The 116,870-nt window shown below is 40.4% G+C and overlaps 1 long non-coding RNA gene across 3 annotated transcripts; it reads left to right on the top strand.

The window, feature by feature from the left end:
* The first annotated feature begins 1,203 nt into the window (after positions 1–1,203).
* On the top strand, positions 1,204–72,036 carry LOC127666822 (uncharacterized). 3 transcript variants are annotated; one of them, XR_007973722.1, is made up of 5 exons: positions 14,870–14,983; positions 15,084–15,253; positions 65,608–65,820; positions 68,244–68,402; positions 71,948–72,036. It is a non-coding gene; the product is annotated as an uncharacterized LOC127666822 (long non-coding RNA). The 3 variants fall into 3 exon arrangements; XR_007973723.1 differs by lacking the exon at positions 14,870–14,983 and having other exon boundaries at positions 15,039–15,253; XR_007973721.1 differs by lacking the exons at positions 14,870–14,983; positions 15,084–15,253; positions 65,608–65,820 and adding an exon at positions 1,204–1,357.
* The last annotated feature ends 44,834 nt before the right edge of the window (positions 72,037–116,870 follow it).

Below are 116,870 nucleotides of genomic sequence, written 5' to 3' on the forward strand. Positions count from 1 at the left end.
AATATAAATGAGTATTTGAGCTCAATGACTCAGTGTTTTGTCAGTTCTGATACAGAATATGCTTAGATTAAACTAATGAGAACAATGCTGTGAAATGATCAAAAATCCTGGGTACTGGGTTCTGCAATCAAGACTGAATTCTGATATAATTAGTGTAGAATGTGTGAAATTCTACTCATTTTTAATGTGGTTTCTTCAACCAAAGAAAGGCAATATAAAATTAGTGTGGTTAAATATACCGTTGGCCTCTTGATGCTAGTTATGATTGGTTTAGAGAAATTATAGAGTACAATTTTCTATTTGCCTTTCGAAAACTATACTAAAATATCAAAACATCTACAGTATTGGTATTAAATGTTTATTTTGACTCTCAGTATTTGAATTTATGAATCATTATTAATTGGCCAACTGCCCTTTGACCTGAAAGGAATATATTTTAGGACAGCATAACTGAGAATAAATATTCCTCATATTATATAGGGTCAAATATGAGAAGGAAAAAATAGGATTCAAAAGACCCTGACATGGGAGATCCATAAGTCTCCAGTTTCCTCCACATACGCATTATTTCAAATACCTCCCAGCATAATAAACCTGAGATTGCACTGTTCCCATAGCTTCTGCATTGAGCCATCAGAGACATGGGAATGTTTCTGCTCAGATGGGTTCGCCTGTCTCTAGCTTTTTAGTTAGCCCTTGGGAGCTGTGAGTAGGATGGAATCCCACGTAAATGTCCAAATTCAAAGGTCATCTTCCCTCCTGTTTCTATAAGGACCCTAACAAATATGTACAGCCATGAATGTGTCAAAGACATCCAAAGTTAATCAAATGACCAATGTGTATAACATACTGGTCATCACAAGGTGAAAACTGGAAAACATCCTCTTATATCAAATTGGACTATGATGATCTCACTTGAATATCTGATCTTACAATGTTTAAATTTCTTACAAGAATCCCACCCCTATGGTTTATTAAAGCTAATATTTTCTCACAATTTTGAACTACATACTTTTAGCCTCCAAGAGTTTTAAATAAAATGTGATTTGTAACCATGCAAAATGACAGAGACCCTCTGTATTTGCCCTGTTTTATCACAGATTTCCTGGTAACATTTATAATCGAAAACTCTCCAAAATTTTTCGGATTAGACATGGTTGCAGTGTGGTAAGAAACATCATTTTTCATCCACATGGAGCAAATACTTCATGTTCCCAGAATACTCCATCTAACATCAGCAACATAAAGGAACTAGAACATAGACTCAGCAGCTGCCACAGTAGGAGGACATGGACCCCTGGCCATTGTGCACTGGCGGAAAGTCCAGTGGCTCCTCTTCTCTAGGAGAGTATTATAGGTGTGTGTAGATATTCTACGCCATAACGTAAAACTTAGAGTCATTTAGCACTTAAACTATGAATTATAACAAACAGCAATGAAGAATTTAATAGACCATGTAAAGGGAAACTTCACCTGTGGGTTATAAACTCCTATTGTAAGAAATAGCCTCCAAATTTTGGTACCTCTTTCCAATGATCATGAAGTTATATAAGAGGTAAATCCCAGAAATGAGATTCTGTAATTACTTAAGGATGTGTCACTTGCTTTGATATGTAGAGTATTGATATAGATGTGTATAATACAAAGAACAACCACTCAACACCAAATTAGGTTTTCCCTACGTAAAAGATCTGACTGTTCTGAAATTTCCTGTGTAGACCAGGCTGACCTTAAACTTACAAAGATCCATCCTCTTGGCTCAGCTTCTGAGATCTGGGTATAAAAGCATGTTCCACCATGCTTTTCTCTTATGATAGTCTTAAAATATAGCCTAATGTACCCATATGAGAGACATAGACACCATGATCTCAGATTTGAGCTCTTGGTTCGGGGGGAGGAGGTAGTAGCGAGGAAGCCAAGTACTGTAATAGAAATATAGCCAGGCAAGTTGTGTTTTGAAGTGCAGATACTGCTGATAATTTGCAGTTGGCCATTGCTGTTCAGTCAGTAAGTCACACAGGTGAACTAACATGTTAGTACTATTTCATTGTTTGACTCTAATACCTATATGTATTGCTTTCAAGGCAAACACAGAAATTACTTTGTATACCAGAAGCATGGGCCATATACTACAAGTTATCCAATGTCTTATCAAGCAATGCCATTATTAGAAATTTTATAATACTGATCACTTATTTTCTGTGTATGTGTGGTGAAGCATAAGGCATGCAAGCTATAAAATGGGAGGGGCATGCAAGAACTAAGTGCGATCAATTACGGCAAATAATGATTTCCCTTTATTAGATGCAGAGAAACCAGAAGGCAATATGGATATAACACTACAAGCACCTTTTCAAACTACTCTTGCACCAATAAAAAACCAATAAATTCCCACCCATTGTTTGTTTGGACAGAATGCTGCCTTCTGTACTTCTGAGTTTCATTTTGGGTTTCTACAACTGACCTATTTCACATAGTTTCTGGGTACCTTTCTTCTAAGTAAATTATTTAATCAAACTGATGAATGTACAGATAACCTATTTATGAGGGTAAGATCCTTTTAAAACAGATATAAATCCCACTGAAGTTTGAGTCTTCTGATTTAAAGAAAAAGGAAAAAAAGAGAAATGATACAGTATTCCCATGATTTGAACTGATTTCAGAAAAGACCCAAACTCACCAGTTTTTAGAATGAAATGAATCTTTGGAAGTGCCCCATTGATTTTCCAACTGTCAATATCTTCAGCAGTGATTTGACTCCATAATACTCTAGATTGTACTTTAATATAATTGCCTCTGAGATTACTAAATCTTATAATTTAAAACATTTATAGACATTTATTTGATATTATCAATTAATTAGATATACACATTGTTCTTTGATATATATTGATCTTTTTATGCTACTGGGCTTAGTCTATTTTAAAATTGGCACATAATAAGGCTTAGTCTATTTTAAATAGGCTACTAGATTTCCATTGGAAATATTCTTTCACTGTCCAGGATCTATTTTAGCACTATGCCTGTGCCAGGAATTTATTGTGCATATTAACAAGTTATCATGTTAGACACATGAGAATTACTGCCCATTCCCTAGGTTTATTAGAGTAGAAGTTACTGTCATCAATGACTGTACTCATGTAGTCAATTATAATGAGAGAAAATGTGGAGTAAATCTGTGTTTGCTCATCACTTCTACAGAATGAAACCACTGGAGAACGATTGACATTTGCTTGTGTTCTTAAATGCGACAGCATCTTTCGATGTAGACACTGGAAAATAACAAGTCACAGATGAAGGAAATAAAACTCTCAGTACTATAGTGCATAAAGAAAGCTTTCTTAAAATCACAGATATTAGGATTCATAATAGAGGCCATAACAGACAGGAAGTAAAAGAGAAATTTGTTCTGTGAAAGAGAACTATCCCAATAGTAACTTGGAATGGCATGCTTGAGAAAGATAATCGTAGAAGAAAAGAAAAAGTAAGAGAACACTGACCACCAAAATGCTTTGGTGAACAGAAGTGTGATTCAGTCTTGAAGATTAATTAATTCCAAGAAACATTGATGTTTCAAAGTTGGAAAAATCGATGGGGAATAAAATATATTTGAAAGCTAAAATAGAAAAAAAGTGAAATGTCTTCTTCATTCCTTTCAGTTGTAGCTATGCGTCCATTATTGCCATAGCTCTGGTTTACTTTAAAAGACACATTTGTACTTCAGGTGTTTGGATCTGAAATAACCGAAGTTTGTCCTTATCCCACACAGGATATGTTATCCATAATTGCGAGAAGAGGCCAAAGTTCATATCAAATATTCAGATTCGTACCAGAAAAACCACACTGGTCCCTGAGGGATAAGATTTATACTGAACTACATATTAACTGTAGTGAAGAATCTGTGCTCACAGTAGCTTCCGTTTTAAAGGTAAGAACGATATTTGCATCACCAACATTCAGCATCACTCTAGAGATGTACTTTTTAACCTTGAGATTGTCTGATGATGATAGTTTTCTTTAACTATGGACACATGACCTCTGAATAAGAGGCATGTTAAGTAAAATTCTCATAAGCTCAAAGATTAATCACCAAGACACAGGTGAACACCATCTCTTGGAAGTTAACTTCCTTATATATTGGAAGGGCTTGTTTTGGCATTGCAAATGTTCCCAGAGATTTACACTCTGTGATCTGAAAGACCTCTATAACTGTACCATATCAATTAATAGCAAAACAAGAAAAATAGTGCTAAAAATGTGTTTTACAAAATCCATGCCTTAAATCATACTTAACAAAAAAACCTATTCCGCATAAATAAACATAGTACAAAATAGTTGGTCCATCACACACTTACAATAAGTTTTGAAAGAGTTGAGTGTTGCCCTCTGTCCAGTAGATAAACTTAATTCTTTTCCTCCTCTACCAAAAACAATAAAGCAGCACTTTTACATTAGTGAGATATTGCCATTTTAACCCCATGTCAAATAATGAAGAATTAGCCTACCTACTTCTAAACAGTCTACCAAGCTTAAGTTACCAGCGGGCAGCAGTAAGTCTGGAGCAAATATCACTGTTTTATTTTTATTTGGGCCATGATCTGAGTTTGCCTCTCAGTAGATTATAGAGCTATGGCCCCAAACATCAAAAGAAAAGATAATGCTCTGAGAATAGGCATGGTTAATAATATTAGGTAAAGTTACTGAATGATCCATCCTTGGCCCTGGAGCTTTCAGTGTGTGTCTGGCTCTAATTGCCAGAAACCTGGGACCACGTCATGGGGAGGAAAGTGAAGATCAGTAACTGGAGGTGGCCATGAGTTTTCACAGCAATTTAAAGGTACAGGAACACCTGGGAACCTTCCATTTGTCTTATTTGTAATCCTTGGTACAACATGAAAGTTAATTGTGGTATTTCATGAGCAAAGACACTTTTCTGTCCTCAAACTTGCTGCTGCTTGAGTATGTCACATGGTCTCAGACTTCTGATCCCATCCTCAGGTTTCAGGCTTCAATATTAGTTGGTACTGTAGTTCCAGCCTGTCTTTTTCTGTTGTTTCCTGTGCATTGAACTGAGTTGCTGTTATTTAGGCTAGGTCTCAAGCCTAGAGTTGCCCACTAAAGGACTTCTCACCTTCTCAAGTATAGGTCAGTCTCATCAAGACTCCATTTTGGGAGGAATTTGGGAAGGGGAAAACCTGATCAAAATATGTTGTATGAAAATTAAAAAAAAATAAATAAAAAGACAAGAATCCACTATTAATTTAGGAATTCTTGGATTGATCACATACACAGAGTGATAAAAGTCTCAGAAATGGGAATATTGTTTTCTCAGCAAGAGGAGTGAAGTGGTGGCTCCAGCTTACTGGAAACTGAGACAAAGGAACACAGGGACAGGCTCAGCTCCCCTGGGTCCCCTGCTGTGACATGAGACTGGATGATTGCTCTGAGGCAGAGATAGTAAAGCTAAAGCTGCCTGCTTCTTACAAACAGGCAATCAAAGGATAGGGTTCTAAAGTTTGGTTTAATTGTTCTTAAAGCTAGAAGGGAATATAGACTTTGCTGGAGCCATGAGGGGAATTCTTCAATTCTTCCTACAGTTTGGAAGGATTAGAAAGAGCTGCTCATGGGTGCTGGTATTCCTTGCTGTGCAAAGATAGGCTGTTTGGAGGAAGGCAGAGGCAGACAGTAAAAGGCTGCTGGCCTCCAAAAAGCAGACAGAGGATAGAGATGAGGAAATTGGATTTAATTGTTTTTAGGGACAGAAGGGATTATAATGGTAATTGTTTAAGTATACAGCGATATTAAGCTCCCACAGAAGAGAGATTGAGTGAAAACAATGCTTTAGAGGTGATATAAAAAGGTCTTGCCTAGCTATTTCTATTTTACTTTCTTTTTAAATTCTTTTTTTTTAATTCGATATATTCTTTACTTAGATATCAAATGATTTCTCCTTTCTTGGATCTCCCCTCCCCGAAAGTCCCATAAGTCCTCTTCCCTCCCCCTTTTCCCCAATCAACCCCTTCCCACTTCCCTATCCTGGTATTCCCCTACACTGCTGCCCTGAGCCTTTCCAGAACCAATGGCCTCTCCTTCCTTCTTCTTGGGCATCATTTGATATGTGAATTGTGTCTTGGATATTCCGAGCTTCTGGGCTAATATCCACTTATCAGTGAATGCATACCATGTGTGTTCTTTTGTGATTGGGTCACTTCACTCAGGATGACATTCTCCAGTTCCACCCACTTGCCTAAGAATTTCATGAATTCATTGTTTTTAATAGCTGAGTAGTATTCCATAGTGTAAATATACCACATTTTCTGTATCCATTCCTCCATTAAGGGACATCTGGGTTCTTTCCAGCTTCTGGCTATTATAAATAGGACTGCTATGAGCACAGTGGAGCATGCCTCCTTATGACATGCTGGGGAATCCTCTGAGTATATGTCTTAGTCAGGGTTTTATGCTTTCTCCAGATCCTCACCAGCACCTGCTGTCTCCTGAGTATTTGATCTTAGCCATTCTGACTGGTGTGAGGTGAAATCTCAGGGTTGTTTTGATTTGCATTTCCCTGGTCAGTAAGGATGTTGAACATTTCTTTAGGTGCTTCTCAGCCATTCAATATTCCTTAGGTGAAAATTTTTGTTTAGCTCTGTACCCCATTTTTAAGCGTTTTTTTTTTTTTTGTTTTTGTTTTTGTTTTTGTTTTTGTTTTTTTTTTGGCTCCCTGGAGTCTACCTTCTTGAGTTCTTTGTATATCTTGGAGGGCTGGATTTGTTGAAAGATACTGTGTAAATTTGTTTTTGTCATGAAAAATCTTGGTTTCTCCATTTATGGTAATTGAGGGATTTGCTGGATATAGCAGTTTGGGTTGGCATTTGTGTTCCCTTAGGGTCTGCATGACATCTGCCCAGGCTCTTCTGGCTTTCATAGTCTCTGGTGAGAAGTCTGGTGTAATTCTGATAGGTCTACCTTTATATGTTACTTGACCTTTTTCCCTTACTGCTTTTAATATTCTTTCTTTGTTTAGTACATTTGGTGTTTTAATTATTATATGACGGGATGAATTTCCTTTCTGGTTGAATATATTTAGAGTTCTATAGGCTTCTTGTATGTTCATGGGCATCTCTTTCTTTAGGTTAGGGAAGTTCTCTTCTATAATTTTGTTGAAGATATTTGCTGGTCTTTTCAGTTGGAGATCTTCACTCTCTTCTATGCTTATAATCCTTAGGTTTGGTCTTCCCATTTTGTCCTGGATTTCCTGAATATTTTGGGTCAGGAGCTTTTGACTATTGTATCATATCTTCTATATGTTATTATACATATATTTGTATGTTATATACATAGATATATATTTCTATGTATCTTCTGCATCTGAGATTCTCTCTTCCATCACTTGTATTCTGTTGTTGATGCTTGTATCCATGACTCCTGACTTCTTTCCTATGTTTTCTATGTCCCGAGTTGTCTCCCTTTGTGATTTCATTATTGTTTCTACCTCCTTCTTTAGATCCTGGATGGCTTTGTTTAATTCCTTCACCAGTTTTGTTGTGTTTTCCCTTAGTTCTTCAAGGGCTTCTCGCTGTTTGTGTTCTCTTGTATTTCTTTAAGGCAATTATTTATGTCCTTCATGAAGCTCTTCATGATGCCCTCCATCAGCCTCATGACCTGTGATTTTAAATCCAAATCTTGCTTTCCTGGTGTGTTGGGGTATCCAGGACTTGCTATTGTGGGAGAATTGGGTTCGGATGGTGCCATATTGCCTTCATTTCTGTTAGCAACGTTCCCACCTTTGCCTTTTGCCATCTGGTAATCTCTGGTCTTAGCTGGGCCTGCTGTCACTGGCAGGAGCTTGCCCCTCCTGTGTGTGTGCCTGTAGGCCTATCTCATCAACCTTGGGTGAGCTGCTTTCTCCTGGCACAAATTGCTGTGGTGCTGCAGAGTTCTTGGGTGCAGATGGAGTCCTGGTGTGGTATGTCCCAAGTGATCCTCTACTCTGGTGAAACCGGCCTACCAATCTGTTGCACAGTCACAGAAGCAAAGATGACAGCCGAGACGTACTTTCTTGTAGTTGTATTTGGGTATGTACCTCTGTGGCCCCGATCAGCTCTGGATGCAGGCTGTGCTGGCTGTCTCCTCTTCACTGGCTGCTTCGTTTTATAGTTGGCTTCCTGCACTGCTTAGAGATGGAGTGCTATGGCCGAGGCTGTTCCCAATCCAGAGGCAGAGACCGGAAGGCTCTTGCCAGAGGCCTCTGGACTGTATCCTTCGCTCTGCAAGGCCAGACTCAACCTGTGCAGGCTGCCTCTTCCTAGCTGGCTGCTGGGTGTATAGCTGGCATCATGCAGTGCTTGAAGATGGCGTGCTGTGGCACTGCCTAAGGAAGTTAATTCAAGTTATGATCAATCTCAGGTGTCTGCAGAAGCACTCATAACTGTGTGGCAGCTCTCAGCTTCCCAGAAGCTGTGGGTCTGAATTCTTTTTGTACTGTGCATGCCATCACTCTGTGCAGCACCAGCAAACACTGTTAGGAGTTCCTCTGCTCAGACTCAAGCTGTTGTTTCCACCGAACACGCATGGTTTCCTGACTCTAGAGCAATATAACAGAAAATTGAGAATTCATATTTTCCTCTCATCATTCCTCAGCACACATCAAATTAGTGAATCTTTTGGTTATGTTTAACATTTTAAATTTGTTTAAGTTACTGGTTTGCATTTCATGCAAAAAAGAAATCAGTCAATGAATCTTGGCTGGTGTCTTAGCCAGGGTTTCTATTCCTGCACAAACATCATGACCAATAAGCAAGTTGGGGAGGAAAGGGTTTACTGAACTTATACTTCCGCATTGCTGTTTATCATCCAAGGAAGTCAGGACTGGAACTCGAGCAGGTCAGGAAGCAGGAGCTGATGCGGGAGGCCATGAAGGGATGTTACTTACTGGATTGCTTCCCCTGGCTTGCTCAGCCTGCTCTCTTATAGATCCCAAGAATACCAGCCCAGGGATGGTACCACCCACAAGGAGCCCTACCCCTTGATCACTAATTGAGAAAATGTCCCATAGCTAGAACTCATGGGGGCACTTCCCCATCTGAAACTCCTTTCTCTGTGATAAGTCCAGCCTGTGTCAAGTTGACACAGAAAACCATCCAGTACAGCTGCAGAGTAAGACAGAATCCAGCAACTTCAGAGTTGGCCTTACATGAAGCTCCTCCATTTTGTACCATATTATTCTGGATTAAAAATAATGAAATTGGGCTGGAGAAATGGTTCAGTGGTTAAGAGCACTGATTTGTTCTTCCAGAGGTCCTGAGTTCAAATCCCAGTAACCACATGGTGGCTCATAACCATCTGTAATATGATCTGATGCCCTTTTCTGGTGTGTCTAAAGACAGATACAGTATACTTACATATAACAAATAAATAAATCTTTGGGCCTTAGTGAGCAGGGCTGGAGCAAGAAGGGAGGGGGGAACCTATGAAATCTGAATGTTAATTAGTTGTGAAAGTGGTGAAGGTGGCCCTTGTCCTTCCATATAAAAAATTGAGCCAAGAATTATGTCTTCCTGTCAAAAGAAATAAATGGTTTTAAGATAAATTTGCTTCCAACTTACAAAGGAATGTTTGAATTGCCTGTTTTGTATTCCTGTATGTCAGAGATTGTATAAAATTTTCTTGGTTACAAGGGGAAAGAGATTAAGCAGTCCTTGTATACATGATGACTAGGAAGTAAAGCAACAGACAGGAATCCCAAATGAAGAAACCAACTGACCTCAAAGAGATAACATGCAGCTGATCTGAGTTCTGCTCCTGGCCCAGACTCTATGATGCTCACAGCATCATGAGCTTATGCGACCAGCCACTTGTATTTGTGCCATGGACTGACCCAGCCAGGGAAGTCATGACCATGGGAAAACCAGGGCTTTGATAATCAGGAAGGCACAGGTGTGGCGAGGTAATGACAGACAGACACACAAGAGAGCGGTTTGAATCTGCTACAACTTTAATTTTCAGTCAGGCATATTTTTAGTATATTGAGGAACAGGTCGAGGTTGACACACCTCCACAAGCACTCAAACAGTTACTAAACAAGGTACACTTCCATTTTAATTAGAACAGTAAGTAGACATGGCATGGTGCCCACAGGAACTATTGCTCTGTGAACCATGGTCAAAAGCAGACTTAGGTCATGAACTTTAGACATGTGGTGTACGAGTCTAATTTTTGGTTACTTAAAGTTGTGTTAATAATCAATAGGAGAACCTGGGCTTTCAGGCCAATTTGTATACTATAAGCCTTCTTCTGCCACCAAAAGTCAAAATGCTTTAAGAATGAGTACATATTCATTACAAGAGCCCTCTGTACTGCCCTGGAAAGAAAACCCCAATGTGGTCTGGCTCAAGCTAATCTATCTCTAAAATTTAGAATACTATAGGACCTTCTGCCCTTCAATGCTATTACCCATCTGTTACCTTCTTTACCATAAGCACCTGTATAAGGCAATGGCTCATCAGTAGTCCTATATTTTCTCCTACTGTGTTCTTCCTGCTACAAACTATCCATAACATTCCCTAATATCTCATATTCTTTGGTCACTACATTTGCTAAGGCTAGTAATAAAGGGGGGCCCTGATGAGAAACAATCCAAGACCTTCTTTCACTAATGTTCAACATGAGTTCATTGAGTTCAAGACTGGGAGCAGTAGGCGTAACCGCCACATCCTCTTTTCCTTCTACTGGAACATCAAATCCTCCTTTATCATTTAACCAGCTTGTAGGCTGGGATCGTGCTATATAAAGAATTAAGAATAGGAAGAATAAAGAATTAGTGCAGAACCCATAACATAGAAAGCACAGTATCTGTGGAGAACATTGAGGCCCTTTTCAAGGCCAGAGGTGGGCACTCTGCCAGAGACCTCCAGGGAGCCTAGCCCCAAGGGGCATTTATCTCTCGTCTGCCTTAATGATGTACTGTCCTGTCGCACAGACGACACTGGAGTTGGTGTGGCATATTTGCACATTTTCCAGAAGACATCTTGAGCTACTCAGAGGAGTTGGTTTCCTATTTGGGAACAGTCTCAAGCCTCCTAGGCCTCAGCTTCTTTGGTCAACCCTGGGAACAACCCCTCTCGGCTAATGAGCACCTGTTTCTTTGTTTTTTTGCCCTGCCTCTTCAGCTACAGCTGCCTCTTCAGAGCACCCACGGCCTCCCTTTGTTTCTGGTGTGCCATGTTGATGTCTCCCAGGACTGGATATGTCTGAATGCTTGTGGCTGCATATGGATATGGAAACAGCACCTGACTGTGTTGCCCAATCTGGCCTCACATTCATAGTTGCAGGAGAATCTCCTGCCTCAGGCTCCCATGTGCTGTGATGATATGTGGGTGCCATCACCTTGGTTAGAAAATACGTTTGATCAAATACAGTAATGGGCCTGGCTACTTCCAACAATGGGGACATCAAAATTCGGAGCTTCCAGCCATCTTAGCCTATGTCTAACAGTGGGGGGTCTCCATTGTCACTCTGTGGATGTGGCTTTGTTAAGAAAAAACAAGCCAGACAGTGGTGGTACACACCTGTAATCCCAGCACTCTGGGAGGCAGAGGCAGGCGGATTTCTGAGTTCAAGGCCAGCCTGGTCTACAGAGTGAGTTCCAGGACAGCCAGGGCTACACTGAGAAACCCTGTCTCGAAGAAAACAAATCCAAAAAACCAAAAAAAAAAAAAAAAAAAAAAAAAAAAACAAGCCAGGCAGTGGTGGTGCACACCTGTAATCCCAGCACTTGGGAGGCAGAGGCAGGCAGATTTCTGAGTTCGAGGCCAGCCTGATCTACAGAGTAAGTTCCAGGACAGAAATCTGCCTGCCTCTGCCTCCCAGAATGCTGGGATTACAGGCAGGTGCCACCACCACCCGGCTATTTCATTATTAAAGATCGTGTGACTATAATTTTCATAATTGTTGTAATTGGATTCAATGCATATTTGAGAGAAAAGGAGGTTTGGTCTTTCTGTCTATTGTAATGCTAAGTGCGGGTTTCCAAGCCCTGGAATCTGCATGTAGACCTGCGACCCTACCCCCAAGTTATTTCTGAATGATAAATAAAGACAGAAACAGCCATAGTTAGGCAGAAGAGACATAGATGGGTGTTAGGTTTCTCCGGCTTGGGGTCCAAGGAGAACCATGAGAAGGAGAAGGAGGTGCATGAGGGAGAAGGAGAAGATGCCACAGGTTAGGTGAGCCATAATCACATGGCTCCGTGGGCTGGCAAATTAGAGCTACGAGCAGCCCAGAAGAAACAGAGAAAATAGTAAGTAATAATTTGGGGTTATCAATAGGAAAGTAGATTCTAATACCAAAGAGGATTCTAATCTTAGCTTTTGTGCCATTTAAGGCTTATTGCAAAAATAAAGGCCGTGTGTATCTTTTATCGGGGAGCTAAAGGTTGGAAGGTGGGTTAGAAACCTGGGTCGGGATTAAAAACTTCTACAACAATCTGCCTTCAGAGTGCTGACATTAAAGGTGTGCTCCACCATGATAGCTCATTAAAGAGGAATGGCAGCCAACAACCACAGAAGGAATATGTATTTGGAAAAGCATCCTTTGCAACTCAATAAAATAGTTGACTGAGACCAAGTTTATCCATAGAGGCTGAAACATTAGATGTCAAGTTGTTGGTGAGAACTTAAGGTTGATAAAAGCATTGTCAAGTTAATGGCCAGTATAGAGGAAAATGTATTTTTATATTTTAGTAAGGAAAAAAATCTGGCTGTTACCACTCAACCAGGCAGTTCTATTTTGTATTCTATTGGTAGTGAGGAACCTGTCCCTTTCACTATGATAGAATATTAAGTGTAGAGCAGTGTGCCTGACCGTTTCCTGCCAATGTAGAGTGGGAAAATAGTGATATTGTCCCATAGTCCCAAGTTAGAGAAGTGGCACATCCCCCAGTGGCTACAGATGTCCCATTAGTAAATAAAATTCGTAGTTTTGTTTTTGACTTAAATATATTACTTTTTTGCCTGATGAATTACCAACCTGTTAAGTTACAAATACTTAAGTTATGTGGCCTCATTTATTGTAATCACAGAGTTACATATTTATTTTGGCTTATGGATAATATTTAAAAAATTATTGAGCCATAATTGTTAGGAACAGAATGAGTTTGTGAACCCCAGTTTGTAGGGTAATCACTGTATTAGAACTTAGCACGTTAGATGATATTTATACTACTGACTTGATTCAAAATGATTTCTTGAGTCATTGTCTCCAATTCTGGAATTCACTTATTTAGCAATTTGACTGTTCAGCTCCTCTGGAAATTCACTTATTTAGCAATTTGACTGTTCAGCTCCTGTCTCTACTTTATGAGAGTTGGGAGTATAGGCAAGCACCCACCCCTACCCTGCATTTCTGTGGGTGCCACAGATCTGAACTCAGTTCCTCACAGTTGTGTAGCAAATTCTTGACCCACTAAGCCTTCCCCCAAGCCCTGATATCTGATGACTTTAATACGTATAGAGATGAACCATCTCTGTTCTGAACTTTCATATCTTTGAACATCTCCTTTAAAATGACTTTGTCCTCCATTTTATTTGTCCTCTCTCATGGCTGCAGCCAGGGTGAATTACTAAAGTTACTTTTACTGTTTAACTCTTTCATTGATTCCTCCTCTGGAGTATAGGCTCACCAGGTCTCCAAACCCGGCAGGACCTTCATTCTCAGTCGTCCATTTGCCTCCCTAGCTTCCTCTGTCTGGATACTCTGCAGCCTATGCCACTCTCTGCTTCATGCTTCACAGTTCCTAGAATGCACGCTGACCTCCATCCTCTGCCCATGCACATGCTGCTCTGGAGTTTCCCTCCCTAATAGAACTAATCATTCAGTTCATATTATGACTTTATTGACATTTTCTAACTGTGCCCCCCAAAGCTTTCCCTCAGATGTACCTCTGAACTTATCCTGCAGCTGTTGCCTCTCTCACCACACTAAATGTGTTTTAAACACTGGGAATCGACCTGTTTGTCCATTGGCACAAAAGATGTGGTAAAGTGAGTGGTGGACAGAATATATGCTGTGACTAACTATTGGTTAGAATGAATTTTTGTGAACTGTGGTGGAACATGCTTTTCTCAGCCTTAAAAATACAGTTTTTTCATTTTTCTTAGTGGAAATAACAGCTGTGTAGAGACAATTTTTAAAATATCATTCGCTCAAATCTTCATTTTCTTTTTTTTCTTCACTGTTACATTTCAGGACATGACCTGCTGGTAAGGCAGCTAGGAACTCTGTCTGTTACTCCTGAAATTAAGCTGTTTCTATCTTTTCAGTTGTGGGTCCAGAGAAACATGCTGCTTTTTAGGGATAGGGATGGAATATTGAAGTTGAATTTATGAAGGAGGGAGAATGAGAGCGATTTTATTTGAGTATCTCCTGTTTTTTCTGGGGGAAATACCTCAGGTTTGCAAAGTCAGTTTTGTAAACAGTACTGATTGTTTAAGTGATTGCAAACACTTTCAAGTCTCTAAGGTGGAGGAAAGAAAGTGTTGAACTTTGGGAAAGGAGTTGGTTGGGAGAGGAGTTTGAATATTTCAACAGTAAGGACTATTGTAATAACAATGGAGTCTCAGGTGTGATATCACAGAGGCCTCCTTTGCCAGCCAGCAATTTACCACCGAGGCTATGTCACCCCCAACTCAGGAGAAGGACCATGACTGGGTCTCTTTGCTCTCTGTGCTAACAGCTCCCCTGCACTATGTCTACTGAAAGTGTCAGCTCTCACCCAGCAGGGGGGGTCACAGGCAGGATGGGGGCGGGGCGCCCTAGAGGGATGTGGGGGAGGCGAGGGGCGGGGCGGAGCCATCGTGAAGCCGGAGGAGGCTGAGCTGACAAAGGAGCTAGGGGTGTGGCGCGGTGCCCCTCAGAGGCCTGCGGACCTGCTACCTTCTCCGGCCTTCCTCCTGTGAGTGGCTGCGGTGCTGCAGAGGCCCAGGTGTGGTGTTTTGCGGCGGCGACCCCCGGGCGGGGGGGGGGGGGGGGGCGGGGAATGGCGCTGACCCTGGAGACCTCGATCCCGTGCACTGCTCTTGCAGCTCAGGCTGCAGAATTGTGTAACCCGTGACCTCCGGTTCCCCCTCCGCCGCGACTGCACGGCCACCCGGCCCTGCCACCCGCGCTGCTGCATGGTTCCCTGACTTGTGCGCCCGCCCACGGATCTGCTTCTGAGTCCCGCCGCCGGCGATGCCTCCTTCCTCCAGCGCAGGTCAGTCCTGGCCATTCATTCCCTGTGCATTCTGTACGTGTTGTTTTCCCTTTATTGTTTATGAAAATGAAACCATATCTTTGTAATAATAAAAACTTTGAGGTGATCCATCAAATTATTCTAATAAACTCATGATTGTGCCTATGTCAATTATATTTCCATAGTACTAGATATTTTTACTTAGCATTTGTCTTTGGCAAAATGGCTTCTTGTAATTCCTTTTATATCTCAGTCTCAACTTTAAGTCAGGATTCTAAGCCTTGTGCCTGACAGTTAAAAATAAACATGAAACACTACTTGTCTTTTTAACATTTGTTCCAAAGTTTTTGATTTGGTTTTTTCGAGACAGGGTTTCTCTGTGTAGCTTTGGCTGTCCTGGAACTCACTCGGTAGACCAGCCTGACCTGGAACTCAGATATCCACCTGCCTCTGCCTTCCAGAGTGCTGGGATTACAGGTGTGCGCCACCACCACCTGGCCAAAATTTAATAATTAGTAAATTACTCTGTATGGACTATGTTCCAGGAGTCTTTGCTAAGTGGTTTCCCTTTTGATATTGAGAAGCAGCATATAAATTTGGCACACTCAGCAAGAAACAGATTTGTAGAGATAATAATGGTACTTGGTTGGGTTACATGGTAGGAAAGGAACCAGGATTTTCACTTACTTCCCTTTCATTCATAACCCAGGTCCTAACTCTTTTGTGGGCTGTATTTTAAAAGAACAGAGTTTTGCATTTTTGCCATACATTTGTAAGTGTTTTTTTCCTCCAAATCACTGGCAGTTTTTCATTATTTCTTCCTAAGACAATGTCTGTTTCCTAGAAGCTATACTCATGGGTGTGTACAGGATGCTGGAATTTGGACTCCAGGCCTCATGATTGCACAATAAGTTCTTTTAACCTGGGGACCATCGGTCTAGTCCCCAGAACAGTAGTTTATAAAGAGTTTAATATAGATTTAAACATGGAGATTAGGGAGGAGAAACACATGCAAGCATGATAGGCATGAGATAAGGAGAGGTAGATGTGGGGAAGCGAGCTATGTAAACCAAAGACAGAAGTGAGTCTGGGCCAACAAGAGATGATGTGAAAAACCTTTAATTAGTTAATTAATTAATAATTGCATTAATTTATTCTGTGTTCATATGTGTGTGCTAGTGTGCATTTATGGAGGCCAGAGGATAGTGACAGGGCTGGTTATCGTCCTACCACATGGGTTCTGGTGATCAAACGTGGATCCTCATGTTTACTAACAAGTGCTTCAACCCCCTTTGAAATTATATTTATTATTTGTGTATGTGGGGGTGGGCCGGAGTTTTATATGTGGATGTTGTAGAAATTATTTAATCCCAACTCAGGTTTTTACCCTGCCTTTGACCACTTAGTTCTCAGACAAACATTGCACACAACCTTTCTATGTACAATTGGCCTTAATCAGCACAATAGCTGGGCAGATTGTGCACCTCTCGCTGTTGTCTATTTCCCACTACTAATCCCACGATAGAAGGTGCCATGTTTCATTTGGACTGCTCTTATTTACAGGTAGCCAACCCACATGGTCTTTATTTTACGACTCACCTAACCCATGGTGTCTTCCCCCTTGTGGTTCTTCTCTGATGCTGGAAGTCCTGGAATGCTAAACCCTGCCTGCATGGGTTTCTTCTGCCCAGCTGTTGACTGTTGTCATCTCTATTCACCAATCAGAAATAATTTGGAGGCAAGGTCACATAGCCTCACTTGGATCTACCTGTGCACTTTCTTGTCTCTGGGGCAATACATACAACAGACCAAACCTCATCAATAGAGGTCCCAGGTATTGGACAGGTTATATCAGACTTGCCTGCAAGAACCTTTACCCATTGAGCTCTCTTACAGCAGCGGATGAAAATCCTTTTACAGGATAGTTTGGTCCTGTGGCCCTGCACATGTAAGCTTGCGTGTGGAGACCAGAGGACAACCTTGGATGTCATTCTTCAGGTGCCATCCACTGTTTTTTGTAAAACAGGATTTTTGATTGGCTTTGAATTAGACAGGTAGGCTCAGATGGCTGGCTGGGAAGGACATGGAGTCTCTGTCTCCCTGGCACAAGTGTGTGCCACCAAACCAGATTTTATTATTGTTGTTATTGTTATTATTGTAATTGGCTTCTTATGTTTGGACTGAGTATCTGACTCAAGGCTTTCCATGAGAGCAGGAGGACAAAAAATGTCTGTGATTGATGTGTGTGTTGTATATGATTGTACTTGAGCCTAGTATAAAAGGGAACCAGAATGTTGCTTTCTGACTTAGTCTTGCTTGATCACGCTCAAGATTTAACAGAAACTTCTTGAAGGTTTAGTTATACAACAAGGGTTGTATAATTCTCTAAACTCCATCATTCTTACATATGAGAATTCTAAGAATATACTTTGTTTCATTTTCCCCTTTTAGGCACAGTCTGAATTATGTAGCCGAAATGGAGAATAAATTACTAATACTAAAATTATTAAGTGTTCTTAAGTTTATTAGGGCTAGGTTTTTCAGCAACAGGCTAGGTTGCTGAAAAAGATTGTGGATGCAGTACAAACAATGTTGAGACTTTTGCCTGTTGTAGTCCAAACGTAGGCAGCTAATCCACAGAGGGCAACATTTCTCTGGCTATTCAGGACCACAGGCCAATCTCTAGGGATCACAGTAGAAAGTATTTTACTTTACTGTGGAGAAATGGCATGATAATGCTCCTACCTTGCTAGCTGCAAGGCACCCTAGGATGGTTCTGTCACTCTCAGCATACTGAGATACCGAGGAGGTGCACTTCCTCAAGCAGAGGATCCTGGTGTTCTGCCAAGCAAGCTGCAGATCTGAGGAAGTGGCTTCATGCTCATTTTTTTTTTTTCATGAGAAAGTAACGTTGTTTATAGCTTAATTAGACAACACATCTAACACATCTCAGAGTTGGACTGCTGACAGATTTCTCAGTCTGCAAGGAGGTTTGGGTCACTTTGAACCGAGATATGCTATTGCTAAGGAAACAGCAGCTGGTGAGAACTAGAAAATGTGGGAAAATCTTATTCTGCTTTGTCTTTAAAAAAAGTTGAAACTTTGACTAAACTGTGTATTGACTGACTGGGCTCTGTACCCCCTGTGTCCAGGTTAATGTGAAACTCTCTTGGGACCTCAATGCACTAGACTGAATTAATTAAACTGCTTTGGCTTCTGACATGTAGTGCAGTCACTGCACCTGCCCAAGAGTTCTCTTGATTGGTAAGTGAAAGACACACCAGACACACACACACACACACACATTTGATATGTCTTAACTAAGCTCAATAGCTGGACATTTGCAATCCTGCTGATGGGTAGCACACATTTCCCTCCAGTATCCCTGGTTTAATGCATTTTAAATCTATGTTGTATCTTTGCTGCCTGTCATCTTCTGCGCCCCCTCCCCACAGGGTTGCATTCACTTTCCACCTACAGTGTAGGATGCTTTCCCTCTTTCAGCTCTTAAATCTGATCCTTCTCTTCCTCCCCCCTCTCTCCTTCCCTTGCACTTGAAATTTAAGTCTGCTCCTGTCTTTCTGCCCAGCCCTTGGCTGTATGGCAACTTTTTATTACTCATTCGAATCAGGGGAGGGGGGCAGGGACCCTCAGATCTGGCAGTGCAGCTTTTCTGGAGCTGAAATAAGCATTAGAACTAATACACAACATCAGATGTTAACATTTTTTTTTTTTATTTGGTTTTTTGACACTGGGTTTCTCTGTGTAGCCCTGGCAATCCTGGAACTCACTCTGTAGACCAGGCTGGCGTCGAACTCATAAATCCGCCTGCCTCTGCCTCCCAGAGTGCTGGGAAAATCCTCTATTCTTAAAGGAAGTTTTGTTAATTCAATATCAAGAACACATTTGTAGAGCCGGGCAGTGTTGGCGCACTCCTGTAATCCCAGCACTCTGGGAGGCAGAGGCAGGCGGATGTCTGAGTTCGAGGCCAGCCTGGTCTACAGAGTGAGTTCCAGGACAGCCAGGTCTATACAGAAAAACTCTGTCTCGAAAATTCAAAAAAAAAAAAAAAAAAAAGATTAGAGGAATTTGATTCTCTGTACTAGGGAGGGTAAAACTAAAGAATATGGTAGGCATTTTGCCTATGGTATCTGTTCATATGTAGTCACAGGTGATTGTGAGCCCCTATAAAGGTACTAGATACGAATCCTTTTTTTTTTTTTAAAAAAACAATCATTCAGTACTCAAAATTGTGGAGCCAGTGGGACATTTCTCTAGCCCATGAAGGGATTTTTGTGTGTGTGTGTTTGTGGGTGTGTTTGTGGGTGTGTTTGTGTGTATCTGTGTGTGTTGTTTTCTTTAAGTGTATAGAATGATAGTAGACTGTAGAGTTGGTTAGGTTCAACTCTTGTTTCCTTTTTTTTTTTTTTTTTTTTTTTTTTTTTGGTTGTTTGAGACAGGGTTTCTATGTATAGTCCTGACTGTCCTGGAACTCACTCTGTAGACCAGGCTGGCCTCAAACTCAGAAATCTACCTGCCTCTGCCTCCCAGAGTGCTGGGATTACAGGTGTGTACCACCACTGCCCTGCTCCCTGATGACTTTGAACTTAGAGATTTCCCTGTCAAAATTTTCTGGGATTCATAGCCACTGTGTCTCAAGATCTCTAAGCCAAGATCCAGGTCAGAGTTCATTCCAGATATAGTCAAGTTGACCACCAGGGATAGCTATTACATGGAATATAGTTGGTCTTGCCAGTTGCTTCTTGCCAGTTACTTCAGTCCACTTCACAGATAAACTCAAGTGAGGTGGGGTTTAATTTCTGGAAAACTTGATTTGTTTACTTCTAGTTTGTTGTTATTTCTGAGATACTAACTCCTTATATAGAGATCAGAATATTTGGAAGATTTGTAGACTGCAGTCCTCATTCTTTTAGTATGGTGTTTGTTAAAAACATGGCTACTTTTCAGCCACTCCTCTGGAGTTGACAGATTGGTCTCAGAGTGGAAAGAACCCCATTTGGGGAGAAGTAGCAGATCTTTGTAAATTTTGTTCTCTTCTGATACTTGACTAATTTCCATTACTTGGGAGGTGTCTTTGGTTGGGACAATTTGTATAGAAAACAGTTTTAGCTTCTTGTGGGCTTTGCTTGGTGTTGTTTTTCCTTCAATATAGACACCAAGCTCACAGCCTCTTGAAAGACAGGCAAGTACTGCACTCCTGATCCATAGCTATAGTCTAAGCATCTATCTGAGTATCAGACCTGTCTACCCTCCTTATTACACCATTAATAAGGATTTTCTCACTGGCTTTTCACAGCAGAAACCTTGGTGAGCATAGGTGCTCTTAAATGAGCAATCAAATGAATTACTATTTTTAATTTTTTATGTATATATGTATGTATGTATGTATGTATGTATGTATGTATGTATGTATGTATTCATTCAGAACAGATATTGTTTCTGTAGCCTAGCCTGGTCCTGAGCTCATTATGCAAATGAAGCTGTCCTTGAACTCCTGATTCTCCTCATTCTACCTCCCAGACACTGAAATTATAGGTGTAATACCCCATACCTGGCTTTAAATTTGAAGATATATTTCATTATCTGTAGAGAAATGGCATGAGGAGATTGCTCCCAGCTTGCTGGTTTCCAGGCAACCTAGGGTCTTTGTCATTCTCAGCCGACCAAGACAGAGGAGACACTTCCTCACGCAGAGAACCTGATGTTCTCCCAAGCAAGCTGCAAACCTGAGGAAGCGACCTTCCTGCTCCCTTTCCCATGAGAAAGTAACTTTGCTTATAGTTTAATAGACATCATGATGGGCAGCAATGCAGCAAGCAGCAGGCATGGCAGCTGGAGTAGAATGCAGAGAGCTCACATCTGCAGGCACAAAGTGTGAAGCAGAGAAAGCAGACTGAATATGGCAACAGTCTTTAACCTCTCAAAACTGACCTCTGGGGACTCACTTCCTCCAGCAAGGCCGCATCTGTTAATCCCTTCCAAGGAGTACCACCAGCTAAGTGTCCAAATATCTGAGTCTGTGGGGACATTCTTCTTCAGTTACATTAATGACTGTGACATACACATTAGCAGAATTCTCAAGTCATTTGCTTTTAAAAGTAGGTGTATAGATTCAGAGTTTCTTGGAAACAGTAATTTTCTAATAGGAATTTCTCTGACTCTTAAGTGATAAAGTCTTCAGGACTGGCAAATAAGCTACTTAAGGAGAATTTAAGAGAAACATATGGCAGTTCTGGGCTTGTAATGAATACACCATTGAACACCCTCACGCCTGCCTGGAGCAAATTTGAAAGCAAAACTCTTCTGTTCGCAGAATTAGTAATTCATTCTCAGGGCCTTTTCCATATGCCCCTAAAACATTTAAATTTTCTTTTTTACTCCTATGACTTAGCTGACAACTTCTGTGTGTCTTTAGCCATATTTCATGTATATAATATGTCATTAATACAAATTTCAGAAAGAGAAACCAAATCAAAGGTCATTTCAAAAACTAAAGAGTCATGTGTGTGGATAAAATATGTTTTAAGTGTTAAAGATTCTTATAAATCTTACAAAAGCTAATTTGACTTTGATAGGGTATTTAATGCTTCATATAATAATCTTTGATATAAACATGCATAATTACCGAAAGCACTGTAAATATTGTATTAATTTATGAAATATAATGCAGTGATAGCCTAAGTTGTGGCTAGAAAAATTTGTCTTTGTGCCTCTTTTGATCTAATAATGAGCTTACTAGTTAGTCCCTAAGCCTGAAGCTAGAGACGTGTCAGCGTTTGGTAATCCTGGTGTTGTATGGTACAGTTTAGTTCTGCCAGTGTTTTCTGTCCTCTGGCCCCCTCTTCCCTTATCTGCCCTCATGGCTCTGCTCTTGTCTGCCTCTACCCAGTCTGCAGGTCCTCACCCCTCTGCCGTCTCCCAGTAAACCTCCTCACACCTGATCTCTTGCATGTAGTAATTTCTCAAGAGTACATCTTGGCATGGGTGTGCAGTAATACCCCATTGCTGTATTATATTTCAGCCTCATGTATTACATTTGTTTTCATGATAATCAGTCCCTTGTGGTGTGTTCTTTTAATGAACTTCTTACGGGGTGCAGTTTGTATGGCAGATGTGTTATACTGTGTGTGTTTTCTTGAGTGGCTAGTATGACCTAGTTTAAGAGCCATTTTCTGTCCATGAGTGAACTAACTTTCTTCCTTTTTTTTTTCTTGAGACAAGATTTCTCTGTGTAGCCCTGCCTATCCTGGAACTCACTCTGTAGACCAGGCTGGCCTTGAACTCAGAAATCTGCCTGCCTCTGCCTCCCAAGAACTAGGATTAATGGTGTGCGCCACCACTGCCGGGCTATAAGTGAGCTTTCTTAGTGTTAAGTACTAAAACAATTTTTAAGCAATAGTTACATAGTGAATCGTTTCAATAATAGGAAATTTAGGTATTTATAAATAACAATTTAATTTTTTTAAATGTAAATAAAATATTATAGAACAAAGTATACTTTCTGCATTAGTCTTTATAATGGATGACCTCACTTCTATTTCATTCTTTTTGGTTTTTGAGACAGGGTCTTTCTATGTAGGTTTGGCTAGCTTGATGCTTGTTGTATAGAGGTACTCAAACTTACAGAGAAACACTTGCCTGTACCTTCAGAGTGCTGGATTTAAATTAAAGGCATATGCCACCATACTTATATAACCTGTTCTAAATCTTAAATACTGGTTGATATGTTTAAGTGTAGAACTAAACTGTGGCTTTTAGATAATTATTAGCACATTAATATATTTACTATAAAGCAATACTAATAGTTCTATATGTAGCTTACTTAAATAATACATATTATGTTTTGTAATATTTCCACATGTTTGTGAATTAAGGATCCCTTAATTATTACTAGAATGAAAGCATAATCCATAGAAGAAAACATTGATACATTAGACATTATCAAAACTAAAACCTTTGGGTGTATGAAAACTTTTAGGGAGATGAGAAGATAGACTACAAGGTTGAGAAAGATGGCTCTCAGTAAGAATGCTTGATGTTTAGGTATGAGTTCAAGCTCCTAGCACCCATGCAAGAGCCTATAGCTGCAAATGTCTGTTAATACAAGCATAGATGTGGATGGAGACAAGCTTATATCTGGATTCCTGGAGTTCCTTGGCTAGCCCTTCTAGCCAGGTGAAAACAGGAAGCTTTAGTTGAGGTTCAGTGAGAGACCCAGTCTCAAGAGAAAGGCTCTTGGCATCCTTTTGTGCCCTAAGCATGTGAAGGTATGAGTCCACAAACCCTCATGCATTTCATTCACATAACCACCACCTACAGATAATACTACATATACACAAACACTAGTTATGAATTGGAATGACTTTTTTATTGTATATGATATGTGTTTGTGGGTTCATGCATGCCAAGTCATGTATATGAGAGTTAAAGGACAACTTTTTAGAGTCTTTGTTTTCCTTTCCATCTTTGTGTTGGATTCAGATATCACACTTAGGTCATCAGGCTTATATGACAAATGTTTCTATCCAGTGATCCTCTGTAGTCCTAGAGTATCAGTTCTCAACTTTTGGGGGTTGGGTGGCTCAAGCTACCCTTTCACAGGGTCACTGAAGACCACCAGAAAGCATAGTATAACAGTAGCAAAATTACAGTTATGAAGTGGCAATGAAAATAATTTTATGGTTGGAGGTTACAATAGGAGGAACTGTATTAAAGGGTCACAGTATTAAGAAGGTTGAGAACCACTGTCTTTGTAAGATATGTTTGGCAAAAGCCAATGTGTAAGAAACTGAACTATACAGTAAAAACCAGTCACTTAGGAAACAAACAAAGACAGACCTTTCACTAAAGAAGGATGGATACACAGATGACACATAAGCAAATGAAAAGATGTTTGGTATCAGTAGTCATTAGTCAGGAGACATTAGGGAAAATACAAATTGAAAGCACAATAATATATTACTATGTTAACTATTAGAATAGCTAAAAATAAGATGTGAGTAGACATAGTCACCAGTTGTTGGCAAAGATACTAAGAAAATCTTTTATATATTATTGGTGGGAATATGGAGTGGTGCAATCATAGAAAATCTTTTGTAGTTCTTTTCTTTCTCTCCTTCCCAGTCTATATGTAGCCAAGGATGACCTTGAACCTCTGATCCTCCTGTTTCTGCTTCCCATGTGCTAGGGTTATAGGCTTGTGCTACTACACAGAAGATATTTTTGTTTCTTTGATTGTCAAAACATATTTATTCTTGTAGCCATTTAAATTTATGTTTATGAGTATACTGTCCCTGGCTTCAGACACTAGAAGAGGGCTTGGGATCCCATATACAAATGGTTGTGAGCCACCATGTGGTTGCTGGGAATTGAACTCAGGAGCTCTGGAAGAGTAGTCAGTGCTCTTAACCTCTGAGCCATCTCCCCAGCCCCTTATTGTAGCCATTTTAAACCTTTAATTTTAAATTAATTTTTTGTTTGTGTGTGTTTGGGCACATATGTCATGGTATGCTTGTGGGGGTCAGAGGGGCAATTTGCTGGATGGAGTCTCTTTTCTCCTACTATGCAGGTCTTTAGTATCAAACTGATGTCCATTTAGCCATCTAGCTGGCTCCTAGTCTACTTTTTGTTTCCTGTTTTTGTTTTTGGCCTTTTCCAAACAGGCTTTCTCTGTGTAGCCTTGACTGTTTTGGAACTTGCTTTGTAATCCGGCTGGCCTTGAACTTACAGATTCACCTGCCTCTGTCTCCTGAGTGCTGGGATTAAAGACATGTGCTATTATGCCCTGGGTTCTTTCCACTTCTTTTCTTGTGATTAGTGCAGCTGTTAATATATATGCAAAAATTTTAAGACTCTTCTTTCATTTCTTTTTTGTCTGTACCCACATATATGGTTGCTTTATTATTTTTTGGGACAGGTTCTCACTATATAGCCTTAGCTGGCCTACAGCTCACCATGTATATCAGGAAAGAAATCTACCTGTCTCTCTGCTTCTTGATTGCTGGGATTAAAGATGTGCACCACATCAGCAAGTCCTGTCTTAATTTTTATTAGCTTTATTTATTCATTCATTTATTTATATTTTTGGTTTTTTGAGACAGGGTTTCTCTGTATAGCCCTGGCTGTCCTGGAACTCACTCTGTAGACCAGGCTGGCCTCGACTTCAGAAATCCGCCTGCTTCTGCCTCCCAAGTGCTGGGATTACAGGCGTGCGCCACCCCTGCCTGGCAGCTTTATTTATTTTTGAAGAGTATAAGTTTTCAGTAAAGCTGAACAGCAGATACTATTTGCAATATGCTTCCTTTCTTAGGAATAAATAGGTTCTTCCATGATCTATATCATCTACTAGAATGTAGTTAACATTTGTTATTAAGAATAGCTTACAGGAAGTTCAAGATAACAGTACAGATGCAGCCAGTGTTTCTGAGCAGCCACCAAGATGGCTGAAATGGAGAAGTGGATCTTCTGCAAATTCGCCTGCCGTGGTGTGGATCTGGACCAATTACTGGGCATGTTCTATGAGTAGCAGATGCAGTTGTACAGTGCTTTCTAGAGGCAGTGGAAGCAGTACTTACATTATTCAAGCATTTGAGAAAGACCAAATATTAATAAAAATAATATTTGTCCCAAAAAATAATAAAGCATAGGTAGGAGGTGCTACCCATGGAGAAGCCTGAGGTGGTGAAGATCTACCTGAGGAACATGATTATCCTACCAGATGGTATGCAGCATGGTGGGCTTATACCTTCAACCAGATGGAAATTAAACAGAGCTGACATGCCACTACTTGTGTGAGTTCTCCAATACCTATATGCCTTTTAAGCACAGCTGGCCTGGTATTAGTGCCACCTACTCCTGCTTCATCCTCAAGTGGCTGAGGCAAATACTCATGTTTAGTCCCTGGAGGGGAAAAAAAAGAAAGATTGGCTTGCAGGTGGTGATTCATTCAAATAGTTCAACAGTGGCTGATTCCTAAGGGAAAGGCCAGAAATCCTAGTAGTTATTCAGTTTACGAGACTAGATGTCACAGCAGTTCCAACCTGGTACTGGAGTATAGGATTCCAAGAGAGTGGCTGGTCTTTAGTCTTTGTCGGAATCCTGAAGAATGTATTTTAATTCCAATGAAGGAATGGGTCTAAAACAGGTTAAATGAAGTTCAATGAAGTCAAGCAGACAAAAAGCAGAAAACAAACACTCCTTATGTGTCCTTTTATGTGGGGAATAAGATTTAAGGTGGATCTTCCCACTTAAAATGATCACGAAAAATTCCTCACAGGCATGTCCAGCTATTTGTGTTTTTATTTCAGATGTAATCAGTTGATAACCAAGATGAATCATCACAGGTTTACACTTTAATTTTTAGACCCATGAATCCTAACTTTAAGAAAAACTATGCATAGAGTCAAAGCATCTATCACCTTCAGGAGAACTCTGGTCATATAGGCATGTCTTTAAGAGGCCATCCCATTTTCTTAACAGTCCAGCTGTTCAGGATAGTGACAAACATGGTAAGAAGCAGTGAATTATATGAGATGGCCTGCACCTCTCTGGCTGTGAAGTGAGCTTCTTGGTCAGAAGTAATGCTATGTGGAATATCATAGTGTTGGATAAAATATTCTATAATTCAGTGGGTTTAGTTTTGGCAGAAGTTTTATATGCAGGAAGGCAAATTGAAAACCAGAATATGTTGTATTTCAGCAAGGACAAAACATTGCCCTTTCCACAATGTAAATGGTGCAGTGTAGTCAACCTGCCACTTAGTTGCTGGCTGGTCACCCAGGGGAATAGTGTCACATTGGACTTAGTGTTTGTTTCTGCTGCTGGCAGATCTGGTACTCAGTCGTAGTGGGAGCTAGATACATCCTCAGAATACCTAGGATTGTAGAGATAGATCATGGAGAGAAATTGAGGTTTCACACTATGTGGCAGGGTTTGAGTCCCTGAAGAAAAAAAACTATGAGGGTATTGGTGACAGTGCAGCACAGTTGTGGTGGACATGCCAACATTTTGGAGATGCCTGTACTGTGAGATGAGCAGGATAGCAGCAGCTATGGAGTGGAGCCAGTCTGAGCCTACAAGAAAAGCTGCATGTCCTGAGGAAGACAGAGCTGGATAAATGCTGCTGCCAAGGACCCTTAAATCGTAGTGGATCCTCAGTGGGTCCCAGATATTAAGCAGTGACTCTTTATACGTTTGAACTTTGACTTGATTTGTAACTGCCCTGATTCTGACCTCTTAAAGTATGTAACTTATTTTTTTATTTTTATGTGAGCCTACAGTTGAGGCATTTTGAAGTTTTAGAGGGAGTTTGGATATTTTAAAGAGACTGAATTTAAAGTTTTGATGTTTTGTTTTGTTTTTGTGACAGGGTTTCTCTGTGTAACCCTGGCTGTTTTGGAATTGCCCTGTAGATCAGACCGACTTCGAGATCAGGCTACCTCTGCCTCCTAAGTACTGGTATTAAAGGTGTGTGTGCCACCACCATCATGTTCCCTTCTTTGATTTTTGAAATGGGTCTGTCTATATAGGCAATCCTGATCTGGGACTTGTTTATATTCCATGTTGCCTTCAAAACTTGTGCTATTTCTGCCCCAGCCATCCAACTGCTGAGACTATAGCTCTGTGTCACCTTGTCCCACTCAGTTTTCTCTGTGCTCACATACTGGAAACAGTATGAAGCTCCACTTGGGAAGAGGGATATCTGCTAACTCCTAGAATTTTATAAGGGAAGACTTCTATCTTTTCTTCCACCTAGTTGGAACTAAGTGGAATATACATACTTATATTCTGAGTTTGTATATTTCTGTCTGTCTGTCTGTCTGTCTGTCTATCTTTCTGTCTGTCTATCTATCTATCTATCTATCTATCTATCTATCTATCTATCTATCTATCTATCTATCTGTCTGTCTGTCTGTCTATCTCAAGACAGAGTTTTTGTAACAGCCTTGCTGTAGGCCAAGCTGTTCTCAAACTCACAGAGATCTGCCTGTCTCTGCCTCCTGAGTGCTGGGATTAAAGGCAGGTGCGACTACTTCACAGCCTGATATTTTATTTTATACTTTGGGATAAACTGTGTGTTGACAGTTTTCCAGGGGTTGAAGAGTTGGGTCACATGATTGTGAAGGCCTGACAAAATTTAAATGTTGCTCTTTTTACCCATATAGACTTCCTTCTGAAGGCTTAGATTTTTCAAAATCTACTTTATCTAGGGTTCTTAAATGTTTCAACCTTTCTTCTAACCCATCAACCAGGGGTAGGGGAAAAAGAAGGATAATAGGAAAGGGTGTTGTGGACTGTTCAGAAGTAATTCCTTGGGACGATTCCATTCTTCGATGTTAGGATATCAGCAGTCCATTTCAATAGCAAGTACCAAACATGAATCAGTAGTGGCAGCATGATCCAGCAGAAACAGCAAGACTCTGCCGAATGGCACAAGTCAGGAAAGTGGCCAGAATGAGCTGGAATACCACGAGAAGTTCTTTTGTGTGTTTCTAAGACCAGGAAAGCATTGCGGGCGTGTAGCAGTGCAAGAGTGTCCTCATTGTGGGGTTCTATTTATGTCCTTTCTAAACATCATGCACCCTCTGAAGTGTCTGTTTTCAGCAAAACAGCACATGCATGTTCTCTCACACGACAGCTTGCAGAAAAAAAACACGACACAACTGAGTTGTTAAAGAAACCAGATATTTCCACTTCATCCTCCCCTTTATTTTCCAGATTAGTAGCTTGGTTTTAATCTATTCCTGTTTTATTATTTAGACTGACCATTTAATTTTTCATTTTGGCAATCGTTTTAAATTTACTTTCTTCCCTTTTTCTTTCTTCCCTTCCCCTCTCCCCTCTCTCCCCCCCCCCCCCCGTCCCTACCACTCATTTGTATGCCTGTACTTGCATATGTAATATGTGCATGGAGGTACAGGCCCGTGCAGCATAGGAGACTCATCAGGCATTTTCTTTATCGCTGTCTGGTTTATGTATCAGCCCTTGAGACAAGGTCTCTTACTAAACCTGAAGATTAAGGTCTCAGCTAGGCTAGTGAGCTCCATTAATATGTGCTTGTTTCTATCTTTTCTCTATGTGTGGGTTACAAGCACACATGGCCATGCCCTGCTTTTTTTTTTTTTTTTTTTTTATTGCACTTAGGTCCTTGTGTTGGCAGAAAAAAGCACTTTTACATACTCTGCAATCACCCCAGTCCTCATTTCTAATTTCTTATTAAAAGTTTTGTTTATTGTGTATATGGTGTGGGTATGAATGTGTGTGTAAGGGCACATACACATACGCTTACATATAAGCTTACATGTGTTCATTTCTTCTACTATGGGTCTAGAGATCAAACTCTGCCAGGCAAGTATGGCATGTTAGGACAGCTAGGAAACTCTGTATAAAAATGAAAACAGGGGAAACAACAACAATCAAAAGCCAAAATACCTGAAACATATGCCCTACCCATCTCTGTCTTGATTGGTATACTCCCTTTTCTTCTCAGCCTTCCTCTAACTAGAATACTTTTCACTTACTGTGTGTATCATTCCAGGGGGCCCTTGGAGACTATTGTCTTTTTTAAATTACAGTATAGACCCTATGGGTCAAGTAATAAATAACATTGGAGCAAAAAGGGAGGTATTGTGACTGGTTTCCTTTAAAATGGTTCTTTCATAATTTCATTTTTAAAATGAGCTAGATAAAAAGTTTTTTTTTTCTGTAGGAAGGGTAAGACAATACTCTGAAGATAATGTGGTTATTTTATAGTGGTTTGAGTAGATAACATTGATCCTCTAATTTAATTAAATGGTTTCTTCAGTCCCTGGGTGCATATTTTTATAAATAGTTTAAATTGGAGAATTAACAATGCCCAAAGTGAAATATTCTATGAATCCTTTATTACTTCAAAATGTTATAGATAAAATTTTCAAAGAAGATTTATTTTTATTATAATGTTTTTGATTTGTTTGTTTAATGTGTGTTTATTTTTTATTTTATGTGTGTTGATGTTTTGCCTGCATGTATGTTTGTGTGAGGGTGTTGGATCCTTGGAACTGGAGTTATAGACAGTTTCAAACTGCCTTGTGGGTGCTGGGAATTGAAGTCAGGTCCTGTGGAAGAGCAGACAGTGCTCTTAAATCTTAGCCATCTCCCCAGCCCAATGTGTGTGAGTGTTAATGGGTGGTTTTGCCTCCATGTATGGGTTTTTTGTTTTTGTTTTTTGTTTTGTTTTTTGTTTTTTCTGAGGCAGGGTTTCTCTGTGTAGCCCTGGCTGTCCTGGAACTCACTCTGTAGACCAGGCTGGCCCAAAAATCCGTCTGCCTCTGCCTCCCAAGTGCTGGGATTAAAGACGTGCGCCACTACTGCCCGGCTCCACATATGTTTTATGTGCTACATTCATACCTGGTGCTAGCAGAGGTCAGAAGGCATTGGATTCCTTATAACTGAAGTTGCAGATGTCCTAAAGCCACCATGTTAGTCCTGGGACCCAGTCTGGGTTCCTTTGTAAAAACAGCAAGTGCTGCCAACAGCTAAAGCATCTCCAGCTTTTTCATATTTTTATCTATTTTGGTTTTCAAGACAGGGTTTCTGTGTAGCCTGGCTGTCCTGGAACTTTCTTTTGTAGACTATGCTGGCCTCAAAGTCAGAGATCCCACTTCTTCCCAATTGTCAGGATTAAAGGTGTATGCCACCACTTCTAGCTATTACTGTTTTTGTTTTTGTTTTTTTCAAGACAGGGTTTGTTTGTGTAAACTTGGCTGTCCAGGAGCTAGCTCTGTACAACAGACTGGCCTTAAGTCACAAAAATGCATCTGACTCTGCTTCCCTATCACTGGGATTAAAGGAGTGTGTCACCCCCACATCCTCCCTCCAGTGTTTTGTGTGTATGTGTATAAAATGTATTTATGTGTACTCATATATATGTGTTTGCCAGGTATACATACCTGCAGAAGCCAGAAGAGGGTGTCTGATCCTCTTTAGCTGAAATTGGTGGAATTACCACCTTACAAAGGTGCTGGGAACTAAACACAGGTTCTCGAAGAGCAGCATGTACTCTTAACCACTGAGCCTTTTTTCCAGCCTACTTTTAGGTAAAATTTAACTCCATTGAGAGTTTTCTAAATTAGCTATCTTTATATTATATTGAACATCTGTCTACTTGCCTATCTGTCCTTTATTACTAGAATGACAATTAGAAAATTGTCCTAAGAATTAGTTCTTTTTCAAAGTAGTTTTCTTATTTGAATTGTCTTTAAATATTGGGTTTATTAGACACTAGTAAAAATGCTTTTGTTTAGTAAAGAAGGCAGTCAATCTTTGTAATTGCTATAAAATAGTATAGTAGAGAGAGTTGGGTAAAATATTGCTGTGGCATCTAGGGGTGAGACAAAACAGTAAAGTTGAAATGACCCACAGCACTTGAGCGTTGCAGGATATTTGATCATACTGTGAATCCCCAAAGACTTTGATATTTACAGAAAAGACTTTGTGGTGGTGTATCTCAGCACTATCACACACCTTTACTCCAGGAACCAAAGTCAGTGCGAGGTCAAGAGGCAGTGAGCAAGTAATCAGCCCACAGGCAATGAACATAAGTAAGCAGGAAGGAGGGTCTTTGCGTTGAAGGGTATTTAAGACAGTGTGGAGGAGAAAGTTTTTCCTTTTGGGACACTAGTTGAAAAGGAACATCAGCTGGATGTTTTGTTTTTCTCTGCTACACACACACACACACACACACACACACACACACACACACACACTCACACACACAAACAAGTGTGAGTTGGGCAGGGGTTTGTTTTTATTTTTTCCAGGAGAATAAAAGCAAAATCCTGTCCCAACCCTTGCTTGGGGATACTTAAAAGTGGTCTAGCACACTTAGGTTGTGGAGATGGATCACCAGCCAATGCAGAACACTAAGCTCTTGAAAATATCCTTTGTTACTAAGTGATACCTAAGTATCCTAAGACTTCATTTCAAGAAGATGTTTACCCTAAGTTTACTTTAAGTAGGTCAGTTAGATAATATATAACTGCTTTATAGATCCTTGGTAGTAAATGCAGTTTGAGATTTCTTTCTTTTCTTTTTTGTTTTTGTTTTTTGTTTTTTGTTTTGTTTTGTTTTTTTTAGTTTTGGTTTTTTTGAGACAGGGTTTCTTCTCTGTGTAGCCCTGGCTGTCCTGTAACTCACTCTGTAGACCAGACTGGCCTCGAAATCAGAAATCCGCCTGCCTCTGCCTCCCAGAGTGCTAGGATTACAGGTGTGCACCATCACTACCCCAGTTTGAGATTTGCTGCCATATTCAGCTTTGCCAAGATGAGATTAGCTTTTCTTTTCTTTTTATCCCTCCATCCCTCCCTCTTTTCCTCCCCCACTCCCCCCCAAAGAATTGGCCAAAGGCTTAAACTAATCCATATTCTTGTAAACCAATTATTTTTTGTAGTCTAGAGATATGTGGATGTGTTTGGATAAAAACTGCAGTCTGAAAACCATTTACTTTTATCAATATTGTCCACATGTTTAAGAAAATATTACTTAAAAAGGATGGGAGAAATGACTCAATAGTTAAAGGTACTTACATAGAGGACTCCACATTTCCAGTACCCATGGTAGGGGAGGGAGGCTTACAACTGTCTGTAACTCCTGTTCAAGGAGACCTGATGCCCTCTTCTGGGCTCTACTGGCACCAATATGATCTGTGACATACTGTTTTAAAAGTATTAATTTAAAAATTAGCTTCTAAAGTAATAGGTTTCCTTACAGCATTTTTAATATATACTTAGTTTTGGCTGATTCTTACCCATATCTCTATCAACCTGTCTGTTCCCATCAGTCCATCTGCTTTCATATCTGTGTCCTATTGCCTCTCATCTTGCTTTCATTTAAATTCACATATTTAACAACTAGAAACTAAGATTTACATATGAACGTGTACTATTTATCTTTCTGTGTCTGGGTTAACTCAATATACTTTAATTTTCTCTATTTTCCTGTGAAATCCATAATTTCATTTTTCATTATAGCTGAATGCAAATCCGTAAAAATATGGAAAGCTTCATGAATTTCTATTAGTTTAACATAAATATCTGTTCGAAACAATCACAGTCCACATGCTTTTGGTGGAGAGATAAAAAGATAGTTTTTGAAAACCACTTGCTTATTGCTTTCCTGTTATTTCTCTCTTGTGGCAACAATTTAAGGATCATGTTTTGGAGTCTCTTAAACTCCCCACTTCCCCAGAAGACAGAAAGCTGTATACCTAACCTGCCATAAGGACCCGAATAAATTGGGTGGTTGTGGCACATGTCTTAATTCTAGCACTCAGAAGGCAGAGGCAGGAAAATCTGAGTTTGAAGTCAGCTTGATCTACAGAGTGAGTTTTAGGAATGCCAGGGCTACACAGAGACATCCTGTCTTGAAACAAAGCAAAAGGTGTCGAAACAAAATTATGCTCTGGTGTGTGGGTGCCTGCATGTACGTGTACCATAGGCATGTCTGGTGCTGCTGAGGCCTGAAGAAGGCTCAGATCGTCTGGGATTGGAGATGGTTCTGAACTGTCAAGTGGGTGCTGGCAATCAAACCTGGGTCCTCAGGAGGAGTAGCCTGGACTCTTAATTGATGAACTACTTTTCCAGCCCCCAGAACCCTTTAAAAATTTACTTGATGTTTACAAGTGTTTGGTTTGCTTGCATTAAATGATTGTGTGCAGCCCATGTGGGTGGTAGGAACAGAACCTGGGTCCTCTGCAAGAGCAGCTAGTACTCTTTAACAACTGAACAAAATTTCCCACCTATAAAAGTGACCTTTAGAAACACTATGTAGAGCCCGGTGGTGGTGGTGGTGGTGGCAGCGGTGCACGCCCGCAATTCCAGCTCTCTGGGAGGCAGAGGCAGGCGGATTTCTGAGATCAAGGCCAGCCTGGTCTACAGAGTAAGCTCCAGGACAGCCAGGGCTATACAGAGAAACCCTGTTTGTTGTTTCAAAAACAAACAAACAAACAAAAAGCCAAAAACAAACAAACAAACAAAAAACACCATGTAGCCTAGATTGTTCTTGAAGTCTTTCCTATCTTCCTGTCTGCCTTACCCTCTCCAGTTCTAGGATTTCAGACATGAGCCACCACTCCCAAAAGATTGTATTTGTAGCTTTGTATCTATGTTCCTTAACTTGGGTTTATTTACTTTCAAAGTACTTGGAATTACTTTAAGACATTGCTTTAAAAAAATATGACATTGCTATATATAATAAGGTTGTACCAAGAACAGGAAGGGAATAATCAATCACTAAGTTAGCTGAACAGAATTTAGAAACTTTTCTGTGAGTTTGAATGATCATTTTCTTTTTTTCTTTCTTTTTGTTTTTTTTTTTCGAGATAGGGTTTCTCTGTGTAGCCCTGGCTGTCCTGGAACTAACTCTGTAGACCAGGCTGGCCTCGAACTGAGAAATCTGCCTGCCTCTGCCTCCCAAGTGCTGGGATTCAAGGCCTGTGCCACCACCGCCCAGCTGAATGACCATTTTCTAAAAATTAAATAGAATGATGTATTAGGGTGTCTTAACCAATCTGAAGTCAGATACCTAGTCATAGGTAACCTTGTAACTTACACATAGCCTTGTGTTCAGCCTTCTTAAAATTAATTAGTTAATTAACTGACACTAGGTGTATCTGTGGCTGTCATGGAACTCGCTCTTGTAGACCAGACTGTCCTCAAACTAAAGAGATTCACCTGCTTCTGCCTTGCATTGTACTTTTACTGCATATATGTCTCTGTGGGGGTGTTGGGTACCCTGGAACTGAAGTTACAGACAATTGTGAGCTGCCTCAGAAGTTCTGGGAATTGAACCTGGATCCTTCGGAAGAGCAGCCTGCATTTTTAACTGCAGAGTCATCTCTTCAGCACCTTGTATTGATTGTCTGTCTGTCTGTCTGTATGTCTGTATGTATGTATATTTGTATGTATGTACCAGTGTTACTTACAGGAGCATAGATATCTTACCAGTGGTTACACCACTGAAGAAAATGTCTCACCATTCTCCAGCAACCACTAACTGCCTATGAATCCTCAGAGAGGGGGTGGAACTTCATGAAGCCCTCCTCCAGCAATTGGTAACTACTTATAAATGCTCAGGAAATGGTGTGGGACTTACAAACCTTAAAAAAACAAAAAGGTAAGCTGGGTGGTAGTGGTGGTGGTGGTGGTGGTGGTGGTGGTGGTGGTGGTGGTGGTGGTGGTGGTGCACACCTTTAATCCCAGCACTTGGGAGGCAGAGGCAGGCAGATTTCTGAGTTCGTGGCCAGGCTGGTCTACAGAGTTTCAGGACAGCTAGGGCTACACGGAAAAACCCTATCTCAAAAAAAAACAAAAAATAAAAACAAAAAAACAAAAACAAACAAACAAAAAAAAACCAAAAAGTTTTGAGAAACCTCAAATAACCTTAAGATCTGAATGGCTTCAAACACAGGGGATTCTTTATTTGTTAAAGTTGGCAAGCATCTCTAATCCATGATATTACTGAGTAACAGAGTAACCATCATCTGAAATGTTGGTAGAGCTTTCTGGAAGCTCCTGCATAGTAATTTAAATACTCTTGACTACAAATGCTTTTGATGCATTGTGAGTTTTACGGTGTTAATTGCATCTAGTCACAGTGTTGTTAGCCACACACCTAGTCACAATTATGTTGAGGCCCAGTAAGATAACCTTAGCTGTTAACAGCAGCATTAATAACTACTACATTTTATTACAATGTATTTGTAGAACTTGGCATATTGTAGATACTAAGTAAATATATGCTAAATGAATTGTAGTGATAAGAATCTGTTTAATTTTGCCTGACAATGGTGGTGCATGCCTTTAATCCCAGCACTTGGGAGGCAGAGGCAGGTGGATTTCCAGTTTCAGGTACAGAGAAACCCTGTCTTGAAAAACAAAACAAAACAAAACAGAACAAAATGTCATTTAAAAGAATCCGTTTAATTTTAATCTCTTTTGGGGATGTTAGGAAAGGAATACTTGTTTTGGGCTACTGGCACATTATATTGTAAATAAGATTTTTATTCACTCTTGCAGTCCAAAAGTGGTCATCAGATTCTCTGGTACTGGAATTACATAGCTAGTTATGGGTGCTGGGAATTGAATTGTGGTTATTTGAAAAGTCAGTTAGTGCTATTAACACTGAACCATCTCTCCAGCACCTAAGCAATCTTTTGGATAATAGAATTTCTAGTCAAATTAGCATTCTCAGTGTTTTTTTTTTTTCCTCAAACATTCTTTTTTAAATCTTCTTTTTAAAAGATTTATTTATTTTATGTATGTGAGTACACTGTCACTCTCTTCAGACACACCAGAAAAGGGCATCAGATTTCATTACAGATGGTTGTGAACCACCGTGTGGTTGCTGGGAATTGAACTCAGGACCTCTGGAAGAGTAGTCGGTGCTCTTAACTGCTGAGCCATCTCTCCAGCCCTCCCTCAGACATTTTTGTTTCTCCTTCTCCTTCACCTCTGCTACCTTATCTTCCTCATTGTATTCACTTTGATTCTTGTCAAAACTGCAAGCTTTACATATGAAAACTTACTGCAGCAATTCATTTATGATGAACAGTGGGACCTGAGCATGATTGGCTTTCTAATTCATGTATTTAGTATATATACTTATTGTGAACTAGCATTATTAATATTTAGTGTTTATTGAATTAGTATAAAAATATTCATGTAAAGCCTTTGAGAAAGTAGAAAGCATCCATGAGAGTTAAAATTAGTCTTCAGATTAATGGTATAAAATCAATTTATAAAGACTAAATTGTGTTGAACTAATGAGATGACTTAGCAGGTAAAGGCATTTGTAACTATATCTGATGATTTGAGTTTGATCCCCTGAACCTACTTGATGATAGGAGGAGAGACTATTCCTGCAAGTTGTCCTCTGACTGTGGTATGCTGCACATGTACAGGCACACATAAAAATAATGTAATTAAAAGTAAAATTAAAAGTTGTATTGACAAGCAATTCTGAACTCTATATTGTTGAAATATCAGTAATAGGTGTTACTTTTAGTAAAACTTATTTAAAAGGTACAATTGAGTTATTCAGCACTTTAAATGCAAATTATGTGAAGAGTCATCTCCATTTTGTGGTTTTGTTATATTCTTCCTCTGCCTTTTTCATTTTGAGTCCCTGAAATCTGTTCTATTTTTACTTGTGTGTCAACATACTGAAGCCATCTCTGCTGTCATGCTTTGAAGATCAGCAAGAGATACTCCCCTGTAAGATGAGAGTTGTATAATAGGTGACTATTAGAGGCATAAACAAGTCTTGGTAAATCTGGAGATGTTTGTTTGTTTGTTTTTCCAAGCACTAGCAATGTAATACCAAATGCTTGTTGGTGCTATGACTGAAGAAACTTTTATTTACTATGTATTTATTGTGCATTGTTACAGAAGACTTTGTGCTTCCTAGGCAAGTACTCTGTCCTAGACCTGCCTACTTAATTCTTTAAATCTCCTTTTAAGTGTCCAAGAGAGGGCTGGAGAAATGGCTCAGCGGTTAAGAGCACTGACTGCTCTTCCAGAGGTCCTGAGTTCAATTCCCAACAACCACATTGTGGCTCACAACCATCTGTAATAGGGATCTTGATGCCCTCTTCTGGTATGTCTGAAGACAGCAACTGTGTGTGTGTGTGTGTATGTGTGTGTATGTGTGTGTGTGTGTGTGTGTGTGTGTCTGTGTGTGTGTGTAAAATAATTAACTCTTTAAAAAAGAGGGCCAGGGATGGTGTCACATGCCTTTCTTTAATTCCAGCACTTGACAGGCAGAGGCAGAAGGATTTCTGAGTTTGAGGCCAGCCTGATTCACATAGGGAGTTTCATGACAGCCATGGCTATATAAAGAGACCCTGTCTCAAAAACCAAAACAAATAAAAAAAAAACCTACTATATCTCTTATTATAAAATGACAGTTGAATAGAATTAAAATCCAAGTTAAGCAACCCTTAAACTTTTAGGCCACTAGACTTTGGTCAAGACTTAGATTGAAAACGTTCATTCTTTATATTTATTTTAAATGGCATCTTTACTGAATATTATGGCATGTATATATAATGATATGCCCAACTATTTTTTAATTTTATGATTTTATTATAGTACATGATTTGTATGATAAAATATTGCAAATAAAATTTAAAAATTATATAATAAGATTAACCAGACACAGTGTTTATATACTTCAGCGAACTATACAGTTAAAGAAAAGTAAGGAAAATAATAAAGGAATGGATACTAAATACTCTTGGGGGCCAGGATTTAATTTTTTTCCTTTTTTTTTTTTAAATTTAAAACAGGGTCTAACTATCCTTAGGTGGCTGGTCTGGAACACATAGACATCATCAGCCTTTGTCTGCCTCTGTCCTGTGTCTCAAGGGCTGGAATTAAAGGCATATACCATTAAATCTGGCACTTTATTGTATTTGTGTCTGGCTGTTTAGTATTGTCACTTTACCTGTCCCCTCTGGATACCTGGATTGTGTCAGATTGCATAAGACATTTTTTGGGAAAGATTTATTTTTGGTTATGTCTATGTACACCACATGGGTGCAGATGTCTTACATGCCAAAAAAAGATGGTGTCAGATTCTCTGGAACTGGAGTTACAGACTGTTGTGAACAACCTTGAAATGGGTGCTGGGAACAGAACCCAGGTTCTTTGGGAGAACACCAAATGTCTCATGCCACTTTAATAATGAAATAATTTGTTTGTAAACTGATTCAATTTTTTAATGCGCATGTTTGCAAGTTGAAGCTTGATCTTTAGTATCCATATTAAGTGCACCTATCAATGCTTATCTGAGTTTTGAATTGTGGTAATTTTTGGATCTTCCTTAGTCTGGATGGCATGATGGCTTCAGAAAGAAAAGAAGCTTTACTTTGTCTTTCCAAGTAAAGTATTTTCTTCTGAGTTTTGCCTTTTATTTTTCTACCTCCTTAATCTGGGATAGTCTTTATTTGAATGGGGTAGATTAGTTTTGTGCAAAGCTGTCTTATTAGTTAGCTGGGTGTTTTATATTGACTGGAATAAAGAGAAGAAATAAATTTGCTGGAGAAATGGTTTAGTGGTTAAGAGCACTTGTTACTCTTGCAGAGAACCTGGTTTTGGTTCCCAGCACCTACATAGGATATAACAATTGTGTGACTCCAATTGCAGAGGATCTGATGTCCTCTTCTGCCCTCTATGGGCAATGCAGGCTTTTGGTGAACAGACACAAAAGCAGGCAAAACACCCAATACACATACCCTTCCTCCCCCTTCTTCCCTACCCTCCCCCCAAAAAGAAAAAAACAATTTCAAGAGAATAGGTTACAAAGTACAACAATATATTGATTTTTTTCCCCACTGAAAAAAACAGTACTACCTAGAGCAATGACTATAAGTCCAGGACTGGAAATATTTAGAACACCTTGTCATAGTAAAAGCAAGCAAATAATTAACCATCACTGTACTGGTAGCTTGAAAGACTTCATATTGGGCAGATTATACTGAGACAATATGGGCAGATAAAAGAATAATTCCTGGGATTTGAAGCACAATGACTTATTATTAACATAACAATAAAGTTATTAACAGCACAACACCCTTAAACATCTTAATATGTTTTAGAATCAAGTTATCTGAGGGCATAGTAAAGAACCAAGTGTTTCGGTGTACGTGTTTATGTGCATGTATGTATAGGCAGATTTCAGTGTCAGGTTAAATATCTTCATCTGTCACTTAATACTTTATTTAGCACACCCCCAATCCCACTTAAAAAAGAAAAGAAAAGAAGACAATGTCTCACTTAGTAGCCCTAACTGTCCTGAACTCAGTATGTTCAAGCACCATTTGGCTTTGAACTCAGAGATAGATCCACTTTTCTAGGCCTCCTGAGGGTTAGCATTAAAGGTGCAATCCACTATGCTTAGTTCATTTTACTTTTTAACTGTTTACTTTTATTCTGTATGTGTGAGTGTTTTGCCTGCTTCTGTGCCTCTATGAACTATTCCTCTGCCTCCTGCCTAAGAGCCAGAAAAAAGGTATCCTCTGGATTAAATTATAGTTGTAAGCAGCCATGTGTTGGGATTCAACCTAGGTTCCCTGATAGAGTAGCCAGTACTCCTAATTCTAATTTTCTCTCCCACTTTCTTCTTTTGTTGATTCTTTTCCTCCTCCTCCTTTTTTTGGAGGAGGCAGGAATTCTCTGTAGCCCCTACTGACCTGGACCTTCATTTCTTTGTTGTAAACCAGCCTAGTCTTGAACTCAAGAGTCCCAGCTGCCTCAGTGAACCAAGTGCTGGGATTAAAGGCATGTACCACTATATCCAGCTTTTAAAATTTTTTTCTACTATTTTTTTTTATTTTTAAGATGGTATTTTCCACTGAACCTGGAACTTGCTGATTATGATTAGCTAGAAAAGCTGCCCAGCAACTACAGGGATTCTACTGTTTCTATTTGTACAGAGATTGCAGGAGTATACTGCCACACCCGGGTGTTACATTGAGTGCTGGGATTCTGAACTAAGATCGGAATCATTTAATAGTCTGAAGCATCGCATTGCCATCAGATGTTGCATTTACCTGAAATAAACCTCAATATGTGAAAGTTAATGGACAATTCCAGAGTAGACTATTTTTGAGTTTTAAATTGTACACCTTTCTGAATATTAGGATGAACCCCCAAATTGTCCTGTTCTACTCACCCATAATATAAACCATCCTTTTATTTGGTGTATTCATACTGTAGCCTGGAGTCACTTAAGTTGTAATGCTTCCTTATCCTGTGTTCAAATAACCCTTTACTAAGAGCTGCGATGCTGGCAACTCATAAAGAAGACCTGCCAAGTACTTCATTTGAGCAAAAAGTTTGTATGTTTGTTTTTTATATAAGTACGCTGTAGCTGTCTTCAGACACACCAGAAAGGGGCATTGGATCCCATAACAGATGGTTGTGAGCCACAGTGGTTGCTGGGAATTGAACTCAGGACCTCTGCAAGAGCAGTCAGTGCTCTTAACCTCTGAGCCTTTTTGTTTTTTTGTTTTTTGTTTTGCTCTCTCTCTCTCTTTCTTTCTTTTACATTAATAAAAAGCTGTTACTGGGTGGTGGTAAGGCAGAAGCAGACAGATTTCTGAGTTCAAGGACAGCCTGCTTTACAGGGCAAGTTCTAGGACAGACTGGGATACACAGAGAAACCCTATCTTGAAAAACAAAAAATTAGGAAAGGAAAATCATATGCTTAGGTTATTTAGATGTATGGTTAGGAATGAACTCAATTTGTGAAATTGTGAAAAAGGAAAAGGACTCATGTAGTATGCACTTTATACTGCAAAAAAATTCCTTTTCTAGTGGCATTTACTCACATACACACACACACACACACACACACACACAGACACTAATTGATTTAAGAAATTAAGAAAATATGGTGGTGATGGCGCACACCTTTAATCCCAGCACTTGGAAGGCAGAGGCAGGTGGATTTCTGAGTTCGAGGCCAACCTGGTCTACAGAGTGAGTGCCAGGACAGCCAGGGCTATACAGAGAAACTCTGTCTTGAAAAAAACCGACCCCCCCCCCAAAAAGAAAATATTTCTTGATTGGGTTTCTTTTCTTGTTATATTTGTTATTTCTTATTAATTCCTCACATTAACAAATCTACTTTTGAATAGTGACTTGGCCCCGTCTTAAAGCATTAGTGTTATTTTAGAAACCCAGTGGAGTTTTAACATTTGTTTTCCCTAGGTTTTTTTTTTAAATCCTAATAATCATTTTTTCCCCCAGAGGTAGCTACTCTAGCAACAAAAGGCTATCTGTTGCAGTTGAAGAGAAATTTACTAGTGGGATCCTCCTCCCCCCCTGCAAAAATAAAAGTTTGAAAAACAGTAGTAAAATTATCTCTTTTTCCTATGTAGGCCAAGAGGGCTTGCCCTTGTTATAGTCTCAATATTTTAAGTCATAGGATCATGTAAAATTTTGACTTGCTAGCATTAAACTTCTGATATATAAAATGAAAGCTTTAGATTTAATTCCAAATTTACCAAATAATTTGAGTGCATACTTCTAAGAATAGCAACATAAAGTAAGTCAAAGAATGAACAGCATAAAATTCTTGCTAGCATAAGAGAGATAATGAGCTAGACAATTAAGTTAGAAATTCTTTTTTTTTAAAGATTTAATTATTATTATATGTAAGTACACTAGCTGTTTTCAAACACTCCATAAGAGGGCGTCAGATCTCGTTACAGGTGGTTTTGAGTCATCATGTGGTTGCTGGGATTTGAACTCAGGACCTTTGGAAGAGCAGTCAGTGCTCTTAACCACTGAGCCATCTCTCCAGCCCTAAGTTAGGAATTCTAACCTATTAGTGATGAGTGAGAAGATTGGTGATGTGGATGGGTTGGGGGTAGCATGTTGATTGTCTGAGGGACTAGCTTTCTAGGTGGAGAGAAGAACCAGCACAGAAGCTCTGAAGTGGGCAGAGGGACTTACATTGCCTGGGGCACATGGGGTCTTGGTATTAGTGGGGTGAATGTTGGCTTTTACTCTCTCTCTCTCTCTCTCTCTCTCTCTCTCTCTCTCTCTCTGTCTCTCTCCCCCCCCCCTCTTGAGGCTAAATGGTTCAATAAGGAAATAAGTAGTAGATACAAAGAACTTAAATCTTTGTGCACTGGTTTTTTAAGAGTCACAGGAACTGATGGAGGATAGGAAAAGAGTGAGGAAAACAAAACAAAATCAAATTTGGTTGGTCTGTAAGACAAGCAAAGGAAGTTTCACATAGAGGTCAGGTAAGGTAGGGATGAGGTTGCCACTGGAGATGAATGTTACTTTGAGGGTGGCAGTTTCAGTGAAGTGGGCCAAAGCTTGGTCTGAGCTTGGGAGAATGAAAGGAAAGTGAGTATAGGAAATGAAAACAACTGTTTAAATTGTACCTCAAAGGGCAAAAGGAAGCACCTGAAGTTAGGGTGTTTCATTTTTGTTTTGGTAAAATTGCAGAATTGTTAGCATATTTAATATTGAGATTGAATTCAGTGGAGAAGGAATGGTTGACACAGGAGGGAACTGGAAGTTTTTTTGTTTTGTTTTGTTTTTTTGTTTGTTTGTTTGTTTTGTTTTGTTTTGTTGTTTTTTTGAGAAAATTTAAGATGGGATTCTAATCACTGCCTGTGTTGGAAGCTTTATTTAGCTATGATCAGTTTAAGTATGATCAGTTCATCTGAAACAAGAAAGATGGTGGTGTAGTTAGTATATGAGACTCAGGAAGATTAAATGTGTAGAATGTGGAATCCGTTTAGGACAAGAATAGAGACTTTTCATGAGAATTAGTCAATATTTGCTTTTCCCCCAAGATTTATTTTTATGGGGCTAGGGAGATGACTAAATAATTAAGAGGGCTTGCTTCTTTTGCACTCCAGCACCAGGGCCAGGCAGTTCAGAACTGTCTGTAACTCAGTCCTAAGAGATCTGGCACCTTCCTCTCTCCTCCTTGGATACCTGCATATACATGTCTTGGTCATGTACATAAATAAGAACAATACAAATACATTTTAAAATATTTATATTTTTGTGTGTTTGCCCATCCACAGGGGTCAGAATAAGGCACTTGCTGCTCTTTACTGCTGAGCCATTCTTCCTCTTTGTTAATATTTGTAAAGTCATTATTGAACACAGAATTAATTACTTAGTGATTTCTTCAGTTACTACAGCTATCACTTGGAGAGATAAGTGTAAGAATTGGTTTTTAAATTGTGCAAGTTTTTATGTATTGCTTGTGAAGTTACATTGTGATTCCTATAGCTAGTTTCTTTTACTCACCCTTGTAATACTCCAGAAATACTGGGTATTCATTCAAGTTAGGTAAATGAGTTCAAAACTTGTAGGTAAGTCATCTTTTCTTTCCCAAGGTGTTAGCCTCCACAGGTTCCACCTACCTAGACTATTAAAGCATATCCCAGAAAGACAAAGAGTTTTATAGTTTTAATCTGAAACAGATGATTTTTAAGGCCTTAAAGGATGTTTAGTGTTCAATATCTAGATAAAGGTTCTTATAGTGAAATTGTAACTGTGTAATAGAAAGTTGAATTTCTTATCAGTATTGAATAGAAAGAAGTAGTAGAGAAATTACATATAAGTTGAGTTAATTATAAGCCGGGCGGTGTGGTGCACGCCTGTAATCCCAGCACTCTGGGAGGCAGAGGCAGGTGGATTTCTGAGTTCGAGGCCAGCCTGGTCTACAGAGTGAGTTCCAGGACAGTCAGGGCTATACAGAGAATCCCTGTCTCAAAAAAACCAAGTCTAAAAACAAAAACAATACCACCACCAACAAAAAAAGTTGTAATTATAGTTGTAGGATTGATTGTAAAGCTGGAGCAGGTCACATACGTTTTGTAGAGTTGGAAACAGGAAATACTTGGGAAGTCTATCTAGAGTCTCCCTGACTTTGAATATGAGCACTCATTCCTATTTTAAACTAGGATACGGAAAATTGGGGACTGGATACTTGGCTCAGCAGTTATGAGTGCTTACTATTTCAGAGGACTGGAATTCAGTTTGCCAACACCCACATGAGATGGCTTATAATTGCCTGTAAGTCTAGATTGAGGGGATTTGATGGTTTCTTCTAGACTCTCTGGGGACTTGCACTTATACCTCTCACTCCATTCCCATAATTAAACATCATAAAAATAAGTTTTTTTAAGAGACTGGAGAGATGGCTCAGTAGTTCAGAGCACTGGCTGTTCTTCCAGATGACTTACCCTCATTCTCAGTACCACCTACATACAGGATAGCTCACAATTGTCTGTAAGTCTGGTCCCAAGGGATCTGACACCCTTTTCTGGGCTCCTCTGGTACCAGATAAGCATGTGTTATTCCGACATACATGCAGGCAAAACACTCTTACACATAAAAATTTTAAATGTCTTTTTTAAAACATGTAGAAAGTTAAACTCAGTATCAGTTTAGTGTATAACCTCAGGACATATTTTAGAGAGATAGTGGTTAAAGGAGAATCAGATAGATCTTAGTGAGGCTTCTGTTGGGTTATTGGGAAAGAAGTGATAGGTCTAAGGTAGATTTGTAAAGAAGATCTAGGGTCAAAACCTCTTTAAAGAACACAGAGAATAGCCGGGCAGTGGTGGCGCATGCTTATAATCCCAGCACTCTGGGAGGCAGAGGCAGGCGGATTTCTGAGTTCAAGGCCAGCCTGGTCTACAAAGTGAGTTCCAGGACAGCCAGGGCTATACAGAGAAACCCTGTCTCAAAAAAACAAATCCAAAAAACAAAACAAAACAAAAAAACAAAAAACAAAACAAACAAACAAACAAAAAAAACACAGAGAGGTTGGAAACTTAAAGAGGACAATTAGAGAAGAATTGGATTTGAATCAAAGGCCAATAACTTAAAAGTAGTGAAAGATATGTGAAATGCTATTTGAGGGACCAATGGATCAGTAGATAAAGGCACTTACTTGTCACCAAGCCTTATAGAGTTTAAAGCATAGCTTGTTCGAACCTTCATGGTAGAAGGAGGGAACTAACTTCCACAAGTTGTCCTCTGACCTCCACACACTCAAAGTTGCATGTTCACAGGTGGACACAAGTAAACATAATAATTTAAGCAAACAATCTTTAGTAAAATATAGTATTTTAAGTATACCCACAGAATTAAATTATTTTAATGAATTAATGCTTTCCAAAATACTTCATTTGTTAATAAAAATAGTCAACATTTGAAAAACAGTATTTGTTGTAAATGAGTTAAATGGATCCTGTAGTCTACAAAAACATTAATATAAGGGAAGGGCTGTAAGGAAGACAAAAAAATTACAATGCCAATATTAATGAGGAGACTACATTTGTAGGCAATATTTCAGTTAACAGTGTGCTCTTTTAGATAGGAAAGTGTAGTATCTGTCTGTACAGAATATAAATAGTTCAAGTTAAAATTAAATACAAATAAAGGAAAAATTTCAAAGCAGTGTATATATCTCAATCCCCCAATGAGTTCTTACAAGTTTGTAAGTTAACCAGCACTTGAAAGTCAGAAGGAAATGGTCTACATTTCAAGGTTCAAGCTAGCCAGGAGTGTTCAGTAACATTGTCTCAAAAAAATTTTATGGTTTATGTAAAGGAAAAGGGGAAAGTGAAGCACAAACATATATAAAATGTACTTTAATAAAATTATGGAAGAGAACATGCTTGAAAAGCTCAGGAACATAGACTGTAAAAAGTTTAAGTATAGAAGGAAATACTGTGAATAAAAATTTTATTAAAGAATTGTAGGAACTATAGCATTAATGTTTCTCTGTTCTATTTCTTGACTGTGGTAGACACTGTATGTATGACCAGTTGCCTTAGATTCTTGCCACTGTGTCTTCCTCACTTTAGATTTTTGCCACTGACTTTTTTTTTTTAATCTTAATGGATGTTATGCCTTCAAACTGTGTGAATCAAAGCAAATATTTTCCTCAAAAAATTGCAGTATCAAACCAAACTTTAAGACAGTCCTTAAAGAAAGAAAGTTTTAAAATAATTTTTTTAAAAACTTAATCAGCACAAGGACCAAATAGCAAAGTGAAAATGTACCACAGGCATGAAGAGGTTTTTTTCTTTCTTTTTCTTTTTCTTTCTCTTTCTTTTTCTTTTGTTCTCTTCCCTCCCTCCCTCCCTCCCTCCTTCCCCCCCTCTCTTTCTTATGATGGGAGAGGACAGGTTCTCACCATGTAGCCCTCACTTAGCTGAAACTTTCTGTGCAGACCAGGTTGGTCTAGATTTTTACAAATAGCTAGCTGCCTGTCTTTGCTGTGCTACAATTAAAGATGTGTGCTACCCAGCCCAACAAACCTCTTCTTCTGCCTAGGCAGGATTTCTCTGAGTTGTTCTGGCTGTCCTGGAATTTACTCAAGACCAGGCTGGCTTCTAACTCAGAGATCTACCTGTCTCTTCCTCTTGAGTGCTGGGATCAAGGGTGTGTACCACCTCACCTAGATTTTTCCCCCTGCATGTATGCCTGTGTGAGAGTGTCAGATTCTCTGGAAACTGGAACTACAGACAACCTTGTGGGTGCTGGGAATGGAACCTGGGTCCTATGGAAGAAAAACCAGTGCTCTCAAATATTGAGCCATCTCAAATATTGAGCCATCAAATATAGCTCCTTTATTGTTTTGAAACACTGAGTCTTAAGTATTGGCCTGGTCTTGGTATTTCCTTTGTTAGACTGAGATGGCCCCAAAGAGATCAGCCTACTTATGCCTCCAGAGCACTCGGATTCAAGGTGTGTGCTGTCACATGTTGCTTTTAATTACACGTTTATTTTGTGTAGGTTTGTGTGTATGTGAGCTTATGTGTACCATGGGCAGATGTGTAGTGGAAATCAGTTCTCGGTTTTGAACTCAAGTCCCAAAGTTTAGCAACAAAACACCCTTACCTGCCTAGACTTCTCATTGGCTTCAGCTCCAGTGAGAGTTAAAATTATGGAGGCATCTGTTCTCTAAGTAATTTAAGACATCTTGAAATTCCTTTATTCTGTTTTTTAGCCTTTTTATTTTCTAACATTTAATTGAATGCTCAGTACTTAATTTTAATTTATGATCAGTTGAAAGGACTTAGATTGTGGGTCTTAAAAAATGTTGGAAGTTTTACCATGTTGTATCCCTGGCTGGCCTTGAACTCTGAATCTATTTGCTTCTACCTTCTAGAAGTCTGGGATAAGAGGTGTTGGTCACGATGTCTGGCTGGAGTTTGATCACTAGAAAAAGTGACTCTGTCTTTTGGCTCTCAATGTTTCATTGTTTTTTTCTTTAATGAGTTTCAAAAATGTTTATATCTGCCTGATACATTTTTTTGTCTAACTTTTACTTTTAACTTCTCAGAGTCACCCTTTTAGGTTTGTCTCATGTAGACCCTGTAGATGGATCCATGTAGATGGATCAGGATTAGTTTTGTTTTGGTTTTTTTGGGGGGGGTTTTGGGGGGGGCACCCAATTTAAAATGCTTTTACTTGTTCACATAATGTGGGTTTACTTCTGTAATATTAGTCATTTTTTGTTGTTGTTGCTTGTGTTTCTGCCTGGTTTTTTATCATCTTTTAAAATTACTTTTTAATTTGCTCTCATTGTTCTTCTCATCTTACAAAAATACTTTATTTCATTTTGTTTAGGATACCATCAATTTTTTAATGTTTTATTTTCCTTTAATAAAGTCAACATGTAATAAACTGCTAACATGGATAAATGTTGTCAAACCACGACATCATCAGTTGTAATATGGATGCTGATTTCAAATAAGCTAAAACGTGAAATTGAGTGCATTTTAGAATGATGGTCCTTTGCTGTTTGTACTTGACCTGTACAGTAACCTGTTGTTACTGAAAAGCCGAAGCCTTAATACACTTCAGTCAATTATATTTATCAAGTATCTTTTCTGAGAGCGGTTGCATGAAGGCAATATTCTCAGCATTCTTAGCTTTGAAGTACTATTCATGGCTTTCAAGTGAAAGGATGTTTTGTCTGACAATATTTTAATATTTAAATTAAAAGTCAGAATTGGAGCTACACTTCTTTTTCCTTAAAACCCAACAGACTGTTCCCTTATCTATTGGCCTATAGGGTTACTATAGGGAAGTCTGGGACCAGCCTGACTTTTTTTTTTTCCCTTTGTAGGTGACCTACTTCTGCCTGGGTATTGGCAGATTTCTTTCTTTATCCTTGAAGTTCAGTAACTTTATTAGACTGTATCTCGCTCTTGGTGTGATTCTCTATTACATTTTTCCTGTTAGTGGTAAGCCATCTCGATTGGTGGGTTCAGGAAAATTTCTTAGATGTTATATGCTTTAAATTTTGGAATTCTTTCTTAAGCATTAGTTATATAATTGCCCATCTTCATTTCCGGCTCCATTTCATTATTTACTAAATGCTTCCTTTGTTCTGTTCTGATATGTTATTTTCTTGATAATCTTTACTAAGTTTGTTCTCTTCAGTATTAGGTCTACTACTTACAATGTGGATTTGCTTTGTTTGTTAGTTTCATTTTGATAGTGGCTTCACCACTTCATTCAGTTTTGTTATGTATGTCTGTGAGCAGGCTTTTCAATTTACCTTCTATTTACAAATGTTTTTAGTACTTGTAATGTCAAAAGGTGAAGCTATGTTGTTTTTGAGAAGATGGGTTCAAAACAGTTGTAGAGTAGCCATGTCAAAATCTATTCTCTGTGAACACAAAAACAAATGATTTTGATTAAGTTTTTGTGTCAGATTTTGTGTTTTGTTAATGACTTGAGATTTGGTAAAAGCTCAATCATAATTCTTTCTGAAGATGTATAAACTGCTTGCACATAGTAGAATTCTGTTTGTTGTGTATGTTTCTGTGTATCAATAAAGGATGATTAATTACTTTTTACTTATGATTAATTACTTTTTACTTATAGCCATTAAAAGTCTATAAAGGTTATTTTTTATTGAGTAAGTTACCATGCAGAATAGATGAAATTCTTTGACGTTATGACTGATGTATTCTCTATCATTCATGTGTACCACAACAAAAAGTTCTTTTGTAAGAATTTCTCCAGAGTACCAATTTGTTCTTTGTGTTTGTTCTGGGTGGGAAACTGAAGATGGTGAACAATGTGCTCCTGATCTTTATTCAGACTTGAAGGCTGTAGTGGACAATGGGACTGTGACTAGTTGTTGTTAATGTGTGAGATTATTACTCTGACTTTGAATAAAAAAGGCCATTTCACTTGTTAATGGAGCAGGTCCTCTCATGAACAAGTTTGTGTTAATTTTCTCTGTCTGTCTTCTTCCCTCTGAGGTGCAAATATACGTCTCAGAATTTCTTAAGGATTCTAAACTATTTTACTTAATTATCAATATTGTGACTGCTTCCTGTGATGTTTCTGGGTTTTTGTTTTTGTTTCTTTGTTTGTTTGTTTTGTTTTTAACCAACCATTAGCTTGTCAAACACTTATTGCCATAGATAATAGATCCTGGGGCTTTAATAAACAAAAATTCATGTTCCTTCAAACTAGCATTCTAGGTGAAGTAAAGGAGTTAAACACAATTAATAAAATGTAGTAGAATACTAAGTGGAAAGGAAAAGTTTACATTTCCTAAGAACATGGGAGTCATAATTAAAGTTAGGGTGACATTTAAGAATGCTTGGTGAGGGAGTGAATGTGAATGTGTGAAGGGTACCACAAGTGCAGCATCTGCAACGGGGATATAGATGAGAATGTTGCAGGAAAATGATAGAGTAGCTGAACCCAGAGACAGAAGGTGGGAGTGAGATACTGGTAAATTCTGAAGGACTTTTTAAGGCCCTCACCAAGTGAGATTAGGCTTCCATATGAACAGCAACACGATTTAGGTTTATAGGGGTTTCTCTGGCTGCTAAATTGATCATAGAAACAGTAAGGTAGGCTAGGTGGAAGTGGAAGTCTTCCCAGCACTCGGGAAAGCAGAGATAGGCAGATCTCTGGGTTTGAGGTCAGCTTGGTCTGTAGAACAAGTTCTAGAACAGCCAGAGATACACACAGACACCCTGTCTCATAAAATAAACAAAACAAAATAACAGGAAGGTATTTTGGCTAGCATTTTAGTATACACATATATACACATATACACATATAAGCAAATGTTTTATAACTGAAACGATACATTTACTAACAATACTATTTTTTGTTTCTCTTAGGAGAAAGGAATTCTGGTCAAATTACGGTAGATTTGTTTGATTCCACATCTTGTCGGTGACTAACACTGTCAAATAAGTTATAGCCCTGACTTAATAAGTAAAATTATGGTTGTATATTCAGACAAAATGAATAAAATGTAAATTACAAATAATAAAAGCTAAAAATTAAATACTTAAAATTCTACTAATAAACTGCTACTAAAGAGTTGTTGCTGCTCCCTAGGGACAACTGCTTTCATAAAATATTTTTGGTTCAGATTTCCTGGGGATTTAACTCCATGCTTCTAAATGATATGTTTATAGTGTCTGTGTTTTTGGTTTATCAACTTTAGACATTCTCTCTTGACTTCTTGCTATGACAGATGTTTTCAGTCCCACTTCTCAGTACTGACCTTCCTCGTTCATCGGTCACTGACTTGGCGCCTCTCTGGGGTTCTGCCCAGAAGATTTAGCCTTCCTCCTTCGCCTCAGCCCCTCTGTGAGGATTTTGCTCCCTACACTTTGCTGACCAGTTCATGTTCTTCCATCTGTCTCCATCCTTCAGAACCATGGGCAAACTATGTAGTTTTTAAAAAAAAATTAAGAATTTTTATTGGCTTAGGTTCATATTGGCACTTTGGAACTCTTGAATAATAGACTATAATATTAGGCCAAAAGGGTTTTTTTTATATGTATACACTTGAAGAATTTAGTTTTTGTTTTGCTATTAAAATGTTTTGAAGATTTGTTATTTTACATACATGAATGTTTTGCCTGAATGTATGTCTGTACACCTGTGTGCCTGGAGTTCAAGTAAGTCAGAAGAGGCTGTCAGATGACCTGGAGTTGAAGTTACAGATGCTTGTTAGCCACTATGCCAATGCTGGGAACTGAACCCAGGTTCTCTGCAAGAGCAACAAGTGATCTTGACAACTGAGCCATCTCTGCAACCCCACTTTCTGTTTTTTAAAGAGATAGATGATATATTTGCCATATTTCATTCTTCAAACAACTAAATTTTCTCATGTCAGCATCTACTCTTTCAAAGTATACTAAATAGGTATGTAATTTTTTTTTCATATCCTGGTACTATAATATTTCTTTCATTTTGAGTTTTTAAAGTTGTAATTAAAATTACTTGAATTATTATTGAATTTTTCCAGCAAAAATATTTTTATGTTCCAGTTATTTCTCTTCTAGGAATAGCCATTTCTAAGTCAAGAAGATAGGCTTTAAAGGTTTTGATTGCTTTAGAAAGGTTTTACAGGTCGGCTTCCTTTGCTTCTGTTTTTTTTTCACCTACACCTCTTATGGTCAGGGAACAGGACAATGAATTTAGAACAGGATCTGAGACATTGTTGTATCTTTTGTTAGTTAATATTTGTTAGGTCACTGCACACTTACCATTATCATGCTTACTGAATCATTCAATTCAGGGAAGGCTTTTAAACAATACCCACAAGGTATTAAAGTACTTTTAATAGATACCCAAATATGTTGAAAGAGTATCCTATAATTTACTTGTTTACTTAAAAATATGTATTTATTTACTTTTATTTAAAAATTAATTTATAAAATGTGTTTCTAAGTTTGCTCAGCATTGTAATACTCTAGCTTTGTTTCTTAGCAGGACAGCCAGAGTAACCACCATTATTCTAATGGAGGCTTTGATTTCCTCACTCTGTAAAGAATGGCTTGCAGGTTAGGGGAATTTAATGTTTGTATCCATGTGAAGTTATATCTGTTTTCAATGTCTTTATCAATGAGATTAAAATGAACCTTTCTGGGACTGGTGAGATGGCTCAGTGGTTAAGAGCACTGACTGCTGTTCCAGAGGCCCTGAGTTCAAATACCAGCACCCACATGGTGGTTCACAACCATCTGTAATGGGATTCAATGCCCTCTTCTGGAGTGTCTTCTGAAGACAGCTACAGTGTACTTACATATAATAAATAAATAAATCTTAAAAAAAAGAACATTTTACATAGGGAGAAGTGCCATAGAAACTACAGGAGGAACTCACATAGATATATTCACATAAATATAAAGAAAGTCTTTGCTTAGGCTGGCCCAAAACTTAATTTGTAGCTCTCAGCTTTGGCTTGGAGATCTTTCTGTCTTAGCCTCCTGAGTGCTGAGATTACAGGCATGAACCACCACCCTAGCTTTTAAAAAATTTTTTTATGGGGGGCTCAAAAATGACCACAAAGCAAACAAACCTACCAGAATATTTAAATTAAAAGTCAGTGATAAAGCAGAAATGACTCAGAAGACACTATATCAGTAAAGCCACCCAGACGGGTGACAGCTCATGAAAATTGTAAACCTGGGCTTCATTGTATAACCTGATAGCAGTTCAGCAATTTGGGGGTGTCCTTTCTAGTCGTCGTCCCCCTCCCCCTGGGGGCATTCATTTTAGCTGGTGTCTGCCTCTTCTAGGTAACTCAGAATGTGTGAGAGTAACTCTCAGCAGTCTTTACATTATGCATATGCTTGGGAAAAGAGGAGCCTAGTGAATCTAATGAGTTTCAACGACTTCTTGAAGGTGTTTTGAGTAGTTTACTCCCACAATTTAAGGAGTGTCCTTGCTGCATACAATGTTTAACTTCTCTATAAATGTCCTGTCTTAAATCCTATGGTTTCACTTTCTTTTGTCTCATTCCATGTCTTGGAGAGTTGAATTTGGAAGGGTTTAATGATGGAAGAAACTGTGAGGCAACGTGAGAATGTCAGGAGTCCAGATCAGTAGAGGACGAATAGGATTGAGATACAGTAAAATCTTAGAGGACGGGTTTGGTTTGTCAAAGAAATTTGGTTACACCCCATAAGAGAATAGAGGCACAGAAAGTCCTTTACTTTTTAAAAAAGTTGTGCAAGTTTTTTCCTTTCTTACTCTAACTTGGTTTATGGTGGCCTATTCAAATTCTTAGACTATGTTTATTTCCACATGTGTTTCCACTAGAAGACTTTGTAAATTTTTTGTTGGGATTGTAAATTCATTTAAATTTTTTTGTTATATTTATCCATGTATTAGTTTTCTTTCGCTGTGATAAAATACCTTGGCCAAATGCAACTTAGAGAAGAATTTATTTTGACTGTGGTTCCAGAAGAATATAATGTCAAGGGTGTGGGGCTGTGGAACATAGCAGCACATGGCCAAAATAGGAATTATCTCTTAGTGATAGACTTCTTTTAGCAAAGTCAAATCTCATAAAGTTTTCATAACATCTTCAAAATGGCAACAACAGCTGGTGACCAAGTATTCAAATACATGAGCCTGTTGGGGACATTTTAGTTTAAACCACCCCAATGTGTTTATTGTGTGTTTAATGTGCTCATGTGGAGGTTAGAGGACAACTTGTGGAAATTGGTACTCTTCCTTCTACCATGTAATGGTTTCAGGGCTTGAATTCAGATCATCAGACTTGGTGGCAGTCTACTGAGCCATCTCACTACTTCAAATTCACCTTTTTTTAAAAAGATAGACTTATTAATTAATTAGCTAATTAATTAATATATGAGCACATTGTAGCTGTCTTCAGACACACCAGAAGGGGGTATCAGATCCAATTACACATGGTTGTAAGCCACCCTGTGGTTGCTGGGAATTGAACTCAGGACCTCTGGAAGAGCACTCAGTGCTCTTAACTGCTGAACCATCTCTCCAGATTCCCCAAATTTATTTTTTAAATATTTTCATGTTTAATAATTGTTTTCTATAGTTAGCTGGGAAGTCTATTACAGTTGTGCTAACTGTATAAACTACTTTATCACTGACTTTTAAATATTCTTGTAGATTTGTTTGCTTTGTGGTACCAGGGGTTGAACCTATGTCCTTAAACATGCTAGGCAAGTTTGCAAGAGCTAGAGGGGCATTCTGTCTTTCCCCTTTCTTTGTTTGTTTGTTTGTTTGTTTGTTTGTTTCTTTCTTTCTTTCTTTCTTTCTTTCTCTCTCTCTCTCTCTTTCTTTTCTTTTCCTTCCTTCCTTCCTTCCTTCCTTCCTTCCTTCCTTCCTTCCTTCCTTCCTTCCTTCCTTCCTTCCTTCCTTCCTTCCTCCTCTTTTCTAACGCCAAAACTGGTTTTGAATTCACTCTGTAGCCCAGATTGGATTTGAACCCTAGGTATTCTCCATCAGGCTTGCTAGTTGCTGGAATTATAGGTCTTTCTGTGCTACAGTGTTTACCTGTAGGTTTCTAAAAGTTAATTATATATTAAGAATTATTTGTTAACAATGAGGGTTTGCCTGCATGTATGTGTGTATATATGTATACATACATACCATGTGTAGGCCTAGTGTCTTAAGAAAGCCAGAAAAGAGCATTGGGTTCCCTTGAATTGGAGTTACAAGTGATTGTGAGCTTCCATGTGTGTGCTGTATACTATGCAAGAGCAGCAAGGACCAATGTGCCATCTGTCCAGTCCCCCTTATGGATTATTTTAAAAATATCTTAAGGCTGGGGATGATGGTATATCCTTTTAATCCCAACATTTCAGAGGCAGAGGGTGGTGGATCTCTTGAGTTCAAGGCCAGCCAGAGACCCTGTCTCAAAAATATTTTTTTTTATTTTAAAAAAAGTGTATATGTGTATGTACACATAACATGCCAGTGCATATGTGTGCATGTGAAGGCCAGAGAACAACCTTATATGTTGTCTTCAGGACACTTTCTATTTCCTTTGAGATAGGTGATCAGAGAGCCACAGGGATTCTCTAGTTTTGGCCTCTTCAAGACTAGGATTACAACTAACTATGTGCCGTTTGTAACCCTGGTAATTCTTTGTGGGTTCTGGGATCAAACTTAGGTTCTGGTGCTTATAAGTCAAGTGTGGAACCATCCTCTTAGCCTCCAGGTATAGTTTTTAATCTTCTCAAATAATTCATGGCTTGCTTTGCAACTTATCTTTTGTCTTTTAGAACTATGAAGATACTGAACAACTGTTCTTCATGCAGTGCTCAGCAGTGTCCATATTGATTGTGTCTATAAATCTGTGGGGCAAATTACCACTTGTTTTCAGAAAACGTGTAAATCATCTTCACCTTCACTTTTCTGTTGCATAGAAACAATCTCCTTTCCCCTACCCCCAAGACAGTGTTCGTTTCTCTGTGTAGCCCTGGTTGTCCTGGTACTCCCTCTGTAGACCAGGCTGGCCTGGAACTCAAGATATAGGCCTGTTTTTGCCTCCCAAGTACTGCAAATAGAGGTTTGCATCCCTACCTCCCAGCTGAGGGCTTTTTTTTTTTTGGCTTAAATTTATGTGTATGTGTGTTTTGCCTTTATGTATGTTAGCATGAGCCCACTGAGCTAACATAAAAGCAATCTTTTTTTTTAAAAAAAGATTTATTTATTATATCTAAGTACACTATAGCTGTCTTCATACACACTAGAAGAGAGGGCATCAGATTTCATTACAGATGGTTGGGAACCACCTTGTGGTTGCTGGAATTTGAACTCCGGACCTTTGGAAGAGTAGTCAATGCTCTTAACTGCTGAGCCATCTCTCCAGTCCCATGAAAACAATCTTAATGTGTGCTTTTTTTATGGCTTTGTTCATTGTTAAGTTGTTTTGGTTTTCGCACTTGCACTATGACCACTTCTATTGTTCTCTTTCCTCTCCCCTACTGCTTGTTTCCTTCCACTTCTCAAATAGTATTCCTTCTATATTCATGATATACAAACACATGCAAATATACTTATGTGCACATATACATGCATAATAAAGTCTTGAGAGATTTATAAGACAAAACATTAAATATTTATCTTAGTTTAGCTTCTTTCACTCAACATATGATGGGTTCTATTTCCATTTATTATCTTGCAAGTTACATATTTCACTCCTTTTTTAAAATGTTAAATTATTACTTTTTTGAAACTGTTATATTTTATGGGTAAGTATTTGCACAGTTGTACTACAGAGTGCCTGTAGAAGTCAGAGAACAAGTTTGTCAAGTTGTTTTTCTTCTTTCACTTTCATGTTGATTCTGCTTATCAAATTTGCTGTTGGTCTTGTATGACAAGTACTTTGCCCTTTAAGCCATTGTATCCTTTATAGCTGAATAAAATTCCATTTTGTAGACATAATTACATTTTATTTGTCTTCATCTATTGATGGACATTTAAGCTGACTTGTATCTTTAATAGTGAATAGAATTGCAGTAAGTATTGTGTGCGCAGGTACCTTTTGTGGTAATGCTGTTTTTGGATTCTTTTGGGTATATACATAGGATTGATGTAGCTGGATAGGACAGTCCTAGTTTTTGAGGTTATAAAGAACCTCCATACTTCGTCCATAATGGCCACATATATTTTCATCCCCTCATTCCCTTTTGCTCTTTTATTTTGTTTCATGTGCTTTCCTAGGCCTCCTGCCTATACTCATTGTTTTTATATAATGTCTTATTTTCTTCAAAGCTTCTTAATGGTGAGAAGGCCCAGAATACCTTTCAGTAAAGATTATATTGCTTGCATGTATACCATTTCTGAATGGTCAGAACTCTCCCTTTTATTACTAGAAAGTGAATAAGGGATAAAGTCAGTCATGATTCGGATCACAGAAGTATATTATTTCCATCACCTTAGATGGAAAAGATTTGAAAATGAATTTAAAGCATGATCGAGGGATATACCAGAAAGTGAATCAATATGCATCTGTATATTCATTACTTTCTTTGTGGCTATGATCAATACAGAATCAGCTTAAGGAAAAGTTCGTTTTGTTTGGATCATGGTTCTATTTCTCCTCCCCCCACCAAGATTCTACCGCCTACCACCCACCCCATTGCTTATGGTTTTAAAAAGTATAGTTTTTCATGGTCAGGAATAGTGTTGCAGCAGGAAGATAGATCACTTTCCTGGAGCTCTTTATAGCCTAAGGATCAGGATTCAGAGCATTTGTGCTAGAACCAGAAATTACTATCACCTTTAACGCCTTGTCTCACCAGTCCACTTCCGCTAGTTAGGCCACAATCCTCAAATTTTCACAACTTCCTAAAACAGCAACACCAGCTGGTGGCCAAATGCTCCATGCGTGAACATACATGATGTTTCATATATTTTTAAACCATAATAGAGTGTATCATAGCTGGTTCAATACTGTCTTACTTGATATGCCTTGTATTGAACCTGGTATGGCCTGATGCTTAGCTTAGATTATTTTCTCCCATACACCTAGGTCTAAGAAGTAGTGGAAGATTTGCAGGGGTAGGGGCTGTTGAAATCTCTAGCTTTGGCTGTCCAGGAACTTGCTCTGTAGAACAGTCTAGCTTTGAACTCAGAGATCTGCCTGCCTCTGCTTTAAAGGCTTGTACCTTCATAGAAGGAATTGGGTAGTGTTCCTTCTGTTTCTATTTTGTGGAATAGTTTGAAGAGTATTGGTGTTAACTCTTCTTTGAAGGTCTGATAGAATTCTGCACTGAAACCATCTGGTCCTGTGCTTTTTTTGGTTGGAAGACTTTCTATGACTCCTTCTATTTCTTTAGGCATTATGGGACTGTTTAGATGGTCTAGTTGGTCCTGATTTAATTTTGGTATTTGGTATCTGTCAAGGAAATTGTCCATTTCCTACAGATTCTCCAGTTGTGTTGAGTACAGTCTCTTGTAGTAGGATCTGATGATTTTTTGGATTTCCTCAGTTTCCGTTGTTATATCTCCCTTTTCATTTCTAAGTTTGCGAATTTGGATACTTTCTCTGTGCCCTTTGGTCAGTCTGGCTAAGGGTTTATCTATCTTGTTGATTTTCTCAAAGAACCAGCTCCTGGTTTTGTTGATTTTTTTGTATGGTTCTCTTTGTTTCTACTTGATTGATTTTGGCCCTGAGTTTGATGATTTCCTGCCTTCTACTCCTCCTGGGTGAAATAGCTTCTTTTTGTTCCAGGGCTTTCAGGTGTGTCATTAAGCTGGTAATGTATGCTCTCTCCATTTTCTTTTTGGAGGCACTCAGCGCTATGAGTTTTCCTCTTAGCACTGCTTTCATTGTGTCCCATAGATTTGGGTATGTTGTGTTTTCATTTTCATTGTGTTCTAAAAAGTCTTTAATTTCTTTCTTTATTTCTTCCTTGACCAAGGTATCATTGAGTAGAGTATTGTTCAGTTTCCACGTGTATGTGGGTTTTCTGTTGTTTCTGTTGCTATTGAAGACCACTTTTATTCCATAGTGATCAGATAGGAGGCATGGGATTAGTTCGATCTTCTTAAATTTGTTGAGGTCTGTCTTGTGACCAATTATATGGCCGATTTTGGAGAAGGTACCTTGAGGTGCTGAGAAAAAGGTATATTCTTTTGTTTTGTTTTAGGATAGAATGTTCTATATATATCTGTTAAATCTAATTGGTCCAAAGCTTCAATTAGTTTCATTGTGTCCCTGTTTAGTTTCTGTTTTCCTGATCTGTCCATTGAGGAAAGTGCAGTGTTGAAGTCACCCACAGTTATTGTGTTAGGTGAAATGTGTGCTTTGAGTTTTAATAAAGTTTCTTTTACGAAAGAGGGTGCCCTTGCATTTGGAGCATAGATGTTCAGGATTGAGAGTTCTTCTTGTTGTATTTTTCCTTTGACCAGCAAGAAGTATCCCTCAGAGTCTCTTTTGATGACTTTGGGTTGAAAGTCAATTTTATCTGATATTAAAATGGCTACTCCAGCTTGTTTCCTGAGACCATTTGCTTGTAAAATTGTCTTCCAGCCTTTTACTTTAAGGTAGTGTTTGTCTTTGACCCTGAGGTGTGTTTCCTGTAAGCAGCAAAATGTAGGGTCCTGTTTACATATCCAGTCAGTTAGTCTGTGTCTTTTTATTGGGGCATTAAGTCCATTGATGTTAAGAGATATTAAGGAATAGTGATTGTTACTTCCTATCATTTTTGACGTTATTTTTTAAATTTGATTGCTTAACTTCTTTTGGGTTTGATGAAAGGTTACTATCTTGTTTTTTCCAGGGTGAAGTTTCCCTCCTTGTATTGGTGTTGTCCTCCTATTATCCTTTGTAGGGCTGGGTTTGTGGATAGATATTGGGTAAACTTGGTTTTGTCATGAAATATCTTAGTTTCTCCATCTATGGTGATTGAGAGTTTTGCTGGATATAGTAGTTTTGGTTGGCATTTGTGTTCTCTTAGAGTCTGCATGAGATCTGCCCAGGACCTTCTAGCCTTCATAGTCTCAGGTGAAAAGTCTGCTGTGATTCTGATAGGTCTTCCTTTATATGTTACTTGGCCTTTTTCTCTTACTGCCTTTAATATTCTTTCTTTGTTTAGAACATTTGGTGTTTTGATTATTATGTGATGGGAAGTATTTCTGTTCTGGTCCAGTCTGTTTGGAGTTCTGTAGGCTTCTTGTATATTCATGGGCATCTCTCTCTTTAGGTTAGGGAAGTTTTCTTCCATAATTTTATTGAAGATATTTGCTGGCCCTTTAAGTTGTAAATCTTCACTCTCATCTATGCCTATAATCCTTAGGTTTGGTCTTCTCATTGTGTCCTGGATTTCCTGGATATTTTGGGTTACAAGCTTTTTGCATTTTGCATTTACTTTAACTGTTGAGTCCATGGTTTCTATGGTATCTTCAGCATCTGAGATTCTTTCTTCTATCTCTTATATTCTGTTGTTGATATTTGTTTGCATCTATGTCCCCTGATTTCTTCCCAAGGCTTTCTATCTCCAAAGTTGTCTCCCTTCGAGTTTTCTTAGTTGTTTCCACTTCTGATTTTAGATCCTGGATGGTTTTGCTTAGCTCCTTCACTTGCTTGTTTGTGCTTTCCTGTAATTCTTTAAGAGATTTTTGTGTTTCCTCTTTCATGACCTCAGCCTGTTGACCAAAGTTCTCCTGTATTTCTTTAAGTGTTTTTTGTGTTTCCTCCTTATTGGCTTTTGTATTCTCCTGAATTTCTTTCAATGATTTTTGTGTTTCCCTTGTTTGTAAGGGCTTCTCACTTTTGATCCATTTTCTCCTGAATTTCTTTAAGTATGTCCTTCATGCGTTCCTCTACCAGCATCATGACCAGTGATTTTAAATCCCAATCTTGTTTTTCTGGTGTTATGGGGTATCCAAGACATGCTGTTAAAGGAGAACTGGGTTCAGATGCTGCCATATTGCCTTGATTTTTGTTAGTGACGTTCCTGCGTTTGCCTTTTGCCATCTAGTTTTCACTGGTGTTAGCTGGTCTTGTCAATACTGGACTCACCAGTGCAAGCTGCCTCTTCCCTGGTGGCCTCTGGTGCACAGCTGACCTCCTGCACTGCCTGGAGACAGGGTGCTGTGGCCCAGGCTGTTCAGATCCTGAAGCAGACACCTGAAGGCTCCCACCAGGGCCTGCTGGACTCACCAGAGCACACTGACTCCTCCCAGCCGGTCTCCCTGGTGCCTCTCTGGCCTCTTGCAGGACCTGGAGATGTGGTGTTGCAGCCCAGGCTGTTCTGGATCCCGAAGCGGAGATCTGAAGGCTCCTGCCAGAGGCCTCAGGACTGGAACCTAATCTCTGTGCTGCCAGAGCAATCTGTGTGCTCCCAGTCTGCCTCCGGGTGCACACCAGGCCTCTTGCACTTCCTCATGAATGAATTTTTTAAGAAGTGTCTATTGTTCTAATACTTATATTATTGTTCCATTTTCACTATTGGATTTAGTGTAGATCATAAATTTAACTCTTATGTAGCATGCAGAGCATTGAAGACCATTGCTCCTGTAAAACAGAATAGAGTATAGCTCAGGGATTCACCTTCTCTCTGACTTTTTATAATGCGAATGGGTACAAAATGTATCTAGAGTCGATATTCTAACATGTCACTGTTGAAATTGCACTACAAAAACCAAGGTGTGTATAATGATCACGATGCAATTTGATTTTAATACTTTCTAGGTTATACAAAATGGTGGTTAAAGAGAAAATGTAGTATAAAAGTAATTTCTAACCAGTGACATTAAATAGAATACTCAGTAACTTAGCTAAACCAGATGTGTCCTCCAGACAGAGAAGACCAGAAGAACAGATAGTCCTGCCGGGAAATGCACTGTTGCCTCCACTGTTTGATTTCAGCTATGAAAAATGCTCAGTATTATAGAAGAGCAATCTGCCTGATGTCTTTCAACACCTTTGTGACTTAGATCCAATTCCTTTGCAGTAAACCTTTTTACTGATTTTTACCCATGATTCCCATAAGCCCCCTTCCCTCTCCCTGTTCTCCCACCCACCCCTTCTCTCTTCCCTGGTCTGGTTTTGCCCTGTACTGCTACACTGAGACTTTCCAGAACAAGGGGCCACTCCTCTGTTCTTCTTGTACCTCATTTGATGTGTGGATTAGGTTTAGGGTATTGCAGTTTTCTAGGTTAATATCCACTTCCAGTGAGTGCATACTATGATTGATCTTTTAAGACTGGGTTACCTCACTTAGTATAAAGTTCTCCAGCTCCATCCATTTGCCTAAGAATTTCATGAATTCATTGTTTCTAATGGCTGAATAGTACTCCATTGTGTATATATACCACATTTTTTGCATCCATTCTTCTGTTGACGGATACCTGGGTTCTTTCAAGCTTCTGGCTATTATAAATAGGGCTGCTATGAAGATAGTGGAAGATGTATCCTTATTACATGCTAGAGAATCCTCTGGGTATGTAACCAGGAGTGGTATAGCAGGATCTTCCAGAAGTGAGATGCCCAGTTTTCTGAGGAACCCACAGACTGATTTCCAGAGTGGTTGTACCAATTTGCAACCCAACCAGCAATGGAGGAGTGTTCCTCTTTCTCCAAATCCTCGCCAACACCTGATGTCTCCTGAGATTTTAATCTTAGTCATTCTGACTGGTGTGAGATGAAATCTCAGGGTTGTTTTGATTTGCATTTCCCTAATGACTAATGAAGTTGAGCATTTTTTAAGATGCTTCTCCACTATCCAAAGTTCTTCAGGTGAAAATTCTTTGTTTAACTCTGTACCCCATTTTTAATAGGGTTATTTGCTTCTCTGGGGTCTAAGTTCCTGAGTTCTTTGTATATATGGGATATTAGCCCTCTATCTGATATAGGGTTGGTGAAGATCCTTTCCCAATTTGTTGGTTGCCGATTTGTCCTTTGATGGTGTTCTTTGCCTTACAGAAACTTTGTAATTTTATGAGGTCCCATTTGTCAATTCTTGATCTTAGAGCATATGCTATTGGTGATCTGTTCAGAAACTTTCCCCCTGTACCACCAATGTCCTCAAGGGTCTTCCCCAGTTTCTTTTCTATTAGCTTCAGGGTGTCTGGCTTTATGTGTAGGTCCTTGATCCACTTGGAGTTGAGCTTAGTACAAGGAGACAAGGATGGATCAATTTGCATTCTTCTGCATGCTGACCTCCAGTTGAACCAGCAGCATTTGTTGAAAAGGCTATCTTTTTTCCATTAGATGTTTTCCGTCCCTTTGTTGAGGATCAAGTGGCCATAGGTGTGTGGGTTCATTTCTGGATCTTCAATCCTGTTCCATTGATCCACCTGCCTGTCACTGTACCAATACCATGCAGTTTTTAACACTATTGCTCTGTAGTATTGCTTGAGGTCAGGGATACTTATTCCCCCAGAATTTCTTTTGTTATTGAGAATAGTTGTAGCTGTGCTGGGTTTTTTGTTGTTCCAGATGAATTTGAGAATTGCTCCTTCTAACTCTATGAAGAATTGAGTTGGGATTTTGATGGGTATTGCATTGTTTGAACGATTAAAGGAAGTCTACTGACTTCTAAATTATATAACCAGTGACTTGCTATAACCCAAAAGATCAATGACAAAGAGAAATTAGCAGCAGTGCAGAGGTAATGTGTGGTCAAATATGTGAACAATATCAACAAAATAGAAGTTATATTTGCTTGCACACATTAGAGTTATATATCCCAGAAATATTCACTAAAAATATTGACTGACAACAAAAGTTTCAATTGTTCACAAACATGGAAGTCATTCTGAAACAGAAGTATGACTTGGTGAGTCACAGTGGATCATCCTTATGAATATCATCTTTTTATTCCATGTACATTTTTCATTTCCCCCTGAATCTAGGGAAACATTTCAAGCAATATTTCGAGTGTTTATTCTTACTTTGATTTTATTCATGGAGGTCCATACATAAGATACAATTTCTCTGTCTGCTTTCTTCATATTTACAAATCTAGTAAACTTGTTTTAAAATAACTGCCTCTTTGTTCAGTCTTTTAGATAAACTCCCAGAACCAAATGCTGCTCTTCTGGGACAACATTTTAGGATTTTATATAAAATTGCATGAAATTCTTCTATTAAGCTAATGCCACCTTACCATCTATATGCTGATATAGCACCATATATCTCATGGCTTCCTAGCTATCACAATAAAGTCCTGGAAATTTTTATTGCCTAAAAGGTAATTAGGCATAAAATTTAAACCTGGCTTTGAGAAGCCTTTACAATGAGATAGGAATGTGGGATATTCTGAGAGTCTGGGCTAATTTGTTGTTGATGATGGTTTTGATTTTGCTTTTGTTTCATTTTGTAAAATAAGTAAAACTGTAAAGGGTGTTCGTCTGGAGAGGAAAAATCATTGGTGGATTTTAAGTAAGTAAAATATAAATGAGTATTTGAGCTCAATGACTCAGTGTTTTGTCAGTTCTGATATAGAATATGCTTAGATTAAACCAATGATAAAAATGCTGTGAAATGATCAAAAATCCTGGGTACTGGGTTCAGCAATCAAGACTGAATTCTGATATAATTAGTGTAGAATGTGTGAAATTCTACTCATTTTCAATGTGGTTTCTTCAACCAAAGAAAGGCAATATAGAATTAGTGTGGTTAAATATACTATTGGCCTCTTGATGCTGGTTATGATTGGTTTAGAGAAATTATAGAGTACAATTTTCTATTTACCTTTCAAAAACTATACTAAAATATCAAAACTTCTACAGTATTGGTATTAAATGTTTATTTTGACTCTCAGTATTTGAATTTCTGAATCATTATTAATTGGCCAACTGCCCTTTGACCTGAAAGGAATATATTTTAGGACAGCATAACTGAGAATAAATATTCCTCATATTATATAGGGTCAAATATGAGAAGGAAAAAATAGGATTCAAAAGACCTTGGCATGGGAGATCCATAAGTCTCCAGTTTCCTCCACATACGCATTATTTCAAATACCTCCCCACATAATAAACCTGAGATTGTGCTGTTCCCATAGCTTCTGCATTGAGCCATCAGAGACATGGCAATGTTTCTGCTCAGATGGGTTTGCCTGTCTCTAGCTTTTTAGTTAGCCCTTGGGAGCTGTGAGTAGGATGGAATCCCACATAAATGACCAAATTCAAAGGTCATCTTCCCTCCTGTTTCTATAAGGACCCTAACAAATATGCACAGCCATGAATGTGTCAAAGACATCCAAAGTTAATCAAATGACCAATGTGTATAACATACTGGTCATCACAAGGTGAAAACTGGAAAACATCCTCTTATATCAAATTGGACTATGATGATCTCACTTGAATATCTGATCTTACAATGTTTAAATTTCTTACAAGAAGCCCACCCCTATGGTTTATTAAAGCTAATATTTTCTCACAATTTTGAACTACATACTTTTAGCCTCCAAGAGTTTTAAATAAAATGTGATTTGTAACCATGCAAAATGACAGAGACCCTCTGTATTTGCCCTGTTTTATCACAGATTTCCTGGTAACATTTATAATCGAAAACTCTCCAAAATTTTTCAGATTAGACATGGTTGCAGTGTGGTAAGAAACAACATTTTTTTCATCCACATGGAGCAAATACTTCATGTTCCCAGAATACTCCATCTAACATCAGCAACATAAAGGAACTAGAACATGGACTCAGCAGCTGCCACAGTGGGAGGACATGGAACCCTGGCCATTGTGCACTGGTGGAAAGTCCAGTGGCTCCTCTTCTCTAGGAGAGTATTATAGGTGTGTGTAGATATTCTACTGCCATAATGTAAAACTTAGAGTCATTTAGCACTTAAACTATGAATTATAACAAACAGCAATGAAGAATTTAATAGACCATGTAAAGGGAAACTTCACCTGTGGGTTATAAACTCCTATTGTAAGAAATAGCCTCCAAATTTTGGTACCTCTTTCCAATGATCATGGATTTATATAAGAGGTAAATTCCAGAAATGAGATTCTGTAATTACTTAAGAATGTGTCAGTTACTTTGATATATAGACTATTGATATAGATGTGTATAATACAAAGAACAACCATTCAACACCAAATTAGGTTTTTCCTACATAAAAGATCTGGCTGTTCTGAAATTTCCTGTGTAGACCAGGCTGACCTTAAACTTACAAAGATCCATCCTCTTGGCTCTGCTTCTGAGATCTGGGTATAAAGGCATGTTCCACCATGCTTTTCTCTTATGATAGTCTTAAAATATAGCCTAATGTACCCATATGAGAGACATAGACACCATGATCTCAGATTTGAGCTCTTGGTTCAGGGCGGGGGGAGGGGGAGGAGGTAGTAGCGAGGAATCCAAGGACTGTAGTAGAAATATAGCCAGGCAAGTTGTGTTTTGAAGTGCAGATACTGTTGATAATTTGCAGTTGGCCATTGCTGTTCAGTCAGAAAGTAACACAGGTGAACTAAAATGTTGGTACTATTTCATTGTTTGACTCTAATACCTATATGTATAGCTTTCAAGGCAAACACAGAAATTACTTTGTATACCAGAAGCATGGGCCATATACTACAAGTTATCCAATGTCTTATCAAGCAATGCCATTATTAGAAATTTTATAATACTGATCACTTATTTTCTGTGTATGTGTGGTGAAGCATAAGGCATGCAAGCTATGAAATGGGAGGGGCATGCAAGAACTAAGTGCAATCAATTTCGGCAAATAATGATTTCCCTTTATTAGATTCAGAGAAACCAGAAGGCAATATGGATATAACATTACAAACACCTTGTCAAACTACTCTTGCACCAATAAAAAACCAAGTATTTTATAAATTCCCACCCATTGTTTGTTTGGACAGAATGCTGCCTTCTCCTGTACTTATGAGTTTCATTTTGGGTTTCTACAACTGACCTATTTCACATAGTTTCTGGGTACCTTTCTTCTAAGTAAATTATTTTATCAAACTGATGAATGTACAGATAACCTATTCATGAGGGTAAGATCCTTTTAAAACAGATATAAATCCCACTGAAATTTGAGTCTTCTGACTTAAAGAAAAAGGAAAAAAAGAGAAATGATACAGTATTCCCATGATTTGAACTGATTTCAGAAAAGACCCAAACTCACCAGTTTTTAGAATGAAATGAATCTTTGGAAGTGCCCTATTGATTTTCCAACTGTCAATATCTTCAGCAGTGTTTTGACTCCATAATACTCTAGATTGTACTTTAATATAATTGCCTCTGAGATTACTAAATCTTATAATTTAAAACATTTATAGACATTTATTTGATATTATCAATTAATTAGATATACACATTGCTCTTTGCTATGTATTGATCTTTTTATGCTACTGGGCTATATAAAATTGGCATGTAATAAGGCTTAGTCTATTTTAAATATGCTACTAGATTTCCATTGGAAATATTCTTTTACTGTCCAGGATCTATTTTAGCACTATGCCTGTGCCAGGAATTTATTGTGCATGTTAACAAGTTATCATGCTAGACACATGAGAATTACTGCCCATTCCCTAGGTTTATTAGAGTAGAAGTTACTGTCATCAATGACTGTACTCATGTAGTCAATTATAATGAGAGAAAATGTGGAGTAGATCTGTCTTTGCTCATCACTTCTACAGAATGAAACCACTGGAGAACGATTGACATTTGCTTGGGTTCTTAAATGCGACAGGATCTTTCGATGTAGACACTGGAAAATAACAAGTCACAGATGAAGGAAATAAAACTCTCAGTACTATAGTGCATAAAGAAAGCTTTCTTAAAATCACAAATATTAGAATTCATAATAGAGGCATAACAGACAGGAAGTAAAAGAGAAATTTGTTCTGTGAAAGAGAACTATCCCAATAGTATCTTGGAATGGCATACTTGGGAAAGATATTCATAGAAAAGAAAAAGTAAGAGAACACTGACCACCAAAATGCTTTGGCGAACAGAAGTGTGATTCAGTCTTGAAGATTAATTAATTCCAAGAAACATTGATGTTTCAAAGTTGGAAAAATCGATGGGGAATAAAACATATTTGGAAGCTAAAATAGAAAAAAGTGAAATGTCTTCTTCATTCCTTTCCATTGTAGCTATGCGTCCATTATTGCCATAGCTCTGGTTTACTTTAAAAGACCTATTTGTACTTCAGATGTTTGGATCTGAAATAACCGAAGTTTGTCCTTATCCCACACAGGATATGTTATCCATAATTGCGGGAAGAGGCCAAAGTTCATATCAAATATTCAGATTCATACCAGAAAAACCACACTGGTCCCTGAGAGATAAGATTTATACTGAACTACATATTAACTGTAGTGAAGAATCTGTGCTCACAGTAGCTTCCGTTTTAAAGGTAAGAACAATTTTTGCATCACCAACATTCAGCATCACTCTAGAGATGTACTTTTTAACCTTGATGATGATAGTTTTCTTGAACTATGGACACATGACCTCTGAATAAGAGGCATGTTAAGTAAAATTCTCATAAGCTCAAAGATTAATCACCAAGACACAGGTGAACACCATCTCTTGGAAGTTAACTTCCTTATATATTGGAAGGGCTTGTTTTGGCATTGCAAATGTTCCCAGAGATTTACACTCTGTGATCTGAAAGACCTCTATAACTGTACCATATCAATTAATAGCAAAACAAGAAAAATAGTGCTAAAAATGTGTTTTACAAAATCCATGCCTTAAATCATACTTAACAAAAAAACCTATTCCTCATAAATAAACATAGTACAAAATAGTTGGTCCATCACACACTTACAATAAGTTTTGAAAGAGTTGAGTGTTGCCCTCTGTCCAGTAGATAAACCTAATTCTTTTCCTTTTTTACCAAAAAAATAAAGCAGCACTTTTACATTAGTGAGATATTGCCATTTTAATCCCATGTCAAATAATGAAGAATTAGCCTCCCTACTTCTAAATAGTCTACCAAGCTTAAGTTACCAGCGGGCAGCAGTAAGTCTGGAGCAAATATCACTGTTTTATTTTTATTTGGGCCATGATCTGAGTTTGCCTCTCAGTAGATTATAGAGCTATGGTCCCAAACATCAAAAGAAAAGATAATGCTCTGAGAATAGGCATGGTTAATAATATTAGGTAAAGTTACCGAATGATCCATCCTTGGCCCTGGAGCTTTCAGTGTGTGTCTGGCTCTAATTGCCAGAAACCTGGGACCACGTCATGGGGAGGAAAGTGAAGATCAGTAACTGGAGGTGGCCATGAGTTTTCACAGCAATTTAAAGGTACAGGAACACCTGGGAACCTTCCATTTGTCTGATTTGTAATCCTTGGTACAACATGAAAGTTAATTGTGGTATTTCATGAGCAAAGACACTTTCCTGTCCTCAAACTTGCTGCTGCTTACAATTAATTAAATAGCTGATTATTTCCACATTTTAAGGAATGGAAGTGAAATTGTAAGACCTTCTCACATGTAAAGCAGGGTGTTGAATAAGAAATTTCACCACATTCCAAGTATGCCTGTATACAGAGGTATACTTGTATATTACAACTTTACACTCTGTGATCAGAAAGACAAATTGACCCAGTTATACAACAGGAAGGAGGTATTTTCTGTCCCTGCCATTGTTTAATTGTTGCTTATTTACAGAAAGAACACTTACAATTTTTGTATGTTTGTTTTGTTCTTTTTATATAGTTACTGTTTCTTTTTTCCTTTATTTAGCTGGTATTAGTATTATTACACATTTATTTATGTATGTATTTATCTATTTTGAATCTTGAATGCTGACCTCTACCTCCTCACCTGTTACAGAGTCTTTTCCCTTCTCCCCTGAGTGGGTTAGGGATCCAATGTGTTATCCTTGCACCCCGACACATCAACTCTCTTCAGGGTTAGCACATTTGCTCCTACTGAGGCCAGTTGGTGAAGGGCTTCCACAGACAGCCAAAAGCTTTAGGAATAACCCCTGTATTTGACTTTGTTGGTCTTCCTGTAGACTCCCAATCTTCCCCAGTGCCCTGAATCCCTTCCCTAACTGTCCCATAATAGTCAAAGTGCTCTCTTCAATGTATGCCTGTGGGTCTCTTTATCAAGTTTAGTCAGCTGCTGGGTGATGCCTCTCAGAGAGCAGTTATAAAGGCTCCTTTTAGGATGTCCCACAGAGAAGCTGGCCTCCTTTGAAACAGACAGACCTTGAGGCTCTGAATTGGAGTGCAGTTCTCTGATTGCAGGTAGTAGTGTGGACTGGAAACCAGGAAAAGCACTTAGAACAGACAGTAGGGTTATTTCACTGATAATGTAGCCAGAACTCTGCATCTTTGATTCTAGTTTTAGGTAAGAACACATGGGCTTTTGCCTATAGTTTCCACCTTAGAGGCAAGTTTCCAGTTGGTGATAGGCTGATAATATCTTAAGGAAGTAGGGTCTCAACCAGTTGTTCTTAACCTTCCTAATCCTCGGAAATCATGCTGTGATCATCCATAACCATGACATCATTTTGATGTCATTTCATAACTGAAATTTTACTACTTTTATGGAGTATTATGCATACTCTATGGAATATAGATATACAGGATATGTGACCCCCAAAAGTATTGTGGCACACAAGTTGAGAATCACTGGACTAAACTGCTATTTTTAAACAGAAATGTTTCTCAAATACTTTCAAAAATATACATTGATCATTAATTTTCTTGTGATTTTCCTCATTAAAAAGGATTTCATTAGAAATAGTTAAGAAAGCTTGCTTTCTTCTGATTTATATGAAAATTGGCTTAGTGTCCTTAATGACCAATCTCTGCTTGGAAAATTTTCTGCTATACAAAGGAATTGATACAGTAACCACTTGGGGAACTGCACATAGTTAGAATCAATGTATTTTCAAGGTACATTGGTTTGTATTTACAGGATTATAAACTGGACCAATGTCCCATGCTAAGAGGTATCCTTTGCTCAGACATGTATATTCACTTTATAAACCGGTGCATTTCTCAAGCAAGAGTGTTGTACCATGTCTGTAATCCTACCACTTGAGGGTCTTCTACATTATAACTGTCATGGTTTGGAAGACAGAGCATGCTACACAGTTGTGTGCAGGTCAGACTAAAGTATTGGTTTGAATTCCTGTGTGAGACAAATTAAAAGAAGTGTGTATGTATAATACCTGTGGGTTATTGACATCCTAGTATTATCAGCATGGTATTAAGAATATTGCACAAATTAAATATATGTCATTGATTAGAACATGAAGCTATTTCTGAGTTCCCCTTTCTCAACTATAACTACCTAGAGAAGTCTGGGTCAGGCATAGCTTTGACTTCTGTAAATCATTTTCCTGTACAATATTCCATACAATGATTTCTTTGGTAACAGGAGGTTTGTGCTCCCATTTCTACCAGGACTCCAGCATCTCTGCCTTCCCTATAGCAGGAGCTGTTACACCTGCATTGTGTTGGGTCACTAGTGTGCTTTCTGCTTCTTGTGTTGCAGAGTGTTGCAAGAGTATTACATGGATTCATACTACAATAGATATTAAATATGTCCCCATGGTGGCTGGAAAGGTGGTTCCCTTTTTAACAATACTGTTTCCATACACAGAACACACATGACCTGCAACAATCTTCATTCATTCTATTTCCAGGGAACCTGACACCTTCCTCTGGGTTCTGAAGGTAGCAGTTATACATGTAGTACTGAGAAATTCATACATGATTTTCAAAGTTTCCTACAATTCTATAAGGAGAATTGATTTGAAGAAAATATTTAGGGCAATACTTAAGCTGTATATTCTTATTTCTTTTGAATTCTGAATATACTATGAGCTGGTCTACAAAACATTTATGCTGATCTTTCTTTGTATTCAGAGTTTTGTAAGCAACATTAATTGTAAGACAATCAACAGTAACATTTTCCTTTTTTATGTATAGTATTCTACTGAAGATGCCATGTACAAATTACATCCTGCTAAAACAGCTCATCTCTGTGCTATTAAAATGAAAACCTCTACCAGGAATCACTTAGACACCTACACCTTATCTGTCCGCATAGCCCTTCATGTGCTGTGGGATCCAACTTGCTGAACTCATGATTTGGGAGTGACCTCCCAAAATAGGTAAGGGGATATGATTATTCCCTTTGGGAACAAAGTCTTCATTGTGATCCAGGAATTGGGAATGTCTCAGAAAGGTCACTGAATTAAAGGACAAACTAGGATTGCATTCTTCTGGAGTTGGAGTGTCTGTTATATAATATAATTTGCGTTCTTTTAGCACTCGCTCTTACTTCTGCAAAATAGAATCATGTATGTTTGAATTATTTCAGGTACAGTATAATGTACCTCAGTCTTTTTTTTCTGTAGCTCTTAATTTTACTATGAAGCTGTATGCATTGATATTTTTATTACTTTCATTATTTACTTTATATCCTGATTGCAGTACCCTCCTCTAAGTCCCATCCTCAAAACCCCTTCTTCTATCAGTTTAATTTTAATTTAAAACTTTACTTAATTTATATTTAATTTTTAATTTTGGGTGGAAGTTTCCAGGGGAAAGAGTAGATGTGGTCAGACTAGAAAAGGAGTGTTACTGGGTGGCATGATGAGAAATTCACAGAGAATCAATAAATACCATATGTTTTGAAAAGGAAAAAAGTTAGACAACCCGAAAAAGACAATAACAAAAGAAGAAAAGAAAGCTAGGATTCTCTTTAACAACTAGCTTCCAGAAACAAGGTCCACAGGAAGAAAGTCTTACTAGTATTACTCAAAAAAGAGTAAGATAGGCCAAGAAATAGGTTCCTCAATTTAGAAAGTGTCTTAATTTATTACTGTTGCTATGATAAAACACTGATGAAAAGCAACTTACAGAGGACAGGTTAACACTTCACAATGTACTCCTTGTTACAGTTAACTACTGAGGAATGTCAGGGCCCAAACTGAAGCAATGCAGGAATCTAGAGGAAAGAACTGAAGCAGAGGCTGTGTAGGAGTGCTGCCTCATGACCTGCACCTCATACCTTTCTTTATCTCAATATAGCTCAAGGGTGGCACCATCCTGCAGATCTTGTCCTTACAAACTCCATTGTTAATCAGGACAATATCCCATAGACTTCCCTAGACAATCGGCCATTCTGGTGTTGCAGTTTCTCAACTAAAATTCCTCTTCTCACCAACTTGTCTTAGTCATTTTTCTATTGCTTTAATAAAGCACCGAGATTAAAGCAGCTCATAGAATGAAATACTTATTTGGGAATTAGATATCCAGAGAGATTAATGTCCTTCAAAGTCATGACAGAGGAGCATAGCTGCAGGAAGGTAGGCCAACCAACAGGAAGCAGAGAGCTGGTGGCTCTCATCTTAGGCAGCAAACACAAAGCACAGAGAGTACACTGCAAATGGCACCTGCCTTCTGTGACCTTAAATTCTAATCAATGACAAACCTCCTATGAGGAAGCCAAGCCACTTCAACCACCCAAAAGTTGTCACAAAGATGGTGTCATATATTGTGATGCCTGCAGTTACACGGCCATCCCATTCAAAGCATCAAAATAAAACTTTGCCTCTGTCCCCAAACCCCTGCAAAAAATCACCAATTCAAGAAACCTTGGAAGTCATTGCTGTGATTCACCAGTCATTATGGCAGCATATCAGTTCTGAAATGTTACATTGCTTTAGTAGTTTCCCCATTCTTTGCAATATATATGAAATTTTAACTAGGTTAAGTTAGTTGCAAAGAACTTAGAGTCTCCATTTCAGACATAGACTTCATTTCACAGTTTCATATCTGCTTGTAGTTACTGCTACTTTCCTTATCATTTTGGATATCAATTTTTTATTGATTTCAATTTTTTAAAGTATGTGAAATGACAAGACAATCTTTTTTTGGCCTTGTGATGTTACAGATATCTATCGTACGTATCATGATTGACAACTGTGTAGATATATTGGGATAGAATAACAATATCGTTGTGGCCATAACCAAAAGAGGTTAGATGACATAAAGACATCAGTAAATACTGCTGGTAAGTCACCTGTTATGATAAAAAACATAAATGGCCACAGTGAGAAACCACAGATGCTCATACTACAGAAGTAAAGAGTTCATCTGATGCTCCTCAGGTGGAAGGTCCTACAAGTTAAGAGAACTTTTAATTAGTTATCAGAGGGAACGAACAATAATATCATTCCTTGATTTCATAAATGTATAAATATCAGAACAGCATTTTAGCATATCATGGTATTAAAGCATTGGAAAATATTTTAAACAACCCTTAAATTATGTAACTATATGTATATATACATAGGTAAGCATACAGACACACATATATACATACATACATACATGTATGTATGACAAGGGAATTCTTTTTTAAACCCTGGAAGAATTCCAGAATATTACTTGCTATATTTCTATCCTTTTCTTCCCATGGTCCATAAGTCATGTAGAATAACTTAGATATGAAATTATTTTTAAAAAAGTTCACCTAGAAACAATTATTTGATTTAAAAATGCACTAAACTTACTACAAGATTAAACCATGTGCCAGCAAGCTGTGCTATCCTAGTACAAAAACAATGATGTTTGAGAGATGATCTTGCCAAATGCCTAGCATTTGGTATAAATATTAATTTGCATGGGATCCACTACAACACATATGTGAGAATCTTAACCTGCAATATTATTCAAATTCAGATATAGTGTTAACTCAAGTAATTCTTTGTGTAGATTCTTTGTTCATAAAATATACTGAAAAACTAGTCTTATCTGAAATGGGGTGAATCTATCATCTGAGAATGTTTGTACAATGAAGTTTTTATGTTTTCTTTAGCAGGGGAAAAATGAAACAACTTCAACATATATCTTTTCACAATGAGAAATTTCCTCATGACTGAAGAAGTTGCTGGTCATTTTATTTCAGTGTTCCCTTCTACCTCCCTCTTAACCATAGCAGAAGAGATTATTACGAGAAACAACTTCAGTTTTATATTTAACCATATTGTTACATAGTTTCAGTCACTATATTTATTTTATGTTATGTATTACACATTTTTATCTATTAATATTAATAAATGGTATTAAATTATGTTATTGCTTAGACTCCAATTTGTCTGATTCATGATTCTCCATAGTCTTTGGAAAATGGCATTTTCAGTATTCTCCTTCACCTCTGTTACTCAGGCACCTGTATTCCTGTGACAGATCCATGTTAGTATTTGTTTCTTCCAAAGTTCCAAAAATGGGCATTCTATGTACTGCTCAATAAATGAAAGGTAGGGATTTATCTGCGCCATTTCTTCCATATTGTCACTATAAAATACTCCCCATGGCTAAGTGTCAACTATTTAGTTGTACAATAAAATCAGACTCACTCCTTTTTTTTTAAAGTGCATTGGAGCAACACTTTAAAAAAATAATAATCCTATTTCTGTAAAATGGTACTCTAGAAAATTGTTTACATGCGAAAGATCTGTATGGCAAGAACTTCAAGACTCTGAAGAAGGAAATGGAAGAAGACCTCAAAAAATGGGAAAACCTCCCATGCTCATGGATCGGTAGAATCAATATAGTTAAAATGGGCCATTTTGCCTAAAGCACTATACAGATTCAATGCAATACCCATCAAAATCCCAACTCAATTCTTCACAGAGTTAGAAAGAGCAATTATCAAATTCATCTGGAACAACAAAAAACCCAGGATAGCTAAAACTATTCTCGAGCAACAAAAGAAAATCTGGGGGAATCAGTATCCCTGACCTCAAGCAATACTACAGAGCAATAGTGTTAAAAACTGCATGGTATTGGTACAGTGACAGGCAGGAGGATCAATGGAACAGGATTGAAGATCCAGAAATGAACCCACACACCTATGGCCCACTTGATCCTCGACAAAGAGGCTGAAAACATCCAATGGAAAAAAGATAGCCTTTTCAACAAATGGTGCTGGTTCAACTGGAGGTCAGCATGCAGAAGAATGCGAATTGATCCATCCTTGTCTCCTTGTACTAAGCTCAAATCCAAATGGATCAAGGACCCTCCACATAAAGCCAGACACTCTGAAGCTAATAGAAAAAGAAACTGGGGAAGACCCTTGAGGACATCGGTACAGGGAGAAAGTTTCTGAACAGAACACCAATAGCGTATGCTCTAAGAGCAAGAATTGACAAATGGGACCTCATAAGGTTACAGAGTTTCTGTAAGGCAAAGGACACCATCAAGAGGACAGATCGGCAACCAACAAATTGGGAAAAGATCTTCACCAATCCTACATCAGATAGAGGGCTAATATCCAATATATATAAAGAACTCAAGAAGTTAGACTCCAGAAAACCGAACAACCCTATTAAAAAAATGGGGTACAGAGTTAAACAAAGAATTCTCACCTGAAGAACTTCGGATGGCGCATCTTAAAAAATGCTCCACTTCATTAGTCATTAGGGAAATGCAAATCAAAACAACCCTAAGATTTCATCTTACACCAGTCAGAATGGCTAAGATTAAAAATTCAGGAGACAGCAGGTGTTGGAGAGGGTGCGGAGAAAGAGGAACACTCCTCCACTGCTGGTGGGGTTGCAAATTGGTACAACCACTCTGGAAAGCAGTCTGGCGGTTCCTCCGAAAACTGGGCACCTCACTTCCAGAAGATCCTGCTATACCACTCCTGGGCATATACCCACAGGATTCCCCACCATGTAATAAGGATACATGCTCTACTATGTTCATAGCAGCCCTATTTATAATTGCCAGATGCTGGAAAGAACCCAGGTATCCCTCAACAGAAGAGTGGATACAAAAAATGTGGTATATCTACACAATGGAGTACTATTCAGCCATCAGAAACAATGAATTCATGAAATTCTTAGGCAAATGGATGGAGCTAGAGAACATCATACTAAGTGAGGTAACCCAGACTCAAAAGGTGAATCATGGTATGCACTCACTAATAAGTGGTTATTAACCTAGAAAATTGGAATACCGAAAACATAATCCACACATCAAATGAGATACAAGAAGAAAGCAGGAGTGGTCCCTGGTTCTGGAAAGACTCAGTGAAACAGTATTTGGCAAAACCAGAACGGGGAACTGGGAAGGGGTGGGAGGGAGGACAGGGGAAGAGAAGGGGGCTTACGGGACTTTCGGGGAGTGGGGGGGCTAGAAAAGGGGAAATCATTTGAAATGTAAATAAATTATATCAAATAAAAAAAAAAAAAGGAAAAATAGCTCATTATTTGAGGGCTCAAGATATCATCAAACAGCACTTGTGATGTCAGGAGGTTGTAACTAGTGAAATCCTTCACCTAGTTGAGAAGCAGAGGATGATGAATATTCATATTCAGTAAGCTTCTTCCTTTTATATATTCGAAGAACCATGAAAGGAATTGTAGAGCCCAGTTACATTGTTAGTTTGCCCATATCAGTTCCTTAAGCAGAGACATTAATACATTATATATATCCTGAGTTTTGCAAGCAAATGGATGAAATTAGAAAATATCATCTTGAGTGAGGTAACTCAGACACAAAATGACACACATGGTATGTAATCAGTAATAAGTGGATATTAACAAAAAAGACAAAGAAATACAGAATACCAAAGATACAGTCCACAGAACTCAAGAAGTTAAACAAGCTGAAGGTGAGGATGGCTCAGTACCACCAAAGTAAGAAGAAAGCAATCACAAGGGGGTAGGGAAAGAACTGGGAGGGAAAGTGGACAGATGGGAGCTTGGGTTGGGGGAAGGGGATCCTGGTCTGTTATTGGGTGACAGAAAAGGACTGAAGCCCTGAGGGCCAGCAGAAAAAAATTGTAACAGGCAACCTCAGGAAGTAGGATGTTGTGGGGGGAGCTTGCAGAATGTACCAGAGATGGGAGGTGAGAGGCTTTCAGGACTCAAAGGGCAGGACCTCAGATGAAATCCCTACAGTAGAGAGAGGAAACTTATAGAGCTTGCCTCCAGCAAGAAGACAGGGCATCAAATGAGGGATAGGGTTGCCATCCCACAGACAAACTCTGACCCACAATTGTTCCTGTCTGAAAGAACTGCAGGGATGGACATGAAGAGGAGACTGAGGAAAAGAAGGACCAGGGACAGGCCCAAAATGGGATCCAGCTCAAGTGGAGGCCCCAAGACCTGACACTATCCTGAGGCTATGGAGATTTAAGAATAAGGCTGCCATCATGACTGGCCTCCGAAAGACCCAATAAGCAGCTGAAAGAGTCAGATGCAGATATCTGCACCCAACCAGTGGAGAGAAGCTGCTGACTCCCATGGCTGAATTAGAGGAAAGTTAGAAGAATGAGAACAGGAGGGCGACCCAGTAGGAGAAAAAGCACTCTCAATTAACTTGGACCCTGAGGTCTCTCAAAACACTAAACCACCAACCAACCAGGCAACATACACCAGCTGATACGAGGCTCCCCACACATATACACCAGAGGACAGCTGGGTCTGGTTTCAGTCAGAGAAGGTGTGCCTAACCCTCAAGAGACTGGCTGCCCCAGGGAATTTAGAGATCTGGTGGGATGGAGCAGGGGGGTGTGGTGATGGTGTTAGGCACATCCTTGTGGAGACTGGGGTTGGTGGGGAGGAGGTATGTGAAGTGGAACAGTCAGAGTGCAGATGATGAGAATAAAATCTGGAGTGCAAAAATAGATAGATATTCTATCTATTTTCTTAGGAACCACCAGACTGATTTCCAGAGTGGTTGTAGCAGCTTGCAACCCCACCAGCAGTGGAGGAGTGTTCCTCTTTCTCCACATCCTTGCCAATACCTGTTGTCTCCTGAGTTTTTAACCTTAGCCATTCTGACTGGTGTGAGGTGAAATCTCAGGGTTGTTTTGATTTACATTTCCCTAATGACTAATGCTGTTGAACATTTCTTAAGGTGCTTCTCAGCCATTCAAAGTTCTTCAGGTAAAAATTCTTTGTTAAGCTCTGTATCCCATTTTTAATAGGGTTATTCGGCTCTCTGGAGTCTAGCTTCTTGAGTTTTTGGTATATATTGGATATTAGCCCTCTGGGCTCAAAGCCAGGGCTTGAGCAGAGAAACAGGAACAAAGAAATGCATTACATTGCCACCAGAGAATCTTTAGAGTGAGGACCCATCTGTAGTTTTCCTCCTCCCAAGTGCAAAATGTGTAAAGTGTAAACAGAAAATAAACCTGCAGTTTTAATTGAATCATCCTCCTGCCCCCCAGTGTCCAGGGATAGACAAGTGTAGAGACAATCCTGGCTTTTCTATTGCCTACCTGCTTGTTCAACATAAGGAATGGGGTGTATCAAGAAGGGACCAGCTTCCTTTCCTTATAGCTCTAGGGTAGTACTTGGAGTCATTCATTCCCACAGCTGCCAGTGTCCCCAAAACTAATTCACTAATTGGTCAGAGGCGTTGATCACTCCTCAGCCAGACTTAAGACTAAGAAACACCATCTATCTGTTGATTATGTGGCACATATATACTATTTATATAAATATTTCTCTATGTAAAAAAAAAGTCAGGCATTGTTCTAATCAGCCTTTATATGTGACATTGTTGTTTTTCTTCATAGCTTTTACTATTTTGATTCCTCTGCACATGTAATATTTGAGTATTATGTTTCTACCTGATGTTCTGTATGCTTTTAATACTTTCACAGGTATCTCTTATTTTGGGGAATCTGTTTTCTGACAAATCATATACAAACAGTTAATTCATTGTATTAAATAGAGTCAGTAAACACTAAGACTAATCTAAGGTCCCTAGGTTTTAGTCTTGAGAGTCCCTCCTCTCAGGACTCTGATACATTCTAGAGCTTCCTCTCAACTTCCAACTTCCCAAGGTTGCCTGTTTGCATTCTTTTTGCTGGCAATCAGCATCTCATTTCCTCTTTCCTGGTTCCCCTCACTGAAAGTCACGCAAGCCCTCTTCCTTCCCCTGTTCCCCAATCAAACCCCTCCTGCTTCCCTGTCCTGGTATTTCCCTACACTGCTGCATTGAGCTTTTCCAGGACCAGGGGCCACTCATTCTTTCTTCTTGGACATCATTTGTTATGTGAATTGTGTCTTGGGTATTCCAAGCTTCTGGGCTATATCCATTTATCTGTGAGTGCATACCACGAGGGTTCTTTGGTACTGGGTTACCTCACTTAGGATGATATTTTCAGTTCCACTCATTTGCCTAAGAATTTCATGAATTTGTTGTTTTTAATAGCTGAGTAGTATTCCATAGTGTAAATATACCACATTTTCTGTATCCATTCTTCCATTGAGGGACATCTGTGTTCTTTCCAGATTCTGGCTAATATAAATGAGGCTGCTATGAAAATAATGGAACATGTGTCCTGATTACATGATGGTGAATCCTCAGGGTATATGCCAAGTAGTGGTAGCCTTCTCAACAAACGGTGGTGGTTCAACTGGAGGTCAGCATGCAGAAGAATGCAAATTGATCCATTCTTATCCCCTTGTACTAAGCTTAAGTCAAGTGAATCAAGAGCCCCCACATAAAACCAGACAGACGGAAACTAATAGAAAAGAAACTGGGGAAGAGCCTTGAGCACATCGGCACAGGGGAACATTTCCTGAACAGAACACCAATAGCTTATGCTGTAAGATGTAGAAATGATAAATGGGACTTCATCAAAGTACAATGTTTCTGTAAGGCAAAGGACACTGTCAATAGAACAAAAAGGCAACCAACAAATTGGGAAAACATCTTTACCAACCTTACATCCAACAAATGGCTAATATCTAATATATACAAAGAAATCAAGAAGTTAGACTCCAGAGAGCCAAATAAACCTATTAAAAAATGGGGTACAGAGCTAAACAAAGAATTCTTACCTAAAGAATATTGAAAGACTGAGAAGGACCTAAAGAAATGTTCAACATCCTTAGTCATCAGGGAAATTCAAATCAAAACGTTCCTGGGTTCCTTCATTTTCCCTCCTCTCTCGACCCTTATACGAGACAGCATTAGGCCCCACCCATGAACCTCTTCTCAAATCTGTTGCCAAGGCCTTTCAGAGGCTCCAACAGGCTCTTCTTAAGGCCCCAGCCTTACATCTCCCTGACCTGACTCGCCCTTTTTCCCTCTATGTAACTGAAAAGGAGGGATTTTCCCTTGGAATCTTAGGTCATCAACTGGGACCTTCCTTTGCACCTATAGCATACTTGTCAAAAAGACTGGATTTAACCATCCAGGGATGGGCACCTTGTATTCGTGCCTTAGCAGCTACTCAACTCCTTATTTGAGAATCAAAGAAATTAACCTTGGGGTCTCCTATAACTGTACTCTCTTCTCATAACCTGTCACAGATCCTAACCTACAAAGGCTTGCAGACTCTACCTCCCTCCAGAGTTTTTTCTCTCCAGGTAGCGCTAATAGAGGATTCCACGCTCACCTTCCAATCATGTCCTCCTCATAATATTTCTATTCTTCTCCCCCGACCTAATACTAACCACTCCCTGTCTCATTCCTGCACTGAGACTTTAGAGCAACTATTACCTCATGCTTCACACATACAGGAGGGCACAGTGACTCAAGCCATTTATACTTGGTACACAGATGGAGGCTCCTTTCTATATGAAGGGACTAGAAAAGCTGGCTATGCCATAGTGTCAGACACCGAGGTGGTAGAGGCACAGGCCCTTCCTGTACACACCACTAACCAACAGGCTGAGCTGATAGCTCTCACCCGTGCCTTTCAACTGGCACAGGGACAATCTCTCAATGTCTATACAGATTCCAAATATGCTTTCCATATCCTCTTCTCCCACGCTGCTATCTGGAAAGAGCATGGGTTATTTACCACAACAGGAGGATCAGTAACTAATGCAAACCATATTTTAGCCTTGCTAAAGGCCTCTCATCTCCCCAAAGCTATTGGGATTGTCCATTGCAGATCCCACCAGACGGATGACTCTATTGTATCTAAGGGAAACAACCGAGCTGATGAGGCAGCTACAGCTGTGGCCCTTAGGGGGCTAAACTCATCTCACCCTCCCCAAGACATCCTTACACTACAACCCACATCTCTACCTCCACCCCCTGACACTCACCAAACTCTATCCTATCTTCACCAGCTCTTTCATCCTAACAGCAGAGCATTATCTTCTCTTGTTAAGACCCACTTACAGCCTACTCCTGAAGACTTATGTTTCTTAAAATCTATCACTGCTTCTTGTAAAATCTGTCAGATGTCAGATTCCAACTCAAGGTATCATAATACCCCTTTCCCTACCCATCAGGCTGGAGGTTCCCTTCCTGGAACTGACTGGCAACTTGACTTTACCCATATGCCTACAGTCAAGCGTTCCAAGTACCTCCTGGTCTTGGTGGACACCTTCTCGGGGTTGGTAGAAGCCTTTCCTACCACTAACAAAAGGGCTCAGACAGTCTATGATCTCCTCCTCCGAGAGATCATTCCCCGATTTGGTGTTCCAACCTCCCTTCAGTCAGACGATGGTCATGAATTTACTTCCCAGATCTCTCAGAGTCTATCTAAGGCTTTAAACATCCCTTGGCATTTTCACATTCCTTACCATCCTCAGTGTTTAGGTAAGGTAGAAAGAACCAATCGCTCTTTACAAACCACTCTTGCTAAGCTATCACAGGAACTTCACCTTGACTGGGTAAAACTCCTACCTCTGGCTCTTTTCAGGCTACGAGCTCTCCCCAAGCGACCTCTTCTTATCTCACCCTTTGAACTCATGTATGGACGTCCATTTTTAACTCCTGGTCTCTCACCTAAAGGCTCTCCCCTCCCAGACCACCTACTCACCCCATTGCTTTGCCACCTTCGCACTCTCCTATGGAACTTTGCTGACCACCATCTACCGCGGCCACAGACTGTCTCCTGTCCACTGCCTGTCAACATTGGAGACCAAGTCCTCTTATCCCCTCCAGATCATCGGCCCTCACCCCTCTCTCCCAAATGGCAGGGCCCTTTTAAGGTGATTCTCGTGACCCCTACAGCTGCTAAACTTGAAGGATTTCCTCATTGGGTCCATCTGTCTCACCTTAAACCTTTCATCCCTCCACCTAAAGATAACTCTTCTTCATACATGTCAACCCTGACAGGACCGTGCTCTATTAAACTCAGGAGGACATCGAGACCACCCACCTTGTCCCCAATTCCAGAACATGAGACTCCACTCCGGCAGCCGAGCTCGACCTTATTGGATTAGACATGGGTTTCTTGTCCTACCCCTGCTGTTCTTCATTTCCATCCAGGGCAGTCCTTACATCTGGAGATTTGAGGTTCAAGAAACCCCCACAGATAACAAACAGTCTTTCCAAATAGGGTCAGGAAACTGCTCCATAGCCGGATGTCAGGTACCGATCCAAATCACGATCATCCCTGTATCTGTTATCCCATCTAAGTATTATGGTCTCTATACTTGCTTTCTCTTTGACCAGACAGAAGATTACTGTAAAAATGGCCAGACGACTATGGGGGCTGCCCATATTGGTCTTGTCAGATACATATGCTAGGATCACGGGTCAATCATTTCTTCTATCAACACTGCAAGACACTTTTCTTCTACATACAAGACCCGTGGGATTCCAGGTGGGAAACAGGAGTTGTTGGTAAGCTCTATCGTAAAAACCAGCCCAGTTCCCCAGTAAGTACCATACATATTCAGAGAAAGTATATCTCAATCGCCCAACCCCTAGATATTGGAAAAGTGGGGGAGATAATTAAACACTCCTCTGAAGTCCTTGATTCTTTGACAGCACCCCTCATAAATGGCACTAACTTGTCATTTCGCCTCTTGCTTCAAACCTTGACCTCAGCATACCAGCTCCTTAATGTCACCAGGCCTGGTCACTTTAAAGATTGTTGGTTATGTGTACCCAGGAATTGACTCAAAACTGTCACTTACAGCTTCTCCAGTGATACTGCCAAATAACCTTACCTCACCTTTTGTTAGCTGTCCTGACTCCGATGTCACCATGACTCCGTTCCTTACCTCTGTCCCTCTCTTTGGCATGGAAAACTGTTTTAAGACCTCTGAGAGACATTCTGTAGGAACACTAAGCTCCCTAGACTGTAATAAAACCATAAGCCTTGATATATCATCTCTGCCACAATGCCTTGCAATCCAGAACACGTCAATTCTTTGTGGCACTCAGGTATATCATCGCCTACCTGCCAGCTGGTCAGGAGTTTGCACGTTGGTACTCCTTTTCCCTGAGCTGGGAGTGATACAGGGAAATGAGCCCCTGCCAATCCCAGTTGTAGATATGATAGCTGCTCGACACGAGAGAGCAGTTCAGATCGTGCCACTCTTGGTCGCTACAGGAATAGCCATAGCTGTTGGTACTTGTGTGGCAGGAATAACGACTTCTCTGGCCCAATACAATACATTCACTTCCCAGTTTAAGAGCGATCTCCAGGGAATGACTGAAATTGTGCTTACTATCCAGTTTAGGGTGGTTGAAGAATCAGGATTCTAATTCCAAGCATTAGACTTGGACCTTTGGGCAATTTCTGTTGCCCAGTGCTCTTCCAAGCCAGGCTTCTCTCTAGCTGTGGACAAATCCTTTTGCTCTCATGGGCCTCAAGTTTCTTATCTGTAAGACAAGAGAACTAATATAGGAGAGTCTGTTAAAACTCAGTGTCCTGCGGCATAGCCTGGCAAAGAGAAAACCGTCCACATGTGAGCACTTCTACTAAAAGCCAACTCTTACTGAGTTCTCAGTAACTGATCACAGTATCAAGTATTAGATAATTGATTATAGGAAGGACTATAATCCCTGTCTGAGGTTGCTATAAACAAACTTTATAGCCTCTGGCTTATTGCTTGCCCAGATTGTCTGTGTGTAGACTCTTGGCGGCCACAAGAGGGCAGCATGGTGCACCAGTCGATTCTTGGTGGTTTTACCCAGGGAGAGCTGGAGCTGGGATAGTGGCAAGTGGATTGCCAGCCTGGGCTTTTGGAGCCTGCCAGGAGTCAGGGCTAAGCTTCTGGCAGGGAGGGCTTCTCTGTAGAGCCGTCCCTACTCTGGTTCTATCTGTGTGGCCTGGGATGCGAGGCTTCCAACTTGGGTATTTTGGCTTCTCCCTGGGAAAAGCTATAGGGAGCCTATGGTACAGGGAACATCCTCTTCCCCCTACTCCCAGTCTCAGAAGCAGCAGGAGTGAGCACAGTTTTGGCTTAGACAGTGGAAATGAACTAAAGGGACAGATGTTCCTGCCCAGGAAATTCCCAGGCTTGATGGGACACAGAAAGTTGGTAGTGACTCTGGAATTGGGGTCTTGGAAGAAGTGAGCTTTACACATCCTGTTTGCTCAGGATGTCGGATCTGCTGGTCAGAGCATGAGAAGAGCTTTCATCCTCTCCCGTCCTCCAAGTCTAGTTTGGCAGCTCCTAGGTGCCCAGGATGCTCTGTGAACATGGCCTCTGCCTCTTTCTAGAGGTGGGAGCTCGGTGGTTTATGTTAACCCAGCCAGACCTTGGATAAGTGGGCCTCAGCGGGTATGAAAATGTCTTGCTATCTAGTCATCTTGTTAGCGGTGGCCTACTGTGAGTGCGACTCACTGGTCCTTCTCTGTCCCCAGGCAGTTCTGTGTTTGAGCAGGATGTTTGATTCCATGTGCTCCTGGGTCCATCAGTGGACTTGTCACCAGTTCTGGAAGCGACATCATCTGCTCTGTGCTGAGCTGGAGGGCCCGTAGCAGCTCACAGCTGCCTGGTCCAGGAATGCAGATGAGACTCTCTTTCTTGTGATCCCGTCTTTGCCCACCAACTTCTTTTTGAGCCATTTTTCAAGGCCAAGTCACTGAAATGCGGGAGCAGGTTGGACATTTCCAGCAGTCTCAGCAGGCCAAGCCCTTTGCATGGACGACCTGATTGTGATCTTGCTACTTCTCCGTGGTAACCTGGACTGGCTATTTATTTATATTTTTTGGTCCTTTGTTTCCTCATATGAAAATGGTGATGATAAAGAAGAGCCCAGGGTTGCTCGTAAGATTGCAGCGTGGATGTATACAGGACTCTGGAAGCTATTTTCCTCCTCTTCCAGTCAGAGCACCCCAGACTGGCATCTTCAAGAGCAAGGGTATTTCCATGCCCTTCATCTATTATTCCCACTTCCGGTATTTCCCACATCCTGTTCATTCCCACTTCCTGTATTTCCCACATCCTGTTCATTCCCACTTCTGGTATTTCCCACATCCTGTTCATTCTCACTTCCGGTATTTCCCACATCCCGTTCATTTCACACACCCCTACAGACTCATCTTCTCTTAGGGGGTTCGGTTACAAGAGTTCCCATGAGTTTCTCCCAAATCCCCCATGAAAGTCCCCAGCATTTCTGTTGTTCTTTTCCCTGAGAGGCAGCTCTGTGTGGCTTCAGGAGATTCGTGGTTTTGCTCAGTGGACTTTGCTGCCCCTGTTGCCTTTGGACCCAGGCAAGCCCCTCAACAGCTCTGAGACAGAAACTGGGCTGTGAGGTGCCTTTGCTGGAATGGGTACCCAGAGCCAGACTGGCGTGTGGAGCTTGCAGGAGGAGGGAAGCAGTAACATTCTGGGGGCTCTGGGAGGTGTGGATTAAAGGATGCTGTGAGAGTAGCCAGCACCTAGAACTAGATGCGGGAGGCAGGAGGACAGCCACCATGGTGTGCATTTTAGGAAGGGACTAAGTAGCTGAAGCATGCATGTGTCTGTCTGTCTGTCTCCAGGACAGGAAGAATATGGTTCCTACTGACGCGACACCCGCCTGATTGCCTTCCCCATCTGCAGCACCAGGATTTGGACGACAGAAACCTTTGACCAGGTTAAGATCGGAGCACCTAGCCCCCGGCCAATATTGTCCGACACGGCTTCATCGCCATCCTTCTGCATATCGTTTGGCATTCACTAGTGGGTTCCCTTTTGGTGACTGCAATCGAATCAGCTCGCCAGCCACAGAGGTGACTCCAGGACTTGCCCTGGTAGGAAGATCCCAGGTATTCATCATGGTAGAGAGCAATGCTAAATCCCTCCAGGCTAACCATACCAAATCAAGTATAGTCGCTTCAGTTCCATGTTCAGCCACAAGAGGGCACTAGATCATGCCTTCTGCAGTGTAGGTGCTATGTAGCCTTTTGTGATTGCTCCTTTGAGAAATGTCTACTGCACCTGGTCTCTTCCCAGATGCCAGCAACTCTGAGGTCGTGGGCAACCACGGTTTGCCACACGGACTGAGGTTTCAAGGGGCGTCTATTTGTGCAGTACAAAAAGGTCATTACATTTGGTGTCAAAACAAGGATTCCAGTCTGTGCCCTTCTTGCATGCTTAAATGGTGAGTAAAGTTACTTTGTTTCTCTGTGTACCTTTTTTTTCAACCTGAAAGGTGAGGTGTTATCAGGAGGTGTGGTTGTGAGAAGCTGCCACAGGGATTAATTTGCATGACATGTGGAAAGTCTGGAACAAAGTGGAGTCTCAGCGACTAGCCTGTCTTTTTTTCAGGAAGAAGGACAAAGTTAGGTCACAGCCCAGAAATCCTGTGAGCTTGATGGGGTCATTTTATCTGCCTCTTTAACAAATAGGCTGTGGTTCCAAGTCACTGGGGGGAGCAGCACCACCCAGTGGCTGGGATGGAGAACAGCAAGTATTGGGTATTCCTTGGCTATGGTTGGAGTCAGATGGGACAGGCTTTCAGCCAGGGGCCTCCAGATTCAGAGGATCCATCAATGGGATTTGCACTATTTAAATTTCTGACTCCTGTGGATGATTTGCTGAGGATGTTAGCACAATGATAGCTGTTAGTCGTGTTTCTTGTCTGGACCTGTCGGAGGAAATCACAAATGGACTAACTTTATTGTCACCAATCAATCGTGGCATCTAATTTCAGATCTTTCTTCGCATTTCCTAGGGTATCGCTCCCTCCCTCCCTCTCCCTTCCTCCCTTTTTTGGAGTACCAGTAAGTCTTAATTTTTCCCAGGGAAGAGAAGGAAAGGTAAAGTCAGCATGTGTTATAAAATGATTATACGATAGGAGATAGGGATACAAGGACGCAGGTACAGCAAAAATCAGCCATGAAATAAAACACCCCAGGGGTGGGGCTGCCCAAGCTGGGGGCGGGGCTTAGTCTCTTGCAGCTCAGGAAAGAGATCAGGGAAAGGACAGACAAGTACACCCTTTCCCACCTTCCCCATAAATTCAAGATTTCTCACAGAGCTTTGGTTTCTAGCAGTAAACATGGAGATACATTTGTCCATCTCCTAGTAACAATCTCGTGGCCTCTTTGACGTAAGTTTCTTGCACCGGCATTGAGTTCCTGAGAGCCTCACCTGGACATTCATTCATAGTCCCTTTTCTGCTCTCCAGATTCCACTTTCTACATGGAAGGCCCCACAATTACTTCTCGCTGCCTAGGGTGACAGATGACATTGGTTTGATCTGTCCAAGGACGAATCACACCATGAGATGGTCTTGCCAAGGAGAAGTGGCTCACCTGCCATCCCTGCACAGAGGAATCTCAGGCAGGAGGATAGCCAGGAGCTGAGACTATCTCCGGCTACTGAGTGAGACCCTGTCTCAAAATCGCCAACCAGAAACTCTTCACTGAGTTAGGAAACAATGGGAGAATGAGGTTGGTGGCTTCTTCAGAACTTCCACGTGGGTTATTCAAGAGTGGTAGAGATGCCCAATGAAGTAACTGAGCGTATGTTTTCTTATGAGGGAGAAGTGGGCTGTCTAAGGACATTGTGGTCCAGAATGGGAGACAGGGGAGGAGCACGGAAGGGAAAGCCATGATCCCAGAGGCTCACTTTGGGAAGAGGACCCCACACTTAGGTTTCAGATGGCATTGTCTGGCACAGAACTTTCTGTCAAAGATGCTTTGGCTATTTTTCTCTCAATAGGACAAAAGTTTTGTAAACAATAAAACCCCTTAAAAGAACATGAAGACCAACACATTTATATCACACAAATAGACCACCTAGCAATCACCCACTCAGAAGCTGTAAAGTCCTACAGAGGCCAGAGGAATACAATTAATTAGGGGCAGAGGCAGCATTTGGGGCAAACAAGAAACCAGGATCAGACACACACAGCACACATGTGTTCTATTTCATTTGTCCCATTTCAACACAGTGAGGAAGGTTTGTAGTGATCTCAAAGCATGTAAATGAAACTCCCTACCCTCTCCTTCATTTACCCATCAACCATCATGATACAGCAGGGCAGGACACTTGCCATGGACACCCACACTTGTGAGTCTCTCTGGAAGCCAAGATTGTGAAAGGCTGAGGATTCCATGTCTAGACAGCATAGTGTGGGATTAAGGGTATTGGTCTTCAATTGCATTCTTACCAGGATAACACAGTGGCAGGGTGCCTCCTAGAACAAATGAAGTTCAAGATCCCCAGTATCAAAAAAACAAACAAAAATCACCTCGTTCTCATAAATTTGCATTAAAAAATCAACATACACACACACAAACACACTCTGCTGTGCATGGCAGGCTGAGACTAATCTGGCAAAATGATGGATTTGGTATGAAAAGTTACTCTTGCGCCTTCACGTGGCCCAGCCTTTAATGTCTCTGGCACCACCCTTTCCTGTTTGGAATGATTTCCTGTATTTTTCCAAAACCAGATCAAATCTTGGGGCAGCTCAATTAAAACCTGTGAGACATTTTTCAAGGACGCTATGGCAGAAAAGCCAGCTGTAATTGGCAAAGATGAGGTAGTTCAAGAGGCTGAGCTCTCCAAACGGTTGGTCTCCATGGTGATCAAAATAACAACAACAACAAAAGAATTCCTGCTGTGCAGACCTGGAGTTGCTCATGTACCTGAGAACACAGTGCAGGAATGAGGGCCTTAAGATTAAAATATACAAAAATACAAACCCAATATTTATATTAAGAAAAACAAAGCAAAACAAAACACACAGGACTAAAGCTCAGTGAGGGCAAGCCTGTAGCTAGAGGGTGAGCCTCAGATGTAGAGTAAGCATTGGAAAATTCTCACCCCTGAGACAAAGGCTAGGCAGTGGCAAGCCACACATAACCTAGGGATGGTCAGTTCAAGAAGTAACTCATCAGACTAGGTGGTCTGGTACTGTCTGGTCCCGTAGGAAGAGGCTATGGCTGTGTCCTTTGGTAGACCCACCTGCTTCACCGGTTTTAGTAGACAACTCAAGAAAATGAAGTCAGTTTTAAAGGCCAATTTTATGCCAATAAGATTTTGTTTTCTGAGCCAAGGACTAGACAGCACAAACATGGATGATGATGTAGTCCAGTGTCTGTCATCCAAAGTTCTGAGGTCAGACAGAAATGTGAAGCCAGGAAAGTAAATTGCAACCGTATTGATTTTGAGGTTCCTTTGACTATGTGGTATTTGGGGGTCCCTTTGACTAGGCGGTGCTTTGAATGGTTTCCTTCTCAGTTAGTGATGCTATTTGGAGAGGTTTAGAAGGTGCAGTGCTACGCCCACAGCCGCTGTAACACCTGTGTAGCTGTAGCAAGATGCTGCTCTACTGGGGCCCGGCAGCTGAAGGGTTGAGGTCAGAGCTTCACGGAGCGGAGCCTCAGGCAGTTCCTTAGCAAGATGACCCGATCTCATGACCACAAAAAATGATCTCGAGACGCCTGCGATGCTGAGCCTGTGTGTGTGTGTCTGTTCTTTGTACATTTCTCTGTATTTCAATATCTGATTAATGGACAATGGTGGACAGCCCCCAGTGGTCCCAAAGTAGTAGAAAGTACCTTAAGCTTCTCCCATATACAAGAAAGATTAGCTAGAAACAGAAAGCCTTGGTGTCTTTATAATAGGAAAGAGAAATAAAAGATATTAGATAATATAAAGCCTACTTTAATATATTAACATAAATTAAAGTGTGAACATGATAGATATCTTCATTAGAGACCTCCAGCTTTAGAAGAATATATTAAGAAATTTCTTGAGGGAGAATATAGTTTAGCTCCTTGATAAAAAGAGGAAGTTGGTGCCCATCTCTGCTATGTGAGAGACAAAATTCTAAGAAAAGAAAGTTCATGACCAACCGCAGGAACCACAGTCTCTGTCTTGATATGAGATCATTGTATATCCAGATAGAAATAGTTATTTTGCAGATTTGTTGCTGATTCTTAGAGATTGTAAAATTAGCCTTTGTGTATTGTCTGATGCCGAGTTCCTTGTTTGTAATACTATATAAAGAAAGAATCATGCTAAGTAAAATTGCAACAGTTCACTAAACAATTTGGTGTCTGTCTGTCATTCCTGCGCCGTATCCTGACTTCTCCTGATACCTTCGCCCCTGGGCTCCCGCAGTCTGACGGTCTCCCCCTGAGTGGTCTGCGGCAGCTGGCGCCCGAACAGGGACTTGAAGGACAGGTAATTCTTTCTCTTCTTCGTTTCTAGTGGTCAGGAACGGATCTCACCAGGGAGCTGCAGTCCCGCCGGTAAAGGCTGACCGGTTAAGCGTGAGTAATAAAAGGACCAGGAATAAAAACCACGGGGCACGCACTGACTAAAAATGAGAACATGTTGGTGTTTATGTTGCATAAAATGTTGTCTAATTCTAGGTTTCATATATCAAGAAAAGACCTAGAGCACTTTGCATTGTTTGTTCAAAAGACTAGCCCTTGGTTCCTAGAAGGAGGTTCTCTGTCACTGGAGGATTGGAAGAGGGTAGGCAAAGAAATGCGTAGGTATGTACAAGAAAATGGGGAAAAGACCTTGCCAGTACAAGCATTTCCCTTGTGGATACATATCCGAGAGATTCTTACAAAGTCAACTCCCTTTCAAGGGTTGTGCAGGGAGACAGCTTCTGAAACTAATGACACCCCTATTTATGATAAGGTAGCCATAGAAGAGGGCACCTCTAAAGAACTCAAACCGCTCCAGAAAAAACATAAACACAAGAAACCTCCTCCCAAGAATGATACTGATCAAGACTATTTAGATGATCAAATGAAGGAGGAGGACTGAGAGGATGATTATAGAGATCATACTGATCATCTTCCCTATGCCACTATGGCAGTAGCTACAAAACCCGTGCCGAAGCCTAGAAAGAACCCGCCACTACCCCCGGTGGGCTTTCAGGGTGCTATGGCTGAGGCTAGAAAGAACGGAGATACTACCTTTGGTATCTTCCCAGTTACAGAGGTTTGGGATGAAGAGCCTGTGTGGGAACCCCTTTCGTTAAAAATATTAAAGGAATTACAACAAGCAGTACAGACCTCTGGGCCTTCTGCTCCATTTACATTACAGATTGTAGACATGGTGGCAAGCTCCTGGCTTACCCCCTATGATTGGATGCAGACTGCCAAAGCAACCCTGTCACCTAGAGATTATATTCTCTGGAGGACGAAATATGAGGACAGATGTAAAGAAGCTGTAGTACAATCTTTTAAAAAGAGGGGACCTAAACCAACTATGTCTATGCTTATGAGAGCAGAGGACTATGCTTCCCCCCAGTCTCAGACAAAGATCCCTCGGGATATTCTGCAATTGATAACTACTAACGCCGTCCAGTCATGGCGTAAAATACCTCCTCCAGAGACCAAAGGCGGGGCATTGGCTAGTATTAGGCAAGGAACAGAGGAGACTTATCACAGCTTCATTGCACGTTTAGAGGAAGCTGTGGGCAGAATGATGCCTCCCTCAGAAGGAACAGATATACTGATAAAGCAACTAGCATGGGAAAATGCCAATGCCCTGTGTCAAGATCTGATTAGGCCTATAAGAAAGACAAGAACGTTACAAGATTACATAAAAGCATGTCAAGATGCCTCACCAGCAGTAGTACAAGAAATGGCTTATGCTGCAACAATGAAAGGACAAAAGTTTAGTGCCTACGTCAAGCAGACGTATGGAGGAGGGAAAAGGACTCCCTCTCAGCCCACATGTTTTTCTTGTGGGATAGAAGGGCACATGCAGAAGGCATGTCCCCAGAATAATAGAAACAAGAGTAATCAAAAAAGAACTCCAGGTCTTTGCCCTAGATGTAAAAAGAGAAAGCACTAGAAGAACGAATACAAGTCCAAGTTCCACAAGGATGGGACTCCTTTGTCAAATGATGACAAAGAAGAGACAAAAAACTAGGAAAGGGGCCGTCTCCTAGCCCCACATCCAAGGGAGAGGAGGAGCTTGTAGAAAGCTCTCTTAACCCTGAAGCACCAGAATTTACAATTCATGACTTGCCTAGAGCTACCCCAGGCAGTGCTGGGCTGGACCTTACCTGCTTAGAGGATTTGGTACTGTCTAGGTGAGATGGGGTGGCAATAGTCCTCACCAACATAAAAGGAACTTTGCTACCACAAACAGTGGGGCTCATTATTAAAAGAAGTTCTAATATTAAAAAGAATTTTGAAGTAATACCTAGAGTATTAGATTCAGACACAGAGAACACTATTAAGGTGATGGTAAGGCCATTGTCTGAAACCATACAGCTACATAAAAGACAAAGAATAGCTCAACTCCTGCTCTTACCATACATACATTTACCTAATAAGATCATGACAAGAGAAAGGGGTCAAGGTCAGTTTGGCTCCTCCGAAGGGGCTTATCTGGTACAAGACCTTGATAAAAGACCCTTTAAAGAAATAATCTTAAATGGAAAAAGCTTCAAGGGGCTGTTAGATACTGGGGCAGATAGAACATGTATTAGTGCTACAGAATGGCCTAGAACGTGGCCTGTTCACAGGACAGGTTCCTCTTTATTGGGTCTAGGATCAGCCTCTAGAGTCATACAAAGTACAGGGTTACTTAAATGGAAAGTTGATGGTAAGGAGAGATTAATACAACCATATGTGTTGCCTACCTTACCATTCACATTATGGGGAAGAGACTTATTGGATTCTATGAATCTTAAATTGGTGTCCGCTGATGAGCTAGACTCGCAGCATTTTTCATAGGGGCCACTACAGAACACCTTTATGCAGATAAAATACAATGGCTGACTCAAGACCCCCTGTGGGTGAGTCAGTGGCCCCTGACAGAAGACAAAATACAGGCTCTTGAGCAGCTAGTACAGGAACAATTAGAAAAGGGACATCTAAAAGAGTCCAACAGTCCCTAAAATACTCCAGTTTTTGTAATAAAAAAGAAGTCAAGAAAATAGAGGTTGTTACAAGATCTCAGAGCTGTAAATGCTGTTATGAAAGATATGGGAGCCTTACAGCCTGGCCTGCCATCTCCAGTGGCGGTGCCTCAGAATTAGAAAGCCTATGTGATAGACTTACAAGATTGTTTCTTTACAATAAAACTTCACCCAAAGGACAGTGAGTATTTTGCCTTTAGCGTACCCTCTGTCAATTTCAAGAAGCCTTTTAAAAGGTATCAGTGGGTGACCCTGCCTCAGGGTATGAAGAACTCTCCAACTTTGTGTCAAAAATTTGTTACAAATGCTATAGAGCAAATAAGAGTTCAATATAAAGATGCTTATATTGTTCATTATATAGATGACATCCTTGTAGCCCATCAACATAAAGTAGTATTAGAAAAATTATTAACAGATATGATAAGGGCTCTCACAGCCAATAGACTAGTGATAGCTCCTGAAAAGATTCAGAAAAACAAACCTTTAAACTATCTAGGTCAAGTAATTTATGAAGACTTCATCACCTCTCAGAAGATAACAATAAGGAGAGATAAGTTAAAAACATTAAATAATTTCCAAAAATTATTAAGAGATATTAATTGGCTAAGACCCTATTTAAAAATTACAACAGGAGCCCTAAGCCCTTTATATACTATCCTACATGGAGATTCTGACCCTAAATCATTAAGAGAGTTAACTCCAGAAGCGGTCAAAGCTTTACAGCTTGTTGAGACTGCTCTCACTTCAGCTAGAGTCAAACAAATCAAATATGATTTCCCTTAGATATTGTTAATTTTCTCTACTTCATATACCCCTACAGCCTGCCTTTGGCAAGAAAGAGTATTAGAATAGTTACATTTACCCCATACTCAGACAAAAATGGTTGCTGAATATCCCTATCTGTGCTCCTTATTAATAATCAAAGGTAGAAATAGATCTAAAGAATTATTTGAGAAAGAACCAGCTGAAATTGTGACTCCTTATAACAAAGGTCAAGTAGAACAATTACTACAAAATAATGAAGATTGGGTATTAACATTATTAAATTATACAGGTCAAATTAAATATCATTACCCACGACATCCTTTAATAGAATTTACAAGGTGTGTAGAACTTATCTTCCCTGTATGCTTTTCTCATGAGCCTTTAAAACAGGCTCTCACAGTTTTTACTGATGGTTTGTCTACAAGAAGAGCTGCGGTCTATACTGCCGACCGCGGCTACTGGGTAGAGGATGGACCGCAGACGTCTGCTCAGCAGGCGGAAATAAGAGCGGTTATTCTTGCCCTACAGAAGTTTCCCCAAAGCCTTAATCTTTATACAGATTCAAGATATGTAGTAGACTTATTTCCAGCCATAGAAACAGCTGTTTTATCAGAGAAGTCTCCTATTCTACATCTTCTAAAAGAATTACAAGCTTTGATTCATCACAGAACAAAAAAGTTTTATGTAGGCCATATCAGGGGCCACAGTAAATTACCAGGCCCTTTATCCTATAGAAATAATATAGCAGATTTATTGACACAACCGTCAGCTTATATTCATCCTGTGACAGAAGCTCAAGAGAGTCACCTTGTTCATCACCAGAATACTAATACATTAAAAAGAATGTTTTCCATCACTAGAGAACAAACAAGACAAATAGTCAAAAATTGTGAACAGTGCCCAGTGACAATTTCTGCTCCTAAGATAGAGATGAACCCTCGGGGACTCAAGCCTAATGTAATTTGACAGATAGATGTTACACATATTTCATCCTTTAGAAAATTAGCCTATTTACATGTCACAGTAGATACATTTTCTCATTTTATACATGCTTCAGCTAAGACTAGAGAAACAGTTAAAGATGTAATTCAACATTTACTACAATGTTTTCAAATAATGGGTATCCCCTCTCAAGTCAAAACAGACAATGGGCCTGCTTATGTTTCCAAGGCCTTTGAATCCTTCTGTCAACAATAGAAAATTATTCATGTTACAAGAATTCCCTATAACCCACAAGGACAGGCTATAATAGAAAGAACACATCAGATTTTAAAATCACAAGTAGAGAAATTACAGAAGTCAAGTAATGTATATTTTTCTCCACATCATATGTTATCTCATTCATTATTTGTCATTAATCATCTAAATGTATCTGATCAAGGACATACGTCTGTCCTACTTCATTGGGACAAAGAGATTTACAAATCTCCTTTACCTAAAGTAATGTAGAAGGATCTGCTTTCTGGAACTTAGAAAGGTCCAGATGTTTTAATAACCGCGGGACGAGGGTATGCTTGTGTGTTTCCTCAAGATGCCGACTCCCCTATCTAGATCCCAGATCGGCTCATTCGACCCGCTAAAGAACAAAAAAAAACAAAAGCGGCGTTAGAAGAAACAACAGAAGCGGCTCGTCACTCAGATGAAAAAAATAAAAGTAGACCTCGAAAAGAAGCCGACGTAAACACAGATTCGTCATTTGACTCATAAAGCTAAAGAACTTTTACTAAGTGCGGGGAAACCCCTAACCCCTACATGTTATTTTTTGGCCTTTCTGTCCATTCTTTCCGCTGCCCCAAAAACCGTACAAGGAATTTCCTATTAGACATATGTTCCTAATCCACCTATTATTCAGCCTATGGGCTGGCTTGACAGAGAACCCATCAAGATGTTAACAAATGATTCACTTATAGTAGACGGTGCACAAGGCTCTGACACACGGCCTATGACCTCCTCTTATATAACCTTTGAAGGTAGGGCTGATTCTTTACCGATCTGCCTGACGCTACAAGAGAAAGCTCCTCGTGGCTGCTTTACCACTAGGTATAAGACTTTCTTGACTGATTCGCCAGACAGAGAAAAGGAAGGTAAAAGATAGATGTAAGAACTTCAATTACAAACCTTAAGTGATCCTTTATACAAAGAAAAATTCCTTGATCGTAGTCTTAGTCCTATAGAACAATACATTCAAAAATATAGAGACAAAGATCAATATTGAGATTCTTCCTTGACCAAAACTCCTACTTGGTTACAATGTGCTTTTCCACATACCGCTACATGGTATGTTCCTAATAATATGTCAAATATAAGATTAAAAATTTAAGACTATTCTAATTCTAATAAGGGGTCAGTCTATGAGAATTATCTTAAACAGAATAAAGAAAAATTTCACAATTATACATTTAATGATAAAAGAGAACCCCTTAAGAGATGGTTCTCACCAAGATATATAGAGCCAATTTGGTTTATAGAACAAGAGAATAAAACCAAGAGACAGCCAGACCTGTTCAGATTAGTGGCAACAGCTAGCATAGTGCTTGAAAAGAAGCCAACAGATGCCAAATCTAATGCCTTGAGAATTAAGGCTTGTGTTTCCTATCCATATGCTATGCTTTTAGCTCAACAAACTTTTGTTAATATTTCACAAGAAAGTAAAAATTCATTCAAAATCTATTGTCATTCATGTAAGCTTACCAATTGTATTTTTTCTTCTGAATCTAAAGAGCTCGACACAATTATTATAGTTAGGCGTCCATCTTATGTTATGTTGCCTGTAGAGTTAAGAAGTGAACCTTGGTATGATAATGCTACATTACAAGTATTAGAAGATTTAAAAGCTTTAATTAGGCCAAAAAGGTTTGTTGCTACACTTATTTTGAGAATTACTACATTAATAACAATTTTGACCACTTTTGCTGTGGCTACGGTTGCCTTAGTAGAAGAGATTAATACAGCTCATTTTGTTAATGATTTAAATAAGAATGTTTCTTTAGCTCTTTTAGAACAAGAAACTATAGATAAAAAATTAGAGACAAAGATAAATACTCTAGAGAAAGTAGTTCTTACACTTGGTCAAGATATGGCTAATTTAAAAAACACTCTCACAGTTCGTTACCATAGAAATTTTAAGTCTATTTGTATAACTCCATTGGTCTATAACACTTCAGAACCTTAAGAAAAAGTGAAGGCTCATTTACAGAGAGTATGACAAAATAACGATATCACACATGATATACAGTCTTTACAAAAAGACATTTCAGCCATGAGTCAATCTTATTTACAGTTAGACAGCTTACAAGAGCTGGCTACTAATTTAAAACAAAGATTAAAGACTATGAATCCTTTAGATTGAGTTCAGTACTTCATTCTCATAAGAGTACTTGGGCTTATTCTCATCTTGGTCATTTTCTTGTTTCCGTCACTCATTAAATGTTTGTTCAACTCTCTTAAGGCTGTACAGCAAGACGTTTTTAAGCTTCATTTTAAAAACAAAAAAAGAAGAACTGCTACGCCCACAGCCGCTGTAACGCCTGTGTAGCTATAACAAGATGCTGCTCTACTGAGGCCCGACAGCTAAAAGGTTAAGGTCAAAGCTTCACAGAACAAAGCCTCAGACAGTTCCTTAACAAGATGACCCGATCTCATAACCACAAAAAATGATCTCGAGACGCCTGCGATGCTGAGCCTGTGTGTGTGTGTCTGTTCTTTGTACATTTCTCTGTATTTCAATATCTGATTAATAGACAATGGTAGACAGCCCCCAGTGGTCCCAAAGTAGTAAAAAGTACCTTAAGCTTCTCCCATATACAAAAAAGATTAGCTAAAAACAGAAAGCCTTAGTGTCTTTATAATAAAAAAGAGAAATAAAAGATATTAGATAATATAAAACCTACTTTAATATATTAACATAAATTAAAGTGTAAACATGATAGATATCTTCATTAAAGACCTCCAGCTTTAAAAAAATATATTAAGAAATTTCTTGAGAGAGAATATAGTTTAGCTCCTTGATAAAAAGAAGAAGTTGGTGCCCATCTCTACTATATAAGAGACAAAATTCTAAAAAAAAAAAGTTCATGACCAACCACAAGAACCACAGTCTCTGTCTTAATATAAGATCATTGTATATCCAGATAAAAATAGTTATTTTACAGATTTATTACTAATTCTTAGAGATTGTAAAATTAACCTTTGTGTATTGTCTGATGCCGAGTTCCTTGTTTATAATACTATATAAAGAAAAAATCATGCTAAGTAAAATTACAACAGTTCACTAAACAATTTAGTGTCTGTCTATCATTCCTGCGCCGTATCCTGACTTCTCCTGATACCTTCGCCCCTGGGCTCCCACAGTCTGACGGTCTCCCCCTGAGTGGTCTGCGGCAGTGCAGCCTTGTTTGCAGTCTGTCTCTAGGTGGAGAAAGGAAGATCCAGGCTCTGAGGAGCCTGCAACAGCCAGGCCTGACTAAAGGCCCAAGGGAGTCCTGGGGAAAGGTGGTCGCTCGGCCTCTGCTCTTCTTTTTGTGGCCACTAGGTGGTGCTACATGCTAGCCCAGGCCCAGCTGGGGCCTTGGAGGAGCTAACTGCTGTTCTGTCTTACAGGAAAAGGCTCTGCCAGACAAGAAGAAGCTCTGACAGTACAGACTCAGGACACTGGAGGTGCTATGGGTATGTTGTTATTTCTTGTCTCCAAGCCCTGCGGCTCTTAGAGTCTGGTCTCCCTTTAGGAGTTGGAAACCGCGTGCAAAGTGGAACAACTGGGTAATAGACATTTGCCTCTTTCCTTTCTAAAACATTAGCCTTTCCGAGGAGGAGTACAGATCCCTTCCCTTGCGAGCTCAGAACGAGCTTTACTTTACCCATTTTGGGCAGGTAGGAAGGACAGAAATAGAGACAACTGGGTCTGGAGCCGCCCTCAGCAGCAGAGTGAATGGGTCTTACAGGTCGTTCTACATCTGCTTCTGAATCATGTGTGCCTAGCACACAGTGTGTGCTTCACTAAGTGAATGAATGATGGAGTGAATGAGTCTATGGATGGAGTTGTTCAGACTTTTCTCCTGGATTTACCCTCTGGATATATTTGGGACTGGAGCCAGCTCCTCTGCCTAGAGATTTCAGGAGCGGCCTACTGGGAAGAGTGGACCTTGGAGGCCCACATAGCTGTAGCTGTGACCTTCACACTTGCCTGTTGAAGGGAGTTCTTTTTCTTCACTGCGTGAGCATCATGAGTATCCATCAAGTATTTGGTACATCTTTCTAAACTCCAAAATCTCCTGTCTATAAATATGCCTCCTCAGACCAACAAATACTAAAGGTCTGGTGTCTGTAGAGTTTGTGGATATTGGCTTTTCTCCCCAGGCATGCAGAGCTTGGGAAAATGGGTGGACTTTTGGAGTTGGCCAGTGAGAACATGGAAAGATGGGTCTGTCTGTTGGGCCCTGGGGTGGCGGGTCTCAGTGCACATAGCCAGTGTAGACAGAAGGGAATATTATCTAAGTAGGCACATGAACAAACATAGAAATGGCTTTGCTGGTTGTTTTTCCTGGGCCAAGACTCAAACTCTGCTGAGTGCTTGGTTTCACTGAGGGGTGGAAGGGGGCAGGTCAGTCAGAACTGTGGCTAAGGGAAATGGGAAAGGGGCAGACAATTTGTGTGATCCTTCAACACCCGGAGTCAGAGTGAAGCTGTGAATGGGTGAGGCTTGGGGGAGCTGGGATAAAATTGAAGTTCTGTCAGAACACGGACTGTGGGAGGGAGGGGAGGCTTCACAGCTGCCCCTGCAGAGGCCCTTTCTAGTCTGGTCACTCTTCATGTCGTCTAGAATTTCTTATCAACCTTTAAATCAACCTTTTAAATCAACGAAAATTCTGTTTGTTGATACTGCAGTGGAGCCTAGAATCCTGGGCTATCCACTGCAGGACAGAAGAGGGAGAGAAGAAAGAAGAGGAGAAGGAGGAGGAGGAAGAAGAGGAGCTGCTATATGCTCGGGCTGAGCCTACAGTCCTGGTAAACACTCTTGCTCCCGTGGTTTCTAGTTACCTAGGTCAAGTTCTCACAAATACCCTTTTCTTCCAGGATAGATAAAGTTGACATTGGGCTTAGTACAATCCCATCCTCAGTGTCAAATGACATTCCCCAAGGCAAGGCAAGGTTCTGCCACACAGGCCTTCACCTGACTGTCAAAAGATCACCCTGCTTGTTTTGCAAGTTCTATCCCTGGGGTCCAAAGAAAGATTCCCAGGGAGGAAGTGGGGGTGGGGAGGGAAAGACTAGAAAATGCCCTTTCAGGTTTAATTTCCTGGTTGTATGCAAACTCTATGAGATCCACACATGGATATAGCACGTGCTGGGTTCTGGGTTCTGTGGAAATACAGCAAGAGGCAAACAGACACACAACAGCCTCTCAGCCCAGGAAGCTCTAAACTATAGAAGGCTGTGAGGCTGGCAGGAGGATCTGGCACGGAGGGGTGGGGGGTGGGGAGGAGGGAGGGTAGGGAAGGGGGAGTCCTTGCCAAGGAGTTGAGATACCCTGAGCTCTTTTGGGGGTGGGATTCTGTCAGGCAGAAGCTGTGGGGCCCAAGTGCAAAGATGTATAAAGGTGAGGACACGGGAGACGGGAGAGCCTAGGGCCCACGTGCTGTGCACAAGGGTTCTTCGGTTGGCAGATAAGGCTGCTAAAGGAAGAAAAGCTGGACCATGCAAGGTGCTGGCATGCTCATGGGGCTTAGGATGAAAGAGGTTTTAAAGCAGGAAAGAGTCAGAGATCGCAGCAGCCACAGTTTGACAAAATGTCAGTCCCCAGGACGTCTACCTCTTGCTGTCTTTTCCTCTCTCTTTTCACAAGGAGCTGGACCAGCCATCTCTGACCAGAACATCCCTGTCCTTTTCACACCTGGAGGAGGAAGGCCTGGCTCAGCCCAAGGGAGGCTCCAGCCATTGGCTCCCATCCACTCCCAGACTAGGAGTGGCTGAGCCCAAGGCCAGGGCCAAGGCTAGAGCTGGGTGTTCTGTTCCTGCTTTGGGGAAAGAGTCTGTTTCTCCATGGCCATAGAGCAAAACGTTCAACCTGGCATCCTGGCCCAGGAGCAGTTTCTCCCAGCTCCTCCTGCATCCCCTCCCCCTCACCTGTATTGTACCTTTCTCCCTCCAGTGCTTGCCTGTCTCTCCCCCTTGCAACACTCATCATTCTGCCTGTTTCTCCTTCTCATTCTTCCTCTCTCTCTGGATGTGGATGTAGGTGTGTGTGTGTGTGTGTGTGTGTGTGTGTGTGTGTGTGTGTGTGTGTGTCTGACATAGCAGTGGGCATGTGAGGTGGCTGGTCACACTATGTCCATAGTCACAAAGTGGAAAGAGGACTCTGCTAGGCTTCTTCCTGTTTTTATTCATATTAATTCAGGGCTCCCAGCCCCTGGCATGGCGCTGCAGAAACTCAGGGTAGGTCTTTCCTCCTCCGCTAAACTTCTCTAGAAAAGTTCCCACGGACATGGCCAGAGAGGTGCTGTCTAGGAGGCTCCAAATCCAGACAAGCTGATGATGAAGATTGTCACACCTCCAATCCCAGGTATTGTCTTCACCCTGCACATCTCTTGCAGAGCCTGCATCTGTCTGCTTCTTTCTCCCTGACCTGCACCAAGAAATGCGCACCCAGCCCCTGCGGGTGCCCTGCCCTGGTATCCAGCCTCCTCCACACCTGCTTTCCCATGCTCCCCTGCCCTGCTCCACACTTGCAGACTGCCCCATGGCTGGAGGCCCCCACACTCTGTGCACATGCCCCAGGGGGTCCACAGGTGCTGACCTCACCCCATCCTGCCCCTACATTCTCCATCTCTCTGTCACTGCCCATAGCCTGTCCCAGGCTTCAGACACACACTTGCTCACCTCGAGTAAGATCAAAAGTAAGCTCTCTGGAGCCTGTTCAAAGGCTGATGTGCCTCCTCTCCTCATTATTGGTTTGTTTATTACAGGTGCTTGGGGTGGATATTCGATGTGGCTGCTGTGCCAGGGCTGCATTAACAATCCTTGCCCTTTGCCTGGAGCAGGCTGGCCTGACGAAATCTTGGAAAGGCTTACTTGGGTGCTAAGGGGAGATCCATCCATGGGAAAGCTGGCTAGCTTGTGCTCTTGGCTTAAGCCTACACTAGCCTGGCTCTGTCTAGAGACAAGAGCCAGGTCTCCCCCCTGCCTTTTCTTCCCTCTAGTGATAGACTTACTGTGGGGATACAAAGAGACAGCTCCCCTGAAAGGCGAGGCAGCATCTCTTTTCCTTCCTACCTCACTGGGGGCAGCTGAATGTAGGGAGTGCTTCTACAGTCCAGAATGACTTAGGTTGAAGGCTCCTCTGATAGTACTCTAGCTGTGTTACTCCAGACAAGTGACCCAGCCTCTCTGAATCTGCTTTCTCATTCATAAAGCAAAGCAGTTAGATTCAAGGACATCGTACTCATAAGGAGTATAGGAAGTGCTGTGCACAGAAGTCAGTCGCTGCTTTGTGGTCACAGTTGTCACCTTATTAATTGTCACTGTTGTCCTGCCTGCCTTCATCTCAGGATCATAGGGATGACTTGCTACGTGGCACAGCCTCTGGATGACCCCACTATATAAAACACAGCAGAGCCGTGGAGAAACTATGACGTCTTCAGGAGAGTCATTAGGTCCCTGCAGGCAGGGCTGTTGGGAAGTGGACCTCTCTGTTCTTCCAGCAGAGGCTGTGCAGGGAGGAGGTGGCTTCTGTCAAAGGGAGGCAGGGGCAGTGTCTGGGGGAAATACCTCTGGCCTGTCTCTCTTGAGTCCTGAGAGGGATTTCTGTACTTAAAACCTGGGAGGAGATATCATGAAGTGCCCCCCCCCAGCTTTGGGGTGTCCCTTGGCTTTTATTGGTTGGATGAATCCATGGAGCCTGCAGTGTGTGTTTCCAGGCTGGGTATCTGTGATCTCCTTCTCAAACTGCACATTCATCAGCAACTTTGGGAAGGGATCAGGCTGCAGCCAGAGCTCCTCAGGGCTGGTCCACACCTTCTTCAACCTTCCCTCCCTTCCCAACCTCCATCCGGGAGGGAAGGAACTCCCTGGGCTGGGTTTTTTGAGGTGAGCTTGCGGGGGGGGGGGGGGGGGGGGGATGGGGGGTAAGGGTTGGGAGGTGGGGGGTGGGGGGGGGGTAATGGGTTCCACCATTAATGGGTTCCAGCTGCTGAAACTTCTGGACTGGGGCAGTAAAGCCCTTAGAAACTTTCAAAAGGAGAAGGCAACAGTCAACATGGTATGCTTACTGGAGGGCAGACATTGTTCAAAACACCTTACTACACCTGGTGAGTTAAAGACAGAGACTTAGAAATTGAGGCATAGAGCCTATGTCACAGAGACTTATAGGAAGTTAGTTCAACTCTCAGTGTCACAATGCTATATTTAGTCTCTTTATAGCTTTCTCCTTCTTGGGTCCCACAGGCATTGTTCCTTCTTGTCTCTTCATGGTCAGCGGGTAGGGGAGGGTTGGAGGGTTGGTGTGCACTCTCAAGCTCCCTCAATTAGGAAACTCCATCTGGCAGCCGAGAAGATGGGGACAGATTATCCTGATTGTCTGGATGCTGAGATGAGTCCTATGTCCAGGACACAGAGGCCACATACTGGGAATTCAGGATGATATGACAAGTCCTTTTCCTTATCAGCCAGGACATTCTTAGCAAGAAGTCAAGATGCCTCAAATGCCCTGAGCTCCTGTTGACTGAGAGGAGGGTGTCTACTCCAGGGAATCTGTCCTAGTGCTTTACCCAATTCTGGCTTACTTTGGCTGCTTTTCTGTGGGCTGTAGAAGCTGCACTGATCTGCTGTGTGTGTGTGTGTGTATGTGTGTGTGTGTGTGTGTGTGTGTGTGTGTGTGTGTTCATGTTTATGCACATGTATGTGGGTGTGTATAGACTCCAGAAGTTGATGCCTGGTGTTTTCTTTGCCTGATTTTTTTGAGACAGGGTCTCTCTCTGAATCTTGCTAGCTAGCTAACACCAGAGGTCTTCTTGTCTTTACTCCCAGGAGTGCACACTGCTAAATAAATCCATTTTTTAAAAACATGTGTGCTGAGTCTTTATGTATGTGTGATCAATGCTTTATTGATGACTTTATCTTGCAAGCCCCAAAATTCTGTTTTTGTGGGCACCCGAGACACTCAGTTCTGTTTATTCTAACTGGATGCTACTTGGAACCTACATGGAATCCCTGTTCTTTTCTAAAGTGTCCCTTCACTAGAAGCTCATAGAGAACCAGAGATTCTCCTGCTGTAGGGGCTCTGAAGCTGTCCCCACCCCATGCCTGTCAATCACCTGGGAAAACTTCTTAAAATGTTTGGAAGTCTCTCATGGGGCCCAAGGAGTTGTCTTATCTATCACAAGCTGTCAGGGACTGTGGGTGCCAGTTACAGGAGAGCAAAGATCTGGTTCCATGTGGTCATTTCATGGATTTCAAAGCTGAGGCCCAGAATGCAAACCCCATTTGTCCATGGCCATAAGTAGAACTCTGCTCTTTCCACTTGCATAAAAACAGGAGCCTTCTCCATTTTTATGTTTCACTTCCTCAGCGGGCTCAGAGCTCCTGTGAGACCCTAGCACCTTAACTTCCTCCCACCCATGGTCTGGAATGAAAGAGCTCTTGTCCAGTCAGAGCCCCTTACTTCACAGCCTGAATGTTCACACTCTGGAGAGGTTTCCAACGTTTTGCTTCTAAACCTGACTTATGGATAGCATGCTTCCTTTGCAGTAAGTATTTAAAAAATCATCCTTGTCTTCTAAAAATGGGCGTGGCACACCTTAAGATACAACTATGGTTTTGTCCTTCTTGGAGCTCAGCTAAATCCACTCAGTAGTCAGCTGCTCTGTCTCCCTGGGGAGTCTGGGGAATGCTTTCTATTTCTCCTCTGCTGTCTCCCAAGAGAGGCCAAGTTCCAGTGCCTTGGCTGCACCTTAGTCTCCCTGCCTCTCAGAGAACCCCAAACTCACTCAGAATGGTGCTTGAAGTGTCAGGGAGATTACCAGTAGACAAGGACACCAGGGACTGGCCTGTGGCCAGTAGGATCTGGTTTGAAAGTCTAAGGCTGTCTCCACTCTGTCTCCTCCTGCTGGTGGGAGGGCAAAATGTCATTCTGGGGACAAAGCCATCTTGAAGACAGGGTGTAAAAGTCTCACTGGGGCAAAAGGAAGGCAGAGTGTAATGGAAGTTGGGGAAGACACCTCAAGACTCCCAGGGACTGAACCATCAACCAAGGATCACACATAGTTCCAGCCAAAAATGTGGCAGAGGAATGCCTTGTTGGACATCAGTGGGAGGAGTGGTCTTTGGTCAGTTAAATTCTCAATAAAGGCCCCAACAAAAGGGGGGAGTTGGGGGAGGGGGAGGTGGGAGTGTGTTGGGTAAATGGGCATATACATGGAGGCAAGGGGTGGTAGGAGGGGTAGGGAATCTTGGGGAGGGCTTTTGGGAGGGGGAAATTGGGAAAGGTTTTACCATTGGCAATGTAAATGAAGAAGATACTCAATAAAAAAAGATTAAAAAAAAAAAGAGAGAGAGATTAAGGGTAAAAAAAGAACCCTTAATCTAAGGTTGTAAACACAGATATTCAGAAGGTGGTTTGGCATGAAGCCCATGAGCTAACTATTGGTAGTCATATCCCTTATAGGACTTATTCAAACTGGAACTGACCTGGGCACTCCTTTCATACTGGCTAGCTTTCAAGTGCTGGGGGTGCTATGCAGGCTGCTGTGGAAGAAAAGGCATCAGTGGACTTTTCTAGCCATCAGTGTTAGACTATATTAGAACCTTTCAGGAAATATTTGCCCAGATACACAATAGTGGCGCAATGGTTGTGGGGATAACCAATGACTCTTAGATTGAATTTGAAGCCTGCTTCCCAGACACAGTCCTTTGCTTGATGCCATGACCCTAGCCAAAAACTCATGCCTAGAATTTTTCTGTAGTTATTATTAAATATACATACATGCATATTATTAAATACACATACATATAACTATATGAATAAACCTGCTGAGTCCACTTAGTGTGGCTTATATGTACATGTTTTTAGGGTTGGTTACTTGGTGTTGAAAAACCAATTAGGGGACTCATCACTGGGAAAGATTACTTCTCCTTATGTCAGCAATCATTAAGGTATTAAGGTTTTCTAAGCAGTCAATGCCTGACAAAAATCAGTAGGAACCAAGCAATTATCATGATAAAAACATAAAATCTTGGAAATGTTACACACATTTAGTTAGCTTTTAATTTGGTAATATTTAAAAGCATAGCCTCTTTTTCTATTACATACAGAGTTAGCTTACATAGACCTTGAATATCATGGTTTGTTGGGGTTAGAGCTCCTCTTCTTCCCATTATTAAAATGAAAATTAGTAAAAAAGAGTTTTGTATGTGGATATAGATGTCCATCTTTTTATATATATACTTGCATATTCCTGAAAAACAAAACCATAGCAATAAAATAATTTTAATATATATTATTTAGAAATATTAACATAAAGTATTTCTGAGCCCTCAATAATTTTCATTACCCTTGACTATTAGAAAAGTAAAATACAAATTAATTTCTTTCTAGAATTTGCTTTGGGATAAAATCTTTATCAAAATTTATGTTGCCAAAACAAAATGTTTATAACAGTACAACTTTCTTTCTTCAATGAATGTTGCTTTGTTTTGTTTTTAAAAATGATTTTTAAGGTCCCTAAGAGGACTCGGCCTGGAAAAACATTTGCATGCAAGTCTGACTACATGAGTTCAATCCCTAGAGCCTACAGTGAAGCAGGAGAAAGCCAACTCCTGAAAGTTGTCTCCCAACTTTCCAGTGTGGACAATGGCATGTACACCACACACACACACACACACACACACACACACACACACACACACACGCAGTAAACAAGCAAGCAAACAAACAAACAAACAAGAAAAATGGATTGAAAAGGACATAATTTAAAAATGCAAATCTGGTCCATTGCCTTAACCACTCGATCCCCTCATCCCATCCCACATCTCAGACTCTGCTGCCTGCCTTCCATCCCCTTAGCCCAGCTGGACTGTTTGGTTGGGCCTTAGTGGGAGAGAATGCACTTAGGCCTGCTGAGACTGGATAACCCAGAGCAGGGTGCTACCCAGGGGGAGCTTCTCCTTCTCTGTAGAAGAGGGGAGGGGTGTGGCGGTGGGAGCTGGTGAGAGTGGGCCTGGGAGAGGTGCTGCGATTGGGATGTAAAGTGAATAAATAAATTAATGAAAAAATGAAAAAAAAAATTGAGCCAGAATTAAGTCCAGTGGCCACAACACAACATCAATAACAATAACAAACTCCACAGGATTCAGGGCGGGCTGCGGGAGGCTTATATAAACTGCCAGTGCTAGCTCCAACACCTAGCTTTCCTTTGCTAGGCTTTCCCTGTTCAACACCATCCTCAGGACTGAGAGGCCTCTCTCGCCCCCTATTGGAAAGGAACAACAAATGTTTCAAAATTAAAGGGCGACAACAGGGTCACATTGCTCCAACTCTGTACTTAGGGAAACTTTAAGGCCGACTTAGCAAAGTCTCCCTTGCACAGGTTTGTATCCAGCGTCCCAAATGGCTGAAAGCAAGATGTTCCTTTTCTTGATCTGAAGAAAAAAAAGACTCGAAGACTAAAAAAAAAAAAAAAAAAAGGAGAGACTTTGGGAGAAATGCAAAACTATAGTCCTTGGCTGTGGAGCGGTGGAGATGACGTCATCGCTTCTGCAGGAGCGCTGGGGGTGGGGCAGCGGAGTGGGAGCCCGCTGTGTTCTTGCTGCTGCCAAGGCTGCTGGGCTCACCTCAGGGGACTCATTTGGATAAATAGGGTTCCACGATGGCCGTGGGGTGCTCTTTTAAACTCTTCTGCTTATAGTAATTCTTTGGCTAAAATTAGCAAACTAATATAGCCCATTGAAGTGTCAGCTATTAACTCCTTAAGTGTTTCGTAACTAGGAACTCTGGAAGTGGATGATTCCAAACATGAAAATAAATGAGTGTATGTGAGGTATCTATCTAGTGGTAGAGGAAAATGACTTGGCTTAGAGGATATGGTTAGCATGCCTTTCTGACAGTTTCAGGAGAGATGTGATGCCTCCTATACATACAAAAAAAAAAAAAAGTGAGGGACTTAAAAAAAAAGTTATGATCACTGTTGAGGTTTTAAAAGATCATCTTTACACTTTTCTTTTCAATTTACATTTCAAGTTCTAGGAATTCTCCACACTCAATTTGAAACATGTGCGAAAATTCACAAACTGTAAAGGGTTTTGTCTAGAGGCATATACAATTCTCATATGCAAATGGGACTGCATATGAGAAAAATGCAGAAAGAGGTCAATAAAAAAATTGTCCTGAGCTACCTAATGACCCTCTAAGTGACAAAACACTACACTAGAAGCTGAGTAAACTCAATCTGAAATTCATATTTTAATAGAGGCATCTGAACATGTTGATTCTATCAACCAACAGGGAAATAAAACGTGCACTGTGAGCTGAAGTTACCTTGGCCAATAACCATTCTGCTAAAATTCAAGAACATTTAGAAAACAGCTGTGATAGTATAGGATGGTATATTCATTCACAATGTAAGTGAGTCTGTCTTCAGGCAAGAACAACAATACTTATTGGTCTGAGGCACTACTAGAAGGGGAAAGAGAAGAAGGTAGAGAGAAGAGAAGAGATCATGGGGTAGGAATCTTGAAAACATGGCCATGAGGACTGGCCAGTTGAAGTAAGAGCAGCCTAGATGAATATGACAAATCATATTGTGGGATTATTGGCAGGGAGGTCGACTTAGAGCAGAGAGGGTAGATATCTGCCCAGCTCTAGTGCTCACTAAGCCTTTTTATTAATATGAAATTTTTAGGTCTCTCATCTAGGAATTGAATGATCAAAGGAGCTGTAGAAACCTTCAGCTGAGGAGCCCCGGGGACTACAGTCACGGAGAACCACTTGAGTAGTGGCTCTGAGGCTCCTGACACCTCATAAACTGCCACATAGCAGTCTGTGGATTAGAGGGGGAAATCAGTGCTGCTGGTCAACCTAATACACATCCTCACCCATGGGATTTGCTGTTCCCAAAGTTCTGTTGGCAGCCACCATCGCCCCACACACCCAAACCCACTGGCAGGTTCCTTGAGTCAGCCCTCACTTACCATCCTACTCACAATCCACAGTTCTGTGTTAGGAGGTTTGGCCGCAGCTCCACTACACCAGGGAGTTAGGATGCAGGCAAGGACTCCTGTGAAGCTCATAGCTGGTGGTGGCATCCTGAAGCACCAGATGTGGGCATGCTCCCCATCCTGAAAGGCTCCAGCACAAGTAGGAGCGCTCCTCTTTGTAAGTCTGTGGGAGGAGAGCAGAACTTTACAGGGTTGAGCAATGGGGGGGGGGGTGAGCATTGGGGAAATCATGTGGCCTCACACCTGTACCTCAACCCCAAGCCACCCCACCTGCTGTGGTCCCTGCCTCCCATGCTGCTACAGAGCTCCAAGCACTCAAGTGGCTTCTCCCTAAGTTTTATTTTGTTCTTTGACCCCAAACTCTGGTAAAAGTAAGGCAAATTTCATTATGTTTTAGGTCCATTTTATACTTAAACACTCTCAGTAGTTTTTCTAGGATGCTTTTGCAGTGCTTAAGCAGGCCTTGAGAGACTACCAGAAGAATGTGTCATTGTATTCTTTTCCCAGCCCACAGGAGTCGCCTTCCTGCCAAGAATAAACAAGTCCTAACTCTGCAGACTCCTACACAACTAGGTAGGAATCTATTACTGAACTGTGCTTTCAGCTTCACTAAAATTATGTCAAAGAACAGGAACAAGTGTAGAGCAGGGGGGGGGGGGAAGACACCTGTTCTCTCAGAAGCCAGAATCCCCAGCAAGCTGCCTCAGGCACGGCTAGGGAAGATGGAGCAGGCTGCAGTCTATGGGCACCAGCATTTCATTCCTGTGCACAGCCAGTCAACAGTTCCTCACACATAAACACAAACAACCACCCCCCCCCCCAGAGGAAAAAAAGTCATCTTAACAAGGAATGAACACTAATCTCAATATGAGCAGAAGAGTCCAGAGTAGCTACAACTGAGCTGGGACCTCCAGAGATGACACAGACCAAGGGTAAATCTGAGGAGAGAGAGGCCCTAAGAGCTCCCTGGCTAAGGTCACATTGACATTGGCAACCCCACTGCCAGGCTGGAAAGCAGCAGGGCACAAAGACTGGGTAGGACCGGTCCTTGCAGGCTTCAGCATGTGCACCAGGCTCTCCTTCCTGCCCTTCCTGACTGAGGTAGGAAAGTTCCCAGGCCTCCCCAGGTTGTTCTTAGCTCCCTTTCACTTTTTGGCTGAGGTCAAAGTCCCTGGACTCTGTGATCAGCACCCAAGGCAAAGTTGTCCCAGGACCGATCTTTCAGGAACTGAGGTAGCTGAAGTCAATAATGGTTCTCAAGCCCCTGTTCTGAGTCCACTTGGTTTCTCAGTCATTATCCTGCGAGTCAGGGGAAGATCAGAGAAGAGTCTAAGGTGGTGCTAAGCTGCCAGAGCAACTCTAGCTCTGGCATAAAGAACTCTCTGAAGTTACTCCCTCCACCCCGCGCCCCAATTCTTGGTTTCACTGGCCTCAAGAGAGCATTCAGCCCAGGAGTGGGGATCGGCCAGGCACAGGCGCAGAGGAGGCCCTCATCTTTGCTTCTTAGCCCTAAGCAGGCTAAACTTCTAGTTAGACAAAAGGGGCTTCTTAATGGTTTGGGGTGATTGAGATCGGCTCAGAGCCACAAGGGTATAAACAATGATCAATTCTGAGACTGCATACCTCAAATCCAATGCAATCTATTCTTTTGGGGGGAGGGGCTTAGAAAATTTTAGATTACTTTAATCCCTGCCAGGATTAAATTCAAGTCATGAGACTTGGTGACAAGTGCCTAATTTACCAGCTGAACCATCTTGTCAGCTCCTCCAACAGTTTTGAAATTTAACAATAATACAGAAATGATAAAAAAAAATTCAATTTTTCCTCCCAGCCCCTGCTCCCACAATGATGACTTTGAAACTAATCATTTATTAATAAATTCCTAGGGTGTAAGCTTTAGTTCATTTCCTTACTAACTCATAACTTATGTAACCCAATCAAACTATTCTCTCTACCACACAGTTACTTACCGGTCCTCAGCCTCTTGTGTCCAAGCCTGGTGCTAGCCTTCTTTATTCTATCCTGAGTTCAGCCACCTGCTGGCTTATGTACATCTCCTCAACCTCTGCTCAGATCTCATGCTTTGGGCCTCCTCAGTGTTCCCTGGTGAATCTCCCTTTATCCTGAACATCTACCTGCTGGTTAGTTACCACTCCTCCAGTCCCTGACTGCTTCTTCCTTACTGTCTTCCTTCAGCATCTCTCCCAGTCTGTCTCTTGAATCTCTCTTTATTCTCTCACTATTTCCCAGAATCCTCTCTTCTCCTGCCTGTGCCCCACCTCCGATTTCCTACCTCAGCTCATTGGCCATAGGCTTTTTTATTGTCAGGTGATGCTTATAAGAGATTTTCTCTATACAGAAAAACCTTACTTGGAACTTAAATAAAAATGGAAAAAAACAAAAGAAATTCTTCAAGAAAAAAGTGTTTTATGACTAGCAAGGCTTGGAGGAAAAGGCATTTCAAAGCAGGCCAGAGTAACTGTGTTTGGCCCTGGAATCCCATGAGGTAGCTGGATGGAACAGACTCCTACGACTTGACATCTTAATTCCTCATGTGTGCCTCTCCCATCTCACATGCTACAAACAAATAAACTATGTTATATTAAATAATTGTGTGTGTGTGTAATTTTTTTAAACAGGTTCTCATTGTGTAGCCCTGAGTAGTTTAAACTTCAGAATGTGAACTTGACTGACATGAGATCTACCTGACTCTTTCTTGTGAATGCTTCAATTAAAGGTGTGTACCAGCAAACACACAAACAGCAACAAAACCCAAAGAAATTTAAATTGTGTGTGTGTGTGTGTGTGTGTGTGTGTGTGTGTGTGTGATAATCACATTTAAAGAAGACTAGCCCCTTTGAGGTGGGTTTAGTAGAAGCTGAAGGGAGGAAAGGATAATGGGGAAGGAATGCATTGATAGTTTAATTTTTAAAATATACTGTCAACCTTAAAAATATAACAATAGACTGGATGTGGCCCTGTCCCTGCTTTGAACTTCATATTATATACACAGCAGATAAACATACTGAATGAGCTATACACTTGCGTTACCTTGGGTATTTACTGAAATAAATTTCATCTAGAATTACATCTCAAATAAGTCATTTTCCTATCCTCTTTCTTTTCTAGTTACGCTGCTTCTCATCTTTTGCTTCAGTAACATTTTTATTGGTCTGGAAAGATAATTCAGTTGCTAAAAGGGCTTACTAATGTAGCATGACAACTAGAATTCTGATTCTAGCACCAGGTAACAAGCTGAGTATCTTGAAAATGCCTGGAACTCCAGCTCTGAGGGATCTCATATTATTTTCTGGCCTCTCAGTACACACACACACACACACACACACACACACACACAGACACACACACACACCTGGGGGTGTTGAGAGAGAATTCGTGGGCCCACTCCTGGAATTTTAACCTTAAAGATATGGGAGGAGGTTGAATGTTTATGCTTTTTGTTTTATTTTTTTCTTTGGTTATTCAGTTCTAGAGATCGATCCCAGTGCCCTGTGAATGTTAGGCAAAGAGCTCTACCACTGAGCTTCTCACAGCTGGACCTAAACATTGTTAAATATTTTTAACAACTCCCAGGTGATGATGCTGCTGCTTTTGGGGGGACCCAGTTAGAACTACTGGCCTGGAAGAGATTATATTTATAATTTCTGTCTCCTTTGTGTTGCACAGAGAGGGATACATGATTCTATTAAGCTGAGTTCATTACGCTCCTGTCTCAGACTCTTGAGTGTTGAGATTACAAGTATACATCCATTTTCCAGGAAGACACATCAATAAAGAAGTTATCAATAAGAACTGTGCCTAAACAGAAGGACACAATAAAAGGAGCAGGCAGTGTAGTGCCAAGAAGTAATCTAGACATCAGAAGATAGGGTGAAAGAAAAGAGCTGAGTAGAAAGTCGAGTAGCATTAACCTGGGGATGAGGATGAACTTTGACCTAAGCCCAAGATATCCATTAGACAGGGACAGACAGTAGCTGAAGTAGGCAACTTGAACAGTTAGAAAGCAATGGTGGACATTGCTCTCCCAACTCAATGCTGAAAACACTTATGTACATATAAGATATAAATAAACCTGATGGGAGGAGACTGTGGCTGAATGCCACAGGAACAGAGAGGGGATAGCAGAAATGTGACCAAGACATGGATTGCAATGGGTTTTTAGCATATGCTTGAATGCTCTGGTTTTTTGATATATAGGGAATTGATTATAAGAACACATCTGGGACAGACAAGTGCTCTACTTGGCTACAGTGCCAGCCCCTGATTCAGCTTTGTCTGTCTGTTTGTTTGTTTTTTCTTTCTTTCTTTCTTTCTTTCTTTCTTTCTTTCTTTCTTTCTTTCTTTCTTTCTTTCTTTCTTTCTTTCTTTCTTTCTTCCATTCTTCCTTCCTTCACTTTACATCCAATTGCACCCCACTCTCCTCCCAGTCCCACCTCTACAAATCCCTCTCTCATTTATCCCCATCCCTTCCCCTCAGAGAAGGGGAAGCCCATTTTTGGTGACACCACACCCTGGGACATCCAGTCAAAGGAGGACTAAATGCATCCTCAACCACTAAGGCCCAACTTTGTAGTCCAGTTAGGGGAAGGGAATCCAATGGCAGGCATCTGAGTCAGAGACAGCTGCCACTCCAGTCCTTAGGGGACATACATGAAGACCAAGCTGCACATCTGTTACAAGTATGTTGGGGGTCCTAGATTCAGCCCTGCATGCTCTTTGGTTGGTAGTTCACTCTCTGTGAGCTCCTCTGGGTCCAGGTTAGTTGACTCTGTAGGTCTTCTTGTGATGTCCTTCACCCCTCTGGCTTGCTCAGTTTTATCTCTAACTCTTCACAAGGTTCCCCAAGCTCCTCCTGATGTTTGGCTGTGGGTCTCTGCATCTGTTTTATGCACTGCTGGATGAAGCCTCTCAGGAGGCAATAATGCTAGGCTCCTGTTATACATGTTTTTAGGGGTTCTAGGTTACCTCACTCAGGATGGCATTCTCAAGTTCCATCTATTTGCCTTCAAATTTCATGATGTCATTGTTTTAATAACTGATTAGTATTCCATTGTGTAGATGACATTTTCTTTAATCATTCTTCAGTTGAGTGATATCTTGGTTGTTTCTAGTTCCTGGCTTCTACAAATAAAGCTACTATGAACAGAGCTGAGAAAGTGTCCTTATGGTATGGTGGCTGATGCAAATTTCTTTCTTTTTTTTTAAAGACTTGTTTTATTTATTTCATGTATGTGAGTACACTGTAGCTGTCTTGAGACACACCATAGAAGGGAATCAGATCACATTACAGATGGTTGTGAGCCACCATGTGGTTGCTGGGAATTGAACTCAGGACCTCTGGAAGAGCAGTCGGTGCTTTTAACTGCGGAGCCACATCTTCAGCCAGATGCAAGTTTCTTAAGTATTGGAAATCCATTGAAGGTTTTTAGTAGAGTATTACCTTGAACAAGTTTCATTTTCATGTGTCTTTGTACACAGTACTTTATATGTGTTTAGCATTATTGATTTCTTGTGTCGTAGTAGTCCATATAATCAATGCAAAAGAAGAAAGGAGGCAATAAAAGGCATTAGTCAAAGGATGATAAGTGTGGAGCAGAAACCCAACCTAAGACCATAGTTTCAAACCTAGGCAACAAGGAAAATTACAAACACGCGTAATAAAGTATAGAGCAGGAGACAGGCTTTAAGGAAATGTAGTAGTAAGGAAGACAGGGAAGATTTTTTTTTTAAACAAGCCATCTGGAAGAAGAGAGGAGAGGTATCCAGAAGGAAACTCACTCCAGTTTTAATCAACTGAGAACAGAGCTGGACATGTGGAGTAGGACTCACGGAGATGGCACTCCATCAAACATAAAAACATTTCCCCCTTTGCCAGCTTGTCTCATCACCTCCCTCTTCCTAGGCCCCTCACACTGGCCCTTCTACCAGGTTGCATCTGAACACCATTATCCAAGCTAAGGAGAGCTATATCTCAGTCCCACTGAGCCAACCTTGATGTCTGTCTGAGTCCAGCCTATATCTAGAGGCCAGAGCAATTTCCACAGACTACTGCAGACCTGGGACTTAAATGTGCAATTCTATGGCAACCCTGGCAAGCCCTACTGGCAGCACTCTGTCACCACACCCTGGGGGCTGGTCCTGCCAAGAGGGGGAAAGGTCAGGCAGGGCTTGAGCCCAGCCAGACAACCATCTAGAGTTTGAAAGCATCTGGAAGTGAACCAGGAGAAGACATTGCCATGACAGCCAAGACCAACTAGAATGTCAAGGCAGAAGAAAATGGGGCCATACAGAGTAGAGTTCACGAAGGAAAGGTCTTCCAAAGGTTAGGAGGGAGGATGGGGGCTTCTCAGGGTGATTGAAAATGGTAGTTCCTTCTGAATTAGATAGGAGATGGAAGAGGGTGAAGCACATAAGCTACAATTAGAAACTAATTGTGTGTGTGTGTGTGCATGTTTGTGTATGTGTGTGTGAGTATGGGGGTGTATGTGTATATGTGTGTGCATATGAGTGTCTGTGTGTGTCTATGTATGCGTGTGTGGTATATTGGCATGTTTGTGTGTGTGTTTTCATGTATGTGTGTGTGCCTGTATGTGTGTGTGGTTTATGCACATGTTTGTGTGTGTGTGTGCCTATGAGATGTATGTGTGTGTGTGTTTATTTGTTTTTTTCCTTGATTATTTTTTACCTTATTTTGTAAGTCAAGATTACATTGAGCCCAGAGTTCACAGATTGACTAGGCTTGCTGGCCAGAAATCTGTCTCCCTGCAATCACCTAGCATCCACACACTGCTGGGGTGACAGGCATGGACCACTGCCTGGTTTTCCATTGATGTTAATGATCCAAACT

Source organism: Apodemus sylvaticus, chromosome 16 (genome assembly GCF_947179515.1).
Source record: "Apodemus sylvaticus chromosome 16, mApoSyl1.1, whole genome shotgun sequence".
NCBI lineage: Eukaryota > Metazoa > Chordata > Mammalia > Rodentia > Muridae > Apodemus > Apodemus sylvaticus.